Genomic DNA, 121896 nt, shown 5'->3' with positions numbered 1-121896 from the left:
GGGGATGGGAATGCTCATGGCATCCTTCAAGGCCGGGCACCCAGCCCGGCTCCAGCCAGCCCTTGGCTGATGCTGACACTGATGGCTCCTTTCCCACCTTCTCCTTGGGCTCAGCCGAAAGAGTTAAGGAAGCCACTGGAGAGGGGCCCCCAGAGGCAACTGCTGGAGGTAATAATCTTCCTTCGGCTCTTTCTTCTTTTCCCCTGCTAATTGCGGAGTCGACGTCGTCCCCTCTCATGAAAGGCTCTTTTGTCAGCCGAGTTGCTGGGCAAAGCCCGGGCTTGGCAGCAGGTTTTGAGCCTGGGGCCGTCTCCTGCACATCCCTCTCCGGCGGCAGGTAGTGAAATGACTCTTTCAGCGCCAGCGATGTCCCTCCCTCTTTGGCTCCCATCTGAAACAAAACCTAACACCTAAACAGCGACAGAATGAAACACCTAAACAGCGACAAAAATCCCTCCTTTTAGCCACCGGGGCCTGATTTTCGGCCGGTTTCACCTCGGCGGCGGAGGGAAAGGTCAGCCCGTCTAGACTCTAATCCGACAAGTGTTGTATTTCTTCGCCCGCGGGTGTCCTAGCAACGGGATTAACCCTCGGTGCGGGCGGACATTGGCGACATCCCGCTCCATCCCGGGCTGGTGGCCTGCATGTGTCGCATGGCCAGGCAGCCCCAGAGGTGGGCTGGGCTCTGGCCCCGCTCCCTGCGCCTGCCCCGGGCTCTGCCAGCGGCTCCTGGTGCCCAACATCAGCCCAGCGGCTGGGGAATCGAGAGTACTGGTGGTGGAACGGGTTTGTGGATATTTGATCCACCCCAGGGGTGGGTGGGCCTCTGGTGAAGCACTTCTGTCTCAAGAAGGACAACAGGCCTGGTTTGGGGACCACACTGGAGTGGGCTGCTCCACACCAGCACCGTGGGACAGCCTGTGTCGCTGTAAATCTGCCTCTCACAGTGAAAATGGGTCTTCCAGTGCATCCCCTGATCCCAGTGCTCTGATCTCCCTCCCAGAACATTCCTTGCCTCCCAGGGCTCTGGTCTCCCTCTACATCCCCTGTATCCCAGCACCTGGGTCTCCCAGGACATCCTCCCTCAGTTCCAGCTGTGCAGGGGTGGCTGTTAACCCCTGACACCCCTCTGGCCTCGGGGCAGCAACAGCAGTAAACAGCAGCAACACCAGTAAAAACGTGTCTGTTTAAAATGTGTCTGTTTGGGTCGGGAGCGAAAATACCTATTTCCTTCATTCAGCTGTTTAATCGTTTAATCTCTCTGCTGCTGCTCCATCACCTGATGGCCCCAATTTGCCTCCAGGTGTTACTGGTGGAGTCTCCCTGCCCGTGTGCAGCTGGTGCCAGAGCTCAGCACCCAAACATCCGATGGGTGCCTCCCAGTGGGTGCTGTGCATCCGGAGCCCCCACATCCGTGGCACAGCTGCCTGATAACATTGTTCCATTTCAGTCTTTTTCAGCCTTTCCTCTGCTTTCCCAGCGGCCCCTTTCCGGGCTTTCTTCTGCCTTCTTTCCTTGTGAAGTGGCCAGCCAGGTTTTCTCCCAAGGGCCGTGCAAGCTTTGCTGTTCCCCCCATCCCACTGAGCTCTGATGTCCCCAAGTGCGGGGTGCAAAGGAGCCAAAAGGGGTTTGGAGAGCACAGTCTGGGTTTAATCCTTGCTGTTGCGAGGAGAGGAGCCAGGAGCTGGCTCCCAGTGCAGCCCCAGGAGCTCCTGCAGGCTCCAGCATCCTCCAAAGTGCAGTGCTGGTCCCAGGGCAAGGCTGTCTCAGAGCTGCTGGAGCCTCAGTGCTCAGGCTCTGCGCCCTGCAAACGGCCCCACGCTTTAATGAGGAGCTGGCTAAAGCTGGTGAGGTTGTGGGCCTGAGAGAAGGGGGGGTTCATTCCCCCAAATCTCAGCTGGGTGCTCTGGCGACAGGCTGCAGCTTGCCCGGAGTCCCAGAGCGGAGTCCCAGAGCGTAGCTCCTGTGTGCATAGGATTTTTTTTTTTCCCCTGCAGCTGGAGCAGGTTAAGTGGGGTTTTAGAAGCATTTTCTTTTCTCCTGGGTGCTTAAAACAACAATAAATAAAATACCAACCCGGCGAGTGACACTGCTGCTACGATGAAGGGAAGATTTATGGGGATTTTTTTTTTAACTTTACAGGTCAGTGCTAGTATTTGTGGAATTGGCTTTGCTGCAGGAAAAACTGGTTTCCAGCATTCCCGTTAGGAAGAAACTTTCTGCGATCGTGTAATTAAAATGCAGAAGAAAATAAAGTAGCAATATTTAAGTAGGTGCCAGAGGAGCTGGTTCTCGTAGCTGGGTCCTTTGGAGGCTGTGTGTGTTGTGTCCTCTGCCTTGTTCTGACCTTGGCTATGCTGCTTGTAGCCTGTGGCAGGAAAAAAAAGGGGCTTTTCTTGTACTTTTCCTGGGCTTTCTGGCTCCGGCACCAGCCTGCAAAAGCAGAAAAAAAAAAATCTACATTTTGACCATGGGAATGTTTTAATCCATCTTGAGGCAGTTTACAGAGTTTTTTTTATCACCTTATCTGAGCTGGGGCTGGCACCAAGATGAACTCCTGTTAGGCAGGGAATGTTGGGACTGTGACTCCTCCATCCCTTAAATTAAAAATTATGGATTTGACTCATCCCCATCCTCTTGCAGTAGGACAGCTGCAGCCTGCAGGGTCTCATCCTGGGGGTCCCAGCTCCTAAGAACTTTTTAAGAAGGAGAGGGAAACTCTGTCTCCATAGGATTATTTTTGGGGGTTTGTTTTCATGTGGGTTTTGTTGGGGTTTTTTGTTTGCTTGGTTTGGTTTTGGGTTTTTTTTTTTGTTTTGTTTTTTTTTTTTCCCAGAAAAGATTCACTGCTTAGACTTGGATGTTTGGGATGTGAACATTTTTTCATCTAGGATGGTGATATGAGAAAAGACCCCCTGACTTTTGGGGCACCTTGAAACCAAAAGGAACAAAACCATCCCAAATCCCAGAATGCCAGGTTTGGATTGGAAGGAACCTTAAAGTTCATCCAGTCCCCCAACCCCGCCATGGGCAGGGACACCTTCCACTGTCCCAGGCTGCTCCAAGCCCCAGTGTCCAGCCTGGCCTTGGGCACTGCCAGGGATCCAGGGGCAGCCACAGCTGCTCTGGGCACCCTGTGCCAGGGCCTGCCCGCCCTCACAGCCAGGAATTCCTGCCTAATATCCCATCCATCCCTGCCCTCCGGCAGTGGAATCCATTCCCTGTGTCCTGTCCCTCCATGCCTTGTCCCCAGTCCCTCTCCAGCTCTCCTGGAGCTCCTTTAGGCTCTGAAGGGGCCCTGAGCTCTCCTTCTCTGACAATGCTGAAACCCCACCTGGGCATGGTCCTGTGCACCCAGCAGGTGAGCCTGCTTCAGCAGGGCTTGGATTTGCCGATCTCCAGAGGTCCCTTCCCAGCCCCAGCCTCCCGGGACCCTGGGATGGACCCTGTGAATGACGTCTCCCCGTCTCCCCGCTAGGCTGCTCAGCCTTCCCAGCCCGCCCCCCCTTTGAACTCTCTGGTATGTGAATTTTTGCTGGTGTCAGAGGGTCGGCGGCTGCAAAATCCCTGCCGGTTAAAGGGGGGGAATACCAGTGTGTGCAGCTTGGGATAATTACCAGTTGTCAGCAAAACAATAGTGACATTGTAGGGCAGGAGTAAAGGGAAAGGGCCCCTGTCTTCAGAGTAATGTTACTTTTCTATTTAGGTTGCCATAGTCTTTGCTGAGAAATGGCCCTATTCTCTCTAATCCTCCCCTTCAGGCATGCCTGCTGGGCTTTTTTTGTGTGGTTTTGGGTTTTTTTTTTAACCCCTTATCATCCCAGGAAACAGCTTGGGGGTACCCATCTCGGTGGTGCTGTGCCGCAGGGATGCCCTTGCCTCATGGCATTGTGCCCGTGGGCTGGGCAGCTTCGCTTTGGGATGCTGAAGCCTGGGATGGTGCCTGGCTGTGGCATCATCCCTGTGTTCAGGAGGGGGCGAGCCTGATCTGGAATCTCTGTCTTCAAGCTCTGTCTATATGTTGTCTCCATGCAAGCAGGGACACAAATTACACCCCTCCTTGTTCTTGGCACCTGTCCTGTTACAGGTGGTGAACTTCAGTGCATTAAAGCTGTTTATTGTGTTGTATTTTGCTTTAAAACCAAGTGACTTGTAGAAAAAAGGACTAATTGGTCAAATACTGGCTCTGGTTCTTGGTTGGAAAGGGATGATGTGAGTTCTGGCTTCATCCAGCTCCTGCTGGCTTTCCCCAGCGCTTGCTTGGAGCAGCAAAGGATCACCCACCTGTTTGACCCCTTTACTATCCATCTCCAAGGCTGTTTGGACTTCCTCAAAAGATCTAAGTTTTCCTCCTTAAATACTTGTGGAGACATGGCAGGGAAAGGGGGATTTCAGCCTTGGCTGATATCAGGTTTTCATCGCTCAACTTGATTTCAAGGCGTTCAATTGATTGATTTCTCACTGTGGCATTGGTACGTGTGCAGTTGGGTGGGTTCAAGGCCTGGGTGATGCTTTCCCTTTTCCAGTTGCCCCTTATCCAGGCTTTTCATGACCCCAGCATCCACCCCCAAAGGGCCTGCCAGGCACCTCTCCCTGTCATGTCCCCAATTCAGGGGCCCAAAAGGTCCAGCAGGGAGCACGTTGCCCCGCAGACAGCAGACAGCCCGGGATGGGATGCAATGGGATGTGACAACAAAGCACGATGGCCAAGGTTGGCTGCCTGGTGCAGAGGAAACTTTGGAAGGAGCCAAAACTTTGAAAATGCTGCCAAAGTCAGCGGCACAGGCGAACTATTGTCTGAGGAGTGCAAAGAGGTGGAAGGACCACAGAGCAGACACGGAGTCCTATTACGAGCACAGCTGGGGGCTTCCAAGCCAAACAAAGTCCCCTGCGCTGCAGGAGGGCAGCGCTGACAAGAGCCAGGCTGGTTGGATGAGCTGGAGATTGCAGCTGAAATCCCCAAACAAACCCCCTCCCCGATTCTCCTTTTCCTGTATGTTCCCTAAGAAAATAGCGTTCCTCGCCACCTGGCCCCGCAGCAAGCGTGTGAGCTTGGATTCTGTTTGCCACACGCTGTGTTGAGGACGAGATTAATGACCTGCCAGTTGGTTTTCCTCCCTGAAAATCCATGGCGAGGCTCCATAAAGCATCCGTGAGCTGTGGCAGTTGCCTCCTGTAGCAGCACGGACCAGCTGGCACCCAGCATCCCTGGCTGGGGCGGGTGCAGGACAGCTGCTGTTGCACTGGATGGAGGCTGTGACGCTCTGTTTTAGCTTCAGGTACATTGCTTGGTAGCTCTTCTGTATTTTGTTTGGTGAATTGGGGTTTTAAAGCTGTATTGGTGCTTTCTTTGCTTCCGAAGTCCTGGAAAACAGCTGGGGACGGGCAACTCCCAGCTTTTGTTGCGTAGGCTTCAAAGCTGGTGCTGGATTACCTGCTGACAGTGCTTTGTTTCTCTGTCACATTGGAGGCTTAAAATCCTGGCATGGTTAAGGGACATCATTGGCTTGGAAAGCTTTGTTTGAGCTCTGGGGACATGTACCCCACCTGGGTGCCTTGTCCTCCTCTGATTCTCTGGTTGGGATGGCATCAAGTTGGATCACAAACCCTCCATGCTACACAGAATCTGTCTGCTATGCTAACCTGGGTGCCAGGTGCATTGATCTCCCTATATCCTCGGGGAAAGAAGTGCCTGGGAATGGGAATGCATTCCTCCCTGTTCCTCAGGGAGACGGCAATCAACACCCTCCACCGCTGCCTGTCCCGAGGGTGGTCACGCTGCTGGAGCCGAGGCAGGAATGCCAGGAACTCAACTGAAATTTGGGGCTCCCCAGCTGAGCCAGAACCTTGGTGGGGGGTGAGAAGCAGAGTCTTCTCCTGTCCAAGGAGCAATTAGTCTGCAAGATGATTTATTAACGTGGAGGAGGATGATCCAGGAGGTCGCATTCCTTCCCTTGCCTTCCCTGCCTTATCTCCGGGCTGTCGGTTGCCCTTGGGGGCAGGTGAGTGATTGGAAGCAGAGACATAGCCCCAGTGGAGGCAGGATGAGGGGAGACTGGGGGCTACAGCTCACCCCAAACTCACTTTGTGTTTTATACACCTCCCTTGGGTTCGGCTGTGCCCAAATATTGATGGTCCCTCTCCACCATCCATTCTCCCCGGGAAACCTCACAGGGTGGCCAAAGTCACTCCGGCCACAATTCTCTGCTGCCTTGTCCGCTTGTCCGTGTGGATGGGGCAGAGTAGGACACCAGCACCTCTTGGCTGTGCCTTGTCCAGCCCTACTCAGTTCAGGAGGAGGAGGAAGAGGATGCAGGTAATGACAGGGGCCTGGGCACGGCCACCCTTGTTCTCCTCCTGAGGCTATTTGATGGCTCCCGCAGGCAGTCGTGACATTTTCACGGTTTATCTTATCGAGGAATTTGCCGGGCTGATGTTTCTGGCTCTCCATGAGTAAATGTTTAGGAATGCTGCGGTCCCTCGGGCTCTTGGTGTTGCACAGCCAGAGGCAGGGGGGAGCACTGTCCCAGAGGCAGAGCCTGGCAGAGTGGCATCTGTGTCATTTTTGGGGCCGGGCTGGCTGCTGTCACTCCTGCCAGCTCGGCTCCTGTGCACCCTTGTGTCCTGCCTCCTCTTCTCCCTGGCTGAGCTCCCACCCATGAGCTGGGTGCTGCTGTCTCTTTCTGAGGACTGTAGGCTGGGGATGTCAGCAGCTCGGGATGTGGCAACATCCTCGGCGTGCGTCTCCAGCAGGGCCTTTCAACTGCTGTGTGGGGCTTTTAGATGGGGAATGGATTAGAATCCCAAATGTCAATAGGATTTATAGTTACCTGCTGACAGTCCCTAATTTTTCTGCTAAGTCCAAGAGTGCTCCCACCTCTGGCTTTCTGCCTGTGCTGCTATCAGGGCTTTTTCCCTTCCCCTTCCCCTTCCCCTTCCCCTTCCCCTTCCCCTTCCCCTTCCCCTTCCCCTTCCCCTTCCCCTTCCCCTTTCCCCTTCCCTTTCCCTTCCTTTTCCCCTTCCCCTTCCCCTTCCCCTTCCCCTTCCCCTTCCCCTTCCCCTTCCCCTTCCCCTTCCCCTTCCCCTTCCCCTTCCCCTTCCCCTTCCCCTTTCCCTTCCCTTTCCCCTTCCCCTTCCCCCTTCCCCTTCCCCTTTCCCCTTCCCCTTTCCCCTTCCCTTTCCCCTTCCCTTTCCCCTTCCCCTTCCCCTTCCCTTTCCCCTTCCCCTTCCCCTTCCCCTTCCCCTTCCCCTTCCCCTTCCCCTTCCCCTTCCCCCTTCCCCGGTTCCAGGAGGGCTGTGCCCGCCCTTGTTCCCCCCAGTCTCTGCCCGGATCTCGGTGATCTCAGGACTGTGTCCAGCAAAATGGGGTCTTCCTGAGGAAGCGTCTGCGCTCTGCTCAGCCTGAGGCTCCCTCTGCTGTCCATCCGTCCGTCCCTCTGCCTGTCTGTCCATCTGCCCGGCTCTCGCTGGGGAGTCCTTGGCCTGTGCAGAAGGAATTGCTGAGCTGGGCTGGGGCAGGCTCCCTGTCCTCTCCCAAAATCCTGCAGGGACAGCAACCCTGGAGAGAAACATCGGTGTGCTTTGACCACGGGTGAAAGGCTGCAGGTCTTGATGACAGACTCTTTTTTCCTATTTTTATCTATTTTCCCTCCCCCTCCCTTTTTTTTTCTTTTTTTTTTTAACCTATTTTTACCCCCATTTTCTCTTTTCAGTTTCCTTTCTTCTCCTTTTCCCTCTCTTTTTGTCTTTGTTCTTCCATCTCTTTTTCCTTTCTCTTCCCCTCCCCTTCCCCCCTCTTGCCTTGTCCTCCTCTCTTTTCCTCCTTCTCATCCCCTTCTTCTCTTTTTTCTTTCTTTCTTCCCCCCTTCCCCCCTCTTCTTTTTTCCTCTCTTTTGTCCTTTCTCCCCTCTTTTCTCTTTCTTTCTCTCTCCTTTCCTATTCTCATTTACCACTTCTTCCACTTCCCCCACACACTTTCCTCCACTTCCCACTCTTTCCTTGACTTCTCCAATCTTTTTTTTTTATCTTTTCTTCTTTCCCTCTTCCTCCTTTCTCATTTTCCCCTTCTCTTCTCCCCACTCTCTTATCCCCCAATCTCTTTTCTTCCCCCACTCTTTTCCCCCACCTCTAGTTTTTTCTCTCTTTTCCCCTTTTCCCCTCTTTCCCCCCCCACTATTCTTCTGGCCCAGAACTGAGCCCTCAGTGCCTTCTTAGGGCAGCCCAATCCCCCTTTTCCTGAGGAACCATGTTGCAGCACCAGATGCCAGACAGTTTTGGGAAGATGCAGTCAGCCTCTTTGGGAGGGAACTGGGACCAGGGTGAGGGTCCAGTTTTGCTTTTCAAGAAGTCCAAGGTTATGGCAATCTGGCAGCAGCATCTCATGGAGCGTGCAAAGTGCCTTTTTGGGAGCCTTTAACCTGGAGGAGGCAAAACCAAGGGGTTTTCCCTGCTCTGCCAGCAAGCCAGCTGCCATGCCTTCTCCCTGGGGGAATACTTCTCCAAAATATTTCACCAGCTGGTGCCTTCCTAGTCCCTGCCTGGTTGCTTGGTCAGTGGCAGAGCTGGTTACACTGGACCAAGATGCTCTAGTGCCACCTGTGCCACCAGCCCACCCTCAGGGCACCTAATTTGGAAATCCCTTTTTTGGGGATGCCCCAGCCCTGGCTCCTTCCCAGGGAGCTTGCAAGGAGGTGTGCAGTGGAATGAAGATCACTGACTTAGTGAGGGTGTCCCACGGGACTGCTGCTCCACTCTGCTGTCATGAACTGCCTAATTCCAGCAGAAGGGAGAAGCAGGAATTTCTCTGGCTGGGCATCCTGCCTGCACATGCTTGGGGTACCTCAGCAGGGTGCTGCTGCCCAAATCCTGGCAGCTCACGGGGCATGTGAGACCAGGCAGCTCAAGGGGGCATGTGATGCTCCCCACACTGGGAGCTGCACAGCTCTGGGGCGGGGAGAGGCTCCGGGAGCACCAAGGTTTTCCATCCCACCAGTGGGAATGGAAGCAGCAGTCACTCCCATTACTCTCGGATATGCCAAGGACTCCTGCATGGAACGGTGCCACCACACCCTGGCCCCAGGGCAGCCAAGCCTGTCAGGTCAGGACACGCCAGAGAAGGTTGGCAGACACCTGGCTCCTTCCCCAGGCTGATGGAAATACTGGAGTTCTGGGAGGGGGCCATATGGAAGCTCTGCCATCTGGACAAACCCGTGTCCTGTGCGGATTGGTGGGGGCTGTTCCACAGCAGGCGCCCCTAACAGCATCGGTCACGGGGAGAGCTGCTGGCAGCAGCAGCCAGCTCCCATTTTCAGGGGAAACTCGCCTGTTTTGCTTCAAAAGTACTGTGGGAAATGTTGCATAAAGCCAAATGGACATCTGAGCATTTGTCTCAGTGATTTTCCTGAATATTTTTAAACTGGAGCATCAGCTCCAGCATGTGGAGATCTCCACTGTCGGACCACAACACACTCTGACCTTCCTGGTTATACACAGCCAAGGGGAGCCAAAATTGTCACCTCCCCATCAAACCCCTGTCTCAGGGACACTTCTTGAGCCACGGAGGTGACTTGCCTGGTGTCACCATGGCAGTGTAGGCCCTGGGAATGCTCCATCTCTGCTTGGCCATCCCTAGGAACGAGGGGCACCGTCACCTGAGCTGTATAAGTGGATCTGGGGTAACTTTTTAAAGGAGAGGCAAAGAACAATCAAAATTTTTGGGGTGTGGGAGAGTGCCAGCACTGCCCAGGGAAGATTTTCATCCTGGGCTCCAGGAAAACTTGTGATTAGGAAACTTGTGATTGCTCAGACCTGGCCTCGAGGTGTTGCTGGCACATGATGCTTGGAGGGGCAGGAAAGCTGCAGTGCTCCCCTGACTATCCTGCGACAGCACCTGGGCAGGGGGTCCTGGCCCTGTAACTGAGCCAGGAAAGTGGCTTTAACACTTGGCTTTGGGGACTTGTTGTGTTTCTGGCCAGTGGAAGTATTGGAAATGTTTCCTGGGATTTGTTTCCCTTCTCGTTCAGTTTTGCTCTGAGATTATAACCTTTTCCCGAGGCCTGAAGTGGGGTGTCCTACCAAAGCTGGGCATTCATGAGGACCATGTCCATGCATGACCCCACCATGTACAGCTCTGTATGCTGGTGATATAACCAGAGCCATCAAGCAGGGAGAGAGGATTTAGGATCTTTCGGGCAGGAAGGAGTTAAACATCTAGCAGCAGCTGCTGGGACAGGCAGTGGGGTGCGTCTGAAGGCTGGCTTGGCTCCCGGAGGTTTTGGGGGGCTCAGGTGAGTCCCCAGGCAGGCGGCGGGGTCCCCGAGGGGCTGTGCCAGTAGCGGGAGGCTGGCGCTGGGGAGAGGAAGGCTTGGCAGGGCCGGCGCTGCGGCCACTCCTCCCCCTGCTCTGCTCCGGTTTGAAGGGTCGAGTGCCGGAGCTTGGGAGGAGAGAGCAATGTGAGTGCTCTGAGAGTCTGGCTGGGACAGAACTCCTGCCTCTTCCCTCCTTTCCTTCCTCCAGCCTCTCCGCTCTGCTCTCGGAAGCAACGGAGCTCGTTTTCCCTTTCCAATGGCCCCACTTTGCTTGGGTTTTCTGCTCCTCCTGGCTTGCTGCTTCTCCTGCTCCGAAACACAGCTCCTGGACTGGGTTTGGGACAGCACAAAGACCACAGGAAGCCCAGCAGTACTTGGTGAGGGAATCCCAGCATCGGAGCCGCCAACCTCAGCGTCAGCTCCGGCTCCCAGCCCGTCCCCAGGGATATGGGGTGGCGAGGTGGCAGGAAATGTCACCACCCCACGGCAGCAGGAGCCAGATCCTGCTACAGCAGCACCTGTGGGTAAGGGAACTGCAGCCAAAACCACGGAGCAGTGGGACAGGCATGCCACAGGGCTGGTGGAGAGCACAGCATGGCCAAGCATTGCTCCTCTCCACAGCATGTCACCTGCCCCAGGACAGCAGGCAGCCAGCAGCCCCACTGACGACCCCCAGCTCCTGGGGTCAGGGACCACTGAGAACCTGCAGCTCCTGGAGACAGGGACCACCGAGGACCTGCAGCTCCTGAAGATGAAGACCACCAAAGACCCCCAGTTCCTGGGGTCACTGACCCCCAAGGATCCACAGCTCTTGGAGACGGGGACTACTGAGGACCTGAAGTTGCTGGGGTCAGGGACTACTAAGAACCCACAGTTCCTGAGGATGGGGACCACCGAGGACCCCCAGCTCCTGGGGTCAGGGACTACTGAGGACCTGCAGCTGCTGGGGTTGGGCACCACTGAGGACCCACAGCTCCTAGGGATGATGAGTACCACAGACCTGCAGCTCCTGGTGACGGGGCGCACCAAGGACCCACAGCTCTTGGGGACAGGGACCACTGAGGACCCACAGCCCTTGCGGACAGGGACCACCAAGGACCCACAGCTCCCAGGCATGAGGACCACTGAGAATCTGCAGCTCCTGGCGATGAGGAACACTGAGTTCCTGAGGACACTGACCACCGAGAACCCAGAGCTCCTGGGGAACACTGAGAAGCCACAGTTCCTGAGGACGATGACCACCGAGAACCCAGAGTTCCTGGGGACAGGAACTTCGACAGCAATGGAGACACAGGTGTCCTTGCAGAGACCAGCAGGTCTCCAGCCAGGTAGTGCCCCTTTTCCTTTCTCACCAGGTGACAGTACCCGTGAGCAGGCGGTGCCGCTCCAGGACCTCTCGGCACACCCTCCCCATTACTTCCACACAGCATCACCCAACCTATGGCATGGCAGAGGCCACCTGGGGCTGGCTCTGGCCAGCAGGAATGAGAGCCAGAGTCCCCGTTGGCCTGACCAGAGGGTGGATAAGGGTGTGGATTCTCCTGCTGCCAATAACTCTGTCCCTCTGGAGTTCGATTTACTAACCGCTACCATGCAGCTCTACAGGAGTGACGGCGCGGGGCTCACATCCTTTCCGGGACTGATGCCAGTGGCTGGCCGTTGCCAGCCCATGCCGACCCACCTGCCCTTCTGCAGCGTGCTGGGCACCAGCCATGTCCGATTGCCAAATTACCTTCAGCACGGCAGCGAGGAGGAAATTTGGGCAGCTTTGCATGAGTGGGAGGGGCTGCTTGAGTCGCGGTGCCATCACTACCTGGAGTGGTTCCTCTGCTTGCTGCTGCTCCCCGGCTGTAGCCCCTCGGTCCCCGTAACCCCCCCGCCATGCCAGGGCTTCTGCGAGGCCGTCAGAGACCTGTGTTGGACTCACTTGGCCGGCAGGCGCCTGCCTCTGCCTTGCGATGCTCTCCCTGAGGAGGATGAAGGGGTTTCTTGTGTCTTTATTAATGCTTCTGCAGGTAACGTGGCTGGGCAACGTCCCTGTGTTGTGTCTCCCCTGCCCAGACTCCCCCAGGGGCTGGGGGATGCTTCTGCCTTTTGCCCATGGGATGCTGCCAAATCCAAAATCGCTTTCCATCCAGCCTTGGCTTTTCCAAACAGAGCCAGTGAGTTTCGGCTCCCTTCACAAGACCGAGCATCACTCCCAGTCAATCACAGTGGCCAGCACAGGGGATGCTCCCCAAGCGCATTGTGCTGGCATTCAGGGCCAGTTTCCAGGTGCCACAGGGCTTTGGGGTGTCCATCCTGTCTGGGATCAGAGCACTTGGAGAGCTGGTAGCTCCCTGCAGGAACAGGGTAAGGGCCCAGACCCTGTGGCCACCTAGTCACAGCACCGTGGTGGTGAGGAGGTCTCAAGGTGACCCTCAGCCATGCCTGCATGCTCCCCTCCTCCAGAGCAGTCCTTTGGGGTTAATGATTCACCCGATGGCGGCTAATGTTTGATCCCCGCTGCTTGGGAAAGGGGGAGAGGTTACTTCACCCCCAGCTTCATCATTCGGTGGCTGTGACCTTCCTGGGACCCAGACAGGGCAGGGGGGTGAGAGAAGGGAGCAGGGAGGAGTGTGACTGGTGCTTGGAGAAATGCAGTTGGGATGAAAGCTGGAGCTCCCCCCGCCTGCCAAAGCCTCTGAATGAGGCTGTGTTCCCCTGCCGACCCCTTCGCCCTCAGGGGATGGCCGGGAGATGCCGAGGAGGAATGCCGAGACCGGGGGCTGGCAAACTAGGGTCGCACACATTGTCTCCTCGGTGCCAAAGAGGCTCTGTTCGTGGGGGGATGCACTGGGATCATGGGGATGCTTGCAGAAGAGGTGCATTCCCATCTGGGACTGCACTGTGGTTGCTTGGATGCGCAATGTCAGGAATGAGCAGGGAATGTGGGGGCTGTGGTGCACCCCATGGAGTGACTTGATGTGCTGCTGTGTGCTGGGGGTCCCCTGAATCCCATGCTGGCAGCCTGGGCTCAGGCCAGCCAGGAAGGTCATGGCAGAGTGGGAAGGTGGCTTGGGGAATCCTGAGGACATTTCCCATGGCAGAATCACTGTGTCCAGAGACATTCCCACAGCCATCCTATGCCAGCACCAAACTCACTGTGGCCCCCACCATCTGTCCATGTTCCCTGGTGCATCCCCAGTTTGCCACAGGGATGATGTGCTGCAGTGTTTGGGTTCTGGATGCCCTTTGGAAAAAGCAGGTGTGGCTTGAAAGTTCTGGGAATGAGAAGGGACACTTGGCTTTAGTAGGGGAGCAGACATTTGAAGGGGTCTCCCCTTACCCCTCTGCTCTCCAGTCCCCATCCAGCCTCTGTCACGCAGGAAAACAGTTCATTTGCTTTGGAAAGTGCTAGGACCCAGCTCCCACCCCGGACTCGGGGGCGAGCGGCATGTTTGAGGAGGAGGGAGACTCCCAGAGCCGGCTGCAGCTCCAAGGGGAGAATGGTTGCAGATTGCCCTTCTAACAAAAGCCTCTTTCAGCATGTCCCGTCATCCTGAGCCCGGGGGGGACACAATGACTTGTCTGGCTGCAGGAATTGCAGCACTGGCTCTAACACCCGTGTGGACCCCCGGGAGGAAGCTCTGGTTTCCTTTTTTCTTAAAGCTGCCATGAATTTGGCTTCCTCCAACCCCAGATAAACGCAATCCCTGCATCCTGGCATTTGCAGTAGGAATGAGCTTGTGAGGTGCTAAGCATGGAGTGACTCAAGGGTGGGTGACAGGCTGAGAGGCTGGGGGAGCCCCACTCATTCACCCCATCAGTTTTGGTGTAGGGCTGTGCACATCTGGGAGTGAAAGGGGACTGGACTCCAGGGTCCAGAGGTTCTCCTCCAAGCAGACTGGGGAAGCCTGATCCCATTTCAGGGCAGATGAAGGGGCTAGAACTGGTGGAAGACTGGGAAGGAGATTTTCTCCCAGTCGGTTGTCAGTTTTGGGGTGCCAGGGTTGGGAGGGACTGGGGGCTTGGGGAACAGGGTGGACACAAAGCAGTTTCAGAGCCAGAGTTTCAGAGGATCAGTGTGTCTGGCTCTGGCAGAGCAAAAGTTTGCCACCACCTTTAGTTGGTGGCACTTCTTATGTCCCCACTGCTGGGTCCCTGTCATGGAGCTGTTGCTGCATTGGGATTTGGCAGCCAGGGAGCCTGGGAATGCTCCATGTCCCAGGCTTTGGAAGAGGCACCTAGATTTTCATCACCATCCCAAGAGACGTGTTTTCCTTTTGGGCTGGGTAAGGCTGGGCTGACTTCTTTTCTTTTCTTTTCTTTTCTTTTCTTTTCTTTTCTTTTCTTTTCTTTTCTTTTCTTTTCTTTTCTTTTCTTTTCTTTTCTTTTCTTTTCTTTTCTTTTCTTTTCTTTTCTTTTTTTTTTCTTTTCTTTTCTTTTCTTTTCTTTTCTTTTCTTTTCTTTTCTTTTCTTTTCTTTTCTTTTCTTTTCTTTTTTCTCTTCTCTTCTCTTCTCTTCTCTTCTCTTCTCTTCTCTTCTCTTCTCTTCTCTTCTCTTCTCTTCTCTCTTCTTTATCTTTTTTTCTTTTCTCTTTTCTCTTTGCTTTTTGCTTTTCTTTTTTTTTTTCTTTTCTCTGGAGAAAAATATCTGGCTCCAGAGCTAGGTGGAGGTTGCTGGCTGATCCTCCTGGGTTCAGCCCAGGATACCTCAAGATACACCTCTGATTTCCCCTACTCCCCTTTGCTCACATGAAAATCAGGGCTGGAACTGGAGACACTGAATTGTGTCAGCTCCTGCTCCTGGCTCGGGATAGAGCCAAAACTCAGCACTGAGCATCCATTCCCAGTGCAGATCCTTCAGCAGTTTTGGAGCCAGGGTGGTTGGGTTTCCTCCCTCCCAGGAAAGGAGAGGTTAAAAAGCCTCTCCTTTGGAGCTGGCACTGGCCCCAAGCGGTTGACATAGGAGAGGAGGAATCCAGCGCCTGGTGTGTGGGCGATGAGGATATGCTGGCTGCCAGAACAACGGGAGCTGGCGGACACAGAGCCAGCTCACCCTCACCAGATGTTCAGCTGTGCTGGGTAGGAGAGACTGTGTCCAGAAGAACTTTCCCAATTCCCTAATTCTCAATAGGAGTTGGGAAAGGAGGCGACCTCCAAATTGAGAGCATCTGGAAGCTGAGCTGGCTTGAGCCGCATTCCCAGGGTGTTGTGAGGGGATGGCTCTGATTTATTCCCAGCTGGGGTGACCATAGGATCTTGTCCTGGGATGACGTGAGGGGTCACTGTGATCCCGGAATGAGAATGGATGCACCACGCTTCCCCAGAGCTCCATGGTGGTTCAGCATCCTGGTGCTCCAGCAGCATCTCCCTACCATGGGCAAGACCCCTTTGGTTTTATCTCATCTCAGGGAATCTGAGCAACCTGGTCTAGTGGATTGTGTCCTTGCTTATGGCAGGGGGATTGGAAAGAGATGGTCTTTAAGGTCCCTTCCCACCCAAGTCATGCTATGATTCTGTGATGTCCCAGCTGTGGTTGGAAGGCCAGCAGCTGGGAACGGGAAGCATTTTGGGAGGCGTGTCTGAATGATGTAGTGGGAGCTGCTCAAGGTCACTGCCTTGATCAACACACAAATCTTGGGGTGGGTGAGTGGAGGGAGTCACTAAAGGACAATTTATTTGGGAGGCACGGGCAAGGGTGTCCTTGCTGAGTGACCATCCTTGTCTGGACCTGAGACCATCCCCTGTCCTTCCTTGCAGAGAGCCTGAGTGCTGAGATCAGCCTGCTGGAGCTGATTGGGGACCCGCCGACAGAGGAGATCCACAGAATTTATGGCCCTGACAACAACCCTGGCTACGTCTTCGGTCCCAACGCCAACACGGGCCAGGTGGCCCGGTACCACCTGCCGAGCCCTTTCTACCGAGACTTCTCACTGCTGTTCCACATCCAGCCCACCACGCCCCGGGCCGGCGTGCTCTTCGCTGTCACGGACTCCTCGCAGAGCATCATCTACGTGGGAGTCAAGCTCTCGGAGCTGCGCGACGGCCAGCAGCAGATCATCTTCTACTACACAGAGCCGGGCTCGCCCAGCTCCTTCCCGGCAGCCACCTTCACCGTGCCCACCCTGCTCAACCAGTGGACGCGCTTTGCCATTAGCGTGGAGGAGGAGGAAGTCGTCCTCTACCTGGACTGTGAGGAGCACGAGCGCGTCCGCTTCGAGCGCTCCCCAGATGAGATGGAGTTGGAAGAGGGCTCCGGGCTCTTTGTTGCTCAGGCCGGAGGGGCTGACCCAGATAAATACCAGGTAAGAGCTTTGGTCACCCCAAGGAGTATCTCCCAGAAGCCTGGAGAGATGTGACACTGCCCAAGCCCAGAAGACAACCAGCTCCCTGGTTATCCATGTGTGTTCCTGGGGAAGGGGACACCTGAGATGGAGGTGAAGGTGGCTTCAGATGCCACTGATTTATTGTCTTGGAGCTGACCAAGGCAAAGCTCTCAAGCTGGGCTGGCAGGGGGACATGGGATTGCCATGCAGCTCTCACCATTGCCTTTTCTCAGCAAACACATGGAGCCTCTTCAGATCTTCCCATTCCTAAAAATACCCAGCTCCTTTGGTGGAGAAGCTGGTTTGTCTGGGAAAATGTCTCTCTTACATGGAAAAAATGCTTGGGCTGGAGCATATCTTTGCTGGCTGATGTTGGACGGTATCTCCAGGAAGACTTTGGAGAGTGAAGAAGGATGTGATAGCTCAGCCTGTGCTTTGAGCAGAACTCATGTTCCAGATAAGGGTTGTGGAAAGTGTGGGGAAAATGCCCAGCTGACATGGAAATCCCCTGCAGGACTTGAGGAGAGGAATGTTCAGGTTTATCCTGGGCTGAGCAGGATTTGCCCAGCAATAGAGGCTCTCCTGAGGGGAGCAATGTTTTTTCTGTGCAGTTCTGCAAAGCATGTTTCTGAGCTTAAACATCATCCTGACTGTACTGCTGCATTCCCCATGGAATGGCTTTGGGCAGGGAAAGTTCCCCCAGGAAGGGGTTAATCATTGATGAGCTACAAACTGGTTTGCAGTGGGATTCCGGTTACTCCCTTGAAAAGCAAATCTTTGCTCTTGAAAAGCAATTTCTTTGCTCTTGAACGTGCTGGGAGGGCCAGGTCATGGCTGTGGAGAAACTCCTCTCCCCAGCTTGAGGGGTTTGGCACCGTATGGAAGGCATGGCAACAGTCTGGAGCAGAGCAGACCCTTGTAGCAGGTGATGCTCCCAGGCCTGCCAAGCCCTGATCCCACTGCCCACCCCCGGTTTTCCCATAGGGAATAGCTGGCCGAGGAGGGAAGGAGGCCTTGGCTGGGTGAGAGGGGAGCGGCATCTGACTGCCTCGTGGTGTTTCCATCACTGTCCAGCCCTGCCTCGCGTTATCTGGAACTAATGGGGCATCAAGTGTATTAAAGCCTGGCCCTGGGTCAAGCCTCAGGATTAACTTGCTGGGAGGCAGCTGGAAGGGTGTCCTGGCACCTCTGCTCCTTCCTGAGTTGTCTTTGTGGCTGCGTCAGGAAACCTGGAGGAGCAAAGCCTGCAGGTGACGCAGAAGCCCCTGGGACAGCAGCTCTCAAGGGGGAAAATGGGGTCTCAGCTGGGGCCTGGCAGGAGGGTTCGTTTGCAGCTGGATGGACATAGTTTAGTGGGGGACCTGGCAGCGCTGGGTTAATGGTTGGACTTGATGGTCCTAGAGGGCTTTTCCAGCCTTTAACAATTTCATGATTCTATGGATTCACCATAAGATCTCTGGTGCTGCTGCTCTCTTTATCAGAGCAAAGAGGCTGCAAAGATCCCCTATCACCATCCGTTGTGGGACTGCCTCCCTTCAGGGCTTGGAACTGGCTTGTTTGCCATGCCTTTGGAAAGCCCCAGGTTTCAACCTTGCAGCCGCTGCCCAGCACCACCAGCATGGCTGGACAAGCCATGTGCCAGAGCTGGCATCACATGGGCTGAGCAGAGGTAGCAGCCAGGACCCAGCCAGACACCCAGCAGAGCTTTCACAGGGATCTTTTGGCCGTGCTCCTTGTTTTTCATCTCTGGAGGGCTCCCTGGCCACAGCTGAATGCCCTGCCCCACGCAAGGACAGCTGGCAGATTCTGCAGCCCACATGTTGTATTTCCTGGGATAATCTTCACTTCCTTACTATTTGTTTGTGTTTTGAAAGCACCGTGTGCATCCAGGCCACTTGTTTATACAAGAAACCACCACAAATCCCCTTCACCCAGCACATCCCAGAGCCCAGCCTGGGTCCTTGCTGCAAGATGAGACACAGGGATGCTGTCGGGATGGGAATCTGCCAAGTTGGGATGCTGCCCATCCATCTGATCCCAGTGGGGAGGAGCAGGGGATGATGCTGGGAAGTGAACTCTGAGAGAGGAGATAACTCCTCCTTGGTGTCTCTTCTTTGGGCAAGACAAGTACAATAATATTTGGGCTGGCCTAAAAGCACAGGGCGCCATGCCTGGGCAAGGAAACATGATGGACTCAGGAAAATAGGGACCAGGGCAATCGCAGTTCAGCCAGGCTGACTGAGACATAATATTAATGAATTATAAGTAGATTAAGTTATATAATAAATATATTCTAAAGATACAGTTTATATAGAATTAAAACAATTATATCAGTTCCTCTCACAAGCAAATGCCCCCAGCTGGGTGGTGACCTTGTCCAGTTGCTCACAGTGCGGACAGCAGATCTCATCCATCCTTTTTCTCCCACTCGAGGATGTGGTGGCAGAGTGGCACAGCAGGTCACATCACAGCCGGGTGGCGCGTCCATGTCCCCCACCCATCCGTGGTCTCCTTGCAGGGGGTGATTGCAGATTTGAAACTCCGAGGGGACCCGCGGGCGGCCGAGCGCCAGTGTGAGGAAGAGGAGGATGATGCAGAGGTGAGCACTGGCAGCATGGGTTTGGGAGGGCTCGGGGCTGCCCCCACTGTACTCCCAGCTCAGCTCTCACTCCTTCTCCACGGGCAAATGCAGGTCTCTGGGGATTTTGGCAGCGGGATGGAAGGTGGACAGCAGCCCTCAAGCAAGGTTGAGGTGAGTTGCTGCCCACAGGTGTGGCACTCAGGGCGGGACCCCAAAATTCTCATGACAAGGCGGGCTGAGTGCCTTGCATGGCTGAGGTCATGGGATGCTTGATGGTGTCTCAGCACCTGTCCCTTTTGGGAAGGCACTGGGAGGTGAACGGTGTCATGGTGTCCCCTCGTTGTTGGCGCAGGGTGTCCCAGGGCTGGTCGATGCTGTCCCCGTGACCTCCCCCCCCGTGGTGGGGGGCAGTGGCCCGAGGAGTGGCGGGGGGTCACCGCAGCAAGCCGAGAGGTCCAGAGCTGAGGAGACGCTGCGGGTCTCCACGGGAGGTAATTCCAGCAGCTTTCCCCTTCCCCAGGCTGCACAAGTGGGGACATGGTGGTGGTGTGGCCATCCCCAGCCATGACTGGGTCCTTTTCCTTTTCCACAGGCACCGGTCGGAAAGGCGAAAAGGGGGAGAAGGGGGAACGTGGCTTGAAAGGGGACTTGGGGACCGGTGGCATTGTAGGGCCAGGCAGTGTCAAGGGTCAAAAGGTGGGTGAGAGCTGATCCCTGGGGGCTTGAGGGTGCCAGTGACATGTCTGTGTTTGACACACACTTCTCTCTGTTTCTGATCCTCAGGGGGAGAAAGGAGACCTGGGTGTCAAGGTGAGCATCACTCGGGGAGCTGGCACAGAGCCATGCCCTGCCCAGGCTGCCATCTCAGAGACCTGCCACCCATTCCCATCTTCCTCCCCTCCCTAGGGCAGTGCTGGATTTGGCTACCCTGGCTCTAAGGGCCAAAAAGGAGAACCAGGTGACCCCGGACCCCCTGGGACCCTCTCTCGGCATGCTGATGGCTCAGTGGTTGAGCAGGTCACCGGCCCCCCAGGGACACCAGGGAAGGATGGAGCCCCTGGCAGGGATGGCGAGCCTGTGAGTCAATTCCACCCCCCCACACAGGGTTGTCCCTGCCCCCTACCCTACCCAGCTGCACACTGACCTGTCCCCTCTCTGCCATCCCTAGGGAGATCCTGGCGAGGACGGAAAACCCGTAAGTGGGGTGGAGGTGGTGGCAGGGTGATGGGGGACGGCCACCCCCTTGCCTTACCACCTGCTGACCCCCCACTGCTCCCCTTTGCAGGGTGAAATGGGGCCCCCAGGGTTCCCTGGGATGCCGGGGGAGCCGGGCCTGAAGGGGGAGAAGGTGAGTGCCAGTGCTGCCCCCCTTCCTCTCATCCCCAGCTCAGCTGCACCCCCAAACCACACTCTCTCCTCTATGCCAGGGTGAGCCAGGCGTGGGGCCGAGGGGACCCCCTGGACCACCTGGCCCTCCAGGACCACCGGGACCCTCCTCCAAGAACGATAAGCTGGTGAGTGCCCCCTGGGACACAGGGATTTGAGGGATGGTGGGTCCATCAAGCCATAGAGGTGCGGAGTGCTGCCACCGGCCCCTGGGCGAGCCTCAGTGCCGCCAGGTGCCATGACATCCCCTTGTGCTTCTCCCCCAGACCTTCATTGACATGGAGGGCTCTGGATTTGGTGGTGACCTGGAGAGCCTGCGGGTGAGTGGGGGTGAGCGCCTGTCTTGCCAGCTGGGAGCGGGGGGACATCCTTAGCCATGGCCCCCCATATCTCTTTTAGGGTCCACGAGGGCCACCTGGTCCCCCAGGGCCACCTGGCGTGCCCGGTTTGCCAGGGGAGCCAGGACGGTTTGGGATGAACCGCACAGACCTGACAGGACCACCTGGGCTGCCGGGCAGGGACGGGATCCCCGGGACCCCGGGGCCAGTGGTAGGTCTGTGGGGTGGCCAAGGAGACCCATCCCAGGGCCACTCTGTGGCAGTGGGGGGCTTGGTGCCCACCAGCCCTACAGGGTTTTCCTGTGCTGGAACCAACTCCTGGGATCTTACAGGGTCCTCAGGGTCCTCCAGGAAGAGACGGGGAGGTTGGGCAGCCGGGGCCCAAAGGAGAGCAGGTGAGTGGAAAGTTAGCTCTGTCCCATGTGCCCCAGGAGCATGTGACAGCTGTCCCACAGGGCAGCTGGCATCCCTGGCACATCTCTGGGAAGCCCCAGTTCCTGGGCTGGGGAGCACCATTCTGCTCCTGCCTGGAGCTGGGCAGCTTCTTCACAGCCTCTTCTCCCTCCTCCTTCCAGGGCGATGTGGGTGACCTTGGCCTCCCTGGCCTACCAGGACCCAAGGTACTGTGCCTGGGGTGGGTTTTTTTGGGTTCTCCGTTGCAGACTGGAGACAGGGATGTTGTCTGGGGGAACCGTCTTGCACAGAAATGGGGAAGGGGGTGCTGCTATTTGTGTTCCTCTCAGATCAGGGCACATCTCAAAGGTGCATGGAGCTGCTGACCCCACAAAGGATGCTCACTGGGCACCTGCTACCCTGCCTTGGCTTTGCTCCAGGCATTGCCACATCAGGAAGTGGGCAGGAAAACCAAGGGGGGGTGTGTTTCAAGACACAGAGGAGACTTTGCTTGGGGGGTGCCCACACCCCACTGGAAAATACCCCGTCTTCTGTGCATGACTCTCTCCTGTCTGCTTGCTACAGCTTCTTTCCACCCTGCATCCCCAAAGGTGGAAGTAAAGGCTTGCTGGGAGCCCCTTAGAGTTGGGATGCTGCCCCTTGTGATAACCATCCACTGCAGCCTGAGCTGGGGGCAAAAACCTCAAAAATTAAGGTTTCTTAAACTTAATTCTTACTTTCTGCACTTCTGCAGCACCCAGAGGGCAGATGGGGCGGCAGCGGGTGTAAGGTCCAATCCTGTTGCTTCCAGACCCGTTGCAATCCCAGGAATGCCTGCGAGCATTCCTTTATGGCACTGAGCTCTGCTGCAGCCCTGGAGCCAGCCCCACGTGCAAAAACATTTCCATTTTACGATTTTAGACGAGCCTCTGGTGGCCACTGTGGACATTACATGGGGAGCTGGTGGGATGAAGGGTGCCCAAGCTGGGCAATGCCCCCTCCCACAAAGCCCCTAGGCAGGGGAACATCAGGAAGATCATTCTTGTCCTGTCCCAGAGGGGATTTGTGAGGGGATGCTCTGCCTCCTGCTTGCAGGCTCCAGGCAGTGACTACTGCCACCTTTCATCCGTCCCCTTCTTGTCTCCTTTGCAGGGCAACAAAGGAGAAACGGGACCAGCAGGACCCCCAGGAGAAATGGGCTTAGCTGGCCTTCCTGGGCCCATCGGACCCCAAGGGCAGCCAGGGCCCCCTGGCCCCCCAGGACCACCAGGGCCGGGCTACGAGGCTGGATTTGTGAGTGGTCACTGCAGCGATGGGATGGGATGAGCTGGAGCCGGGGACAGACACAGCTCAGCCCCTTCTCCCTGCATTTAGGGTGACATGGAGGGCTCAGGGCTGTCATTCACCCCTGGACCACCTGGGCCTGAAGGACCACAGGTAGGGCCATTCCTGCCCTTTCCCTCCTCTCCATCCCGGGCTCCCTGCAGTATTCCCGGCCATGATGTCCCCTGCCATCACCCAGTGCTCATGGTCCCCTTGTTGCTTGCAGGGTGTGCCAGGACTGCCGGGGGTGAAGGTGAGAAACCCTTCCAACATGCTGCTGTTCCTGTGAGGAACCCTTCCAACAGGCTCCATCCATGTAGGATGCCTGCAGGCAGCCTGTAGGGATGCCTCTGACACCTCTTTCCTTGCAGGGAGAGGTCGGCAGCCCCGGACAGCCTGGCTTGCCAGGACCAAAGGTAGGAGCACTGGGAGATTGGGATGGCTTTGTGCCAGCACCTAGGTGTGCAGGGCAGTGGGCAGGAGCCCTGTGCCCCATGACCTGGGACTGCATCCTACCCTTTACCACTCCCATTGCAGGGAGATGCTGGCATGCCTGGCATGGATGGCCGCCCTGGCCTGGAGGGCTTCCCTGGACCACAGGTAGGAGCCTCAGCCCCCCAGCTCTAGAAGACCCCTCCCCCACTCCAGGCAGGGCACCCTTGATAGCAGCAGCTCCATCCCCAACAGCCAAAATTCCCCCTCCCTGCTGTGGGACCTGGCTCATCGCGTGTCAGGGGTGCCTACACTCCCTAGGATGCTGTCACCCCCCCCACCTTGTTGCTCCACTGACCACCACCTCCACCCAAAATCATTGCATCACTTGGCTCATTGCCTGGAGCTGGGGGCAGAGGTGGGGTTGCCTGAAGGATTTTTTGAGCCAGAGGTGGGAGGGGGTCTGCACTGGTGAGCCAGAGTCCATCTCCATTTGGTGTTCCTCCTGCTCCTCTTTCCAGGGACCCAAAGGTGACAAAGGCAGCACCGGTGAGAAGGTAGGTGCCACCAGGCTGGGGACGGGGACCAGCCACTGGTGGCCCTGGGCTGATGACTTGTGTTTTCCAGGGAGAGCGAGGCAAAGATGGAGTGGGGCTGCCAGGCCCCCCTGGCCCACCTGGTCCCCCTGGACAGGTCATCAGTGTCTCCAGTGAAGATGTAAGTGGTGGCACCTGGCTTCAGCAAAGGGCAGGGGAAGGGCATCACGAGGGAGCCATCATGAGGGAGACTTCGCCAGCAGCTTTGACCCTTAGAGCCAAGATCAGGGCAAAAAAAACTCATTTTGTCTCTTTTTGCAGAAGTCTTTGGTGGCTTTTCCTGGTCCAGAGGTAGGTGCCCTTCTGTCACCTGTGCCCTCCCCTCAGCAGTGTCAGGAGGGCACCCTGTTTTTGGAAAGAGGGGGGTTTGCTCTTAGGAGCATCTCTGCTTCTCTCTGCAGGGCAGACCAGGCCATGCTGGCTTCCCGGTGAGTTGGTGACACATCTGGGGACCACGGGGTGACAGCTGTGGTTGCCAGTCCTGCTGTGCTTTGCTGCAGAGTGGTGGTGGTGATGGAGGAGGAGTTTGGGGCCTGCTTTTGGTGGGTTGGGAATGACGGGGACTCTTGTGTCCTTTCCTCAGGGTCTGGTGGGACCGAAAGGAGATAAGGGGTCAACTGGTCCCCAGGGTGCTCCAGGGTTGAAGGTATTTGCTCCAGACCACCTGCACCCCATGGAGTGGTCACATTCCTGGTCCCCCATTCTACCTGGCCACCAGGTGACACCAGCTCTGCATTGGCGGGAGCCTGGTCCCTCCGTGTTGCCTCCCACCTCCCCTTCTCTTGCAGGGGGAGAAGGGGGAGCCTGGCGTCATCATCAGCCCTGATGGGACTGTGGTCACTGCCACGGTGAAAGGAGAAAAGGTGGGTTCCTGGCAAGAATGGGGGGCACATCCCCATGGGATAGGTGCCAGGTGGTCCCAGTGGTGATGCCTTTCCCTCTCCTTTGTTTGCAGGGGGAGCCGGGGCTGCAAGGCCCAACGGGACCATTGGTAAGTCACCATCACCCTCCTCCTCCTTGTGTCCCACGGGGAGGGATGGGAATGATCCTAGGCAGAGGGAGTGCCCCCATATTGAGCATCCCTCACCCTCGTCTTCTCTCCCTTCCAGGGTCCCCCAGGACGAGCAGGGATGAAGGGAGAGATCGGCTTTCCGGGCAGACCCGTAAGACCTGCTCCCGGTTTGTTTGTGTCCATCGCCTCCACCGCGTCCCCCTCCCTGTTTGCACGTCCTGCAACCACTGAGCCCCACACCCTGCCATGTCCCTGAGGGATCTGGCAGTACTGGGGTGTCAGAGGTGACTCTGGAGCACCAGATGTGACACCAGGGGCTGGCAGGGGGACAGGGACGAGGCTCATTGTGCTACTCATGCGCAGGGACGTCCGGGCATGAACGGGCTGAAGGGTGAGAAGGGCGACCCCACAGACGTGCTGGGCTTGCGGGTGAGCACTGCTGTGACCCCCAGCTGCTGGCCCTGCAGGGTGGGGCACACCCCCCCCAAGGGGCTCCCCAAGGACCCCAATCCCTTCGGCAAAGGGCACATCTCCTTCTCTCAGGCGCTGGTTGTCCCCCTCCATGGTGGGGACTGTCTGCTTTGCAGGACTTTGACAAATCTTCTCATCCTCCACAGGGTCCCCCAGGCCCCCCAGGACCCCCTGGGCCCCCTGGGCCACCTGGCAGCATAGTCTACAACAATGGCAATGTGAGTATCACCACGGTCACCAGGATGGACAAGCTGGTGACTGGGCCCCCAGTGTCCCCTGCCTGCCTGGAGGGCACTGAGAATGCTCTGGTGACATCCTGGCTGGGGCTGGCATGTGGGACTGTCACCAGCATTGCGGGGGGCGGGGGCCGAGGATGCTGCTGTCTCTGCAGCCACTTCGTTTGTATCTCCACAGACCTTCAGTGACTCCAGCCACCCGGCGTTCCCTGGTAAGGAGGTGTCCCTCTCGCAGCCACCTCTAGGCATTTTGGGGAACCTTGGCAAATCAGGGCTCGGGGGAAACCCCCTCCCACCCTTAGAGCTGCAGCTCTGAGATGGCATCTCTGCTGCTCCCTACAGGTTTCCACCAGTTCTCAGGACAAAAGGGAGAGAAAGGTGACACTGGACCCCCAGGACCCCCAGGTAGGTGACATGTCCCTGCTGGCAGAGGCAGGCAGGGAGTGGCTCATGCCCGTCCTGGCTCCTCTCCGCTCCTCTCCCTCTCTCCACAGGCCAGTTTCCCTATGATGCAAGAGACTTCAGTACCAGCCTGCGGGTAAGCCCTTTGCACACAGGCAGCTGAACCCAGCATCATTTGGGGTACCTAGCGCATCCCAGCTGCTCACCCTAAGGCTGTGCCATCCCACAGGGTGACAAGGGAGATGCAGGTCCCAAGGGTGAGAAGGGCGAGCCAGGCAGCACCCCACTCTATGGTCCTGGAATCTCAGGACTTCCAGGGCCTCCAGGGCCCCAGGGATACCCTGGGCTGCCGGTGAGTACCTCATAGGGTGGAGAGTGAAGGGGGTCGCAGTGGAGGGTGGCATCCCTGGGGGCTTTGTTCCAACAGATACTCTCTCACACTGCTTAGGGTCCCAAGGGGGACAGCATTGTTGGGCCACCGGGGCCTCCAGGACCTCAGGGTCCCCCTGGTATCGGATATGAGGGGCGGCAGGGGCCCCCTGGCCCTCCTGGTCCGCCCGGGCCACCCTCCTTCCCAGGTCCCCACAGACAAGGTAAGTACTTGCTCTACTGCATTCCGCCCTGCACCCCCACATCCCTTCCTGCCACCTCCAGCATTCCTGCTTGTATCCCATGCATCCCTCCTTGCAGCTCTGCATTCCTCCCCGTGCTGCACCTCTCTCCATCTCACCCTCCTTCTCCCACAGCTGTCAGCATCCCTGGACCCCCGGGACCACCAGGACCCCCTGGACCACCCGGCACTAGCAGGATGTCCTTGGGAGTGAGTCAGGGCTCTGGGCAGGGGTTGCCCCATGGTGCAGGCAGCCAAACCCTGAGCCCTGCCCCGGCCTGTGCCCACAGCTCCAGGCCATGCCCACGTACCAGGCGATGCTGAGTGCTGCGCACGAGCTGCCTGAGGGCAGCCTCGTCTTCCTGACGGACCGGCAGGAACTCCACGTCCGCCTGCGCGGGGGCTTCCGCAGGGTGCTGGTGAGTGGGAGGGGCCAGAAGGGTACCCCAGCCGGGGCTGCACTGCCCGGCTTGAGGGGAGCAAGGACAGCGCTGCCCTGGGGGCTCGGTGGTGACTCTTGGTGATGCTTGGGGTCCCCCGACCCGTGCGCGAGGAAGAGAGGGGGGCAGCTGGGATCTGATGTGCCATGCCCTTGCAGCTGGAGGAGCACAACCTGATCCCCAGTTCGGCTCTGGTGAGTCCTCTGTTTCCCATGCACATCCTCATCCCTATCCTCCTTCCCAATCCCATCCCTATCCTCCATCCTCATCTATCCTCATCCCGTCCACAACTGTCTCTATCCATCAACAATTAACTTCATCCCCTTCTCCATTCATCCCCAACCATCTCAACCCCCATCCCCAACCATCTCCATCCCCATCCCCATCTCCATCTCCATCCAACCCCAACCATCTCCATGCACATCTTCATCCAACCACAACCATCTCCACTCATCCCCAACATTCTCCATCCCCATCCCCACCTGGAGCACCCTGCCCCCCCCCCATACCGTGTCCCCGTCCCCAGGACAACGAGGTGTATGACAAGCCGCCTACCCTCCACTATGCCGGCCCCCAGCCCCGCGGGCCCCTGCATCCGCTCCGCAACCACGTCCCTTCGGCCACCGCCCGTCCCTGGCGTGGGGACGAAGTGGTGGCCAACCAGCACCGCCTGCCTGAGCAGCCCCTGCTCCACCACCAGCACGAACTCATCAATGGGTACTACATCCACCGCCGGCCAGATCCTGCCCCTGTGGCTGCCCATGTGCACCAGGACTTCCAGCCTGCTGTGAGTGCCACATGCCTGCTGATGGGAGCTGATGGTGGCCAAAGCCATGTCCCTCAAGCCCCGTTGTCCCCTCTTGGCAGCTTCACCTGGTGGCCCTGAACACCCCGCTGAGCGGTGGCATGCGTGGCATCCGGGGCGCCGATTTCCAGTGCTTCCAGCAAGCCCGGCAGGTTGGGCTGGCTGGCACCTTCCGTGCCTTCCTGTCCTCACGCCTGCAGGATCTCTATAGCATCGTGCGCCGGGCCGACCGTGCCGCCGTCCCCATTGTCAACCTCCGGGTATGCATATCTCCACCCCCTTCTCAACGCTCTCTGAGCTCCGATGGACCACAGAATAGGATCACAGAGTCATTATGGTTGGAAAAGATCTCTTTAAGATTAGCAAGTCCAACTATTAACCCAGCACCACCAAGGTCTTGGATGCAGAGCATAGCAAAGCCCCCATCCATCATGAAGAATCCCCTTCCCAGAGGATGCTGGGGCTTGGAGCTTCTGGGCTGCTCTTGGGGTGCTGCAGGCAGGGCTAAACCCCCTCCTCCTCCATTTTCCCACCCTTCCCACCAGGATGAAGTGCTCTTCAATAACTGGGAAGCCCTTTTCACGGGCAGTGGGGCCCCGCTGAGAACCGGCGCCCGCATCCTCTCCTTTGATGGCCGGGATGTCCTACGGGATGCAGGATGGTGAGTGCAGGATTGAGAGATGAGGAAATGGGGTTTGGAGCATGGCAGGGCAGCAGCAGCCCCCCACCTTTCACCCTTCCAGGCCGCAGAAGAGTGTCTGGCACGGCTCGGATGCCAAGGGTCGGCGCCTGCCTGAGAGCTACTGCGAGACATGGCGGACAGAGGAGCACGCAATCATGGGCCAGGCTTCCTCTTTGGCCTCTGGAAAACTGCTGGAGCAGGCAGCCAGCAGCTGCCAGCATGCCTTCATTGTCCTCTGCATCGAGAACAGCTTCATGACTGCCACCAAAAAGTGATACCTGCCCTGGCACCCCTGAGCACCCCCATGTCCCCGGGGAGGGTTGGGCAAGCCTGCACCCCAGCACCCCTGGGCCCCACAGCCCCTACCATGCGCCCACTCTCACCCCACAGGGTTTCCTTCTCCTGCAGACCTGAAGCCAAAGAGTATTGCTATGGCCCCTGCCCTGGGTCGGCAGGGGCTCAGGTCCCACCTGGGGCAGGGCAGCCATGGGCTGGTGGCCTTCCTCCTCCTCTTCTAACTCCTAAAATTTAACCACTTCAGCTTGTTCCCCTCCCTGCTCGGATGCTCTTTTTGGGATGGCTGGGTGGGAGGATGCTCGGCAGGGAGATTTCAGTGCTGCCATGCGGACTGTTCCCTGCAAAAGCCTGTGGGGCCTCTCTCACCAGCCCCCCGGCCCCGCACTGTCCTTACCAGGAGCTTGGGGTTGGACCCAAATCCCTGCTGCTGAGGCCACAGGGTCTTCTCCAGCCAAGACACCAGCATCCCACCCAAGGGACTGTCCTGTGGTGATGCTGGGGCTCTCCCAGATGTTCTCCATCCTCCCCAGGTAAGGACTATCCCATCATCATTCGCACCTCCACCTCCCATCCAGCAGAGCTCTGATGGGGGTCTGATCTCCTCCATCCCATCCATGCACCCTGGGGACCCCCAGCTGTGCCCCCACAGCCCAGGTACAGCCACAGCCAGCCCAGCACAGGTACTGGGGAGACAGGGTGGCCCCAAGGCACGGCCAGTTGTGCCCCTGGCACGTGTTTCTCTGTGTGTGTGTGTGTGTGTGTGTGTTGAGCACATGTGGTACCGAGGGCAGGCACTGCCATCCCCCCCTCCATACGCCACCTTGTTGGGCTCGAATGGTGAAGGCACAGCAAAGCTGGCTGGAATTGGTGGGGGCAAATCCAAGGTGCTAAATTAAAAACCAAAAAAAAAAAAAAAAAAAAAAAAGAAAGAAAAGAAAAAAGAGAAATTTGTAACTAGCTTTTTTTGTTATCGTATGGAAATTATTACCATAAAAGCTGTGTGAGTCACACGGTCTCTATTTCTTACAGTCTACTGTATTTTGTGTAATTAATGCAATTTAAAGCGTGTGGATCTTTATATTATTTTTTTTGTCATCAGTTGTGTCTTATAAACCATTTTCTAAAGGCACTGAATAAAGAAACATTCTCTTGTAGCCTGGCTCCGAGCCATGATGGGGATGCAGTGGGATGGGGTCCTCATCCATACCCCTGTGTGACACACGGTGGTGTCACCATGGAAATCCTGCTCCTACTCTATGCGTGGGGACAGGGAAGGGGCACAGCCCTGTCCTCACAGAGCAGAAAACATGTCCCAGCAGTTACATCCTCGACAAAACAGCACCCAGGACCAGCAGTGGGACAGGACACCAAGCACACGGTAGTGATGACAATGCTCACTTCAGGAGCCAAGAGCCGGCCACAGTGTCGTGGTGCCAGCGCTCAGGCTCGCACGGTGCCCACCTCCAGGCTCTTCTCCTGTGCTGGAATTTCCACTGGGAGCTGGCACGGCTCCTTGGCCAAGGCCAGCTCCACCGGCTGCCTGCGGTGGCTGTGCTGGACACCCACTCTGATGGCCGCCAGCAGGTAGACCACAGCCAGCAGGGTGAAGTAGCCAAAATATACATAAAACTGCAAAAGAGGAGAGAGGAGAGAACAGCACTTGGAGCCCTCCCTTCATCCCGCACCATTCAGGGACCACTTCCATCCTAGGTGCAACCCCATCCCTACCTGAGGATGCACGGATAAGCCCAAACCCCTCTTGTCAGCCACGATGATGGTCATGACGGTCTTCAGCACAGTAGCAAAGAAGGTGTTGACCCCGAAGACCAGAGCACAGAGCTCTTTGGAGAGGGAGGTAGCAATCTGGAAACTGGGAGAAATGGGAACAGCGGTGAACCCCTGGCATCAACCCAGCTGCCGGGGTGGGAGTGGGTCCCCAGCAGCACCACGCACATGGCAATGGGCACCAGGAACTGGTGGGAGCCACGGAAGAGGATGTAGGCAGCATAGCACAGCCAGATATTGGTGGTGGAGTTCATGAGCAGAAGCAATCCTGCCTGGAATGCCGTAACCACTCCAATCACCAGCTCTGACCACAGCGTCCAGCGGATCTTCACGTAGCCAGCAGCGATGGAGGCGACAGCTCCTGGGGAGGGATGAAGGATGCTGTGAGTACCTCAAGGATCCCCTGCCCTACCTAGGCTGGGACCCAGCCCAGTGACCATCATGTCATCCCCAATGCCAAACCACCAAAAATACCGTAAGGACCACCATTCCCAAGGGGTGTAGCAGGACAGCAGTGACCCCCTGCCTCTCTGGTGTCCCCACAGGAGGCAGCAGGATGTGGCTGCTGCCTCACACCCCCAGTGTCCCTATCCCAGGTGAGTTACCCAGCAGAGTGGAGGCAGCATCCATGCCTCCGTTGTACACGCGGCGGTTGTCCGTGGTGGGAGAGATCTCGTTCCAGAGGATGTGAGCATAGTACAGCATCAGGTAGTACCCAGCGGAGTTAAAGACCCACCACAGGGACCAGAGGCGGAGCTGGGGCTGCCTGGCCAGCGCTCCCAGCTCCTGCAGCATACGGCACAGCACCATGTCCCGCCAGCCCTGGGTCCCCCTGCCGCTGTCCCCTCTGGCCATCCTGTCCAGCTCAGTGGGCACAGCAGCGTCACCGGCCTCTGCCGGCCGGTTGAAGAAGAGGCTGCGCCGAGGCCGCTCGAGGAAGAGCGTGAGGATGAGGCCGAAGCTGACAAAGCCCAAGGAGACGTAGTTGAGGGTGAGGAAGGAGACACCACCCAAGGTGATGCAGAGCTGGCCCAACACGGAGCTGGTGAAAACCCCCAGGAGCACAGCAGAGCGGGAATAACTGGCCATCCGCTGGTAGCGGGATGGTGTGACCAGGGAGAAGATGTAGGAGGAGTAGGCAATGCGGGCAGCCATGGTGATACTGTAGAAGAACTCCATCAGCTGCATGGCCAGGACAGAAGTGCCCAGCACCAGCAGCAGCCAGATGGAGATGTGGCTCAGGCTCTGCAGCACCAGCACGGGCTTGTAGCGCAGGTAGTCTGTCAGCAGGAAGACGGGCACCAGCACGGCCATGTAGGAGTAGGACAGCACCGGCGTGATCACATTGGTCACCTGCCATGAGGGCAAGGAGGGGCTGAGTGCTGAGCACATCCCTGGGCATGCCCCCCAACCTGCAGATGGTGTGGGCACTGGCTGCTGACCCCCATGGCAGCACCTCCTCGGGGAGGAATGTGACCAGCAGCATGCTCGGCTGGGGGTCTGGCTGAGCCTCGGCCCCTTCCCATGCTGGGAATGCAGAGTTCCCACAGGCACAGCAGCTGGCTGGGATCGAGGCCAGCATCCCTTGGTTGGGAGATGATGACATTGTGGCCCCTCCTTGTCTAACCCCATCCTTGCCAGCAGCCTGGCAGTGTACTGTGCCATCATGGAAAAGTCTCCCCAGTGGTATGGGGCATGACTTCTCCCAGCCCAGCACCCTCCCACAGGCTGCTAAGGTGAGCAGGGGTCACACGCTGCCCCCAGAATCAGTTGCCAGCCTGGGCATGAGGTTTTATGACAGGGCAAGTTGAGCCTGGGACTCAGGGGACAGGGTGACCTCGCAGCCAAGTGAGACAAGACCCCACAACACACCACCTTCACTCCCCAGAAAGCAGCACCACGAGTCACCATATGTTGCCATGCCCAGGACATGACACCCCTGTGCACCCCAGAAGCACTGAGGGATGCTCTGGACAGTCCCAGGATGGTGACCATGGCCATAAAGGGGGACACCAGGGTGGGGGACCCGATGCCCACAGCTCACCTCTGCCTTTGTGAAGTTCTTGTCGGCCCCCAGCAGATAGGGGGTGATGAAGCTCTCCCCGGGCCGGATCTGTGTCATGAAGCCATAGAAGCAGAGGTAGAAGACTTGTAGCTTCCAGTGCTGGTCCGGCACCATCTCTGACGCCGGCTTTTTGGCACCATCATTCTTCGGCACGGCTCTGCAGCAGGACAGCGGCATTATCCCGGGAGCCATTAGCTACACAGGCTCTGCTGGACCACGCAGCCTCTCTTTGTCCACAGGCGCTCTCGGACACATGGAAAACCAGGGCGCTGCAGTTTCTGTGGAAAAAGCAGCAATTGGCACAGGCTCAAAATTCCTCCAGAATCACAAGGCAAATAAATACCACTACCTTCTCCCCAGGAGATGTTCTGGGAAGAAGAAAAGCAGCCATGCATCTCGCTGTGCAGAAGCAGGGAAGGTCATTTCAGGCGGCATTCGTACATCACGTGCATCCGGAGCCTGGATGCATGGAGCATCTGGATCCACAGTGGGGCATCCTCAGCTCCCATCACCTCCTTTTCCTCCCCTTTAAGACTCAGTGGGGTTTGCTGCTTCCTGGAGCAACACTTCCCTCTGAGCTGCAGAGGCAGAGGGATCCAGATGCCCTGCACCAGGGATGCTCCAGAGGGGATGGCACAGGAAAGGAGTTAATGTGCACACCGGGCATGGGGCCACCCGTGTTACTCAGTAGCTGGGTGGCTGGCAGGACTTCAGCTGAGCCGCAGGCAAGCAGCTGCCCCTTGGCTCTTCCCAGTGGGACACAATGCCCAGCCTGGGGAGAATGCAAAATGCCACAAGATTCATGGTCCAGAGGGGAATTAAAAGCTCAGATCCTGAGGTTTGGCTGCAGGAAAGCTGGCAGTGCCAGGAGACCCGATTAGCAGTCATGGGATGAGGGCAGGGACAGGAGAAGGCTTGGACTGGTGTCCTCCCAGCACACCCCACTCCCACAGGCAGCCACCAAAGTGACTTTTCATGCCATATGATTCCTCGTATGCCAATACATGCCACGGGAGCAAGGTTTAGAAACCTGATTACCCTGATAACCACACAACGACTAATCACAGTCATTAAAAAGTAAGTTCATGGTCCCAGTCTGTGTCCCACTGGATCCTGCACGGTGAAATTAGGGGACAATCCCCTCTCTGCTGCCAGATAACACAGGATAAACAGGGACATGAGCCAGCACTGCTGGTGGCAGAGGAAAGCTGGTGGTAACCTAAACCTACAGGAAGCCAAGTGTTCATTTGCCCCAGTGAGGACCCACCGCTCCAGCAGCATTCCCATGGGATTTCAGCACTGGTGCCTGAATGTCACCAAAACACTCGTGTGCCAGAGCTCATGGCTGGGCAAATAGCCCCCACCTCCTAAACAGATCCCTGAGGATCAAAGCAAGCACTCGCTCACTCTTCGCCCAGCGAGCCTGTCCGGCAGTGGCTGGAGCACTGGCCCCTGCTGTGGCAGGAATGGTAAGGGGCAAGGAGCAAGGGGTAATCCCCGCCAAACACCCATCCCAGCACCGTGCCGGGGCCACTGCCAGCTGTGAGTGCCTGGACTCTGCTCCATTGCTTTCTTGTCCCCAGGCTGGGCTGTGGATGTCACCTGCAGCAGCCGCTTGCCTCCACGTGCACCACAACCCCTACGGGATGTTTGCTACCCTCTGCTTCCCATTCCTGCCCTGTCCGTGCAGGAGGGATACACAAATGCATCCCTGGCCCACAGAAAACCATCCACATGAAATCCAGGATGCAGCTCCATGAAGCTGCTCTATTCCCAGGGGCATTGGCTCCTAACTCCCAGCACGTGTCCCCACACACTAAAGGACTCCAGACCAGAACCCATCTGGCTGCACCCAATCTCCCTTCTCCATAACATCCAAGGAGCTACTCTGCTTGAGGTGAGTGGGCACGAGTCCCAGGGAATGCTCCATCCTCTGTCTCTGGTGCAAGCCAGGGAGTGGAGGGAAGAGGAAGAAGGAGAAGAGAGAGGGAGGGAGAGGGAGCACAGCCAGTCCGTTATCACCGTGTGAACCTGTTTATCACCGAGTTATCTGGGCGTGACCTTGACATGGATCACTGTCACGCCACACACGCTGTCAGCCCGGGGTCACAGGTGACACGGGCGGCTGAGCTCCGGCTCAGCTGCCCGCAGAGCCCCGGCCACCACGGTCCAGAGGGGACAGCCCTGGGGGTGGGCGTGATGCCCTCCCCCAAGCTGCATGTCGGTGACACTGCCAAGGCACCACGTGTTTGTGCGGAGCTGCCATGCCGAATGGGGCGCGTGAATCCCTGGAGTACTGTGAAATACAAAGTTGTGTTTCGTGTCAGGTAAATAAAGGTAACCTGTGTAGTTGCAATTGTGAAATGTGTGGAGCACGGCCATGGGACAGTTATAAAGATGAGTTCTAATAAACAGCCGAGGAAAGCATGGAAGAAGGCTTTTGAACGAATCTTTTTTTTTGCAAATAACAATTATAAGTCTTAAGCTGCTTTGCAATAAGAACTTTTGAATTTTAGCTCTAGAATGTTGCTTAGTATTAAGGTTTTAAACTGTAGCTTTAGAATGTATAAGTGTTAAGTTGTTTTGTAGAAAGAACTTTTGAATTATGACTTTAGAATGTTGCTTAGCACTAAGGATTTTAAACTGTAGCCTTAGAATGTATAAAGGATTTAAACAGAAAGGGAAGTGACCCTATCCCAAGCTCCTAGAGAAGTAAGATGGACATCAAGGTTGCTGATTAATGATTTCAAAAAGGGAAGCTGGACATCACTACCACAGATTAATTATCCTAGAAAACAGAAGCTGGACCCTACCATCTGGACACACATCCTGGGATGTACACAACAGAGTATAGAAATTGGAAAGGGACCAAACATCACCGTCATAGGTTTGTGATCCTAAAGTATAGAATTGTGACGTTAAAAGGTAGAACTGGAAACTGCCGAAAGCTCACATAAAAACTGGGAAATAGAAACTACTGGGAAAAGCTTATGAATATGCATGAATATGATCAATAAATACCAGCAAGCCCAACAACCGGTGTGCAGTCAGAGAGGAAAACCCCCATCGCTGTACCCAGCGCTGTCTTTGCTCATATGCTAACATATTAATTAATAAATTGATTAATTATTGATTGCTTGATATATTGGCTGAGTCAAGCGTCTCATTTCTAACAGTACCTTCCCTACAACAAGGGCTGGGAAGCTCCTGAAAATGAACCCTCGCCCACCGTACGGGCACCTCTCTGCCTCCCACCGCCCAGCATCAAGGGATGGGCACTGCGGGGTGGTGTGGGGTGCATTTGGCAAAGGAGGGTGTTGGGGGTACGCGGCACCTGCTCACCCTGAAAGAGGGGCGGGGGAAACAACACAGCACCCGGCACACATCCCCAGCACCCGGGGGAAACACTGTCAGCATCCCAGGGACTCCACGGACCGCGTCACTGCCCCGGCGACACCCGCACCCCGCACCCCGTACCTGGTGGGCGGCGGGCATGGGCACTGCGGGCCGGGGCAGGGAGGGGATCCGGGGCTCCCCGCTGCCACCCGAGCCCGATCGGCGGCGAGCCCGTGACAGCGACCGCAGCAGCAGCAGCAGGAGGAGGAGGAGGAGGAGGAGGAGGAGGGTGTGGGGGTACCTCGGGAAATGTAGTCGCGCTCCACGTGTGGGGCGGCGCGGAGACTACAAACCCCACAGTGCAGCGGGAGGGAGGAAGGGGAGGAGGAGGAGGAGGAACAGGAAAAGCCTCGCCGGGACAGAGTGCGCCGGCACCTGTGCCCCATATAGGGACAAATCCCCCTCCGAAAGCATCGGCAGGGCGGGAAGGACCCCCTTTTCCACTGCCCTCAGCCGGGATCAGCTCCTTGCCCATCCGCCGTGGCCTCTGGGCTGCGGGCCCTGGGGGACGCTGCCCCCGCCTTGGCTCCCTCCGCTGGTTTATGATACCCGTGGCTGCTTGGATTTATTTCTGCACCCCGTTTTTTCCTGGGGGTGGATTTGTTCAAGTCTGCTCTGTGCCGTATCCCAGAGGGTCCTGAACAGTTCCCCCCTGTGCTCCTAGCAGAGCTCCCGAAACTTCTCATCCCCTCTCTCCCAGCCTGGAAGCAACCCCCGAGAGTTGCTTATGGGGTGAGTCCGGCCATCAGGACCTGGAGGGGCTGAATCACTGCCGTGCACTTCTCCCGGAGGGAAGAGCATCCCTAGAGGAGGTGGAGCCCCCCGAGAATCGGGTCTCGGAGCTGGTGCCCCATCTCCCGGGAGATGACGCATCTTCCGAGCGCATCTTCTCTCCCCGCCTTTCCTCCCCCTTTCCCAGCGCTCACCCTGCCAGAAGCAAATGCAAGCTGACAGGGCACGGCTATTCCGCTGAAAGATTTATATCTTCCCGCCTGGAAGCGCGGCAGCAGGATACAAGACGTCCGGGGACTGTCACACACACACACACACACACATACCCGTCCCACCCAAGCAGGGCCAGGCAGCCCTGGATATTCCAACCCAGAGGCTTCCAGCCCTACTGAGCCCCCCAGGTGGTCCTGGGGAGGGTGGCCAGACCACAGCAGACGTGTCCGCCAGCTCCCTGTCCCTCCCGCGGGCAGGTGGGACCTGTCTGTCCATCCCTGATGGCCAGGATGGTGGCAGGGTTAGGTCCCCCCTTAAACGCAGCCGGGTCCGGGTGCAGGAGCTCCGCAGCGTGCGGGTCCGGGGCGATTTTGGGCACCCGGGCAATGCCAGCATCCTGGGGCAGAGTCACCCTGGGGCAGAGTCACCGTAGGCGGTGTCGCCTGGGACTGGCCCCGGCAACCACAGGACAGGGGCAGGGATTGGGTAGGGGCAGAGCTGGTTTAGGGGCAGGAGCAAGGGCTGTAGTAGGGCGAGGGCAGTGAAGGGGCGGGGGCAGGAGTAGGGACTGAGTAGGGGGAAAAGCAGGAGCTGGGACGGGAGGAGCCGGTTTAGGGGCAGGAACAGGGGCAGGGGCTGTATTAGGGAGAGGGCAATGACGGGGCGGAGGCCGGAGTAGAGACTGAGTAGGGGGGAGAGCAGGTACAGGGGCTGCGGCAGGGGTCGAATTAGGGAGAGGGCAGCGGAGGGGCTGAGGAAGGAGCAGGGGCTAGAGGAGGAGTTGGGGCAGGGGAGGAGCAGGTTTAGAGGCAGAAACAGGGGCAGGACTGGGTCTGAGACGGGAAGGGACGGGACAGGGGCAGGAAGTCGGGGGGCCGGGCAGAGCCGGCGGGTGGCGGGCAGGGCTGGGCGCTCCCGCTCGGCTCCGTTGCCACCGCCCCTGAGTCAGCCCTGCCCTCCCCCGCCCTGCCCCAGCCGTCCCTCGGTCCGTCCGGACACAGGTAAGACTTTGCCTTCTCCGAGGGGTGTGTTCTGGGCGTGGGGGGCCCGGGACCTGGAGCGGGGAAGGAGGGTCCCCGTGCGGGGACGCGGATGGGTGTGGTGGCGGCAGCATCGGGGCTAGGCGGCTCCCTGTGCGCCATCGCTCCGGGGAGCGGAGGGCGTGCACCCACCGACCTTGTCCCCGTGTCCCCCGCGTCCCCAGGAGGTGCCCCCGTGTGCTGCCACCTTCCCGGCTGGGCGGCTCTGCGAGGCTGCTGGGAGTTTTCGGTCCCTGGCTCCCAGCCTTGGGAGGCTCCCGGGCTTTGCTGAAGCAATCCCAAAGTGCTGTCCCCGTTTGGGGATAAGTGGGGGTCCCCAAGGGGAACGGCTTTCCGACCTGCCCCCACTCGTTACTGCAGGGAGAAATGTGCATAGGGATGGGTGACGGCGGGGATGCTGCGTGACTTTGGGTGGGAATATCCCGAGGGGTCCCATGGTGTGTTTCTGAGCCCTGGCTGCTGGTTTTTGGGTGTCAGCACACATGGCGTCTCACGAGTGTTAGGCTGATGGTCACTTATGAGCCCGTGCTCCAGGTGTGGTGGTCACCAAGTGGTGCAAATGCAGCCTCAGCATCAGTACCGGGGGGCGGGGGAGAAAAGGGGTCCCAGGCCTCAAAACTTCCTGTGTAGCTGGGTAGATATCTCCTGAGAACCCATTTCCCCAGGCAGGACTTTTCTGTCCTTACTCCAAAGTCAGAATCATCATAGAATCACAGAATGATTTGGGTTGGAAGGGATCTTAGAGACCATCTAATTTTAACACCCTGCCACAGGCAGGGTTGTCACCCACTCGGTCACTGAGCTGCTTCTTCAGCATGTGTCTCGAGGGAGCAGTGGGTGCCGTGCGCTGGGGTTGCTCCCCACTGGAGCCACCACCTCTCATCACACGGAGCGGGCTCAGGAGGGGTCAGTTTATTCAAGTCTGGTTCCTGGGGCAGTGTTCATTGCCCACCTCCTTTCAGCTGGTCCTCCCGGGGTCTGGGTGAGACCCGTTCTGGGGAGGGGTCCGTGCAGCAGCCTGGCCAGTGCAGCATCCTCCGGCACGCGCTGCGCTGCAGAGATCCCTACCCCATGTGGATGCTGCATGGCTTCTCGGGAATCACTGCAGGGATTCCCCCCAGTCCTGCAGGCAGACAAGGCAGGGCGGATGAGGCAGCTCAGGGCCGTGGTGCCCCTGGTGCTGGGGGTGTGGGGGAATGCCTGCTGCTGTGGCACAGATTGGGTGTTCCAGGCTTTCCAGGCCTGGGCGGTTCATGCTGCCCATCCTTGGGAGAGCCAAGAGCTTCGGTGCATCGTGAGGGATGCAGTACAAGGGAGTGGGTGGTCCTGGTGGGAGACACAGGACACTACACCCGGAGTCTGGGGTGGGCTGGCAGGGGCACAGGGATCCCCCAAGATAGAGGAGGCGCTCAGCAGCCCCTGCTGCAGACTGTAAGGAAGCAAAGTGCAAATGGAGAACCCTGGGGAAGGTGAAGAAGCCACTCAAAATCTCCATGACTTAATCCATGCTTTCAAGGAGCATTTGCATAGCAGCCTGTGGGAAAATTCGAGAGAGGGAAATCCCTGTCTGAGCTCCCTTTAAATGCCCTGGGCAGGTCCATGCAGATACCAAAACACTGGCAGACTGCTGGGGTGGGTGGAACGATGCTTGGGTCCGTGGGTGTGGCAGGAGGCTCCAGCCCAGGTTAGTGGGTACCAATGTAACCCCCAGCACCTTTGCCTTCTCTTTTTGATGGCCCCAGGAGAGGCTGGGCTTGTTTTGGGGCCCTGTACAGCAAGGCTGCAGTGCAGCAGCCACTCCTGGGTGGACTCTTCACTCCCAGCCCTGGGCAAGGAGCATCATCCTCCATCTTCTTGCCCTGTCCCAGATCAGTGATGCTCATGCCCACTGCCATGGCCATGGTTTGAAGCTCTCACCTTTCCACACTGCAGGAATAGGTCCATTGTCATCAAGTTGGCAGGAAAGCTGGGTGCTGGCACCTCTCTGCCTGCCTGCAGGGAGGAAAACCTCCTTTTAACACAGAAATTCCCACTTGTCCCCACGGGGCTCTTTTCTGTCAAGGAGGGAATATGGGATTCTCCGCCAGGCTAGTTCCCCTAGTCTGGGGAAAGCTCATCAAGTCTTGGCACACCAAACAATGAGGATCCCATCAGAGCTACGGATGGTTGGCGGGTTCTTAAATGAAACAAGGACTCAGGAGTGCAGGAAGCAAGAGCCTTCCCCACAAAGCAGTGGAAATAAGGAGCTTTGTATTTTCCACCAGATTTTTTGAGTTGTGTTTTTGCTTTGGTGGACCCCAAAGATTGTCCTTTTTGCTGGGCAGGCTTTGTGGTGGGACATGTGGAAGAGAAATGGCGTTCCCCATTTGGGGGGCCTGCGTTTCCAACCCCATTTGGTTTGGCAGCAGCCCATCACTGGGGTCTCATGGCATGGCCCCCTCCCTGCCCTTACCAGGGCATTGTTGGCACCTGCTGGGTCGACGCAGTGGGCAAACCCAGCACCGAGCAGAGGAGGAGAAAGGATCTGCATGGCAGGGCAGCCAGCCAGGGCAGCCAGTTTCAAGGGCAGCCAGTTTCAAGGGCATCAGGCTGGAGGATGACTCATGCATCCTTGCCACCAAGGAACAAACCCTCTTGCCCCTACTTTCCCAGCACAAGGTGATGAATTCCTGAAAATCCAAGTGCTCCAGAGGCCTCTGATCATGCCTTATAGGACTCTGGTCAGCTGGGCTGGGAAAAGCTGCATCTAGGACTTGCTTGTCCTGAGAGAATTATGGTGGTGACATCTCTGGCATGGGCTGAAATGCTTGTGTGGGTATCCCCAGGATGAGGACCTGCTGGGGGGGGCACAGTGTTTGGAGGATGCTTTTGCTCCGTAACTGACTCTCATCCCTTTATTCCGCAGGGAAGGAGCCACCCATCCAGCTACATCACCACCCTTCCAACACTGCCAGATGTGCCTTCAGGTTGTGCTGCGCCTGCAGCCCACTCCGGAGGTGAGGAGGCAGGAACGGCCCCACCCCAGGCCTGGTGCTGTCCAGGGGACCCTTGGGGTGATGGTGGCATGTTCCCCCCTGGCACAGGTCATGCAGGCTGGTGGCCATTCCAGGCTGGACACTGCTGTGGACATGTGGTCACAACCATGGGTATGGGGACATCACCATGGTGATCTGTGATGAGGTCCCTGCTGCCCAGTTTGCTCTGAAAAGGATAAAAAGGAGGCCTTTTGGCAGTGGCAGTGGCTGAGGGCATCCAGGGAACATCTCCTTGTGTGCAGGCAGAAAATGGAGGGCTTGGAAGAGGTTTTGAGGTTTCAGAGAGGAGTCATTTCATACCAGGCAGCCTAATCCATCTCTGGAGTGACCCTGCTTGGGGTGGGAGCTGGGCCAGAGACGTCCAGAGATGCTCACTCGCTCTGTGCCTCTAAACTTTCCTTAAAATATAGAAACAATTCCCTATTTAAAGGCTTTTGTTGGACTGGTAACATGAAGGCAGAGCATGACGACATGAGCCCAGGGTATCTGGGGAATGAAGCCCTTCCCTGGGACAGTGTGGCTCCATGGGACAGGCAAGCCTGTCCATGGTGGTTTCCTCTGTGACTCAGTTTCCCCACCTGGAAAACAGGTTTTTTTTGGGTTCCCTCCAGGAAATTTTGGGATTTTCCCCAAATCTCCCCTTGAGGGTATGGGATGGATCAGTGGGGGACTTGAAATTGCCTGTTTTGACTGCATAGCTTGAGTGGCCATGATTCCCAGGGACACACCAGTGGCTCACCTTCTGTCCTTTCCTCACCTTCAGGCCATTCCTTTGGATGTGCAGTGGCACCCAGAGAGGTGGCACTGGTGCTGTGCCACACTCGAGGGTGTCACACCTCATCAGGGCTTCCCCAGGCTCTGCTGGCCATTCATGATCCTCCATCTGCAGTGCATGGTGCAATCCAAACCCAGAGGCCCCACATCCCAGCCTGTACCTTTTCCACCCTCTCCCTGGGCTGCAGCCTCCTCCTTCCAAGCGTTTCTGAGAGCTCTCCTGCCTGTCTGTAATGAGCGCGGGTCTCCAGGATGGTTTGGATGGATGAGAGATCTCTGAAGTCAGGTCTTAGAAAATGTGGTTTATTAAAAGGGGGAAAGGCCCTGCTTGGAGTTGCCAGGCGCAACTCGTGGCAGGCCCAGGGGGAGAGGGAGAGAGAGAGAGAGAGAGAGAGAGAGAGAGAGGGAGCAAGGGTTCCAGGTGAGGGTCCCAGGGGAAGGTCCAAGAGAGGAAGGTCCAAGAGAGGAAGGTCCAAGAGAGCGTCCGGTCCCTCGGGCACACCTTATCAGGGGGCTTCAAGGTGGGCTGGAACAGGACTTGGGCCAATGGGGTCACAGATACCTGATACTTCAGGGGAGGGTCACAGGTGTGGGATGAACCAGACATTGGGGGTGAGACAGAGCATTCCATTTGACCTTTGGACCTATCTGCAGGTAAAGGGCGTTGTTTAATCAGAAGGGGGATCGCTTTCAACCTGGCTATACTATTGTTTTCTAGTTATTCAGTAGTCAAGGTTTGCTATTTCAAATCTAGTTCTCATCTCAATGTCTGTATTTTCCAAATCTTTTGCCAGGCAATCATATTTATAAGGTTTTCTTATTTCATCTTCCCCAACACCTGTCCTCATCAGCTCTCCCGCCCTGGAGTTTTCTGAGTAGGGCTGACAATAGCTGGCAAGACATTTGTCCCTTGTGAGCACACAGGAGGAGTTTTCCAGCCCTTAGGCAAGGGAAGAGGGGGAACGAGAAAGAAAAGAGGAGGGGATAAAAAAAATGCAACCCAGAAGAATGAAGAGTGGCACGAAATTTACTGACCTTCTCACTTTCTGTGGCCTCTGGAGCAGAAGGAAAATGAATTGGAGAGGGTTGGCGCTTGTGGATGGCCCTGGGAGCAGGACCAGGCTGTGTGTCCTTGGGCTGACCTATGGTTTGGGGTCTTTGGTCTAGGGTCTTTCTGAAGGACATGGGGTGAGTGTGGCTGGGGGTTGATGTCCATGGTGGGATCTGCTGTGGGGCTTTGACATCAGCACGTTGTCATTCCCAGCCCTTCTGGGGATATCTGTGTTTTGGTGAGAGCGTGTTTGGCTCTCTAGATCCCATCCTGTGAGTCTGGACTAACTCTCTCCAGTGGACTTAGTCCTCCTCCAGCAGTGAGGAAGGACCAGGGAATCCGCTGTGGGTAATCCACCTCATCCCAGTGGCTGCTCCTCCGGCTTCCCACACCCACCAAAGGCCTGTCAGTCTTGAAGAAGCCTCAGCCTGTCATGGCTGGAGAGCATTTTGGGAGTTTTAAGAGTTCACCAGATGTGGTTTTCCGCACAGAGACACCAGCTGCTGTGCCTCTCTGCACAGGGCATGTGAGGCTTAGCTCGCTGTGACCTGAATGTCTGCTTGTCCCCAGAATGGGTCTCCACCAGGTACTCAAACTCCTGGTGCCTCCTCTGCCCTCAGGAGTGCTGGGATCCCTCTGGATGTGCTGGGTGCTGCTGGGCTTGCCAGAGGAGGGAGGAAAAGGTGGAATGCTGAGCTTCCCCCCCTTGCCAACTCATTCGTCCTCCAGGAGATTAGTCCCTTCCATGGCTTATGGGGGGATTTGTGGCTGCTCCATCTGCTCGAGTCCAGCAGATCAGCGAGTGCCAGGGAGGAGCAGCCTGAACCCAGCTGCTGTTTGCACTCCCAGGCATCCCAGGGAAAGGGCTGCACCCTTCTTTTGGGTGTTTCTGGCTATATTTGTTGGAAGGGAGCAAAAATCCCTGGAGCCAGGCAGGTGATGGAGGTGATGGAGTTTAGACCTGACTGAGACTGTGCTGGTGGAGGTGGTGAAAACCATGTGGAGTAATGTCAGTGTTTTTAAGCTGCTTTTTAGACTGGTGAAAAGTCTTGAGGATGCTCCAGGATATCCCCTTTCAGCCAGGATACTTGCAGGGAGGTGTTTTCTCTGTAAATCCACTTGGCCTTTAGGAAAGCAGGCAGGCAGGTGGGGAGAAAGGCATTTCCCTGTGGGATTTGGGAGGGAATGGGGCTGTTTGATGGCTCACAAGTACTTTTAGACCCAGGTTTTCCTGAGGGGAAAGCTAGGAGGCAATAGGAATGATACAGGGCTCTCCCTTCTCCTGCTCCATTGCTCTTGTCACCAGTGGAAGGTGGTGGGAAGGGAAGAGGCTGGAGGTGAGTTAAGGAAGAACTTATGACAAATGGGCTTAGGGAGACTGGATTTATAGAGACTGACAGAACTAGGTTTGTGGAAGCGTGGGGGGGCTGCTGGGTGCCATCCAACTCCAACTCCTGTGATGTGGAGACCACAGGACACAAGGAGCCTTTGCCCGTGCCCAGATCCCAGCATAGAGGAGGTCTGGTGTGCTGCTGGACCCAGGAATGTGCTCCCTGCCATGCTGCTGCCTTTTCCTGGGGAATGGGGCGACACGGGACCCTGCCAGACTGCCCCCCCCACAGCTCTCAGAAAGCACCAGTTTCTCTTTTAAGGTGGCAGAAAAACACAAGCAGGGGAGATTTGGGCAGCATGGATGAGCTGCTGAGATGTCAACCCCGTGGCCATCCAGCTCACCTACCCCTGCAGAGCCCGGGGGTGACTGCTGTTCTCCTTCCCCTGCTGTGTGGTCAGGAACACCGATGGAGGCTGCCAGTTGTCAGCTCGGAAATCTTTTAACTTTTCCTCATCTCCACAAATGGACAGTGTCTCTGCTCATTAGGTACCCACCCAGGGGGCAGATGTCAGCTCTGCTCATGGCTTTTCTCAGCTCATCTCTGCCCAGGTTCCTGACGGCTCCGCAGCGCTCAGGTTCCATCACGTCACTGGGCTCTGCCCGTGGGGCTGCCCCTCAGCCAGCTGAGCGGCACCTCCCCTCCAACCCCTGCCCCAGGCTTGCTGCTTCCCCCTCCTCATGGGTAGTGTTTGCAAGGATTTTTAGTTAAAAGGCTGAAAGATCTCAGGTACTGGTGACACAGTGTGTGTGTGTGTGTGCGTGTGTGTGTGCGTGCCAAGCTGGAATTGGTTTTCCTCACCCAGGCGGCACATGGGAGGAGAAGGCAGCTCTGAAGGCTGCCCTTTGAGGCTGATGCATCCTGACAGCTTGTTCACTGGGACATCAAAATCATTGCCTCTGTCTGCGTGGAACACCCAGGCAGGCGGATGATGGGAACACGGGTCAGGGGAGGATCCCTCTCTCCCTGAACAGGGAGCGGTGGCGTCCAGAACCCCAGAGCAGAGCGGATCCAGGTGATGCGGGGGCTGCTGCATCCCCAGTGGAGAGAAGGGGAGTTCCCTCCAGCACAAAGGGGGCTGGCAGCCTGGGGGATCAATGCAGGTGGAGCCATCTCACTGGTATTCCAGTGAGATGGCCATCCCATCCCATCCCATCCCATCCCATCCCATCCCAGCTATTCCCATCCTCATCCCATCCCTCCCTCACCACTGCACAGCACATCTTCCAAAAGACCTTGAATTTTCCCTGAGGGTCACAGCAAAGATATAGGACCTCTCCAAGCTCTCCACGCTCTCTGCAGAGCTTGGACCTCACACATGTACACCATGGTCCCAAACATCCCAAGGAAGGCTCCTGATGGTCACAAAAAGCCAGGGATTCACCAGTGAGGGGAAGCTGAAGTCCTGAGTTTGCAGGAGAGGCAGGATGGGTGTCGCAGCAGGCTTTGGTATTTTTGGGAAAGGGGAGTGGTATGGAGTAGGGGATGTGGTATTAGAGGTGGTAGGATAGGGCCTGCCTGGGCAAAAGCAGGGAGTTTTCACAGCCCTGTGGGACCAGGCACGGGAGTTGCCCCCACATGGAAGTACCACCAGCTCACCTTGGAAGCTGGGCATGAGCAGGGAGCCACCCTCAGCTCCCTCCCCTTGGTATTCTGCTGATGGCCTCAGATTTGTCCATGTGTTTGTGTTTCCTCCATTCCCATCCAAGACTAAATTTTGAGCCCCCTGGAATGAGGTGGCTGAGGGCTCCAGTGCAGGTGGGGCCATCAAGCTGCATGTGCTGCCCAGCCCCTGGGTCCCTGTGGCCTCACTGGAATGAGTTAAGGGCAGTGAAATGCTGTAGTCTCCAGAGGCTGATTTTTGGGATTGGTCATGTCAGTGCATTGGAATTCCTTGCATCCTCAGGTGCTTTTATCTGGGAGCAGTAGGTGGGATTTTGCTGGGATCTGGGCACTCTGCTGTTCAGAAATGACTCCTTCAGCATCCTGAGTGACCCTTTTGAACATTCCTGACCAAATTTCTTGATGGGACCTAGTCCATGAGAGCTAGCAGGCGAGCTGTGCATGCAGGGATAGAGCCGTGCTCTCTACTGCTATGGATCAGGATGTGGAAAGCTTTTGGTCGGAGAGGCCTACTGGTGCCTCTCCTGGCAATGCACGCTCCACTGGAGAGAGAGCATCCAGGAAAAAAAATTCAATTGGCTCCTTTGCTTTTACTGTCAGGGCAGCCACAAGGTGCAGGGCCTTTGCTGTAGAGAGGATGTGGGAGGGGATGGCAAGGGTGATAGTTCCCCAGCAGCCCAAATGTTGCTTATCCATCTCATGATACCTTTCAAGACAATTTCTGAGTGCCTTGGACTGGTCAGCAATGAGGAAGGAGCCACTGTAGTGTGATGTGGCATGTGCTGTGCTCAGCAGAATCTCCTGGAAACAGCCCCAATGGAGCTGTCAGATGGTGCTTAAAGCAGCCAAGATGCCCTTTGCAGTGCTGAGGTTTCTGCTTTTGGGTTGCTTGAGGTTCACTCTTACCTGTTCCGGAACTGAGGTTGTCCCAGCACAGCACCAAACCTCCTGCGTGCCTGGAGGTGACCTGCACCCTGATGGCAGAGAACACCTCGTGCACATGCACTGGTGCTTGCTACAGGAGCACAGGGTCATGGCTGGGATCCCACCTGCAGCTTGGGTGCAAGGGGTGGGACATAACGAGGAGCAGAGCTGCTGAAAGATGGACCCATTTTTGATTTAGAAAACTGCTAAAAAATTCCTTAATGCTGTGTTTGCTGGATGCTAGGCCTTGCCTTTGGATAAACTCAAACCTAGGACCCGGAAGATGAGTGCGAGTCTCTTCCCCCATGAATTTATGGGATGCGGGTTGATGATTTGTGCTCACTCTGGCTCTGGGAAGCAGGGTTCGGGTTTCCTTGCAACCCCTTGTCCTTCCAGCATCCCTAAATCCTTGCCTGAGCTCCCTTTTCCTGGGTATGTTGATGAGACTGGTGCCATGATGAGGATTTTCCCTTCTTATTATGAATCCTGGAATCAGTGACCAGCAATTGGTACTGATTGGAATAAAACATTTACCAAGGACTCCTCTGATTTGGCCCTGGGCTTCCCTGTTCCCTGTGCTGCCCTTGGCCACGGCAGCAGGGGCTGGGAGGATGCTCTGTGGATTCCAGGTGGGGGGGCTGCCTGGGCTCCTCAGGATGCTGAGATGTGCTGTCTTCCAGATCCTTCCCTGCCTCCTGCACTGCTGACCACCAGCTCCACGGGATCCCTGACCTGGCCCTGCGGGTCTTCCAACGGTGAGTCACAGTTTGAGGTTTCCATCCTTTCCAGGTTTTTAGCTTTGGCCAGAGCCCATGGGACTGGATGTTGCAATTGCAGCAGTTACTGGGATTTAGAATTTATCTGACTGGTGTAGGCTCAGTAGAGAGTGGAGAAATCCCTCAGAGTCCATCCTGGCACCTGTGCTGCTTGCAGGTGACACCAGCTCAGGATGTAGCCACTACCTTGGAGAATGTGGAGGGAAATTTTTTGAGAGGAAAAAACATAAATTATGAGGACAGCTAGTTGCTGCGAGAGGCTGTATATGCTCTGTCCTTGGAGGTTTTCAGCCCCAAAGGGATAAAGCCCTGGGCACCCTGCTCTGACCTTAGTGCTGATGCTGCTGTGAGCACCAGCGGGGCTGAAGACTGACCTCAGGAGGTCCCATGGGCTCCCCTCCCACTGACAGGCTTCTTTCCTTGGCAGGAAAGTGCCCAGGTCGCTGGGGATGAGCATGGAGGTTGCTGAGTCACCAGGAAGAGGAAGGTTTTCCTTGTTAACACATAAGGTGTCCCAGCACACTAAAAGTGGCACCAAGTTCAAGCAAGGGGTCTGCAGCTCACCCACCCTGCTGCCCAGGGAATATTCTGAGCAGTGGAGAGGTTTTCCTGCCCTCTGGCACTTGGTTTCTTAGTGGCTGAGGCTGCTCCATCGATTGTATTGACGGGTAGTGCATGCCCCAGTTAACTTATTGAGAGCAGCAGCAAAAATCCAGCTGGCACCCGGAACCCGTGGTGCTGAAACGTGCTGGATCCTTTCCACCACCGCTGGGTTTCTGCCCGAAGCAGGCCCCTGGCTCCACAGCTGGGCGCAACCACAGGCAGGTGACCACAGAGGAGGACTGCTGGGCTGCAGTTACCGGGGAGTCTCCGGCATTCCAGGGATCTCCTCCTCCACAGGATGATTTCCTGTGGTTGGTGGATGCTGAGGATCTGCCCAAACCTGTTTGCAATGCAGAAAAAAAAAATTCTGCTTGCCTACCCAAACATAACCTGGAGGTGATGCTCTTGATCATTCTCCCCCGATCCCCACCCCAGTCTGTGTTTTACTTCTCTCTGAAGTTCACATTAAGCAGCTTTGGTCTTTCCTCTGTGCCGTGCTTTAACCTCTGCCATGTCCTGCTCTGCAGGCTCGTGCCGTGGACTGCTGGGTTCCCCCGCTGTGCTCAGCATGCCCTTTTCTGGTGCAGCCAGACTTTCCCAGGAATCACTCTGGAGCTCAAGGCCATCCTGTAGGGTAAGGTAAGGTCCTTTCCAAGTCATACAATCCCAGAATGGCTCAGATTGGAAGGGGCCTTAAAGCTCATCTTGTTCCATGGGGACACTTTCCACAGGCCCCATCCGACCTGACCCAGAACACTTCCAGGGATGGGGCAGCAACAGCTTCTCTGGTCAAATCTGGGGAGGAAGGATCTTTGCAGATCCCTTAGGCTGTAAAACACCTGCAGGGAGGGTGCTGGGGCCTCTCTCCTGCATTTGTGCAGGTCTCTCAACCCGCCGTCTCCGCCCTTGCCACCTGCTTACCGCCACACTGTCCATTCCATTAAAACCAGCAAAAGAGCTAAGCTGGGAAGTGCAGAGATGGGGTGATTTTCATCAGCCCCTCTGCTTTTGTGACTAAAATAGATCAGGAGTGGCCATAGGCCATCGTGTTGTCCCAGGCATTGACTAGCACGAATGGATGGCAGTGCAACATTTCCATTAGTGGAGGGGAGGATGCATGTCTCTGAGGGAGAACACTGCTCCATAAAGCAGAAATGTAGCAACTGACAAACCCATTTCTCTTTTCTCCCAATTCTTTTATGAGTGTCACTTATCCCTGTTTTCTGCACAGAAAACATTGGGAGAGACTGGCCAGAGCAAACAGCCTGCACCTGCAACACAAGGGTGTGTTTTGGACAGGGGGATGGATGTTCCCCAGCAGAGCTGCAAGTGACCCAGTAAGGTGCAGCAAGGATAGAACTTGCCAAAAAAAACTGTGAGGAGGTTTATCCATGGCCTCTGGTGATGTGGTGGATACTGGTTGTGTCTGGTGTGAGGTTTCTGCCATCACCTGTCCAGCAAGTGTGTTTTATTCTCTGGCTTTAGTGAATACACTTTCCTGCAATATAAGGCTAAATTTGGGTGAATATCACAGCATCACAGCATCTCATAACTCCCATCTCCCTCTGGTAAGGTCTCTGTCCTGGTTTAGGGCAAATTTGGGAGAAAACCTCTGGAAGGAGCCCCCAGAAAGCAAACCCCCACGGCCCCTCCCCCACCTGGTTCGGGAAGAATTTCCTCGGAGAGAAGTGGAAAAAACCTGTTTATTTAACAGGCAAAGCACTCCCCAGCACAAAAAATGAACAACACCAGATGACAAAAACTCTTTCACAGCTCTGAAGAGGTGACAAATTCAGAAAGTCTCTCCTGGGAGTGGTTGCCCAGTTATTGGTCTCTGGCACTGGGGATGGCTGCTGCAGGTCACAAAATGCTGGCTCTCGGTGTGTCTTGGTGTTTCCCAGGTCCCGGTCCAGAGCAGGTTCAAATGGTATTCAGAAAAGGGAATGAAAAACAGTCCAGGGAAAAAATTGGACTGCCTAGCTAAACTAACTAATAAGCAGGAGCAAGGGCAAAAGCAAAAAGCAGGAGTGAGAGCAAAGCGAAAGCAAGCCAGCCAGAAAGCAAGCCCTATCCTCTCTCCTAGACACAGACCATGGGGGGAGGTGAACTGGCTGATAACAAGACAAAACAAACCTTTACTTTTTGGAGCCAGTCCTGAAGGCACAGAACATAACATCAAGCATAAACAGAACACACCACTGGGGAAACAAGCACCATAACGCCACCCTAGGACAGTCTCTGACATAATTTTTCTGCCTTCTCATGCTCCCTGTCCACTATCCCATCCCTTCTCCCATGTCTGTGTCCCAGCTCCTCTCCCACATCCATAGGAGGGAGAGGATCCTGGTGCCTGTCTCTCACAAGCCCTCCCCAAGGCTGTGTCTTGGATCTCTTGCTCCGTGAGATTCCATTGTCGGAACTCAAGGCTGATCCTGTGTGTGTGGTACTTTTTATAGCAAAACTACAGCTGGGAGAGGCACCTGGAAGAACACAAGGTGGGATTGTGGGCATTGTCCTGTGCAGGGCCAGGAGTTGGACTCGATGATCCTTGTGGATGCCTTCCAACTCAGGATATTCTGGGACTTCACACTGAAAAACTGCTGCTCCATCTCCCATCCAGGTGGTGGGATGAGTGGTCACTGCTGATGCTGGAAGATGGAGATTCTACGGGGTTAGCAATGTGCTCAGGTGGGAATGCTGATTCTGGAGATGCTGTGGGGTGGGAATTGCCCATTCCAGCAAGGCAAACAGCTGTGACAAGAGGCTGCAGGGTGGTGGTGGGGACATGCCTGCCAGTGCCAAACCATCCCAGTTTGACCCTTCTGCTCAATCTGAACTTGAAGGTGAATGAGTGGAGCTCACCCATCGATCCAAACTGGGCTGATGAGTGCCATGCCCTGCGGAGAGCTCGGCCCCCAGTGCCACCTCCCTCTCTCCCCCTTTTGTTCCTGCCTCCCCTTCACGCCTTTCCAACGCCATCAGTCAGAGCAAAGCACCCTGGGCTGCTGACCTTGCTGGGGGCTAGGGGGACAACATATAGGTCCCCGTAGAGAGCAGTTCCACTGTCTGATGGGCTTCTCCCAGTTGCCACTGCCACCTCTGCACTGCCGGTAAGCCTGGCATCCACCTGCCATCAGCTTGGGGTGTGGGGAGGCATGGGACAAGGCAAAGGGGTCGGTGCCCATCATGCCAGGAGCCACATTTTTTGTAGGCAGTGATGTTATCTGCCATGCACTGGTTCTACTGATTTAAGGGCTCTGGTGGCCTCACGTGGGAAAAATGCAACTTGAAGCATCTCTTAATCTTTAGCTAAAAGGTCATATGAACTGGAAAAGTGTATTTTTTTACCTATTGGGAAACTAAACCTGATTTGAGGTTGGAAAATTAGAACTTGTCTTGGCTAATACGTAAAAAAGGTCGGGTTTTGGGGGAAAAGAAGATGATGCTCCTTTGATTCGCAATCTTCTGTGCTTTAGCCACAGATTTTTTCCCGCATCTGAAAATAACAAATCATTTTAATCTAAGTATTGCTTTTTCTGATCTTTTAATCCAGCTTGCTTTCTATCGGCACAGTAGCCTGAAATGATTTATCCACCTGCCTCTCTATTATATAATTATTGGGAAGATTACTGGGGAGCCAGCTTTAGCTTTGCTGGGGAAGGAGGAGGGGGCTAAAAGATGGGGTGGAGGTTCATGGAATCACAGAATCATGGAATGCTTGAGGATCTTAAAGGTCATCTCATTCCAAACCCCTGTTGTGGGCAGGGACACCTTCCACTGTCCCAGGGTGCTCAGGTTTCTTCTCTGTGGCCATCAGAAGACATAGGAGGGGCAAGCGACGAGCTGGGTCCTTTGGGCTGTGGCCATAGTTTGCATTTGAAAATTTTAGTGTGGGAAGTTTCTCCCTCATTGTGTATTCATTGGAATTGAGTGCCCCATGATCTGGCTGGAGCATGACCCTCTGAGACGGAGAGGATTTGGGTGAAGCCCTGCACTTTTCTATACTGTTTGGGGCCTTTTATGGCTGTACTTGTGGCTTTGGGAGCAGCATGGTGAGATAGTCTGGCCTCGGGAAGAATCTGGAATTAGGGGTTGTGCTCCTGATGCTTCCCATCACTGTGCAGAGCCGTGGAAGGGGAACATCTGCAAGGAAGAACCAGCATTTGGGACATGGTGGTGATGCCAAGAAGGGCTGGAGTTGGCCATGGCTGCTTCAAGCTCAGCTGGTCCTCCCAGGAGCCTTAGGAGCCACTCCTGGATAAGAAGGTCTTGAGCCCTCGGGTGATGGGGTGGCTGGTGACAGCTGCTCTGCAGAAGGGCTCTACCAAGGGCAAATGCCCAAGCTAGATTTGGCCGTAGCTTTCAGGTGAACAGGTGTATCCCTGGCATGGAAAGATGGCACAGCCAAGGGTTGACACAACCCGGTGGAGACTTGGGTTGCCAGAAAAACACCGCTTCTGACTGGTCCGACTGGCTTGAGCTCTGATGGACAAAACATGAAGATATCTGAGAGCTCCAAAAATTCCTTTTCCCTTCCCCAAACAGAATGTGTGGACACCAAAGGGCTGGTACCTGCCCTTGCTACTGAAGGAAGGACAGGAGATGCTTAGCCTGTGGACCATGGCCAGCTGGATGAGGTGGCTCAGAGCTGGGACAAGGGGACACCCCCAGCACCAGTCAAAATCAGATACTGGGAGCAGTGGCTTGGCTTTTCTTGCTCCACAGGGTCTCAGGGATCTTTTTGGGATGTCCAGAATTGTCCTGCATTTTGGGCTGGGTGAGTGTCTGTGGGGGGACTTTGAAACACCCTTAGGGCCTGGTGTGGCCAAGGGCTGGTGGGAGTGGGCAGTGCCCACCCAGAGTGTGCCATGGTCCCTCCACTGCTCTTGGTCCAACTTCCCAGAAAGCTGTTCCAGCAGCCTCCAAAGGAGGAGATTGCCATCTCTTGGAGCAGTTGTTTGATGCATCAGCCAGGAGGGCAGCAGTGGATGGGAACAGCTGAGGAGGGGTCAGGACCAACATCGGGGTACGAGATCATCTGGTTTGGGTGATGGAGCAATTGTAACACATCCACTTCCTGCAGGGAGCCAGCTGAACTCTGGGATGTGCAGGCAGGGCTTCAGCCTGGTCCTTCCCACCGTGCTGCTGCCTCTGAGATGGAGGGTTTAGCACAGCCTGTCCCTCCCAGAGGCTCTGGCCCTGCACTGGGTGGGCAGGCACCCTGTAAAACATGCCCAAATTTTCCCCTGCACACGGGCAGCATACCGGTGCTCATCTCATGCTGAGATCCTTTCTCCTTCATGTTGGAAGCATTGGCTGGTTCACCCTCATCGCCTAGAGGCATTCAGATTTGCTCAGTGGCCTTTAAAAAAATAATAAAAAGAAATAAATAAATCAAAGTCCATGTAATGACAAAAGCATCAGCAGTGGGTGCATCCCCCTTTCCAGCAAACCCAGGGATTTGGGAGAAAATAGGTCATGTGCCCTTCATCCCATGCCACGTGGTGGATCTCCCAGGGCCAATAAGGTTGGGAGCCCTTCCACGCTGAACAGCGGAATAAGAAAAAAAAATCACTGGGATTTTTTTTTCCCCCTGTAGCATTTTTCATCCTTTCCAAACGTGAAAAGACTGGCCATCTGTCTGGATCCCCCTCCCACCAAAGCGGCACAAAAGCGGTTCTTTGGGAAAGGTAAGGAGATTTAAAACATTGTCTTAGTGGAAGACCAACCGCCACAGGCAACTTTTCCCACCAGTGTAAGTCAGGGAAGCGTCCTGGAATGAGCTGGGTCCTGGGCTCCGCTGTGGATTGGAAGAGCTTTGAATCCTTAGGAGCAGTTTTAAGGGAATCTCTCGTGGAGGAAATTTAAGTCTCTGGCAGCGTGAGGTGGGATAATGGGAGACATTGGGAGACACGCGAGCAATGGGATTCCCTTAAGTTAGCGGCTGCTCGCCGAGTCTCTCCTGGGAGAAATTCCCAGAATATTTTTGGGAAATTATTTTGCTGAATATTTTTTTGGTTTTGTTTTTGCAAAAAAAAAACCCAATTGCCAAATATTTTTTGTGAGTTAAATTTGACAAATCTTGCTGTGACTTTGTTTTGCAAAATCATTGTTCTCAAAGCGTATGCTTTAGTTAAATTATTTATTAAATAGTTAAGCTAGTTATTTTAGTTAAATTCCATTTTACCCATGCCTGGCAGCCAGTGCCACCCTGGGTAGGGAGGCATCCATCTCTTCCTTAACCAGAATATCCAGCTGTTCCTAAATTCTGTGATTTGCAGCTCAGGCTTTGGACAGTGTCATTTGTGTGTGCACTTGGGTGGGAATGGCACAAATGGAATTGCCTTCAAGGAATGGACACTAAAATAACAGGGATGTTAATCATGTCTTAGTGTGGCAATAGAATAAAACCCCCAACCCTCATTCATTTGATTTTTACCTTCTGTTATTGTTTTTTGTTTGGTTTTAAGTATTTCTACTTTTTAGTTCCAGTATATTTCCAAATTTTTAATATTTTTATTTTGAATTCCATTCTAGTTCCAGTATTTTTAAAAAATATTTTTAATTCCATTCCACATCCATTAATTTTTAATACTATAAATATTCTTATGATTTAATTCCATCCTATTTTCACTGGTTTTCTTTCCTTTTGCTGGGGAAATTTGATTTGGCGAGAGGAATCCCTTGTGTTATGATGCTCGCTTTGTTTTCTGTTTTCCCTCAGATAGACATTTTCCTCAGGGTGTCAAAATTCTTCCTGATACCATGATGTTTCTGTTGCATTTTCCTTGGTTTCATGATCATTTTATATGTAGGAAAGTGAAAGACTAGTGGCAAATGCTATAGAATATTTAAAAGCTGTTGAAATCAACCCCAAATTATCATCTCCATATTATAAGGAAAAATATCCTCAGATATGGTTTTTCTCATAATCTGAGATTTCTGGGATAATGTGATTTGAATGTAAACCATCTTAAAAAGTCTGATTTTATTAATTGGAAGTCACGTCCAGCTTAAAAATAAACAAGAAACAGTAGCTCAAGGACACTGTGTTTAAATTTCCATAAAATGATTGACCTTTGTTTTGACAGATACAAGGACAGATGCTGGGCTACATTTTGATACAGAAACCTAACCCTGAATTAAACAGGCATTCTTTCCTAATAGCTGGGTTTTTGCTCTTAATACAGAATTCTGGAATGACTCGGTAATATTTCCAAAGCTCTTAATCTCAGACTTCCCCTTTCTTTTAGGGATTAATTTATATAAATATTTTCAGCGTTCTCAGACACAAAAACAAATTTTTCTTCTTGGGATATAACTGCAGGAAATGTTCTTTTAATCTTGCTGAATTAAGAGGATGCTCATTCCTTCCTAGAAAAGTGGTCATTTTGAGGTGGGGACAAAAGGCTGCTGGGACAAATCTCTTTATAAATGCCTCCAACATTATTTCAAAGCCTTCAAAATAGCATTGGAGAAGCTGTGGGAATGTAGCATGGGATGTGGGAAGAGGAATGCTGTCAGGATCACTGGCCGATGGAGCAAATCCCTCAGTGGTGGCCAGCTCCCTTTTGGGGTGGACCAGGAGGCATGGGGAGCTGTTCGCTCCCCACCCTGAGGGATACTCCCCTGGGTACCAGCCAGCCATGCTGCTTTGGTGGTCCCAGGATTGCTTTTTCCAGGGGATCAATTGCTTTTTCCAGGCCCCCTCTTGGAAAATGGCTGTTTGCTGCGGAGCAGGCGGAGAGGGCACTTTGATGGCGGTGTGGCTCTCCGTGGTGGGGGGGGAACATGCCTGGCACACTGGGGTGAGTTTGATTGCAGTGGTGGCAGAGCACTGGGAGCCCTGGCTGCAGGCTGTGAGTGCCTTTGGAGAGCAGGGGTCGGTCCCCAAACCCACAGGGTGGCATCTCTGCCCTTGAGCCCCCCAGTCCTGCAGATAAGGGTGGGTGACAGCCCCTGTGACAGGAGTCTGATGGTTCTCTGCATCTGCTTTATGGCCAGGTGAGTTGGAAAGGGAATCTGAAAGCTTCTGCAGTCGGTGAGGGCTGTCTCTATCCACTGAGCTTTTTCCCAGCTTTCTGCTGAACGCATCCATCCTGGTGCTGTGATCGCACGCACACACACACGGATCTGGTTTAATTTATTTATTTAATTTGGGGGTTGCTAAGTGGGCTGGCAGCAGGCAGTGGTGGCACCCTACTGCCACCAAACCCTCTCCACTCCATGGATGCAGCTTTGGAGCTGGATACCACCCATGGCAGAGGCAGGTTGTGATATCGGTGGCACATCCTCCATGGATTTTGACAGAGACCCACAGCCCTGCAGGGATGCAACCACTGCAGTGGCTGTGCCCTCACTGCCAGGGCCAGGTTTGGGGACGGGGCAGTCGTGACCCTGTCTCCAGCAGCCCCAATTTCCAGCAGAGCCAGTTCACCCATTCCCTAGCTGGGGTTTGGCTCAGCATTGAGACCCGAAGTTAGAGAGGACCTACCACAGGGAGAAGGGGAGAGGAGAGGCGGCTCTCCTTGATTGTAATTGGGGTTGAGGTTTAGTTGAAGTGAAAACAGATTGGGAGTGACAGTTTTGGAGCCTGCTGTCAGGGTCGGAGCGCAGCATGCTGGCGATCCACCCCCAGATGCCGAGGGCCCCAATCCTCCTCCTCGCCAGCTGGAGCAGGGAGAGCCAGCACCACGCAGGATGGGGACAGTGCAGCCCAGCACGGCCACCACGCAGCCCTGTCACACACTGCCCTGCAGCCCCTTCCTTTGGGCTGGGGACAATGTCGGGGGGGACACGGCCCTGTGGTGGCCATCGGTGTGGGATCCCCTGCTCCTGCCTCCTCCGGCCCTGCACCAATGGGGGCTTGTCAAAGGAGGGCTGGGGTCAGTCTGCATCCTGACTGATCCCCTCGGGGTGCTGGGTCGCTACTCCAGGGAAGGCAGGGACAAGAGTCTCGTTTCCCACGTCTCTGATCAGTCTCCCATTCCCAAAGAGCATCCATGGCCAGGGTGAAAGTCATGGGTTTGAGATTGCAGACAAAGAGCACTGGATCCAACTGGAATTGATGGGACCAGGGTGGTTGTAACTCCCCCCATCACCCTTGATTGATCTCCACATGTTTTCTGTGCTGCACCTAATCTGTCCCTTACATCCCCAGCATGGCAGCTGGGGGGAGTGGGGGGCTTGGACCTGTCCCAGGTGCTTTGAGAAGGTGGGTGGCATTCATGAGAGTAGCCCCAATCCCCCATATTTCTGTCCAGCACCACCTGGACAGACTGCTCTGGGTCAGCCCATGTGCTCCAAATCTCATCCCTGTTTCCAGGGATTAGAGAAATGGAGATGGGATGAGATGAAGCAGTAGATTGCTTCGCTTTCAGGATGAAGGGATTTGTGTACTGCCCCCAGATCAGTGGATTGAAAATGGAGGGAAGTAGATTGAAAATGGAGGAAATTATTGGGATGCTGCTGCCTGTGGGATTAAAGCCAGGGCAGTCGGCAGGCTCTCTGGAGGAGGAGGTGAATGAGGGGGGTTGTAGGATGGCTGCTGCCGGGCACTGTGAGGAGATGCTCCTGGTTGCATCCTTCTCTGTTTGGGAGGATGCCCTGGAAGATGGGCACTTTCTGCTTTCCCAGGTCCATGGAGGGGTTCTCCTCTCAGCTGTCCCCCAGCTGCAAGGATGTTGGCAATGTGCCTGGAGCTTTTTGCAGTGCTGTGCCTCTCATTTCCAAAATGCTGGAGAACAAGCTCTTGTCTCTGGAGGTCCATACACCTCCCTGTGGTCTCACCTTTGTGAGCATCCAGTATAGGTTTGTGGCCATGAGCATCCTTTTTGGCGAGTCCTTTGGGTTCCCTTGAAAAATGATGTCTAAAATCTGGCACTTAGGTGGTTGACTGTCTCATCCCTTGGGGTGTGTTTGCAACTGCGCTGGCTCCTTTGGGGCAAGACATGGGTCCTTTGGGGCTGATGCACAATTCTGGCAGAGCGTTCCTGGGGCATCTGTGGAGGCATCTCCTGCTGCAAGGTGGCACCTCATGGCTTCTGTTCCTTGGCCTTTGGCTGGGAGGAAATAACGCTGAATTGGGTGCATTTGGCTTGGTGTCAAGGTTGTGAGTGTGGTTGTTTAATAGAGATGAGCTTTATTTCCCAACACGTGAATGTCTGGAAGATTTAAAGAAGAACAACTGGCAGCATGGTGTGGCTGTGGAGAAGCTCTTTTCCTGGATCTTCTTCAGTGCAGCTGAAGCCTCTCTCTCAAGACCCTGTGTCCCTCTGCCCTCCTCTGCTGCAGAGCCTTGGTTCCTCCAGCCCTTCCCCGTGGGTCCGTGTTTGCTGGCCCCAGGGGTCTGTGGTTGCTCTTTGCTGTCTGGATCTCCTTTGAAGAGTCAATTCACCATTCCTGGTTTCCTTCTCCTGATCTTGCAAGTCAGCTTGTCACTCCCAGCCACTTTCAGGTGGATGGGGAGCTTTTCCTCTGTTCTGTGCACTTAATTGCACACAGTTAAGTTGCAAAATTCTATCTTATTTTCTTCATATTGCTAAGCTCATTTTGGCTTCTTGCTCTGCTCGCCAAGAGCTTCTCCCACCTGGGTTGTCACCTGGCATTTTAACAGGACTGTCCCTGATCAATATTTTGGGGGTTTTAGAGCATTTCCCAGCCATTTTCCAGTGGTTTCACCCACCCAGCTCCCTGCACACCCCACAGTTACTCCACTCTCTGGCAGGCTCAGTGCAGCTGCCCTCTGCAGCACTGCTTGTAGTACTTCCCAGGTCCCACTGGCGCGGTCAGTGATGTGGACGCAGAGTGTGGCACTGCAGCAGTCACTTTCCTGGTCTCTGCAGTGCCAGGCGATGACGTTGGACGTTTGGGATTCTTTCCCCTGGCTTGGCTTCTGCAGCAGAACCCGCCCCACTCCGCAGTGCCGAGCCCAGCGGCAGAGCCCAGTCTGGGGGGGCAGTGCAGTGCTGATGGCTCTGCCTCCCTCAGCCTGCTGGGTCACCTGGCATCAGCCAGGACCCAGCCAATGCTTGATCCTCGCTGGACTGTCAGCAGCTCCGATGGATGCTCCCAACCTCTCCAAAATAATGGCTTGGGCTTGGAGGGAGAGCTGGTATTTCAGGAAAAAACTGTAATTCCTTTTATCTATCCTTTAATCTGCTGGTAGACCAAAGGAGAAAGAGTCGATGTTCCTTACCCCAGGAAATGTTATTTCCTTGGCACTCAGGGTCTTGCCAAAGGCTCACAGACATCTCTTGGTGCTTCTGGTCACTGAATTGTGGTGGACCCAGCTGCAGTGAGCACTGGCTTTCATCACCTCATAGGGGGAAGTTCCTGATGGCACTTACACAGTGTGACATTCATTGAAAATACTGTTTTCATTGGCAAGTTGTTCCAGAAGTAACTAAGAGAGTGATTTGGAAGTGGCTGAATTATAGCACGATGATCCCATCCCCTCCCTTCTCACCCCAGCCTTCCAAAATCAGCTTTAATTAAACAAATTAAATGAGGTCCCCATTATTCTTTGAATAACTCTTAGTAATTCTAATAACCTTGTTGAGATGGTGGTTAAACAGGTCCAAGCCACTGGTTTTGCTCGGGGTCTTACAATCAAAAAGCCTTGAAAAGAGCCCAAACAAGGTTTTCTGGTTTTCCTAAGGACATCTAACATCCTGCTGCTACTACATTGCATTTCTCTCACTCATCTGTGTCTGACCTCTGCTTGCAACACTGCAGCAGCTCATATGAGTGAGTGAGAATTCTGCGCGCTGTAGATCTCTGCAGATACATCTCTCAGGTACCTGATTTTCCTCTAAACCTGCAATGAACACAAACCTCAAGGTTTTGTCTCCCACAAATGTATGAGGGCACAGAGATAGGTACTCTCATCCTACTGTCCTGTTGCAGTGGGAAAAATGGATGTTCCAGACCATCATCCTGGGGAGGTTGGCAGGGAAAGGCTACAGTTTCATCCAGTGATCTTGACACAAAAGATTGCTATAGTGGTTCTGCCATCACAACAAAACTAGTCGTTCTCCCTGGACTGACTCCCACCTTGCTTTGGTGGAGGCTAATGCCTGAGCCCATAAGTGGGGTTCACCAGATAAAGGAGAAAACCAGGAAATCAACTGGGAATTTCCTGGAGGGGAGGGCAGGTGTTTGGCTGTGATGTGGCTGTGCCCACTGCAGTGTGACTGCATTGGAGCTTTGCATCATTGTATCAGCGCAGACGTTCAGAACAAGAGGAAATGGCTTCAGGATGTGCCACAGGAGGTTTAGATTGGATATTAGGAAAAATTTCTTCATGGAAAGGGTGGTCAGGGACTGGCACAGGCTGTCCAGGGCAGTGGTGGAGTCCCCATCCCAGGAACTGCTAAAAAGGCACGTGGATGTGGCACCTGGGGACAGGGTTTACTTTGACAGTGCTGGAGAAACAGCTGAACTCAGTGTTCACAGAGGTCTTTTCCAACCTAAATGATTCTGTAAGGCTGTCATCTCAGCTGGAGGGGAGCAGGGAAATGGGAACAGGCAACTGAGAAAGAAGCCTCCAGAGATGCCTGCTGTGAGAGCCAGAGCAGGACATTTGTCTCCTGTGCTGCTTTTAATGATCACAGGCAGGGGAGAGGCAGGAATATCCTCTGGCTGACGTACTAGGAGGGCACAGGGCATCTTTTTTGGTAAAATATTCCCACAAAGCTGGAGAGTGGAGAGGAGGAAAGGTCAACCAAAATGACTACAGCTATGGAAAATGGCAGCAGCTGGAACTGCAGCTTTGTTCCCAAATGGCTTTTGCTGTCACTCATGTAGATGGTGCTACTGCCCTCGCACAGCTTCAACTCCCAACAGCTGAAGCGCGTTGGTGGCTGATGCATTTACATGTGATTTAAGGTTTTTCCTCCTTTCAACCCTGTCTTGACCTGGCCAGACTGCGCTGTCGTCATAATCCCGAGCTGGCTGCATCGTCGAGCTTCCCAGCTGCTAAAACACCGCGCTGGAAATCGCCGGATTAGGTCCTAATGGCAAGATCAAGTCAGCAGGAGATGAGTGGGGAGAAAGCTCCTGCTTACTCAGATGAACAGGCAGCCCTTCTTGGGAAAACAGGCTAGAAAGCCTAAAATGTCAGAAAAATATCCTCTTTCCTGGCCTCTCTGGCTTTTCTCTGCTTTTAACACATCCATTGTCTTCCAAGGGTCAGAAAACCCTGGTCAGAGTTTTGTGAAGACGATATGGAGAAGTCAGAGGTGTTTAACCATTTCCTCCCTCACAGAGGAAAATGCTATCTTGAGTGTTGGATGTTCTGTCCCAGATGTTAATCCCCAACACTAAATTCTGCCACCCCTATTTGAAATCCTGACTGTGGGATATCGCAGTGTGCTGGAGGATGCAAAGGGGGTTTTGGGTGTGGTCCTTTGGGAAGGTGGCACAGCAGGGATTGCACAGACCAAGGCCCTGCCCATCCTGCTCTTTACCTGCACAGATCAAGGGCTTGTGGTCAGCAGGGGTCTGAGGTGTTGGATTTTATCAGCCTGCACTGACCAGGAGAAGCTGTGGCTGCCCCATCCCTGGAAGTGTCCAAGGCCAGGTTGGACGGGGCTTGGAGCAACCTGGGACAGTGGAAGGTGTCCCTGCCCATGGCAGGAGGGTGGAACAAGATGAGCATTAAGGTTCCTTCCAACCCAAACCATATTGTGATTCTTTGATACCCCTACAAGAAAGTGGGATTTTCTGGAGACCCTGTGATGGGTGTGGGGGGCTGATGGAGACTTTCTCCTTTGCATTGGCTTGTTGGTGCCTGTGAACTTTCCACCTAGACATTTCAGGGAGGGGGTGAGTTATGCCAGTGGGGCATCTTTGCACAGAGTTGTCCTCTCTGTTTGTTTTTGGACAGCTTGAACAAAACATTGCTATACCCCCCAAAAACAATTCTAGGAAGCAAAGCTTGCTTGCATGGGGCTTGTGCATCCAGCGAGCCCTAGGAATGCATGGCAGGAGGAAGAGGAGGACAAGGGCTGGCTTCAGCAAGCACAGGGCTAGCAATGTCCCCCAGCCCCTGCAGGGATTTGGGCTCTGCCCAAGCTCAGCTGAGCCTCCTGCCATCAGGGATAACATCCCTGATAGGATATCAGAGGCATGATTCCCTGGATCCCAGCATCTGCTTTTCCAGCTCCTGTATGGAAGCTAGGCTGGAGAGCAACTTCCAGCCCAGAGCTCCATTTCCCTCCTCCTGTTCTGCTACATGTGCCTCCTCCTGTATGGGAGATGATCATGTTATTAAATTAATTCAATACACAGTGTTCAGATTTCCTCTAATTGGAAGGGAATTGCTCAAATTTTAGGGATCTGTTGGTATTTGTGAGGTATCAGCGAACATAAACTCAAGAGCGCCAGCTGAGGCAATTGCTCCAACCTCTAAAAAATGGGAAAAGAGAAAAATTGGAGTGCGTACGTTTGCATCTGAGGAAAATGAGTCTTCCTGCTGTTCTGGGCTTTCATTTTCCTTCCTATTCCTTGACTGCTGATTCCTGAGTTGCTTTTTCAGACATAGGGAATTCCTGATAGATTAAGGAAATTTCCCAGAATTGAATATATTTGAACCAAGGAAGAACCAGATTGCTCTGAGAACTGATGATGTCTCCTCCAGGCACTTTTGCAAAGGCAGCTGCAATTAACAGGCCTATTTCTTGTGGAATGGGATCATCCTTTGGATGGGCATTGTCCAGCCTTGGGGCAGATCTCCCCTTGCTGTGGTGCAAAAACTTTTGCCTGCTCCCCATGCGTGGCAGGAGGATTCTCCAGTCCTCCACCTGTGGTTGCCCAGGTGTGATGCTTGGCAGAGCCTGGCTTGACTCACTGTGGAACTTCCCTTATGGGGCCTAGCTTGACACTTCTGTCTCCTAATTCCATGTCTTTGACCTCTGTGGGGCTGCACCTGCTTCGCACTGGGCTGGAGCTGGGCTCTGTATCTACTCTGTCCATTGGGCTGCATGTAATGGTGTCCTCAGGGCTTTCAAGTGGCTCGACAAAGGGAGCCATTTCAAAGCTGTGGTGAACAAGGCAGAACACGATGGTGAAGAGGAAGGGGCTGAGATTGTTCTCTCTCCAGGCAGGGAATACTCTGAAATGCTCAAAATGGCATTCTGAGGGATAATTTTTCCAGCCCTTTGTCCATGAAGAATGAGGGCTGATGGGGGAGGCCTGTGCCCAGAGTAAATGTTTCGGATCTATTGTTGCCATGCCTTCCATTGAGCTCATGAGTCCCCTATAAAACACTTACCTTTCACTAGTATGATTAAGAAAAGGCCAATATAGCTTTCCCGCTCACTGGAGCATGAAGCGTGTTTAATTTAATAATGCTGATAAATCTTAAAGCCAGGAGCATTTGGCTAACACATGACCCACTTTTTCAATCAATTGGAAGCATTTACGTAACAGCCTGATGCAGGGTTCCTCCTGCAAGGGATGTGGAGCTGGGGATGGCAAACACCCTCCCTGCCACAGGACCAGGGTGAATGGCTTTAGACTGAAAGAAGGGAGGATTAGATGAGGTTTTAGGAAGAAATTCTTCCCTGTGAGGGTGGGGAGGCCCTGGCACAGGGTGCCCAGAGAAGCTGTGTCCCTGGAAGTGTCCAAGGCCAGGTTGGACTCCAGGGCTTGGAGCAGCCTGGGATAGTAGAAGGTGTCCCTGCCCATGGCAGGGGAGTGGAATGGAATAGCTTAAGTTCCCTTCCAACCTAAACCATTCTATGATTCTGTGATGTCTCCGGTGCAGGAGTTTGTCTCCTAGCACATTGTGAGCACTGGAAATGCTGACCTCCACCTATCAGCTTATTGACCCTTTTTGGCACTGCTTCCCATGCAGGACTCAGCCTGGGGTTAACCAACACAGCTAGTTACTCTTTTCCTTCATTGTACACCTTACAGTAGGCTCAGTCCTGAAAATTCCTGATCTTGCCTGTTCTGTTACAGCGTCTCAGCCCATTCCTGTTACTTTAGTCTCCAGTGTCGGTTGCCTTTTTCCTCGGAATATTCTCCTTCTCCCCACCCTGAAAAGCACCTTTTGGCTTGACATAGAACCAGATGGTTTGGGTTGGAAGGGACCTTAAAGCTTATCTTTGAGCTTCCACTATCCCAGGTTGCTCCAAGCCCTGTCCAACCTGGCCTTGGACACTGTCAGGGATGGGGAGCCCACAATCTCTCTGGGCAACCTGTGCCAGTGAACCTGTTTTGGTGTTCAGCACATTTCATTTCTTATCTTTCTTGTGAGGATTCCATCTTTTCTTTCATTTGTAACATGCAGCAGCCTCAAGCCCCATGTTTGCATGTAGATCATAAGCAGCCTCATTCCCAGTGAGCCAGCATCCTTTAGCTTTAGGGAGTTCTATCCCCCTGCAAACCACGTGAGTTTATCCATTTTGGGTTTCATAATAACCTCTAGGAAGAGGTTTTGCATCAAACCCATATCCCAGACTTGGTCTGTGCATTGCTGCTGTTTATTCATCCCAACTTGCATTAAAGCAGTACTTGAGAACTTGTTTATCTCCTGCTTTCTTTGCTCACTTAAGTTCCTGCCTGAGCAAAGGGAAATGCCAGATGCTTGTGAGCAGGATGAAAAAACTCCCATCTGATACAGACTGAGGGATTAAATAACATGAGGGAGAATTACTCTGTATCCCTCAGCATTGCACGTAGAAGGATGCTGGCACCTCCCTCTGAGACAGGAGTGCTCTCCCCATGCAATGGGCTGCAGGGACATTTCATATGCCACGTCCTCATGCAGAGGTGCTCCTAAAGAGGCATCAGGAGTGAAAAATGAAGGATTTGTTGCCATTCTGTGGTTTTTATTTATTTCTCCACATTGACTTCAAAACATCAGTGACCCTCTAGAGGGCAGAGGAGGAAAGAGAGAGAATGGAAAAGGAAAACAGCACGGTCTCCTTAGATATGTGTGACAGGAGTGGCTGGAAGTGATGTGGTCCACAGTCTGCCCAGCTGGGGAGCTCTCAGGTCAGGATGTGTGGCAACCAGGATGCCAGTTCTGTCCTTCCCATTCAGTGCTCCTGGAGTCAGATAGACAATTCCTGACCACTGAAAAAGTGCCTTGTGGTTTTCTTGATGCTGGAAATGGTGAACTTTGGTTTGCTAGATGGGTGCTGTGGGTGCTTTAAAGCCCCACTGCAGCCTCTGGCCCTTGGCCAGGCTGCTCATCTGATGCCCTGGTCCAGAGTTGTTTTTTAGCTACTCTGTGGGGTCCATCCCACCACGAGGAACTTGTTCTGAGAGCAAACCTTTCCCGCTGTGTCCCCAGGTGATCCTGCCAAGGTGCTGCCTCTGCCGGGGCTGCTCTCCCAGCTAACGCACGTCTCCCGTCCCCTGGTAGGAAATGGAGTCCAAGGTCTCCGAAGGCGGCCTCAACGTCACCCTCACCATCCGGCTGCTGATGCATGGCAAGGTAAGGGGCTCCCACAGCGGGGGTGTCCTCACAGGTCCCTCTCCCACCTGCCCAGCCCCTCACCCAGCTCTGTCCAGCTGTCCCAGCCCCGGGAACAGCTGTCCTGCCAGTGGGGAGGGTGGCATGGTGCTCCTGCTCCCTCTCCTTCCTGCCCCTCGACCCTGTCCCCCTGCTGGGGACAATGCCCACCAGGTCTTCATTATGGGGTTGGGTTGGATTCTCATCATGTTTTCTAATGTCAGTTCCTCTGGTTTTGGCTTTTTCTCTGTGTAGGAAGTTGGAAGCATCATTGGGAAGGTAAGGATGCCTTTTAATGTACCTTTGATGCTGTTCCTGCACCTGTGGTATGGCAGATGCCATAGTCACCTCTTCCCTGTGATGTCCTGAAAAGTGTTGGGTGCCTGAACTAGTTGCTGCATTTTTGAGCCAGAAATCAGGAGAGACCCACAAAGGGGTCAAAAGACCATTCCCCTAAAAACCTCACCAACCACCAAACTGTTTCCAGCTGCTTCACTGGCTGATGGCTGAGAGTTTACAGTCACGTTGCTCTGGTGTTTTCATCAAATAACTCATTAATAGATGCTAAAAATGTCACACAGATACATTTAAATTATATTTTAAGTAATTCTATAGCCCCTGTCTCTGAGGCTAGAGGACTCCATTTACCATGTGCAAAAAAACTTCCTGAGTTGCTCTGGTGTTTCCACAGTGTTTTGGAAAGTCCTGGCTATAGAGTATTAGGGTTTGTTTGTTGTTTTTTTTTTTTTTGGTGGTTTTAAAAGAAAGGTTTATAGTAGCAAAGTTTTGCAGCATGAACACGTTTTCCCTGTAGGCTTGTGCCTTATTTTTCCATCAGCATGTCCATCTCTGGGAAGATTCACAGTTGTGAATTTGTATATATATATATATATATATATTTGATGATTTACATGCTCAGCACTTCAGCTGACCATCACATGAGGATTCAGGGCCAGGCACCACAGCTCCCATGTTTTTGGCTACACATTGGCATGTATTAGGGAGATGCATTTTTGGTAGGATTGTTTTAAAGGTAGAAATTGTGAATTTTCTGTAATGGCTTGGTTTTCCCTCTTGTTTCAGAAAGGAGAGACTGTGAAGAAGATGCGTGAGGAGGTGAGAAGCCTGCTCTGTGGATGATTTGTAGGAGGAAAGGAGTGCAGAGTAGCCATAGCTGCACATTGCCCTGTGTGATATGTGCAGTAATTCCCAGGGTCAGGACAAGCAAGCCAGCTGTCCCCAGAGCTCTTTGGACCAGTTTTTTTCCTTCACAAACTCCTGTCACATTTTCCAGAGTCAAGTATTTAATGAAACATTGAAATTAAGTCACTTGTAAGATGCTTCGAGTTTGTCCAGGGTCTTTGTGCCTGCAGCTCCCAGGGATTTGTCAGGACAGTGAGCAAAACTCTTAATAGGCAATGACCCCGTGAGCTGGTCTTACCCCGATCCCATGGGTTTGCTTTGCAAATAAAACATTGGAAACGCTTTCGAAGGGTTGGGATAAGGCAGGGCTGAAGTCACTGCAGAGGCGGGGTGGGAGTTTGGGAGGTTAGCTGGAATGCTATGAGGCTGGCACAGGTGTCAGGCTGAGAGAGGACCCAACCTGACTGCTTGGTTGTGGCTATTCCAGGAGTCCTCTTCTCTTTCCAGAGCGGGGCAAGGATCAACATCTCGGAGGGGAACTGCCCTGAGCGGATTGTGACCATCACTGGCCCCACTGATGCCATCTTCAAGGCTTTTGCCATGATTGCCTACAAATTTGAGGAGGTAAGAAATGTGAGCCAGCCCATGAATGGGGACAGCAGTGCCTGGTTGGATTTGCCTAACTGGGTCTCAGCACAGAACCTTTCACACATCTCTAACTAGGGTGAGTCTGGAGCACAAGTCTGATGGGGAGTGGCTCAGGGAGCTGGGGGACTCAGCCTGGAGAAAAGGAGGCTCAGGGGGGACCTTCTCACTCTCTACAACTGCTTGGAAGGAGAGTGTAGCCATTTAGGGGTTGGTCTTTTCTCCCAGGTAACAGGTGACTGGATAAGAGGAAATGACCTCAGTTTTGGGTTGGATATTAGGGAAGATTTCTTCTCTGGAAGGTTGGTCAGGCCTGGGAACAGGCTGCCCAGGGCAGTGATGGTCACCATCCCTGGAAGCATTCAAGAGGGAACACTTTAGTCACCTGACTACAACGTGTGTAGATATGCCAACTGGACACTGGACGTGGCTCTGGTCAGGTACCAAGGGCTGACGTGCTGCACTTTTCCTTCCCAAGGACATAACCAACTCCATGAGTAACAGCACCGCTACCAGCAAACCTCCGGTGACATTGCGGCTGGTGGTGCCAGCAAGTCAGTGCGGCTCCCTCATAGGCAAGGGGGGCTCCAAGATCAAGGAAATCCGAGAGGTAAGGCAGATTCCATTTCATTATTGCACTTCAGTGCAGCTCCTCAGAGCTGATCTGCAGCCAAGGGGGAGCTGCCCTGGAAAAGGGGATCCCTGTGCTGCATCATGCATCATGTTGCTTCCCAGGATGGTGTGGCTGATGTAGGAGCAGCATCCCACGGGATGCCACATGCCGAGCCCTCGGGAGGTGCATGGTGTTGAAGCTGGAGCTGGCTCTGAGTGAAGGCATTCACCTGTGGGATTTCTCCTTCCTCTCTTTTTCTGTCTCCAGTCCACAGGTGCTCAGGTCCAAGTGGCGGGGGACATGCTGCCCAACTCCACGGAGCGGGCGGTGACAATCTCGGGGACACCCGACGCAATTATCCAGTGTGTCAAACAGATCTGTGTGGTGATGCTGGAGGTACAGTCTGTAACAAAGGGGGTAAAGTACATATGGAAAAAAAATTGCAGCTGGCCCCACTACAGCGCTGGGAGCTGTGGAGTGTGTCTCTCTCGTCCCCTTCACCACGCGTTGTTGGATCACTCTCATTTCCTGGTACCTCTGCTGGAAATACACCCCATGTCTTTTCCCCACCATTGTCCGTAGTTTCTAGAGTCCCACCCTGGAAGCCTGTCTGGTCGGGTGCCCCAAAGGAGGTGGTTTATGTCAGGGCAGAGGGTGCCTTCAGGGCATAGGGGTGCCAGCAAGCTAGGACAGCCTGGCCTGGCATCCCAGCAGCACTCAGGGTGCCATGAAAAGTGGCTGTAGGGGCTACAGCCACTGCTTCAAGAACCTGGTCTCTGCCTCACAAGGACCACAACCAGGAGAAGGAGGCTAGAGCATCCCCTGCGCTGGGGGAGCTGGAACTGGGAGCACAAGGCTGTGTTCCAGTGAGGCACAGTGGGAATGGTAGTGAGGAAGGCTGGTGGAGAGCAGGGACTGTAGGGCACATGGATATATGTCCAGGGTGCCCTTTTCTGGGATAAATGCTGACAAGCAAAGCTGAAAGATCTCTGCCATGGAGAAATGCTGGTGTACCAGTTGCTGGAGATGACCTCAGCCACATGCCTCACGTACACACCTGCCACCTCAGATGGTAGAAGCTCCAGGAGGAAAGGCCCTGGGACACAGGATGGTGACACATGCTACTCCTGGTGCATCCCAGAGACAGACAAAGCAGGACCGATGTAAGGCCCTCTGCCTAGCTGCACAGCCCTTTCATAGCAGGAAGGAGCACGTTTCCCACTGGAAAAGCTGCAGATGGGGATGGCAGGGCTTGGTGAAGGTGATGCAAAGCCAGATGGAAGCATCTTCAGCTTGGCAGCAGCACATCTCAGGAGGGATAGCCAGGAGCCACATTACCCATCCCTGCTGGCTGTGATGCTCAGGCAGCTGCACTGCTGCCAGAGGAATTTTGGATGACTAGGTCACAGACTGCAGCACCCGATGACTCCAGGTCACAGACTGCAGGAGAGATGAGCCTGAGGTGATGCTTGCCAGATGTATTAAAAAGTTTTTCTCACAAAGCAAGATGTACTGCTCCTCCGTACAGCTCAGCCATGGGAAAGAGAAAAACCTACAAGTCTTCTTGCAGTCTGAAATCTGGAAAGTGCCCTGGCTTTAACAGCTCACAGAAATGTTCCATATCACCTTTCAGTCTTATCTAAACAGATAATCCCAGCTCGTCCCCTCCTAGATTTGTAATGCAATAAAAGAATGAGTGGGTTTGGAGACGTACTTTGATCAGCTTTCCCACAGACAGGTTCTTAGCAGCAAGATTTAGATAATGCTCCTTGTCTGCAAATAGATATCCAAAAAATGTAGAGGAAAAAAAAAAAATTCCATGAGATAAAGTAATTTCTATTGCCTGTCCTTATATAGCAGTCACTGAGTTGTTTAATTTTGGGTAGAAAGCAGAAGGAGAGCTGAAATCTCTCCTGATCCCTAGAAACCTCCATGTTTCCTATAGCCTGTAAGTTGTTCAGGAGAAAACCAGGAGGGAGAACCTGGGTGAGCAGCTCCTGCTCATCACACCAGTGACTCATTCACTGCAGTTCTGCTCAGACCTACCCAGAGACCCAACAGAGAGCAGCAAGACCACAGAATCATGGAATCACGGAATGTATGGGTTGGAAGGGACCTTCAAGACCATCTAATTCCAGCCCCCTGCCATGTGCAGGGACCACCTCTCAGCTGACACAGACCACAGGTGCCTCACTGCACCCACGTCACAGCTCAGATGGCGATGGACCGCACCAAGGCCTGAAGGTGACCCTGTTCCAGTGGTGAGGAAGATGAGGGCAGCCAAAGAGCTTCAGCATGGTGCCAGGTTGCTCAGATGGGCTGTACCTCCCCATCTTGCTGCTTGAGGCTCTCCTCAGGGCATTCTGAGGAGGGTTTCCAGAGCCTAGAGCAGGCAACGTGGTTTGTGCAGAGCAGAGCAAAGCTGAGGGAGGCAGCGAAGGTCCAGGAGGCCATTTAGGGGCCCGTGCCTTGGCAGGGGATCTCCCGTGCTCCAGGTTGTCCTTGTTGCCCATGAAACCTCTCTTTCCCCCATGTGCTCCTGTCCAGAAATGCGGTGTTGTCTGGTGCGGGTGTTGCTGTGGCGGCCCCGGGGGCCGTGCTCTGTTAGGTGCTTTCTAACACTTTTTGCCACCATTTCAGGAAAGCTGTTCTAATGTTCTCTCTCCCTCTCCTTATCCCTTTTCCTAGTCCCCACCAAAAGGTGCCACCATTCCCTACCGCCCAAAGCCCGCCTCCACCCCTGTCATTTTTGCAGGTGGTCAGGTAAGAGCCGACCCGCTTGCAGCCTCCACTGCCAACCTGAGCCTTTTACTGCAGCACCAGCCGCTGCCCGTTAGTGCACTCAGGTTTCTTGCCTTCTGACTTGCATGGTGTCATCCCATCCATTGTGTGCCACGGCAGCTGGACTGAAAGCTCTTGGCTTAGCTCCTGTGGTGGATGCTGGACAATGAGCAGAAGGGAAGAGTCAGCCTGGGGAGACAGGATGTCATCTCCATGTCAGGGTGTCACACAAAGGAAAGGCTGGAATTTACTTCAGTAGACCCAAGTTCAGTATTTGTCAGTGGTTGAGAAGGAGAGGATTAGAAAAGCATTGTTGAACAAGAGGCCATCACTGCTCTCTGGCACATCCAGCTCAATTAAAAGTACCTTTATGTAGCTGTAATTGATCCAAGGTAGAAAGGGTTTGTCACAGCTACTCCGCTGCTCAGGGCAGCCACCATGGAAGAGCCGTGTTTCCCTCCCTGGTGCTCAGCTGGTTTGGGGTCCTGCTTCCTCCTGTGGCAGAGCCTGCACTGTGTCACCCCCAGTGACACTGCAGCCTTGCAGACATCATGTGTTATTTCCAGCAGTGAGCTTTGGGGTGGTTTTTCCTTTGTGGGATAACCATCACACAGGCGAGCTGGAGGTTATTCTGAAAACAAAAATTAGCAGAAACAAGAGCAGCTGAGCAAACAGCTGTTTCTAAAGAGGGAACTTGCACTGTTGCTTTCTCCACCTCATCTCCTCACCTCATCTGATGACTGAGGGCCTGCCTGTAGATGCCACCATGCTGAAGTGCATGACATCCAGCAGGGGATGTACCTTCCCAAGAGCTCCAGCACCACAAAACCACAGCTTATGCCACCCAGAGCAGCTCCACATGTTATTTAATTTCTCTCCAACTATAATAAATAGAAGTACAAACTAAGAACAGGAGCAAAGCCCAGAGCACAGGCTGTTTCAGGCTGAATTAGTCAGTCATTGGGATCAGGAGTGTGTCATTCCATCTGAGCAGCCGTCCTGGAAAAGAACTTCGAGTCCAGCTGCCTGGTCTATTCAAAAGGGAGAGTGAGATAGAGGCAGCAATTCTCCTGCTGTGAATGGTTGGTTTCTTGGACAGAAGTAACATCATGGGAAGAAGCAGCTGTCTCTGAAGTGAGAGCTCTTCCCAATGTTGGGAGCCCTTTGACTCTGCCCGGGGGTGGCATGGGGCGGGCGTGCCGAGGACAGCTGGTGACAGTGGTGACAGGTGTTTGGGGTGGGATGAGCCTCCAGGAGCTCAGCAGGCTGAGTGATGTAGCAGCCAATGACAGCTGCCAAAGGGACCAGACCTCAAAGGTCAGAGTTGAGTTGCATCTGTCCAAGACACCTTCCTGCCCTTGATTACCTTTTTTGACTCAGTTTTTCTAATCAAAAACCAATTGCCAAATTAAACCACTGTGACGGGCAACTCTTCAGCCTCTGTCGTGTCCCCATTGTGCTGGGATGCTGGTGGGCACTGAGACAGCCATTTTCCCTTTTCCTCCTGCATGATTTTGGGGGTTTCCTTCACACAAAACACTTTGCTCTTTGCAAACAATGCAGCAAATTTGCAGGCGGTTCCAAGGTTTTTACCTTTCATTTTTCTTGGCAATCTTTACTCTCCCTTTTCAAAGTGTTCTCCATCTCTTTTGCCATTTCTTTCAGAATCATCTGTATAATGTGTCAACAAGTGAGATATATTTTGTGAGCTGGTTAAGTCCTAAATACTGGGCTCTCTAGTGTCTGGTTCTTCACCTACATTGGTGTTTATTTTGGGGTTATTTACAAACAAAAAGAGAAAGGATTGCTACAAAGGATGGGAAAAACACACAAACCCATTTGCCTGGCAGATACTTGCATGGATTTATCAATTACAGCTGGTGAAAGGCATCGCAGTGCAGGCAGCCCTCACCTCCATGCCTTTCCAATGCCCCAGCAGAGCACTGGAATATACTGGGTGGATGTAAAGCATCCACTGGGACTTGTGCACCTGGAAATACGGAGACGCTCACAGAGCTGGCTTGCTTTTGGGATCACGCTTTGGGCAGTGATGTCAGTGTGCACCTGCTACACAGGTAGTTCTGGTTATCAGAGGGGCACTAAATATCATCCACTTTCAACCCCCGTGCAACTGATCCTTATTTTTTGTACAGCAAAGACCAGCTACAGCCTGATATTCCTGCTCCATGCAATGCTGGCACCTATAAAGAGCTGTTTCTTTCCTTCTGAAAAAGCCAAACTGAGCCTGAGCCCTTGAAGTCAGGTAGCTCAGCATGGTCTAGGTTGGATGGGAGGTGGAACATCTCCCTCCTGCCCCAAGGATTTGGTGCCCCAGGGAATTTAATGTGGTACAGGAGGTCCCAAAGGAGGGATGGAGTTCTCTCATCATGTCCTGTCAGCCCTGGTAACATCTTTGTTTTTCCTTTACAGGCCTATACAATTCAGGGACAATACGCTATTCCACACCCAGATGTGAGTTTTACCCTAATTTTTCTTATACCCTTTTCTGTCACCTGCATGCTACTGTCAATTCACATAATATTAATATTAGCCAATAATATTAATAGCGTATTTTCAAAGTAACCGGCCATGTGTAGTATCTGTAATACCTCGAGTAGCCTTTTAACCTGTTAGCACTAAACTTTATTACTTTTGAGGACTTGGCCTGATGCTAAATTGCTTGCATTATTCAGCGCTATCCCTTTGTTCTGAGAGAATCCTGTGCATTTTGTGCCTCAAAATGATCAAAACAAGAAAAAAAATTAAATTAATACTTTCCCTTCTATTTTCCCCTTGTCTTTAAAATGTTGGTAAGCCAAGGGCATATTTAGCTGCTGAGTGCCTTGGTGGGGTGAGAAGTAGCCAGAGCTCTGGGAGTTTTGTGCTTGAAGGCTGGGCAGGGATGTGCCTTTCTGAGGGGGTGCTCCTTTGGGTGACAGGGAAATTGGACAAACCCCCACTGTGTCTCCCAGAAGGGATGGGGAAGGTGTTCATGCTGAATCTCACCTTGCTGAGGACCCCCAGACCAACATGGTCACCCTGCATTTGGTGGCCGTCTCACTGCTGTGGGTGGCAGGGCAGCATGGGGAGAGCCCCCACTTCACCTTGGGCTCCTTGGTGCAGAGACAGGAGCTGCTCAGATCTGCTCTGCCTCAGGTTTGCTGATGCTGGGATCCCCTGGCCTCCCATGCCTGTGGGGGGTCAGGGAGCACTTCTGTGGGGGAACATGTAGGGATCAACAGCTGGAATGCGTGCACCTGAAATTACTAAGGAAAGTAGAAAATCAGTCTGTTTGAAGGATTTTTTTGCGGAAAGCAGCGAAGCTCAGCTTCTGAGGTGGTCATGGCTCTTAGAAAAGGCAGGAACTTTCTAAATGTGTTTCCAAGGGGATAAAAATACCCATCGGGTCCCATTGCAGAGGGTCCCTCCTGTTGTGAGGCAGGGGTCTGCAGTGGGGCTGAGAATGTGGCAGTGGGTGAAAAGCCTTCTCCAGTCATTCCACCCATGGGAAGGGGTTGATGCAGCTCAGCGTTCCCTTTTTCAGTGAGTGCATTGGGTACTAAATCATGGAATTACTTTTTCCATGGCTGAGAAGGTGGCAAGGCTGTTTGATACCACAAATGCCTGCCCCATATAGGAACATTTGGGAGCTGTAGGCTGGATTTTCTTCCTAGGAGAAATGGTTTAACTGGAATTAGAGGAATCCAGGCTTTGGCTTTTCATGTGACACCAGTATGTGTGTACTCTGAACAGCCTGCTGTGGTGGTTGATAAGAAATATTCCTAACTGTGTACTCTTTGCTTTTGCTTCATAAGCAGAATACAACTAAATAACCTGTATAGTTAGGGTAGATCAATGCAGTCTTTATCCTGGTTTTTTTTGCAAGTAGTGCCAACAGCTTAGTGTTTTCCTTGTTCCTATATTCCTCTGATTGTCAGGATTAAAATACATTTGCTGACTGCACTCTGTCCCACTCTCAGCAAATTTCCTGAATAAAGCTGTTGGTACAGGGGCTACTGACTCCATCCTTACTCTCAGGGTGTTCTTTCAATGATTGGTCATTTTAAACAATGTTCAGTGTAGAATCCAGTCTAGAATGTGCTTTTAGGGCATTTTAAAGATGTTTTAGGTGTCTGTGTTTAGTGGCTGCTTTTGCAAAGCGGGCAGAATTTTGAAAGCCCGGTGTGTTCTCCTGTCTTGATTTTCCAGGATTTCCAAGGGGCTGAAGGGGGTCCAAGAGAGCTGGAAAGGGACTTTGGACAAGGGCCCAGAGTTACAGGACAGAGGGGAATGGCGTCACACTGACAGAGGGCAGGGTTAGATGGGATTCTGGGAAGAAATCCTTCCCTGGACACCCTTATGAGCCATAGCTTCCCCTGGACACTCCAGGACATGGGAAGCTATGGCTCATAAGGAGCTTCAGCATTGCCTGGGTGGTTTTGGCTGTTTGGGATGTGATGGGTAGCTGTCTGCCGTCCCAAAAGCTGTGGGATCATAGAGTCTGAGACTGGGTTGGGTTGGGTTGGGTTGGGTCTGGTTGGGTTGGGTTGGAAGGACCCTTAAAACTCATCTCACTCCAAACCCCTGCCATGGGCAGAGACACCTTCCACTATCCCAGGCTGCTCCAAGCCCCACCCAGCCTGGCCTTGGACACTTCCAGGGATCCAGGGGCAGCCACGGCTTCTCTGGGCACCCTGTGCCAGGGCCTCAGCACCCTCACAGGGAAGGATTTCTTCCCAGAATCCCATCTAACCCTGCCCTCTGTCAGTGTGACGCCATTCCCCCCTGTCCTGTAACTCTGGGCCCTTGTCCAAAGTCCCTCTCCAGCTCTCTTGGACCCCTTTCAGCCCCTTGGAGCATCTCCGTGACCTTCTCTGGACATGCTCCAACAGAACTATGTCCTTCCTGTGCTGGAGGCCCCAGAGCTGGATGCAGTACATCAGGTACAGTCTCACCAGAGCAGAGGGGGACTAGCCCTTCCTTTGACCATGGAAGATGAGCTGGAAGAGATGGACATAGCAGCTTTTTCTATGACAGCAGATGCTAGCCATCTTCTCCTCTCCTAGACTTGTATATTGGTATAATTGCAGAGGCTGCATAAGTCCCACTATCTGAACTATGTCTGGAGGGTCTACTAGGTCAGTGTTAGAAAATATTTTGGTCTCCCCCCTGGCAAAAGCAGGACCCCAGTCCCAGGGCACGGCTGGAGCCTACTGGGCAAAGAGATTTCATCTGGAGTCCTGCTAGCAGGACCAGGTGTCATAAAGAATTCCAGAAACTGGTGCAGCTCCAGAAAACAGGATAGTTCTGAAGTTAAAAAGCAGTAGATGCTGATGTCCCTGCTTCCTGAAGGAGCAGTGGCATGCCCAGTGTTATCTGGAGACAGCTGTGTTGTGGCAGGAACCCATCATATTACACCTTTGGCTAAAATAAGCCAAAGACAGCCAAAACAAGCACAGAGATGTGCAGACACCTCTTTTTGTGGAGTGGTGAGACCTCTCCCCTGAGACAGTGGAGGCTGGGTGTCCTCATGCCTCTCTAGGCAGGACAGGGATCCCACGGGTAACCTGTCCAGGGATTTTCAGGTGTCTTATTCCTTCCTGCTGCTTCCCTCAGCCTCCCCCAGTGTGCGCAGGCCCCCAGGTCAGCTCTTCCCAGCATTTCCCCCTCACCGCTGCCAGCCAGACCTCCCCGCTCTCCCTCCCCAGCCCTGCTGCAGCAGCAAAAAGGTGTTTGAGTCTTGTTGTCCCCCAAAACATTGAAACTATAACTCCTGCCTCCCCATTGCCAGGGATGATGGGCAAAAGAAGCAGTTTAAATATGGGGGGTGATACTGTGCTGACTACTCCCAGAGCACCTGTGAAAGTGGGAGGTGGTAAAGAGTCTCCCTCCTGCTCACTGCCAGACTTCAGCCCAGTTTGGTTTGTTTTCTTTTCTTTTCGTGTCTTTTTGTTTTCTTGGTTTGTTTGGTTGTTTTGTTTTTTTGGTTTTGTTGGTTTTTTTTTTTTTTAATTTGGAGCAGTAAAACTGAGCACAAAATGTATTCCAAACAAACACCTCTCTGTAAAACTTCCTGACCAGACAGCAAAACCTCCTTGGCACAACAAGGGATACAAGGATCTGAAATACCTACTGGTCATGACTGAAGCCCATAATTCCCCATATTTCTAAAGAGCTGGCATTTAGAAATGCAGTTTATCCATCTCACAGAGGCACTTCCCATTGGAAGCACAGTACAAGAATGTGTGCTGTGGGGACAAGCGGTGACAGTGTGGCTCTGGTGGCACAAAGAGGGTTCCTGGGTGCTGGCTGTGACGCCCACCAGCTGGCCCTGCACTGAGGCGGAGGAGTTGAACTGACACTAAGAATGGGCTTCTCGCTGGTGTTGTACTTCAGACCCTGACCAAGCACTTCTGCCAAAGATTTGGGCTTTGTTGCACTATACCCAGGCCAAGTCCTTTCTGCTAATGTTTTTGCCATGTTTCACCATGGCTTCCTGGTTTGTTTTTTTTTTTGTTTGTTTGTTTGGTTGTTTTTTTTTATTTTTTTTTCTATTTTTCAGTTTGTTTTCCTTCCCCCTGCCCCCCCCACCCGTTATAATTTTGTTCTTGCTTTTCGCTATGACTTGTTGTACTCTATGACAATAACCTTCTTAGCTCTAATGTCCCTCCTACCCCTCAGCAGTTGACCAAGCTCCACCAGTTGGCTATGCAGCAAACCCCCTTTACTCCCCTTGGACAGACCACCCCCGCTTTCCCTGGTACGTACCCACACGCCCTTTCAAGATATCCTTCTCTTACCTGTCGAGTTTCTCTCTCTTTCTAAACTCTTGTTGTTTAATGGAAATGAGCAGGGCGAGTAAAAAGTGGCAATATCCATGGGGAGAGGTTCAGGAGAGGCTTGATGGATGTTGTGGGCGTTATGGTGCTCAAGGCAAGCTCTCAGTCTGGGCTTTCCCAGCAGAAGCCGTGAGCACCATCCCTCCCTCCACAGAGGAGGCAGCATCCTCTGCCCCGCACTGCTCCAGATTCTGGCAGGACATCCGTGCTTTCCCAGCAGGACATCCGAGCTCTCCCAGCGGGACACCCGCGCCTTCCTGGCGGGAGCGGCTTGGGGCCGGCCGGGGGTGCTGCCTCAGGGAGTGGTGCTGAGCCAGGCAGGACGGCACTCCCGCAGTGGGAAGGGGTCGTGGCCGGAGGGGGCTGCACTGATGGGAGGACAGCCAGCCTCGGCCCTAGCCTTGTGCTCAAGGCCAGCATGTTCCCAGTGACCTGGAAAGCAGATAGAGCACAGGGGATGGAGATACTTAAAGTACCGCTTGGAAATTACTTTTCTGACAGTATGTTCATCATATTTTGAGCTTCCTAGATGAAGTGACATTGCTTATCTCCTCGAAGGGAAAAGCATTAAACCTGTTTCTTCTTTGCTCTTCAGGAGAAAAGCTGCCCTTACATTCCTCCGAAGAAGCTCAAAATCTGATGGGCCAGTCATCAGGTAAAACACAAAGCTAGAGGGAAGTAAGCAGGCTTTGACTGAAATGTATTCCGTAAATAGGACTGTGCCATTGTTGTGCTCCAAGAGGAATCATGGTATTCATGGTGAAGACAGCAGATTGTCTTGGTGGGCAGGAAGAGATCGGGCAGCACCCTTCTCCTTGGTGCAGCATGTCAAAGGAAAAGTGCCTGGGCTTTATTACCTGGCTCTGTGACATGTGTGTAACTGCCATAGAACTGCAGAATATCCTGAGTTGGAAGAGACCCACAAGGATCATGGAGTCCAACCCCTGGCCTTGCACAGACACCCCAACAATCCCACCATATGCCCGAGAGCATTGTTCAAATGCTCCTTGGGCTCTGGCAGCCTTGGTGCTGTGCCCATTCCCTGAGGAGCCTGGTCAGTGCCCCAGCAACCTCTAGGGGAAGAACCTTTTCCTGATCTCCAGCCTGACCCTCCCCTGGCACAGCTTCATGCTGTTCCCTCAGGTTCTGTCCCTGGCCACAGAGAGCAGAGATCTGTGCTGCCCCTCAGGTGCAGTGAGGTCTCAGTCAATGCTGTCTGTACCAGGAAGATACCAGAGTCATCACCCTTATTCCTGCATTTAATTATGCATAAACTTTACTCAGAAACCACAGAACAGTGCCAGTGGGAACAGCCATGACATGCAGCTCTGAGCCACTCAGGGTGAGTTGCAATTTTAGTGGGACAGGACCCTGAGGAGCCGAAGTGTGGCTGCAGCCTTGGAGAAATTTTGCCGTCAGATGTCCCACATTCATCCGTATGTGAGGAAGAGATTTGTCTTTTTTTTCCTACCATTGCATAGAGGAGCTATCCTGAGACCTGGAGGCTCACAGGCAGGATGAACCAGACCTGGGGCACACAGCCATCCTATGCATGCCTCAAAGGTTTGGTGACAGCACCCAATTATGAAAGCAAGCATAGCCCAAGCAAATAGACCCCACAAAACTGCAGAAATACAGATTTCATGACACTGACCTGTGCAGACATGTTTTCTGCGTGCCCCCTCTGCCCTTTGCAGTCACCCAAGGCATTAATCCTGCCCTGACACTCTTGTTACAGCCTCAAGGACTGCTTGTACATATCAGAGAAGGAGGATCTGGAGTGATGAAATAAACAGTCTCCAGGTTATGGAGAAGAATGTGGCCATTCCTCAAAGGCTATGTGATGCAGGGATGGTGCAGTACCATGGCACCAGGTGTCCCAAGGGCTTCCACCATCATCCATGTCATCTGAGTGTTGGATGGAGGATGCTGCCTAGGAGTCTGAGCAGCTTAGTTTATATTCCCTAAGATCCCTGGATGCCTCAGTGCTGCTCAGAGCCCTCACTGATGCTCTGCTCCCTTCAGAAGACATTTTCTGCCACACCCAGGCTGCGGCTGAGCTGAGCCTTGTATCACATGGCCAAGGGAGAGGGACACCCTCACCAGAGGGATGTGTCTGTGATAGGTGCAGTCCACCATCCCCCAAACTGTGAGGAGGCTCAGTGTACCAGCCAGTCCAGGTGTAGTGTGTGCTGTAAAGCCAGCATTGAGCATTGACTGTGGTGTGATACCTGGGCAGGAGGTGTTTTGTGCAGGTTTTGGCATTAGTACCCCTGGCAGGGGTGAATGGCAGCAGAGGGCAGACAGCTGGAGGATCTGCATCCTCATTCCCTGCAATTCCTTTCCTCTCTGTGCTCCTAAGTGAAAAATCTGGTGAGAAAGCCTCCTGCAGGCAAATGTCAGCAATGTGTGTCTGGGAAGATGCATTCAGGAAAGCACAGGAAGTACATTGTCACATAATCATGGAATGGTTTAGGTTGGAAGGGCCCTTACAGCCCATCTTGTTCTACCCCCCTGCCAGGGCAGGGACACCTTCCACTAGACCAGGTTGTTCTAAATCACATCTACCCTGGCTGTGAACACTTCCAGGGATGGGACAGCCACAGCTTCTCTGGACAGCTGGTGCCAGGGCCTCCTCCCCCTCACTTCCTAACATCCTAAGATCATGCGTGAGCACAACAGAGATAACCAGAGCTCCTCTTCCTCTGTGCTGAGGCCCTCCATAGAAATATATGAGGAATTGGGTGCTGCTGCTGTCTTGTTTTGCAGGAGCCCTGCAGTTCCAGTCTCTTTGCGCTTCTTCATTCTGCACCTCCTTAACCAACCCTCTTTCCATAGATACAGATCTGGCAGTCGTTTCTGCTCTTACAAGCTTTCATCAGTGGTTTATATCATAAGGATTAGGGTTTTTTTTCCCAGTTACTGCAAATTCCTGTCAGGCACCAGACGGGTTCTTTCTTGCAGATTTTACATAGGACATCCCTGCTTCGGCACTGAGGTGATTTAATATGGGAAACCATGGAATAGGCAGGCTTTGTCCTAGGAGCACTATGGCATGTTGTCCTCTTACTTCTGGAGCTGCACTCACAGGGTATCCTCCTGGCTCAAGCCATTCCCACCATGAGGGAGAGAGCTCTCCCTGCCTCAGGGGAGGGTGGGACAAAGCACATCGCTGCCTTCACTCCTCACTGTGTAATTTTAGAGGGAAGCAGGATCTAAATCTCCATACTGTTCATCTTGCTTTCCCTTGGGAATAAGAGGGACAGCTGGTCCTGAGTCCAGCTAGGTTGCATGTCTTAGCAGTCTGGCTCAAATTCAGCTTGAGAGTCTGTGGGGCTTGCAGAGGACTTGTACCGCCAGATCCCGCGGGGACACTTGTTCTGGGGCACCGAAGCTGCTGTCACACGCCAGCAGCTCAATGCTGCTGCATCCAGAGAGGGCTGGAGGGTGCATGGACAGCGTTCCTGTGGGGGTGGTGGGTGTCCCGGCCGGCATGCTCTCTGCTGCTGTGTGGGAAGGTGTTTCACCCACCTCTCTTTGCTGATGCTGGAACCTTGCACCCTCCTCTGAAGCCATTCCTAATGGAAGGGATGAAGGGTGGGAAGCAAGGCACTCATGGGATGCAGGGAAGGTGACACCCAGCTCCAGCAGAGTCAGGTAGCAACCGTCTTCCTCCTCCTTGTCCCAGAATGTGTGATCCCCTTCCCCTCCCAGCCCGGAGCAGGACGCAGCCTTGGCAGTGTTGCAGGAAAGCAGCGGAGCTCCATCGCATTCCCTCTGCCAGCTCTAACCATGTTCCCTTGCATCTGCCCAGGTTTGGATGCCAGTCCCCCGGCCAGTACTCATGAACTCACCATTCCCAATGATGTAAGTAAATCCAAGTGCTTCCTTGGCATGTCCGTGTGTGCGTGTGTATATACACATATATGTTTATATATACATGCATATTTCTATGTATAATGTGCAGCCATGTCACTTTGTTAAATATATTTAGAGATGCCCCTTCTCCATGTTCCCTCATCCATGTGCAGTCCACTGGGGATCAACCTGCAGCACAAAGTGCCCGTTGGACTTTAGTCCATTGGTAGCTTGCCTAGGTACAGTCCTTAATACTCCATTTTCTTTTCCAAGTGAACTCAGTGCTCATGAAATATGCCCAGTTGACAGCACTGGGAAAGGGAGAGAGCTCCCATGCCACCCCTGATTAAACTCTTAATTGCTTAATCAGGCTGTGGCAGGTCTGAGATGATGTTCCAGCTCAAGGGTAGTGACAGGGTAGAGGGTTGGGAAGAGGAGGTAAGAAAGTGACATTTCTGATGCCACAAAGTGCCACATGAGTGTCTGAAGGACAGCACGTCTCATCTTAGTACTGCTGGCAGGCAGCTGTGGGGTCTGATAGGTGGAAGCTTTGTGGTAACATGGGTGCTGGACTGGGGTATTTGCTGGGATGAGGCTGGAGCCATGCTGGGCAAGGAGAAGGTGGGATGGAGAGCATGACACAGCCAGCACCTGGATCCATGAGCCTCACATGCTCCTGGACTGCTTTCTATGGATTAAGACCCAGTCTGTGCTCAAATCAGGACGAGGGCAATTGGAGGGATGACATCCAGTCTCTGTTCCCATCTCCATCACTGACAAGCACCTTCAGCTCATCCTCATCAGGAGTCTCTGGATGGGGCCTGGCAGCTGTTGCTCCTTCTTCCTGCTGTTAACCAGCAGCCAGCAGTGCCCTGGAAAGGCAGCAATCGTGGCTGCAGCTGCCGTGCACCTCTGCCAAGACTTCTGTCTGCCCAAGAGACATGGCAGTGCAAGAGCCTGTGAGCACCTGCTGACCGAAACACTTGGAGATGCTTCGCCCTGGGCCAAATCACCATGGGAGGGATCTGCTGAGGAGACAGTGGGGGCTGATCCCAGATCTGCTCCACCCAGCAAGGACACCTCTCAAGGAGGCTGCAGGGAGCTCAGCAAGCACTCCTGAAGTTCCAGCAGCCACATCTACTGAGCATCAAGGACTGTAGCAATGAAGGCATCTTCAGAAACAGAAAGATACCCCTTGCAAAAGAACTCACATGGGAGGAAAGGATGCAAGGAGACCTCTGAGAACTCAGAAGCACTCGGACCATTCACTCACCAGAGACCCAGCTCTCACCAGACCTGGGAAATATTAGATGTTATCACCTGCATCTTGAAAAACTCCTTCTTACCTCTCCCCATTGTTGTTTCAAAGGCTTTTAAACACCCACTGCTACCCTCTCAGGAAGCAGAGGACAGGTTTGGGTTCCTTTAAGAGTCATCTGGTATGTTTTAGTGATGTAGCTTGGAGTTGTGCTAGAGTGGAACGAAATTGGATGATACCCATCTTGCTGCTCCTCTTACTGTCAGAAACTTGAACGCTGTTCAACTTGAGTGTAGCTGAGCATCTGCCTAAATAGTTTGGCTCCTCAGGTCTCTCCCGTAGATTTTCATTTGCTGAAGCATCTTGCAGTTATTTCTGTGCTGTGAAGACCAGGATGGGCTGAACATCCCCCCACAGACCCTGGGACAGTGGATACCCTTCCGGTGTATATTCAGGTCCATATGGGATAAACCACCATGGCAGCCCCATGGTCTGATCAAAGGATCAGGGAGTATTTGGAGGAGTAATCATCTTTACTTATACTGTGCAGAAATCCAGCAGCTGCCAAGATGAACATTCCATGTATAAAATGCCCTTGGTAAAGAGCTTAAATGGCCAAAAAGGGCATGCAGAGCACTTTATGCCTGTGTTGGTCAAGCTGGATATCCCTGAATGTGTTACCAAGCGAGGGAGATGCTTTGAGGGAGATGCACAAGTGAGCAAAGACCATTGAAAAAATTCAAGCCACTGAGGATCATTGAGGAAATTCAAGGGATGAACAGTTGAGGAAATTCAAGTCTCCATCTGGCTCCAATTTTTTCAAGAGTTTGAAAGATGTGTTTTTACATAGAGTCCACCTTTTCTGTGGGTGTCACAGCCATGTGGTGCTCTCTTGTGCCTGCTGGCAAGCCACTGGATTGCACTGAAAGAGCTAGAGGGGGTAGCAGAGGCACTGAGGATGTCCCAGTGGCATAAAAGAAATGTGGGATGGGGTCACTGCACCAGCTGATGAGGGGGCTCCTGGGGTTGGCCTTTCCCCAGGGACGGCAGCAGGCTTGTTTCCTTCTAGTAATGTGTCCAAACCACCTTTGGGTTTGCTCTGACTGGCAAGGGGATAAGTATGTGCAAAACACTGGCCATTCATTAAACCATGAAAATTATTATTACTGAAATGAGCCCTCCTTGAAGCCCTCTGAGGTGCTGGGCACCACGTGCAGATAATGGAGATTCTTCCCCACAAGGAGCAGAGCAGGGGTCTGGATGTGTCCTTGGAGGACCATGCTCACGCGCTGGTAGGAGTCACCCTGGGCTGTCCCTCTCCTGTTTTCATGAGCATTAAGGTCACACTTGTTCCAGGTGTGCCCACGTCCTGCTGGTGACTGCCAGAGCTGCTGCTTCTCAGACATTCCCTCCGTGCTTTCTTTCCTAGCTAATAGGCTGCATAATTGGACGCCAAGGGACCAAAATCAATGAAATTCGGCAGATGTCAGGAGCGCAGATCAAAATCGCGAACGCCACGGAAGGGTCATCGGAGCGCCAAATTACCATCACAGGAACCCCTGCAAACATCAGCCTTGCGCAGTACCTCATCAACGCCAGGTGAGACCCCCTGCTGACCTCCACCACCTCCCACCACAGCTGATCCTGTCCCACCACAGCCGATCTCGTCCCGCCGGCATGCTGGGAGCAACCCGCTCTCCCAGTGCCATGGGCCAGCAGGGGCTCCCCGAGGCTGGCTGGGATGGACGGTGTCTTGCTGAGACCTCTGAGCAGGGACCAGACATCACCAGCAGGACATCTGGCCTCAGCTGGCACTTTGGCTGGGGACCGGGAGCCACCACGCTGCTGGCGGAGTGGCCACAGGTCACGCTGGGCGCCTGCCTTCCCTCCACCCTCGCTCAAGGATTTTGCTCGCAGGTGGGCAGTTGCCACCGTCTTTCCTGTGGATGAGGCAGGGGACGGGGACAGGAACGGATCTGAGCCACTGGCAGGGAGGCGTCACTTGGGACCTGCTTGCTGGGATCTCAGCATCACTTACTGCCTCTTCCACATGCTTCCAGGCCTCCAAAAGGCTTTCCTCCATTCAGTGAAAACAATCAGTCCAATAAATGCAAGACATGGGAACAGCCTGACTGCTTCCTTTTCATCATGAAAAGCGTGGCACAGCAGGACTTCACAGGGGCCAAGGGTTCCCAGCACTGCTGCTGCCTGGGGAGAGATGTAGCCCATGCCATGGGGGCTGAGGGCTGGCAAGGGCCTGCAAGGGGAGTGTGCAGGGGAGGCATAGCTGCAGAGGTGAGCTGGGGACCTGCTCCATGCAGGCAGTGAGCTGTGTCCAGGGTGTTCACTCAGACCTGTTTGCCTGTGTCTGTGGACTCATGGGGAGTGAGTTTAAGGGGATACAGGACCTTTCTGGTAGCTTTGCACCCACCTGGCAGAGCCACTCAAATGGGCCCATCCGCCTGGGCAGGATTGATGCCATGCCAACCCGCCGCCAGCCCTGGATGCGCGCAGGAGGGAGGCTGCTGGCGGTGACTTACACTTGTTGGGGTGTGGGCTGGAAGCACCAATGAGGTCTGTATGTGCTTTCTCCTCCTTGCACCCAACCCACCCGAGCCTCGACCCGCAGTAGACCCCCGCCATCCCATCCTGCCTCGCTACCCTGCTGCCCATGCCCGTGGCATCTCTCCCCGTGCTCGGGTGAGGGATGAGGCCAGCCCCCCACCTGCGGGCATGGCTGAGTGGCTTCCCTGCAGATTCTTGTCAATCCTCCCCCACTCCTTGAGACAGGAGAGAGAAAGAAAAGAAAAAGAAGTGGCTCAGTTGCTGGAAAGGGCTGGCTGAGCTGCCCCTGTACAGAGGTAACCTGGTGGGGTGGCAGGACGGGGCTCTGCCTCTCCCATAGTTTCCAAACCAGAGCAAAACAAAGCAGCCAGGGGACTTAGCACAGCTGCCTGTCACCCGTGGGACGGATGCTGCCGAAAAAGCAGCTGCCGAAAAAGCACTCTGGGATGACTCCTGCAAGCACCTCTGGTGGGTGACACCCCTGCCACAACCTGGCTGCAGTGAGGAGAGGGGAAGGCAGCCAGCCATTGTGCTGACTCTGTGCTCCAGCTCCCCATGCCCTCCTCGGGGGACCGCCAGGCCACCCAGTGATGCTCTGCCCACTCAGTCTACGCAGGATCTGGGCAAGAGGAGGAGCACTGCCCCACAGGTCTTCATTTTCTTTTCTGCTCCAGTGATTAAGCTCTTGTTTTTTGTCTCCCCCCCACCCCTCTCTCTGCTCCTGTCTATTCTAGGCTGACGTCTGAGGTCACTGGAATGGGCGCACTCTAATTTCCACCCACCATCCTCCACTCCGCACCACCCGACCCTCTCCAGCCACCGGCACTCTACCCAGCCTGTACTGCCTGTACATTTACCGTCTTCCCTTTGCCTCCACAGATACTCTTTTCTTTACTAACAAATATATATATATATATATATATAAACACACAGGCGCATATGCACACTGGAACGTTTCTTTACAAGCTCTTTACTCTGTGCTCCCGAATCTGCTCCCAAACTCTTTGGTTATGGTCCTTGTTTTCAGCATTAGGATGTTAATTCTTCATCTGCTTTTTGGGGACAAGGGAGGGGGGAGGGGGGCGTTGTTTTTTTTCTCTCACTGGCAAGACTTCAGGAGCTGGCAGGGTCTCTACTGTCAGTCTAGCATAGCTACCTGTACATTTGAGGTGACATTGGCGGTACTTTCTGTAGTGTATGGATATAATGATGCCACCCAGAGCTGTGCGTGTTTCAGACGACTTAATTTTTCTCACCCTCCTTCCTTTGGTGCTCCCCCTTGCTTGTCCTGGCTCACCTTCGCCACCTCACGCCCCTGCCCTTAGGGTAAGGGCATACTTTTCACCCCTTGTTATTTGGGAAGCAGAAGCCAAGTATGGGTTCAACCCGCAGGCTTCTCTCTTGGAACACGGCATGGTCCAGACAAGCCCATTTTCCTACTAAACTAAGGGAATCACATACACACAGATGCACACAAATGCTCTTTTTTTTTTTTTTAACTAACAAGCACCTGGAAGTGGGAAGAACTCAGCTGTATGGGATTCACACCCCCAGGGGCCTTTGAAAGCACTCTTTTGGCAATCCCCCACAAGCAAAACCTCAGGAAGCTCTGTGAGCCAGCTGTGTTTGTTGTTGTTTGTGTTCAATAAATGTCTGTAGCTCTGGTACTGATGGGCTCCAACTGTTCTTCTCCCGGGTCGCCCCAACAATGCCAGCCCCACCCTTCCCTCTGCATCCTTCGACACTTTTTTAGCTACTTGGAGGGAAGGTGGGGGTTTTATGCAAGAGTTCTCAATTTTTTTATTATTATCATTATTATTACTAGTATTACTATTATTATTTATCATCAGCATCATAAATCTTTTTTGTTTCATTTTTTAGAGAAATGCACTTCCAATGCTTCTTCCTGAGTGATTCCATGCTTTCTGTTTTATTCTTTTTTTTTTTTTTTTCCAAAGAGAGAGTATTTGCATTGCATAATCTTTTGGTTTTCCCTGAGATTAATTTATAAATTATGGTGTGACAACCATCATCTCTCACTGCCCCCTTGTCTGGACGGATCTGCCATGTGTGTGTCCCACACCCTTCCCCAAGACCCTCTCTGCCCAGCCCTGCCTTCTGCTTCTAGGCTTTCTTCTCTCTCCTGCCTTTCCAACAGGAAAACGTATGTTTTTCATCTGTTAATTCCTGACTGTCCCTTTTCCCAGATTGCAAACGAGGGGACCATGACACATCGTGTCCCCAGACAGCTGAGGCAGCCACACAGTACATTTTTGCACTGTACCATGTGGGAAATATATTGTTTTTTGAGGTGAGCCCCAAGACTTCTTGGGCCTTTCCCTCTCTTCGACCCTCAGTACCAGCAGGCACCACTGGCAGTTTCCCACCCTTCTCCTGCCAGGATGTTGGGCCACTTCTCCTCCTGTCTCCAGCACTGCCTGCTCAGCACTCACACAGGCTGTGTCAGGGATCCCGGGCAATGCGACTGCATCAGTGGAGCCAAGGATGGGCAGGGGGTTGTGGGCTCCAGCAGGGAGCTGGTGGGGATGAGAGCACAGCCCAGGAGCCCAGAAAGGTGAAGGTGGTGCCACTGAGCATCAGGGTTTGCTCTGCCCAGGTGTCCTGAAACCTGTGCATGCTCAGCTCCCCAAAGCACTCCAAGCTTCTATGGTTTAAAGGTGCTCCCAGATCCTCCATAAGGTGCTCTGCTGCCTGTCTCCAACCCCTTGCCCTGCTCTCCTTGGCACTTTGGGTTCAACTCTGCCTTTTGGGTGGCACAGCAGCCACACAGGCTCAAGAGCATCCCCTGGTTCTCCATCCAGAGTAGCACAGGTACTGTGTGGAGTGCTGAGGGGCTCAGGTGCAGCCAGCAGCCTTTGCTGTCACCTGCCCCATGTATTTGTGCTGATGCTGAGGATGGAGGGAGGCAGGCACCAAACAGGGCCTACTCCAAGTCGCCAGCTGGCCAGCAACCACAGAACCACCTTGGGCTGTTGGCAAGGGGCACTCCTCATCTTCTCCTGTTCATCATTCTGCTTTAGAACAAGTGTTTTATCTGTTGGAAGAATGAAATATCTGTGTTTGAGACCCAGTGAAAATAACAACCCCAGTGGCCTGGGGGGTGAGCCACGGCAAAAGCTTCACATCTCACTGTCACCACCCGCCATGGCAGCCTGGAGTGCTGCCCCTCGGAGAGGAATGGTGTATGGAGGAAGCCAGTCCATCCTGCTGTTCTTAGCTCCTCTGTGGGGCTGTAGGACAAACTGGAGCATGAGGAGAGCTTCTTCACGAGGAGAAGATGGAGGCACAGCAGCAGCAGAATCACGTTGACCAAGACTGAGAAATCCATCCCAGGCCAACAAGGTTGTGTCATTCGGACACCTGGGGAAGGCCGGGGAGTGTGACAGCATCCTGGACACGGAAATGGCTTTGCACAGAGCCTGCAGATCACGGCTGCCCTGAATTCCTCTGCTCTGTGTGTATGCTCCCTGTGCCATTCCCACCTCCACTGAGAGAGTGCTGCTGAAAATAGTAAATGCCAGGTTGGGTCTGCCAGATGCAACTGAGCTCAGAGGCTGCTGGAGAGGGGGAGCAGACTGCAGCAATACCTCTGTACCCATCCCCACGCCAGCGAACCCACGGATAAGAGCCCTTCTGGGTACCATCCCCATCCCAGCCCACTGCCAGGCATCCATCACCCAGCCAGGCTGCAGGAAAGTCACCCCAGGAATCAGTGGTGAGGCAGAAGAGGCTGGATATGAGTGTTGCTCGGGTGTCAGGCAGGTGTCCAAGACATTGTGTCAAGGCTTGTGCTGCCACAAGGATCTCTGCTCATGGGAGTGCTCCAGAGAATGCTGGATGCGGCCACAGGGGAACAAGGGACAGTCCAAGCAGTAGCAGTCACCTGGGTCACCTCACAGGAGCACTGCACAGTCATAGAATCCTATAATATCTTCAGCTAGAAGGGATCCACATGGATCATTGAGTCCAGCTCCTGATACTGCACAGAAGAACCTGAAGCATCCCTCCTCCTGGCATTCCCTTTGACTTCACAACTTTTCTTTGGGGGTCACATTGCCAAGCTTATTTTGCAAATTTAAAAAGGAAAAAAAAAAAAAAAAGAAACTGCAGTGTTATGTGGTAATCAGCTTATCTATCATCATATGGGCTTGAGCAAGGTTTGGAGAAAGAGGTGTTGAAACCATTGCAGCATCTGGGAGCATGTTGATATGAACAAGGATAACAACAAAATCACAAGGAATGTATTATGCTCAGCTTTGATTTCCTTGGGATGACTCAAAAGGAGATTTGCTCTTTTCTTTGGAAGGAGCCTCAGTGTTTTGCTTTGATTTTTGATAGGTCTTGGATTTCCATTTTAGATGAACTTAAAATACTGTGATGATGCGTCCACAGCCATGCCACTGGGGAAAATCTCTAATATTACAGTGAATATTCAGTAGAAGGTGAATGTCCCAGTTAATCAACAGAATAAGCTTTAGTACATTGCTTTTCTCTCCCAGAACAATGCAATGTTACCCAGCCAGAATGATTTAACATTTCTGGAAGCAACCAACTCAGTCAAACTCTTTAGGAATGAGTTATTTAGGGGGATATTTTGACTTTGACTGGAAAGTATTGGTCCAATGCCTCCTCCTGCCCCTGGACTGTGGGGGTCTCCATCAGAGAGGGGCCAGTTGAGGTCTGTGCTCAGCCCTTTGGCCCCAGGTGAAGGTCCCCACTCCCCCTGCATATCTTTGTCGTGCTCCCAAATTGTTTGGAGTATTGTTTTGTGCATTTTTTACCCCTAGACTGTATTTGGAAATCTAGTACAGAATAAGGCTGAAAAAAATAAACCATTTCCCCTAAGGGAAAGTAACTTTCACCAGGGAGACACTTTAAATTTCATACTCTCTTTGAGCTGTTATTCCAGCATTTGTTGTTGTATCCATGCTAGTCACTTTTAATTATATTAATTCCCAGTTTATGCTCCATTAGCACGGGTAATCTCCTGCCTCCTGTACGGGCAGAGGTAGAGTTTCTGGGGAATCTCTGCGTGGTGTGGCAGGGATGAATGCTTAATCCCATTTTCTCCTTGGCCACAGGGATGGAAGGCATCTCCCCTAGCCCTGCCTGGCTGCAGCCCCCAGCCCCGGGGGGGTTGCCGATCCCCGGCCCTGGGCGCCTCCGACTGGTCACTAGATGTCCTCATTGCCCAGCTTTTCATGGATGCATGCACAGCCACGCCGGGATGTGGGCGGCACTGGGATGTCCGATGCTTCCAGCCGCTGCTCCGATGCGTGCAGAGGACATCCCGCGCTGCTGGAAAGGAACGGGCTTTTGTGTGTGTGTCCGTGACACTGGTGACGGGCAGTGACATTCCTCGAGCGGGTGACTGGCACCATGCCCCTCTGCAGGAATGGTCCCGTCAGTGCTGGGACCTTCATGGAGCCAGCCCACATGGGCAAGGATATGTGTCGAGCATCTCCTTGGCCATGGGTGGCACAAGCCACCTCCTTATGCTGGCCCGAGCCCACTCTGGCTGGCAGAAGGACGAGGTTTTTCTGGGGAGGTCCAACGGGTCTCCATGCCTGTGGTCCCCAGGGAGGCATTCCCAAGCTGGCTGCTCTGTGCCTTGGCTGGCAACAGGAGCCTCTGCAGCTGCCGGAATGACTTACAGAAAGGTCATGGTCTCCGTGCTGTCCCCCTGCTCCCACACTGGATGTTACAGGGAGCTGGGACTCTGCTGAGAGGATATTTTTGCTCTCCCTTCAAAAGGAATGCAGCTGCAGATCCTGATCTGTGTGCTATGCAGCAAGCCCCAGGCCCCCGTCCAAGGGGTAACGTGGCAGTGACTTTTAGGAAGTACTGAATATATCAGATGTGCAACTCCCTCCACCCAGATGTGCAGCCCTCCTCCCACTCTGGCTCAGCACCCTTGTCCTGCAAAGAGGAAGATGACACTCCAGATCGCTCCAAAAGCATCCCAGAGACCAAATATAGCCAAGTTCAAAGGCAGACTGGCTTTGGATTCCCACACTTGTGTTTAGGCAGTTTAACCACAGCGATGTCTCTTCCCAGAAATGATGATCAAGTCCACTCTGCACAAGGGGAAGAAAACCAGCCAGGAGATGGGGATGAGGATGGAGCAGCAGGAGGAGGCTTTGGGTGTGAGCCTCATCCTGAACTGCAGAACTGTGGCTGATTTAGAGCACATGTGCTGTTTCCAGAAGGAACTGCTTTGATCCCGAAAAGACAGGCTGGGATGTGCATGAGGACTGGAATATTTTAAGCATACTTGGAGTACTGTGTCCTGGTTCCCTGCAGGCAGTGTCACTTTTTGTCCCTGGAGAAAGCCTGTGTCTGAGAGAATTTGTGTCTGGATCAAATGGGATGAATGGTGCTTGTCTCTGGAGCTTCTCTGGGTTTTGTTGTGTCCAGTGGAACTGGGTGCCACAAGATGCCCCACAGGAGCATGGGCACGTGAGATGCTCTGTGCAAGCATGGGCACGGTGGTGATGGGCCAGCAGCCAGCAGGCAGCATGGCCAGGCACACAGAGCACCGAGGGATGGGGCAGCATTGCTCCAGAACTGAGGATTGTGTGCACAGCTTGGGATCAAACCACAACAGATATCCAACAGGATTTCCCAGTGCAAAGGGGAGCGGGCCATAATGTGCTCACCCAAAAGCAGTCAATTAGCAGTGTGGAGGGTTTTTTGGTGGGAGGACATTGCAGTGATGTAACCTGACACTGCTGCTGCAGCTGCTGATGTGGTTTTCCCAAGGGATGCTGATCCATGCTTCCCAGCAGGAAGCATGCTCTCGAATCACTTACAGGAGAACTGCAGAAGAACTGTCAGTAAAAAGCCAGTTAAAAATGCAAACCCAGAGAAACTGCCATCTCTATGCTTAAAACAAATTTTCAGTTGCAAACTAAAATTTATTCTTGTCGCAAGTAGACCTCCCCTCGACTTATTTTGGGCTGAAATGTGATTTCCAGAGGCAGGGCGGTGCAGTACAGTGCCAGGCTGCAGTGCCAGAGGTTGTAGGGAATGAGTGCCCTTCCCCAGTGCTCCTCTCTCAGCTGCCCATCACCCCCAGCACAGCTGTGGCCTTGCTCATCACCCCCAAATCTTACTGATGGGTCCAGCAGAACCAGCTCTCCACAGTCACCATCCCTGCAGCCATGGGTTTGTAGGGCAGAGAAAGGGCAGATCCTCAGCCCAGCAACAGCCTCAGTGTGCTCAGATGACTTCTCTGAAGCTCCCAAAAGGCTGCTCTCAGCCCTTAGTGAGAGCGCATGAGGCAAATGCAGCACACCAGGCAACCACCTGGGCTTACCTGGCAGCCCAGCTCATGCTGGATGTGTTTGGTGTGAGCTCCCATGGAAAAAAAGGGAGATTTGTTGTGGTGTAGCAGAGCTCTGTGTGAGCATGGCTCCTCCAGCTTGGCTTTTTGTGGTGTGGGTGATTTCAGCATCACACTGGAGAGTTGCTCAGGGTGTTGAAGCAGCCTCACGTTCATGTAGCCTGAGAGGCCAGGAGGCACCGGTACCGGAGCCTTGGCTGAGCCCTGACCATCTCCCTTGCTTGCCCTCTAGCTCTGCAGATCCTGACCCCCACGGGAGGAACACCTTCACCGCCTGACCTGGTGCCAGTGGCTGATGCTTGAGCCCCCTCCGAAGATGCTGCCGGCTTTCTGCGAGCTTCTCCCGCTCCTTCGTGGCACCCTTGGGGCAACTGCCTGAACCCCCCACCCAGGGCTGCCCAGACCCTGCTCCCTCAGCTGGGGCACGGGGCAGCAGCGGGCTCGGGGGGCTGGGGCAGCAGGTCTCAGAAGGACCTGGCTGCAGCTTGCAGCCAGTGTGCAGCGGTACCCACTGCGAGCCAGCACTTCCCACCACCCTTATCTGCGCTTCCTCATCGCCCCTCACGCCCCTGCCGCTTTGCGATGTATTTTGTGGCTTATCCCTGTCATTGCAATAAACTTTTGTTGCTTGAGGTGCCCTCCATGGTGAGTGGAATGAGGCTGGGGAGCCGTGGTTTGGACAGTGAGGCACCCACAGGGAGAGAGGTGAGGTGCTGGGGGTACCTCCGTAGCACAAAAGCCTCAATGACCCCCGAATGGTTAATGGGGAAACTCAGCCCACGAAGCAAACTGTGGTTTGGAAAATGGGCCTCAGAGCCCTGGCTTCACTCAGCATCAGGAAATGATCCCACACAGGAGTGGGGCTGCCAGGAGAGAGGGGGAACAGGACAGGGGGAGCACTGCAAAGAGAATCCTGAGCGTTCCTGAAAGGCGGTGACAACCGGGATTCATTATCCATTGGGAGACGTGTTTATAGCAAGCATGAGTCACTGCTGGGCCCCGGGAGCAGCCTGGCAATCCAGTATTGCTTGTGATCAAGATGGTGTACAGGCTCCCCATCCAGCCCCACACAATGGCAGCTCTCAAACACACCCCACCAGCCTGCCACATGCCAGCCCTGCTGGACCTTGGAGCAGCCCTGGTGCTATTTTTGGACACACTGGGGCATGGTTTTCCTCTGGGAAGATTCCTTTCTACTCAAGAACAGAAGCCAGAGTGCTGTCCCAGCTCTGCATGTTGCCCTGGTGCTGTGAGTGTCTCCATCTCCAGCCCATCCAGCCCTGGGCTTGACACACATCCAGGAGAGGCCAGCACTGCCTGCCCAGACCTCTGCCTTATGTGGAAACAAAGGCAAAAAATGGTGTATTAACTGTTTTTCTCCCTCTGGAATTATGTTTTCTGAGTGCACATCACCCCTTCTCCCATTTGGCCCTGCAAAGGGGCTGTGGCAGCCAGGGCAGTTCACCCTTCTCTACACCCTTGCTCAACCCCAGGGACCAGCATCCCCAAATCTCTGTGGAACCTGGAAGTCATCCTCCCCTTGTTTGTGCTGCCTCTGACATGCCCTTGGCTGGGGTGCCCAGCCCTGCTTCCTGACAAGCCAACCACAACATATAGCTCCAGGCCTGGCACTCGCTTTTGACTAAAAACAAGGTTTTCTGGGTTTCTCCTGCCCAGGAATTGGTTGTATGCTTTCACTTGGAAAAAAACCCCTACTGCTGTTCCCATCCCCTTCCCAGAGCAGCACGCCATGGAGACCACCCAAAATGGGGTGTCACCAACTGAGAGCAATGCTCTGTGAAACATGGCTCAGAGCTCCTTTTCCCCCTCCCTGCAAGCCCTGGGCCATCCATGAAGCACCTTCCGTGGCCTTTGCTGAGCTGGGAGACTTTCCCAGAGTCAGAACCAGCTCCGGTTGGGAGCAGCCTTGGGGAAGGAGTCAGTGGGGCTGTGTGTGCAAACAACCCCAAAGGTTATTGTGTCCACCCACCCCAGCACATGGCTTGAATCTCTGCCCAGGCTGGAGAGGTGGGATGCAGAGGGATGTGAGCCACCTGAACGCCCTGGCTTAACCTCTGTGCCCCACTGAAGGCATTGAAGGTTGCAGAGGCCCCACAGCCCCGTTCATTGTATCCAGCCCTTTTTGCTGGCTGCAGCTCCATGGCTTCTGGCTGAGAGGGTGAGTGTTTGGAGATTAAAACAGTCTGTTTACTTTTGGCTGTGCCTCTAAAAATAATAAGCTTGTTGGGGGGCAGGGTGGGGAGATGCTTATCTTTACACCCTGCTGGGATTCCCCTGGCTGCAGCTTGTGCTGGAACCTGTTGCATGGAGCAGAGGAAATAGGCTTGAGGAGAGCAATCCTAGACTCATGGGGTGGTTTGGGTTAAAAGGGAACTTAAAGACCGTCTCATTCCACCCCCCTGCTATGGGCAGGGACATCTTCCACTATCCCAGGTTGCTCCAAGCCCCATCCTGTCTGGCCTTGGACACTTCCAGGCATCCAGGGGCAGCCACAGCTTCTCTGGGCACCCCTGCCAGGGCCTCAGCACCCTCACAGGGAAGAATTCCTTCCATATCCAACAAAAGCCTACTTTCAGTGTAAAGTCATTCTCCCATCTCTGTGGCTGGATGGTTTGCATTTGCTCCTCATTGTCTGTGAAAGATCCAAGAACAATCGGCACTGCTTAGAGTGGGCTGGGAAGGCATTCTTGCCAGGAAGGATGGCTGACCTGTTTCATCCTTCTAGGAAAAGGCTGCAGCTGAATCTGGCTCTGGCGTGGAGGGAGCTGGGCTGCATGCCTTGCTGCATCGCAGCACTGCTCTGGAAGGGCACAGACACACTTGCAGCCTGGACAGCTGCTGGGGTGGTAAAAATAACGAGTATGAACATGCATGCTTAATAAAAATGGGAGCAGAAACAGCCTGGAACGGGGCTGCTGGGAACCTCTGGGAGTTTGCTAGACACTTGCAAGCTCCTGGGCTCTGGAAAACTACAGAAAGGATCCGGCTGGCTCTGTGCTGCACTGTGCCAGGAAGCCAGCTGAGATATGCAGAGGGCAGCCAACAAGGAAGATGCTTTTACTGTCTTTCCCAAGGCTTTGGGATTGATGCTTTGGTTTGATGCCTGCATCCACAAAGGATGAAGAGGGGGGCTGCAATCCACTGCAGAGGAAAAGCAGGTTTTCAACCTGTGTAGCTTGTCCCTTCACAGTTGGGTGATGCAGGCCGGGCTCTGGGAGTGTGGGGCTGGGTGGAACCAGCACTTGCAGTCCCCCCAGCTGGAGGCAGGGCTGTGTCTGGCAGCTTCTCTGCTGTTCCTCAAGTGCCTGGGGTCTGCCTTCCCCAGGGAACATGTGCCCAGCCTGGCAGGCGTGCTCTGCTTCCTGGGAATCACCCAAGCCATGCCTTTTATCGCAGAAGAGCAGAAAATATTCCTTGCTCAGCTGCTGGTGGGGTTAGTGTGTGGTTTTCCACCCATTTTTCCTGGATGTGCTCCACAAGATGGGGTTCCTTTGTCCCCTGTCCCTCCAGTGATGTCCCCAGGGCTGAAAGTGACATGTCCCAGGGTGCTGTCTTTTCTCCAGGAACAGGAAGACAGCGCAGGTGCTGCTGATCTTTCTGGTTTGAGTCAGTTTTGTTCCCAAACAATGATGCTCCCAACTCCCTAAACCCCATGCTTTGGGCTGTTTCTATTTTCTGAGTGTAAAATGGAGGCAAGGGGGGAAGTCCTGGAAGTGAAGCTTGGTACCCACCTTCATGCCTCCACTGTGGGACAGAGGAAGAGATTGCGACTCTTAAACTGTGGGGTACCCCAAATGTGTGACATCCTGGCATCCCGTGGCTCCCCTATGAGCCAAGAATCCCTGCAAGCGCTGGGGTGGCCCAGGAAAAGGATCCTGAAAGCATTATCTCCTCTCCTCCAGCACCCACGCTGTATCCACAACCTCACTCTCATTCCATCCTCTCATCTTCCCTAAGAAGCTGAGCCAAGCTTTCCCACAGACCCAGACAGCTATTAGGGAAATATTATTACCAGATGGTTTGCTTTTTTCCATAAGAACAGAGGCCAGAGTGAAGTAATGGGGAAAACATTAACCCAGCACACACCATCCTGGGTGTGGGGACGTGGATTTGCTGCTGGAGCCGTGCTGCGTCCTGGTGTGCCAGCATGGAAGGGGTCTGCAGAGTGGGCTGGAGGGGGACACTCACACCCTGTATGTGCTGGATGGATGGGAGCTGGAAATCCCTGCTGGAGTGGTGGTGACCCCCTGAGGTGGCTTGGGAAGTGAAGAGTCTCTCCCCAAATGGTGCTGGAAGGGAGGGAAGGCTCCCCCCAGCCAGCTCGGATGCAGTTGGCAAAAAGCACAGCAGGGAAGTTCGTGCTGGGTCAGCAGTTCGGAGAAGCACCATGTCCCAGCTGGGCTGCGTCTTCTGGGGTGGCTTCGAGCCCTTAGCAAGAAAAGGTGCCAAAGGGCCGCTTCGTAGGACTATCAATGGTTTTGGAAGATGGGTTGTCTCTTCCACGGGGTGTTTTTGCAGATGGATGGATGCCAGACACTTCTCTAGGCCTGCTCTGCCATGGTGAGATTCTCCCAAGGCACCTCTGGGAGAGGTGATGTTTTCCTGCTCAGAGGGGTTTCTCCATTGCCTCCTCCCGCAGAGATCCACTGTGGAAAGCTGAATTATCATGTGCAGAAGCACCACAAGCCACGTTCTTTCCAGTGGGGTTTGTGGTTGGTGCAGCACTGGGCTCACAGCACGGTTGCTTCTGTGGTGCAGGACTGAGCACAGAGATGGGGAGGACACTGCGACGGGGGCTGGGACAGACAGCTTGGGGTCCTACAGCCAGTCTGGGGAAGTGCAGCCCCTGGTAACCAGACACGTGGAAACATCTATCATCCCAAACATTTCCATCACTGGGCGCCTATGTCCCGAGGAGTGGGGGGAAGGTGAAAAAGATGGCTCAGGCAGTTGGCAGGGCACTGGTATGCTTTGTGTGGTTACAACCAGGGAAATTTTGGTGTTCCCTAACTGGGACATCCCCCAGCACCATTTGAGGGGACAAAGTAGCCCTAGCTGCAACCTGGCACTCGGTCCTTCTCTGCTTTCCAAAGCACCCTTTGGTTATGTATGTACTAATGGGTTCAATCCTGGCTTTTCCCATGGGAATTAATTTCAGCTCCTTTCCATGTTTCCTATGGAAGCACTATTTTTCATTTCCAAGTGGATTTGATTAAAGGGAAGAAAAGGTTAAATGGAAGAGTTACTATCAGAAAAACAGAGCAAACTCACTCTTTTCTCAGTCTCTGGGAGGAGAAAAAGCAAAAATTCTGTCCCAAGTACACTTTTTTTTCCCCCGGCACCCAGTTTGGTCTGGAATTGGACTGAAAGTTTAGTGCAGTGCTGTAGTCTGGGACTGGGGAAGGAGAACACCCATTCCCTGGGGCACTTAGGCACCCTGGAGGGGCTTCCCTCGCCCATCTTCATGGCACTCCAGAGGGAAGTTGATAGATGGAGGAGGTTCCCTGCTCTTGTCAGGGGGGACACAGCCATAGGGCTCAATTTTGCTGGCCTCATCTGAAGAGGAAGAGAACGGGGACATCCTTCACAGGCATGTGTTGTTGGATTTCGAGACACAATGGCATGCTGCTAGTTCCACTGACTGGGGAGCAGATTTGTTTCCTGCAAAACTAGCTCACACTCTTCCAAAGAAATGGCTATTCAACGTCCTGAGGACACTGCTGGCTGTTGTCCGTGCTTTAGCACCACAGACCTGGAAAAGACAATGATTTAAAATACTTTGGAAGCTGGACACTACTGCAGCCCAGCGATCTGGTGAGATGCTCCTGGGACATTGTGCCTAATGACAGCCCTGGGGGCACCAGGCCTGGGTTCCAGGCAGGGACTGGGGTCCCCAGTGGGGTGGGAGGGGCTCCCCAGGGCACACAGGGTTCTGACAGGCTGCAGCTGCTCAGGGCCTTGTACAGTCAGCAGGCGCCTTGCACAGGCCATACCACAATCATTAAATCTTTGCTGACACAGCCAGCTGGCCTCCAGCTTTCTCCAGCTCTGCAGAGCTGCTCCCAAGAGGGGTTTTCTTTTCCCTGCCCGCAGGGAGGGAGAGGTCGGCTCTTCTTCTGCTTGGGATAATCCCCTGTGAGGGAAGGGGAGAGAGGAAGGGAGAATGCTAAGAGGAAATAACTCTGCTAAGCTGATGCATGAAGACAGAGCCCTTCCCAGTAACCCCTTTCTGGGAGCTGCTGGCTGGTTTTCAAAATCCCGGGAGAGTTCCCTTGTAGAAGCCTGAGGAGGTGTGTTGGAAAGTCAGATCACGTCTGATCCCCATGAAATGTCAGGCAGCAGGACTTGTCCCTGGACATGCTTGCTCTCTGGGACAGCATCTTCAGTAGGTTTGAGATGTTGTGAAAATTTGCCTTTCAGTGCCCTCATCTCCTGGTGCCACGTGTGCAGCCCAGCAAAGCCCACACACCTCAGTGCCTGGGTGGTTCGTTGGACTCGATGATCCTTGACGGTCCCTTCCAACTCAGCTTATTCTGTGATTTTGTAAATTCATGTCTGAGTTGAAAAAAAGGATGCCTGAAGTTTTTTGGGTTCATGAGGTTCCAGTTCAGCACAGTCTGCAGATTATTTTCCACTGGTTTTGGATGCTGTTTATCCAAAGAGTCATTATTTAATGTATCTGCCTGTGTAGAGTGGACAGGGTCCTCCACTGCTTTAACTTGTAATCAGTGCAGCTTCTGGGTTCTTCTGCGTTGTCTCAACTTGGGACACCTCCAACAGCCAAACCTGCAATGTCTCTGCCTGACCATCCCCACAAAGATGCTGTCAGAGGACAGGCAGGGTGACAGACGTGGCGGCAGCCCTGCATGGTCCCCAAGTGTGTCACGTCTCCTGCTGCCTTCATGCCACCAGCCTGGGTGCAAACTTTGTGCCAGCTGTGTTTGTGCTGTTGACTCTTTGCTCTTTGGAGCCATCAACATTTTATTTAATGCTTTATTATTATTTTACTTAATGCTTTAAAATGTCTTATTTAAAGCTTTTGGTGCCCTCCTGTGCTTTTGGGAGCAAGTTACAGCTGCAGCTGTACCAGGGTCAGCCCTCAGGTATTTCACCTCACCCCCTACCCCTTCATAGCAATTAATGCTCCCACCCATGGGAGGTTTGGCAGGACCTGGGACTTTTCCAGGACTGTCTCCGGCTCTGGCCATAAAGAGCAGATGGTCAATACCACCTTGGGGTGCCTTACTGTAGAGGTCCTCAGGCTCTCCTGCCATCTTACCAAGTGAGAAGGTGCTCATCTCCAGATATCCCTAAGGACTTGTGCTCCTGTTTTCTACCTCCTGGCCTTGATAGCTTTGACCATCGTCCCAACTCCCTGCCCTGAGCATGGCCCTGAGGAGAAGAGCTTTTTGCAGTCTTGGGTGGCCCTGTGGGTTTCTCCTTAGGAATAAGCCCCTCCTGTTCCTGACTGGCTTGAGCAGAAAGCCCTGAAAGTCAAGAAAGTGAAGAAAGTGCTTCTCCAAAAATGTTGGGCACGTCCATGGTGCCCCCATGCCCCCAGCTTCAGCTGTGCTGTGTGGTGGGGACTCCCCTGGCAGAACCCAGACCAGATGTCCTGCAGGTTGGGATGTGATGGGAATGCCTGTCCCCCTGGCGCAGCTTTCTTGGCCCAGGAGCTGAGAGGAAAGTGCTGGCAGGTGTCCCAAGCCCCCCTGCCCCAGCAAACAGGCTGAGCCCCACCATTGGGCACTGCCTGCTCCAGGGGTCCCTGAAAGGCTTGTGGAGGTCCCAGGCATCAGTGGCTGGGCTGCCATTGCAGGTACAGTGACATCCATAAAAAGGGTAAGGAGAAATGCTTCCTAAGTTTGACTCACAGCTGACACCTCCTGATCCCTCCCTCCGTCCTCAGGCTGGAGAAGTCTCCTCCTCACCCTTAGCCTCCTGCCTTCTCTTTCTCCCACAGAAACCAAGGGGAAAGCAGTAAAAAAAAAAAATCTTCACCAACTCCTGCCTCCGGATCGTGGCCTCGCTCAGCTGCTGGGTTTTTCTTCCCTGCTTATTTCCTTGGATCCAGCTTGATGGTAATCTGAACCGAGAAACATGAGGCTGCGAGACTTTCTGCTCACTCTGCTGCTCCCGGCCAGCTTCCTGTGGGGGGGCTCATGTGCTCAGCGCCCAGAAATCAGCACCCAAGTCTCAAGTGCAGAAGGTAAGCCTGGAATGCTTTCCAGGGTGGTTTTCCTTCCCGGGATCAGCAGAGAAGCCTGACTGCTGTTTCCCTCTGGGACGGATGCCTCTGCTGCAGACATACCGCAGATTTGTTGGGACATTCGGGCTTGCTGAGGAGAGCGGTGTAGGATTAGAGAGGATCTGCAAGAAGTACCCACTTTGATGTTCTTTGGCTCTTTTTCCTTGGTTCTATCTGGTCAGGAGTTACCCGTAGCAGGGGGATGCAGGAGAGGGGGATAACAATGGGCACCAGTCCAGCTTTCTGAACTATTCTGGGCTGGATGCTGGCTCTTAAGGGAAGTTTATGTTATTGCTCTTTCTTAAAATTGTATTTTTTGGCAGGACGTGTCAGAAAATTTTTACTTCCTGATTGCATTGATTGCTAAAATGGTTTCATTTTTTTGAGTGGTTCTGGCAGCTGCATGTTATTTGGTATAGTAAGGAGTATAGGTCTTGCAAAGATATCCTTTGAATGGAAACAGAGAAGAAAGTATAGGAACGTGTTAAACACCACAAAATTATGTTTTCTGAAAAAGTGATTTTGCTTACTCTTGATGCCAAGGGGATTAGGATGTGAAAGCATTCCCCTTAGCCCAGATCCCTGGAGCCTTCTAGGAGGGAAATGGGGTGGGCAGTGCGGGAAGCCTGGGAGGGGGAGGTGATGCAGCAGGACTGCCGGCCAATTCCTGCCTCTCCACTTCTTCCCAGACTGCCCTGTGGACCTGTTCTTCGTCCTGGACACCTCAGAGAGTGTTGCCCTGAGGGTGAAGCCCTTTGGGGACCTGGTTACCCAAGTGAAAGATTTCACCAACCGGTTCATTGATAAGCTCACCCAGAGGTACCTCCCCCAAGGGTTTATCCGGACTGCTTTGGGGATGGAGCCTGCTGCTGGGTGGGATGCTGAGATCCCCCAGTGTGTCTGTCCACAGAAGGAAAGAAGGAAAGCAGGGATGCTGGGGAGGGGGATGGGAGCCTCTGTCCCCTCTCCCAGTCCTCAGCTGCTCAGTTTTGTCTCTGTGTGTGCTGACAGCAGCAGCGTGGCTTTAGCAGGGCTGCTTGCAGCCACCCTCAGGAAAGGCAGGAATTGCTGGAGCGGCTGATATGGCAGCCCAACCCCACCACCTCCGGGTGGCTGTACAGTTATTGTGCAGTGCCAAAGCGATGCTGGTCCCTGTGCTCAGGCCCAGAACTGCCCGGGTGCATGGGTGGCAGCAGGACATTTATGGAGTTAAACTCAGCACTCACAGGGTGAGCTGCAGAGCAAACCCTCCTTTACCACTGGTGCACCCCAGCTTTGGGTGCCCCTTACTCATCCCATTCCCCGGCTCTTTATCTGCCTCCTTCTCACCCACCTCGGCAGCCACCAACCGAGGTCAGACCCTGGCTTTCCCAAGGGAATGCCCAGGGATGCCCAGGAGCACCAAAGCTTCTGGATCCCAGACAGGGTGGTGCTGGGCTTGACTGCAGGCAGGAGATCCATGGATGCACAGGAGTACCACAAGTGCTGGAGGTACATGGGTCTTGCTGAGCTCCTCAGGGCAGCAGGAGATGTGTGCTGGTGCCCAGAGGGGCACTGTGGGAATGTCCCAGTGCTGCACCAGCTGGAAGGGCAATGCCCTATCTCAGGAGGGTTAGGAGGGAGTTACCAGCTTACCTGTCCATTGCCCAGGCAGAAGAGTTGTCTCACAAGGCTTTGAGTGACCAGGAGCCTTGTGCTTGGGAACAACCTGCCAGGCCTCCATCACTGCAGCATCACTCTCCCTTGTGCAAGGCCCTGGGCTCAGTACTGCAGTGGGATGGAGGGAACAGCAGTGGACAAGGCTCAGGTGACTTTGGGACAGCCCCTGCTGGGCAGAGAGAAGATGTGCAGCTCCACTCCTTTGGGACTGGCCCCTGCTTACTGAAAAATAAATCACATCCCTTTGGGATTGGTCCCCATATCCTGAAAAGACCTTTTTTTGGGGCAGTGGACAAAGCACAGGTGGTGCTTCTGTCCCAGGGAGTCACAGGTGCTGGATGTGTCAGTGCACAGGACAGGGCTGCAGGGTTGCAACCCACACACACTCATGCTTCCCCAAGTTAGAGCATCCTTCCAAGGGAGGCATCCCTCTCTGATTTTAACCATCTGGCAGTGGAAAACTTCTTTGCAGGGTCTTTCAGTGGTTACCTGCCTTGCACACGCACACACCTGGCTGTCTGGCTCAGCCCCTCCTGCCCAGCTCCAGCCCCTGGCACCTCTTCCAGAAGCCTGTCTTGCCAAGCTGTTTGATCCCTGCAGATGCTCACCCACTGCATCGCTTTGCCCTTCCAACTACGGGACAAGCTACCCCAGGGTCCCATGCTGTGCTTTACATGGGAAGCATGTCTCGGCTCTGCAGGAGAGTGGGAAACCCTGGCAAACCCTGTTCTGCAGAGGATTTGCATTTTCTATGCTGGTGTGAGTGAAGCGAACTCTGTGTCCTGGTGTGTCCGTGCAGGTACTACCGCTGCGACCGCAATCTGGTGTGGAACGCGGGAGCGCTGCACTACAGCGACGAGGTGGTGCTCATCAAGAGCCTCACGCCGATGCCCAGCGGGCAGAGCGAGCTGAAGAACCGTGTGTCGGCTGTCAACTACATCGGGAAGGGCACCTACACCGACTGCGCCATAAAGCGCGGCATCGAGGAGCTGCTCATTGGGTCAGGCAGCAAGGCTGAAGCGGGCACAGGGGGGTGGGGGTGGTGTGGCTCTGGTGGGTGGAGGGTGGGAGCTTCTGGGTTGGGACATCCCTGTGCATTGTGCAGAGTTGTCCCCAGGCTGGGAAAAGAGATCACAGCGTGGGGACAGGGGTGGCAAGTTGCTCCAGGTTTGCTGGGATGAGGCAGGCCCTGACCACAGGCTGGGGCACTGTCTGGGGTGAGTGTCCCCAGGTGTCCAAACCACTCCTCTCCAGCTAAATTCTTTCAACGTTAAATCCTGTGTTTAAACCCTTCCAGTGGTTCCCATCACAAGGAGAATAAATACCTGATTGTGGTGACTGATGGACATCCCTTGGAAGGTTACAAGGAGCCCTGTGGAGGCCTGGATGATGCTGCCAATGAAGCCAAACTCCTGGGGATCAAAGTGTTCTCTGTTGCCATCTCTCCCAACCACTTGGTAGGGACCACACAGCAGGGATGCTTCCGGCAAGGGATCCCCAGTGGGTCCATGGGACCCCCAGTGTGACAAAGGAAGGACACTCAGAGCCTGCACAGGTGCCCACAGGTCTCACTCTGCCCTCCCCACCCTCAGGACCAGCGGCTGAACATCATTGCCACGGACCACGCCTACCGCCGCAATTTCACTGCCACCAGCCTGAAGCCCACCCGGGAGATCGATGTGGAGGAGACCATCAACACCATTATCAACATGATTGTGAGCACTGCCCACCCCTTCCCCACCCCGCCCCCTCCCCAGGCCCCCCTGTCCCTCTTAAAGCCCTTCTCTTTGCTTTCTTGTCTTGCAGAAACTTAACACGGAGCAATCGGTGAGCATCCCCCTGCGACTGACCCTGTCCCCTGTGGGTGACCCATGGCTAGAGGGGCTTGGTGGCACAGCCCTGCCTTGCAGGCAACCCCTGTCAGCCTGGGAAGCCCTCCCCAAGCAGGGTGCAGGCTGACCCTGCTGCTGCCACCTCCTCTAATGCTGTTTCCTCCTTCCCTCTGTGCAGTGCTGTTCCTTTGAGTGCCAGGTGAGTCAGCCTTTTGAGAGCTCTGTTCCCTTCCCTCTTATCTCCGTGGTCCCAGGTTGTGCCTCAGGCTGGTCTAACCCACATCTCTCTCCTGCAGCCTCCCCGAGGGCCCCCCGGACCTCCTGGTGACCCTGGCCACGAGGTGAGGGACTGGTTGTGGGACTGTGGGACTGGGACAGTAGGATGGGCTCAGTGGGGATGCTCAGAGACCTGGAATCATTATCATAGAACCAAGAAAGTTGGAAAAGGCCCCCAAGGTCACCTTTGGGGCATGGACCTACACCATACTCCCATATGGCCAGCACCATCTGCTCCCTGTATCCATGAAGCATTTCTGCTCCCATGCTCCCTGCTCTTCTTTCAACAGGTCATTGTTCTACTCCTGGGGATGATAAACTAACTGTTTCTTTCCTGTACTGCAGGGAGAACGAGGCAAGCCAGGTCTTCCCGGCCAGAAAGGAGAGGCTGGAGACCCAGTAAGTGAAGGACCAGCCCTGGTGACTCTGCACATGGGCTGTTTTTTGGCTGCTTCTGGCCAGACTTCTCGGACTCATCCTCACCAGCATCACCCTGTTTCTACGGGGTGTGCAGTCATGCATGCTGTGCAGTGGGGTGGCTCCTCCTCTTGCTACAAGGCTTCCTTGTTCCTCACCCAAAATAGCCATCCCTCCTGCAGGACATGTCTCTGACTCATGTGTGCCAGCCCAGGGGTGGACTCTGGGCTCCCTCCTGTGTCCTCTGACATAACAAACACAACAGTGTTACAGGGAAAACTTTGGTAAATAACCTGAGAGCATGAGGAAACTATTTCCCTCATCCTCCCTCTTTTATTTTACTAGGCACACTTATTTTTGGGAGGCACATTTCTCCCACACACCTAAGCATGCAGTTACCAATCTTGTGTGCTCCCAGACTGGAAACCCCATGGCATGCCTTTTTTCTTCCCAAGGGTTTTCTGCCCTTCCCTTTCCTCCCAAATGACGTGTCCCCAAGCAGCCAGTTTCCCTCACCTCCATGAAGAGCTGGAGATGGTGGAGGTGAAGCCAGGTCCTCTTGGCCCTCCACAATGATCCCATGCTCCCAGACTAGGAAAACAAGGAGCAGAATTATGGGAGAGGATCCTGTGTGAGAGAATGGCAGTTGGGCCCCATATCAAGAGTCTGGGGAGATGCTGTTCAATGGTGGTGACTGTTTCTGCCTCTGTAACACTGTGTTTCTGTCCCCTAGGGCAGGCCAGGAGACATGGGACCTGTTGGCTACCAAGGAATGAAAGTATGTGGGGCTGCATGCTCACAGAGGTGGTTCAGAGGTGGGCCATGGGCTTTGTGCTGCAAGTGATCTCATTCTCCCATTTCCTTTTCTCCTTACCTCTCTAGGGTGACAAAGGAAGCCGAGGAGAAAAGGTGAGGACAGCAGGGATGTTTGGGAGAGAGCCCTATGTCTCCATTAGTGGTTATCCTGGTCTGGCCCTGCAGCTGTGTGGTGTTGGGGTCTGCTATATGCTGCCACTTGCACCCCTCCTGCTGGCACTGCCTGAGCCAGGAGCAGGGATCCAGCAGGATCCAGTGGGATCCAGTGGTGAGCAGAGGAATGGTAAATGCCTGCGTCCTCAGACTGAGCTGGTGTGGGGACTGCACTGTGGTGGGGAGGGTGGATCTGCTCTGCATGGACATCTGACACCCCTGTCCTTCCCTCTGCAGGGCTCAAGAGGAGCCAAAGGAGCCAAGGTCAGACTCTGCTTTTGCATCACTTTTCTCTGTTTGAGGTTTGGGAGGCATTGGGAATTTGGGAATCACTTCATGGTCCTGGTACTCTGTTTCAGGGTGAGAAAGGCAGGCGTGGAATCGATGGCATTGATGGCATGAAGGTAAATCTCTGCTCCAGGACACTTTGCCCGGCCTGAGCACCCTAGCTTTTGCCCCTCTAAAACCATTGTGGGGTCTAGGGATAAAGCCTGTGGGGCAGTGGAGTTCCCTCCCTGCAGGGCCATCCATCTGCCAGCCAGGGATGGGGCTGGAATGTCCCTTCAAGGGGTTTGGGATGATGGATGGGGTCTTCCCGTGAGTGTCACTCATTGGGGACCCCTGATTTGGCTGCCTGATAGGGTGAAGCTGGATACCCTGGATTACCTGGCTGCAAAGGCTCACCTGGATTCGATGTAGGTATCTTGTGGGTGCCCCTTTCATGCAAGTGAACAGCTCTGCCATGATGGTGTGTGGAAATAGGGAATTGTTTGGAAATGTGCGATGCTTATATCCCAGGCATGGCACCTTGGGGCTGACCCTGGGGCAGTCTACCTCATTCTTGTCTGTAAGGTGTCCTCAGTTGCCCTTGGGCTGCCTGACATTGCATTTTCTCAGTTTCCCTGCTTTTTCCATGCTCCTGGGATGACACATTTGTGGTGGCACCAGTGTCACTGTAGTCCAGCAGCCCAAAACCACCTTTTCTGCCATTTTTCTCTGAGCTTCAGAAGTGTTTCAGCAATGTGGGTTGCATAGCTTGCACAGCTCCATGGTGCAGGAGTCCCTTCTGGCCATGTCCCTCCTGTCCATTGCAACCGGGAGCCACCTGCCAGGCTGCTGGGATGCTCAGGCCATGCCCAGTTTCCTGCAGGTGGTGTCACCAGTTCAGGTTTCAGTGACACTGCCTTTAATTTCAACAGGGAGCTCAAGGCCCACCTGGACCAAAGGGAGATCCTGGTGCTTTTGGGCCCAAGGGAGCAAAGGTGAGTTGCTCTGCCCAGCCTCACACAGAGGAGGGATGCTGGGACCCCTCTCCTGCAGGAGGGAGAGGTGGAAATTCCTTGCACTGATTGGGGGAAGCCTATCACAGAATCAGAATGGTTTGGATGGGAAGGGACCTTAAAGTCCACCTCATTCCACCCCCTGCCATGGGGAGTGGGACCTTCCACTAGACCAGATTGCTCCAAGGCCTGTCCAACCTGGTCTCTTCACTTCACTAGAGGATGGCCCCCATCACCCATAGTGTGCCCACGGTTTGAGGGTGCCCGCAAGCCTAGCACAAAGCATCCCTGAGATATCAGGAGAGTGCTGTGAAAAGGTGGCTTTCACTGGGAGTGGAGTAGGGATGGATCTGTTGGGATGGGGAGACACCAAAATCCTGAATGAGGCTTGGGGTGCACTGTGGCTCCTGACAGCTTCTGTGCTGTGGGAGCTGAAATCCACTGCTGGATGCAGTCTTGATGGTGCCTTGTGTTCTTGTGAAGGGGGAGCCTGGGAATGATGGAAAGCCTGGCCGACAGGGAATTCCTGGCAACCCTGGAGAGAAGGTGGGTGAAGAAGCACCCTTGTGTGAACATCCTCTTGCTCTCTGTGAGAGGACCCTACTGCAGCCTGGGTTTTGAAGCAGAGCTTGCCCAAAGCTCTTCAAGTGTGCAGGACTTTGATCCAGAACTGTCCGCCTTCTTGTTTGCATCCCTGTGTCTTGCAGGGATCTCCTGGGAACGAGGGTGAGCCTGGACCAGCAGGAGAGACTGGTGACGAGGTGAGTTTTATACCTGTGATGCCCCTGTGCGTGTTTGCTGGCCATCCCCACCCTCTGACCACCCCTCTTTTTTCTCCACAGGGTGCTCTAGGTGAGGATGGTCCTCCTGGAGAACGGGTAAGTGAGAGAGCCTCTGCCCAGGGCAGGGGCTGGTACCCTCTGGAAGAGGAGGAGAAGGAGGCCTAGGGGTGAGCCTGCACAGAGGTGGGCTGTGAGGGAGGGGTTTGCCCTTCTGGGAGCAGGCCCTGATTTTGTGATGCCACCCTCTCTTTGCAGGGCAGCAATGGAGAGAGAGGACCCCCGGGCTCGCCGGGTGACCGTGGGCTGAGAGGACAGCCGGTAACTGCACCTGCAGGGCAGCCTTCCACATCTGCTTGCAAGAGGGGTGATGCTTGGAAGCCAGGGGCTGGGAATAGGTGTCCAGTGGCTAACTCCACCAGCCTGTGGGCCAGCAGGCAAGCTTAGTGCCTTGACCTGCCAGTTTGGGAAGGATTTGCTGTTGCCCCTTTATGCTGGCAGGTAATCACCTAACAGCCAAAATCCAGAGGACAGCATGCCCAGCAAGCCAAGAGCAAGTGAACAGCTGTCAGTTCCTTCCTCGATACTGGAAAACTAGTTAATGAAGAGGAAAGAGTCAAGGTGTCCTACACTGGGTGCTCAGGGGCTGCATGAGCTACCAGTGGCTCGGGCAGGAGGGCACAGATACAATCAGCAGCAGGGCAGCATGAGTGGGTATAGATGGAAGAGGGAACACTCTTCCTTCCCCTTTTGAGTGGGAGTCACTAGGAAAGTATGTTTCCAGCCTGTTGGGGTGAGTCATCAAGCGTGAGCATGGGAAGGACAGGCAGGAACCCTCAGCAGGCCAGGACAAACATGTGGCAAGCAACAGCCATGCCACACGTCATAGGGAGGGGCAAGGGGTGCTCTGTGCCAGGTGGGGGTGGTGGGAGCCAGGGCATTCCACAGCAGCATCCCATAATCCCATCCACCATTGCACCACTCATTTCTTGTCCCTGCAGCGAGGACAGCCAGGACCCAGCACCAGCTTGGAGGGGGCAAAGGTCTGCCCTGGGGAGGGGGCAGCTCTGGCAGGGGGCTTCTGGCAGCCTCCCCCTTCCTGTTTATGGCTCAGGGAGCATCAGTGCTGCTGCATGGGGTGTGCGGGGCAGATTTGTGGGAGATGAAGGCACGCCAGTGTCCTGCAGTTAAATTGTTCAGCAGATGACGGGCTGCTTCCTTCCAGCTTTGAGTCCAAGCACAAGGCTGTGTAACCTTGCCAAAAACGTCTCAGGGCCATTTGGAAGTTGGGTTTTGTATTTGCTGTTTGGCTTATGCATCTGGACACTTCTAGGTTGCAAACAACAGCTTTAGGTCACCAACCTCTTAACCGCTTCCCTTAAATTCCCCTCTCCTCTCCCTTCCCAGCTTGCTCGTTGCTGGCCATGTGTCTGGATGGGGAAGGTGCCGCAAAGCCAGCCTTGGTTTGGCAGTCACGCTGCCCTGTTGGGATGCAGCTCTGCTGGATTTGTGGAAGGCTATTCAGTGAAAGGGAACTGAGCCATGTCCATGGGGTATTTCCTTCTACTGGAATTGTTGGGGTAGAAAACCACTGAGACTCAGGTTTTCTGCACCCTACTGGCTTGTCAGTTCTCTGCAAACAGCCCTGGCTCAGGTTTCTGAGTGTTAGCAAGGGAGAGGGGAGAACATTAGCAGTGAGAAGTGAGGGTGTCTCTCTCTTCATCTGTGGCTCATTCCCATGGAAATTCCCTTAGCTCCATAGGGATGGTAGGCTGGAGGAAGGATGCAGCTATCCTGGAAGCTGTGCTCCTCTCCATGCAGACTGCCCAGGGCAGGAGCTGTTCTAGAAGAGCAGCCATGGGTGCAGTGTGGCTAGTTTGGGTCCAGGGCCAGCTATGTGTATCTGCAGAAGACGAATCTCTGCACACTTTTGCTTTTGTGGCACAAAATGGGTGGAAAAATGCCCCCGAGATGCAAGTTTCACAAGGCCTTCCTCTTAGGGCTATCTTCTTGGATTCAGTGTGGCCACACTAGCCTATCTTTATCTTCCTCCATCTCTGACAGCTCTCTACTCAGCTCCTGAATCTGCTTCAAATCCTTGCCTGTTTGGATGACTGCATTTCCATCCAACTGTGGGTGCTGCACCCCTGCTCCCCGTTGCACACAGGTCCCTTTGCACCCACACCTGCTCTCCTGTGTATGTTTTTCAGGGAGAACCCGGACCACCTGGTGACCAAGGGCGGGAAGGACCCCTCGGTCCACCTGGCGACCAGGTAAGAGCTTGGTTTAGTCTTCTGGATCTCAGATGGAAGTGGCTGGGACGTCAGGGAGAGTGGGATGGGAGATTTAACTGATGCCACAGCATCTTGGGGCAACTTCTCAGCATCTTCCAGACAAGGAGCAAAGCTGGTGAAGAAGGGCAGGGATTTCTATGAGAACCCAGGATATGAACAGGACCAAAAAAAATGCAGACTTGGCTGCTGGGCTGTGGGCAGAACAACCTGCACACCATTTTCCAATCCCATGGAAACAGATGTCAACACATCTGACAGAACTGGAAACTGGCAAGTGCAAGCGGCAGCCACACACAAAATATTCATGCCTGGGGCCAGAAACTGCTCACTTCAGTCAGGGGTGTCAGTGAGACATCTTGTGTCAGTGAGGATATACTGACGTGGCCCCAGTGGTGTCCCTGACACCCTTGGCATCCTGCAGAGACAGCCTCTCCCAGAGCCAGTGTTCCTCAAGTCTGCTGGCTGCAAGGTGTGACCCTCCTGTTCTGGGGTCTGCCTGTGCCTTGTGTGCCTCAAGGAACAGATCTCAGACTGCACGGGCTTGCTGGAGAGCAGGGTTGGCCACCTCCAGCCTGATGAAGACTTCTGTCCCCTGCACAGTTGAAGGCTGCTTCTTCCCTGCTGATAACTTGAGGTCTAGAGGTATTGCTGGGTCAGTCCTTCATGGCCATGGCACTGATTTCAATGGCCAACAGGATCTTTGCACCTGAGCAAGCACACTTTGACATAATCCTTGGATTGGGCTCTGTAGAACAAATCCCCTTATACCCACACCATTGGAGTATTGATGGATCCCAAGATACAGGAATGTATCAAGATAAACACTCCCACACTGACGGAGAAGGACTCCCACGAGAGGTGAAGCATGGAGGCCAGCGTGCAGACAAATGTGAGACAGCTTTTAAACTCCCTTCTGCTTGGCCAAGTGTTGGAGAGCCCTTGGAGAAGATCTGGAGTGCAGAACATGAAGGAGGGGCTGCTGCATTCATGTTGTCTCCAGCGCGGCTGACCCCCATGTCATACCTGCATTGTGCAGAGAGAGTCTGGCAGTATCCAGCTTGCTTAGGTGTCTTTTTGGGAGGTGGCCCTGGTGGGAAAGCAACTCTTCAGATGTGTGCATGTAATGATCCACTGATCAGTGCTGCAGGCTGGTGCCAGCAAAAGAGGCTGGGGCTGGAGCTGCTCTCTGTGTGGTAGAGGCACATTCCAGGTTCAAGGCAGGAAAAAGACCATGTAGAAGACAAAAAAAATGGTGCAAGTGTGGTGGGGAGCCAGGCTGGGACAGATCCTGCTTCCAGCCAGCCTTTCCTGTTGGGGGAGGAAGAGGAGAAAGAATGGTCTCTCCTGTGGGCCACCAGTTTTCCCTCCTCACCACCGAACTTGAGTCAAACCCCTGTCAGAGAGGGAAGCATTACAAAAGCAGCTCCAGTGCCTCTCCAGGACAGAGGCTGCCCCAGTGCTCCCACCACTCCAGGGAGATATGAAAAGCAGTTGCAAAGTGAGGATGATTTTTCCATGAGCTGAGAAAGAATGCTTGTGTTTGGCCAAATTAAAAATAAATGTGTAATTAGGTTTGGGTAAGAGTGGGACCTTGGCAAACTCAAGTATTTTTCAATCAGTGTTATCTGCAAGCTCTGGACCTTGGAGTGTGTTTCTCTTGGCAAGGGGAAAGTGCTCCCGCTAACCTGTGACTCTCTTTCATCCTGAAAGAGATGAGAGTTTCTATGTGAGGGAAGCTAAAGGCCAGCACACTCTTTCCCTGAGCCTCATGGGACAGGTTTGGTAGCCCTTCTCTATTCCATGGTGTCCATCCATTCTATCAGGTCCTTGTTGCACTCAGAGAAGTAGTGGACAAGATTTACTTACCCAAAATCCTGCATCATCCATCATAAACTCCTCCAAGGCCATGAGGGATTTGCGCTGTGCGGCTGCAGTGAGGATGAGAGTGGCCAGTGTGAGCCAAGGGTGCTGTGGCTCCAGCCTTGTCTGGTGTGAAGGATCACAAGTTCCTGTCCTTCCTTCCAAGATTTCTCTCTTCTGGGCTTTTGTGCAGAAATAAGGTCACATGCCTTGAAGCAGTTCAGTGCTCTGCACTGTGCTATTTTAAGTTTTCTGCACCCACAAGGACACCTTTCCTTGGAAAAAGGGTGTGTATGGCATCTATGGACGTTCAGCACCAGCTCTCTGCATCCCTCTGTCCTCTCCATTGCCTGGGGACTGGCTGCACACTCAGCTCCACATAAAATGCTGCCTGAATATTTGATGTGATGCCAGAGCATCACTACCCACTCATTGTCCACCATCATACCCCACCTCCTGGAAAGCAAAGCCTGCAAAGGGCTGTGGGCACTGAGCAGAAGGTGGAGGAATTCCCTCGGGCATCTGTGGAGCTCTCAGAAAAAAGAACCCTCCTCTTGCCTCCTCTCCTGTCTCATGGTATCTCTGGCCAATTCTGCAGCTGGCGAAGCAAGCAGCCGCTGCCCAGATGGGATGTGGCAGCGTGACAGCTTTGGTCTGTTCCAGCACACGCTGCCAGGGCTCTGCAGCCTCCTGAGAACAGAAACTCCCCAGAGTCACCCTGGCTGTGACCCAGACTTCTCCAAGCCATAAGGCACATGGAAGTTTGTGTCACCTTCAGGGTGATGTGCTTGCACCAAGGACCATCCTCCAGGGGCACCTGTGTCATGGCTGATGACATGCAGTGCCACAGTGCATGTACCACACAGCTGTGCTTTGATGCTGGAAAGCGTCAGCCCATCCTCCCTCATCCTCTTCCCACCAGGTCCTCTGTTACTGGGGTGAGCTCTGAAGGAGAGGGATGGTTTTGGGGGCCTCAGCTGCCACTAAAAGCACATGATGTGTGGCCCATACCTGCAGTGTCACACCTTAGCCAAGAAAGCTTCTGGGTTTGGTTCGTGCTCAGCAGGGATCTAACTCCCACAGGGTTTCACAGAGAAAATGGCCTTAAGGGAGGAAGGAGGAAAAGGACAAGCCGGACACGGCTCCTGAAGAACCTCCCTATCAGTATTCACCCTCATCTATAGGTCCATTCTGGGGCTGTCCGAGGTGGAGCTAACTTGCCAATGGGCACCTCTACCCATCAAATCACAAATCAAAGGAGCCAGCCCTTAAGGGCAGGAGTGGCAGCAAGAGAAAACCCCTTTGAGAGAGCTTTCTGTGTTTCCCTAGGGTGAGCCTGGACCCTCAGGACCCAAAGGCTACAGGGGAGATGATGGCCCCCCTGGCAATGAGGTCAGTGCTGCTTCATCATTTCTTCTTCTGCAGGGAAGGGATGCAGGGATGAGCAGCAGGTGCTGCCCATTAGGGCTTTCCCCAAATCCTGTGGATACTGGAATGCTATTGAACCTATTGTTACAGGCTCCAGTACTGGCTTCCTGGCAGACACATCCAGATGTTTCCATGGGTCCTTAAGACCACAGCTGCCTTTTCCCCCACCTCCCACTGGTCATTTCTTGGAGAGGTTATAGCTACACCACAAACCACAGAGCTTCCCATCACAGGAGCTGGGGAAGTTGCTGTCTGGGGGCAGCCACCTGAATCTGCCAGCAGGTTTGATCTCCAGGATGGGGAGCAAATGGAAGCCAAGCACAGCCATTGGCTTTCATAGAAATCCAGAACATTTGATCCTAGTTTGAATCCTATTTTGGGTTGGAACAGACCTTAAAGCTCATCCTGTTCCAGCCCCTGCCATGGGCAGGGACACCTTCCACTATCCCAGGTTGCTTCAAGCCCCATCCAACCTGACCTGGAACACCTCCAGGAATGGGGCAGCCACAGCCTGTCTGGTCAACATGTGCCAGGGCCTCCCCATCCTCTGAGTAAAGAACTTCTTTCTGACATATATTCTAAATCCTCACATCGCTCTTATATAAGCAGAACACCTCCACGGTGGGCTTGTGTTGGTAGCTGGTTCCTCAGAAGTCATTGTCTTCCCAACTCAGATGATGTTGTGCAGTGCTTGACTTCTTTTTCTGCCCTTTCAGGGCCCAAAGGGATTGCCTGGAGCACCTGGGCTGCCTGGGGACCCCGGGCTGATGGGAGAAAGGGTGAGTGGTTCTGCTGGGGAGATATAATGTCCAAGGAGACCAGCATCTTGCTGCCATGCTATCTGAGGGGTCTGCATTTCTTTATCTCATCTATGCTTGCCTTCCTTTCCAGGGGGAGGATGGTCCTCCTGGGAATGGCACAATTGGATTCACAGGCGCCCCAGTAAGTTTTTGTGCTGCCTTGAAACTGTAATACCATTATGTCTACTTGTCCAACCTAACACACTTCCTTTTCTCCATCCCCAGGGGCAGCCAGGAGACAGAGGCAACCCTGGCATTAACGTAAGTGTGCTGCTTCCTCAGCCACACAGGATTTACCCTTGGTGGTGGTTTGGCACTTGGAACTTCTCCGTCAGCTGCATGTTGGAATGGGCTCCCTGAAGCAACCTGCATCTCCAAAATCCTCCAAACCTCTGCTCACCTCTCCCTGCAGCAGATACTTCCAGTGGAAGTGTCCTGCTGAGGCTGTAACACCCAAGGGCAGCAGCTTGCACTGGGTGCTCTCTGAAGCAGTCCCAGAGCCAGAGATTGAGGTTGGGAATGTCACCCAGGGGAGATGGGTAATGCTATGCCAAGGGATTGATTTAGTGTTGGGTCAATGTCTGGATTCAATCTTAGAGGTTTTTTCCAGCCTAAACGATTCCATGATTGTGTGGCAGTGAAAACCACCAAACAAGTTCTCGTCATCAAGAACACTGAAATCTGGTGCTGGGAGCCTATGTGCTGCTCTCTATCCCTGTCCCAAACCAGCTTTCACAAGGTCACCACACGCCAGCACCAACTTCACCACGCTAGCAACGGCTAGTCACCCAGCAGTCTCATCCATTCTGTTTTTCAGGGAACAAAAGGCTACGTCGGACCTAAAGGTGATGAAGGGGAAGCTGGTGACCCTGGCAACGATGTGAGTAACCATGCTGAATCCTCTTTTCCTGTGAGCACAGTGCAGGAGCCTTGGGCAATGATAGGCCAGAGCCCATCAGACTTTGTAAATCTTCAGCCTTTTGCCTCTGAGCAGTGACTGATGTGTAGCAATGGGAGCTCCCTCCAGGTGTTCATTTTGTGTCTGACAGCTGGCAAACTCCACATTTGTTAAGCTGAGGTGGGCATCACCTCTGCAAGGCTTTGTATGCTTCCAGGTGGCACCGATGATGGCGGCACTGGTGATCTGAGCTTTATCACTGCCCCATGGAGGGAGATTTCCCCAGTGTCCCTTCCAAGTCCTCATTTAATTAGGTACAGCAACCTCAGATAACACTTTAGTGGTGAAGCAGGGCTCATCAGACATCTGGAGGGAAACGTGCTGTGTAGGAATCCTTAAAATCAGAGGGTTTTGGGAAAGCTGCAAAAGGCAGGCCCTGGAGACAGCAGAACTGTGATTAGAGCTAAGCAGTAGCCATAAGATTTGTCAGCAAAAAAATTATAAAATAAGTAGAAAGTAAGGACAAATAGAACAGTGGTCTGTGTATTAACACTTGGCTAGAATAACTCCCTAAGCTACAGAAAAGTATATCTAGTGAGACTTTAGGAAGTTTTAAGCTTAATAATGGAGCTCTGTGTGTTGTATTTTAAGATTTACAAGTAGGTATTGTATTTGAAATAAGCAAGTATTGTTTTAGCCAAAGGTATGTGTGCTTATAGTGGTTGAACAGAACTACTGTCAATATGCTTTTCCTTTGTGTGATTGGTCAAAAAACTTTTAAAGTGAGTTGTAACACTGAGTTCTTTTTATGCTGCTGGGGACATGAGCTGCTGGCATCTTCCCGTTGTCATAACCATGTGACGAGACTGATGCTGGAAAAGAAACAGCTCGAGACGCATTCCACAGCAGTCCCGTCCCATTTGTGATTTGTAGATAGACCCCTGGCCAGCAATAGTGCTACCCCATGGCACACACAGATTTATGAGTTTTGGTTTTGTTTTCATTCCAGAACCTGACCCCTGGGCCCAGTGGCATTAAAGGAGCAAAGGGCTACAGGGGACGTGAAGGTCCCCCGGTAAGTAAGGACCCTGGCAGGTTGGCCCCAGTGGCATGCATCCCACCATCCCTCCATCCATCCCTCCATCCCTTCAGACTCTGGGTGCTCTGGGAACAACACCAAGCCATGTACACACTGTGTGTGCTCACTGCCTTCCCACCTGGGTGTACATGGCACATGTGGAAGTGGATCTCCTCCTTCCACCTCCATGCAGCATCAGGGAATCACGCAAACAAGCAGATATTCCTTCTCCAAGCCCAGTGCAGGGGCAACTGGGAAGCCAAGAGGCTTTTCACAACTCTGCATTGCTTGGCAAGGTATCATTAGAGTACAACACAGATAGGACTGACTGCTCCTGTAACTCCTCTGTGCTTCTGTTTGACAGGGACCACAGGGACCCATGGGGCCTCCAGGACCAGACGTGAGTGGGACAGGATTGGGGTGCTGCTTGCTGGCCTGCTCTGTGCATTGCTTTTGCTGTTAAACAAACATTTCTTTTCCTCTGTTTTCAGGAATGTGAGATCTTGGACATCATCATGAAGATGTGCTGTGAGTATCCCTATATCTCTTCTCCCACACTACTCAGTGCCTTGCTAAAGCAAGAGGTAGCTGACTTCCCTGTCCCCAGGCAGCAGAATGCCATCCATGGGCATGTCTCCCCTTTCATGAGCCACAATTAAGTCCCCATGATCCATGGACCTCCAACTCCATCTCGAGAGTAGCTCATACAACTGTGTCTCACATGTGTGTGGCATACACTGGTTTGTCTGTGGTTCTGTACAGGGAAAACATGAGCAAAGTTGTGTAAAATCCTTGAGTGGCCCATTTTGCAATTCCTCCCCCCCCAATATCATGGTCTAATATTCCCCCCTGGAAAGGGGTGGGGGGGGGGGTGGGGTGGCTGTTTTGGGGTGTCCTGCCATGGGGAGAAGCAGCATGTATGTCCTACAGAGGACTTCTGGCTCATGGCCAGTAATGAAGTGCTGGAAGGACAAAGGGCACTTGGGGAACTGACTTTGAGCACTATACTCTGGTGATTTACTTAGCTTTTATATTTGTTTAATTAACAATGCATCAGCATGTGCACACACAGAGCTCTGTGTGTGTGTGGTGCTCCAGGTCAGGGCATCACAGTCTGAAATGGGAAAGAATCTGGGTATTTCAAGTGGGAGAGAAACCTCCATGAGCTTGGATTGTCCAGGCCAGGTGTCTGTGGGTTTACAGAGACACAAACCTGCAGTCTGCATTAGGGTGTGAAAAACCCTTTTGTCAAGCATTTTAATGTTGTCTCTTTCTCTCCCTTTTCCTCTAGCTTGCTGTGGTGAGTGTTACTTGGCAAAGCTGCTCTGCAAACATTTGCTGGTCCTTCTCCTTCCTTACAACCCTCCCTTTCCCTGCTCCTTGCCTTCTGCTATGGAGATGTAGTGAGCCTGTGAGGGAGAACCAGGCATGAGCCAGGCAAGGGAGGGCAGGAAGCAATCTCTGAGAGTGCCACACGGATTAGAGGCTGATGTGCCTGAGTTCTGCAACTGGAAAATGGCTGTCAAGGTGCCGTGTGCCAGCAGGGTGGATTTCTTCCACCCATTTTACAGTTGGGATGTCTGTTCTGGGCACACTGTGGATCTAGCTCTGTCTTCTTAGTTCCAAATCTTGTGCTGATCAGCAGAGGAATGTGCTGGGCTTTATTCCCTGATACTGCCCTGATAAGTTGGGTTGGCAGTCGAAAAGCTTGAAGGGAAAGGCAAGGGCACATTATGTTCTTCATCTATGAGAAAGAGGGGAGCAAACTGAGTCAGCCTCCTCCAGCCCACCAGTGCTACCTCTGTCCTGCTGGGCTGGGTGAATGGAAGAAGTGAGAAAGCTTATGAGGAAGGTTATGGACTAATTACTGGGTGGTTTAAGGGTACTTACAGCCTGAATATGCCACATCTCTCATTAGGGAGCAAATGCACATGGAAAAATTTGTAAACTGGCTCTCAAGTCTCCTATGCAGCTATTTTCCTGCATTGTTTACACCGTGCTTTGGGGCATAGGCATCTAGCTGGGCAGGGCTGCAACAGGCATCAGCTACTTGCTTTAGAAATGCTTCCCTGCAAAACATGTCCCTCCGCTCCTGTGCCTTGCTCCAGAGTGCACCTGTGGTCCTGTCGACCTCCTGTTTGTGTTGGACAGCTCGGAGAGCATCGGCCTGCAGAACTTCCAGATTGCCAAGGACTTCATCATCAAAGTCATTGACCGCCTGAGCAAGGATGAGCGGGTCAAGGTGAGATTTCCACTGAGTGCTGTGAAATCTATGTGTGCACTAGCTTATTTTTCACTGCAATCAGGAAAACGGGGAGGTGACCCCACTCCAAAAAGCCTCCACCAGGCTTGGCTTCAAGCTGGGGGTGGGTCTTTCAAAATTCCTAAAGTGATGGAGATTGGACAGCAGATCATTGTCCCAAAATAGACATTTCTCTCTTTTTGGGCAAAGAGACTCTGTTTATTCCATGTCTGAGAGCAGGTGGTGCATCGACCATTCAATCAGCCTGATCAGTGTCTCAGTCTCTCCCTTGTTCTGAAGAGCATTTCAGTTGTCTGGAGTGTGTTGGAAGTTTCTGATGTCCAGTTCCCACACTTGGATTTAGGTCATCAATAAAGCACTCTACTAAAAATTACTCTTGCAGCCCAAACCCAGCAATACTGTCCCCATAGTGAGTCTTTCAGTCTGAAGAGGAACACAAAGGCTTGCTCGCCTTCCTAGCTCCTCTCTGGTAACCTGCTGTATGTTTTATTTTTCTATTATTTATTTGATTTATCTATTTATTGATCTGTGATTTGAAGGGCTGTTGGGAATCAAGACTTTCCTGAAGGTCTTTTCCCAGCCACACTTAAAGCACATAATCTGCTGTTGAATACAATGAATTGTGGGCATACATGGGGCTTTTTGGATGGCAAAGAGCCAGTAATAAGTAGAAATGGTAGAACTGGGTAGCAAAACCACCGTGTTAGAAGAAAAACAGGAGTCTTGAAAATATATCTTCTCATGGAACCATAGAATCCCCTGAGTTTGAAGGGATCCAAGGATTGAGTCCAGCTCCTGACTCTGCACACAGTACAAGCCCAAGAATTCCACCGTGTGCCTGAGAGTCCAGTGGCTGCTGTTGAGACTAGTGAGCTGTGAGATCTAGGTTTGGGTTCTTTTCACTTACTGTCTCACCAAATTGGTCCCAATGCGCATTGTGGGGCTCTGCCTGCCCAGAATAAGGCAGAAGAGAAACATCAGAGCCTGCCATGAAGGCATTCAGGAGAAACCATCAACAGGATTCTGAGTCTCTGGGTTCCCTTGAGGTATCTGCCCCTAACTGGTTTCTGTTCTGTCCCACAGTTTGACGCTGGGGAGTCCCGTGTAGGCGTTGTGCAGTACAGCCATGACAACACGCAGGAGCTGGTGGCCATGGGGGATGCCAACATCGACAACATCGGAGCACTCAAGCAGTGAGTCTGTGGGGTCTGGCCCAGGGGAGCCTACTCACTCCCATCCTCCATATCCAGGCCAGCACTAAACAATCTAGATGCCCTTTAGTGGAAGGTAGTGGCTGGTGGCATCATAAGTGGTGCTAAGGCTAAACTAAGGAGCTTGCCAGTTTTCCACCCTAATCCCCATGCAAGGGTGTCTTCTTGGTCGCAAGCCTTGTTCTTGCTCCTCCAGTACCCATGGGCAGAGCTGGCAGGCTCACTGGTGTCTGACCTTGCAGGGCAGTCAAGAACCTGCAGTGGATCGCTGGGGGCACCTACACTGGGGAGGCCCTGCAATTCACCAAGGACAACCTGCTGCGGAGGTTCACGTCTGACAAGCGCGTGGCCATCGTCATTACAGATGGGCGCTCCGACACCCTGCGGGACCCCACCCCGCTCAACTCCCTGTGCGATGTCACCCCGGTAAGGGCATGGGGGACCTGCCATGCGGCAGCTGTGCGGCACAGTGCAGGCTCTCTGGGTGTCTCCATGTCCTTGCTACACAAGGCTAGGGCAGGGGACACAGGTGTCACTAGAAGCACTTTCACAAAGTGGCAGACATACACATTTATGAATGCATTAGATGATGAATGCATCCAGTGATGGACTCAAACTTCCCTGCAGGTTGTTTCCCTTGGGATCGGTGACATTTTCCGAAACCCTCCAAATCCAGATCACCTGAATGACATTGCTTGTTTAAGCAGACCAACCAGGCCGGGACTGTCCATTCAAAGGGACAACTATGCCGAGCTCCTGGATGACACCTTCTTGCAGAACATCACCTCGTACATCTGCCAAGGTGGATGAAAGGCGGTGGCTAGAGGCAATGGGAAAGGTGGTGAGGGCTGCAGAATGCCCTCCCTTGTGTCCCCCCAGTCTTAAGCAGGGACAAGGGTAGCTCATGTCTCAGAATACTTCATGGTCAGGTCCCCATCCTCACTTGCTGCAGGACATGTCTGTCCACACCATTTTTCATGCACGTTTATAGCCTTTGCACAGGTGGCAAAGGTGGGTGCGTTCACCTTCTGCAGGTGAACTTCTGTCCCTTCTGTGGCTCTGTGGGACAAGTGGTTTTCCTGGGCCAGCTGGTGACATTAATCTCTCTTATATTCTTAACAGAGAAAAAATGTCCTGACTACACCTGTCCAAGTGAGTATTGACTCCTCATGCCACGCTGAGGGACTGTGGGTGGTGTGATGGGGGAAGTGGGAGCTTTTGTTTGTGGGGATGCATGGTTTGGGCACCTATTGCAATGGGGATGCTCCTGGTCTGGAGAGGTGAGCAAGATCTGTCAGACACTCTCAGGGTCTCTGTCACACACACACACACCAGCCCAAATCAGCTGGGGAAAAATGTAGGTGGTTGTTTCTCTGGCATCTCAAACCTAGAGAGGAGGCTGTGAAAGATCGTGACCCCCCAGGTTTTAGCAACTGACCTCATTACCTGCTTCCACTATCTAGTGGTGGAAGCATGAGTAAAATCAGTTCCATGGCAGGGATATTGGAGAAAGGTGCTTGAAAAGTGAGAACAGGGAGGGTTTTAATGGAGTACACCTCCAATTCAGAAGCACAATCAGTCCTCAGAATTTCCATGGAAAGAAGGGAAGTGAGGAGGATGAAGTGGTTCCCCAGACACGCAAGGGAGCCACTGTGTTTAAACAAGAGTCACTAGATTATCTCAGCCAAATAAACATCTACAGCCTATCCTAAACCAAATAAAAGAAGGAAGGAATGAATGGGTGAAAGGACAAGTGTAGGACAGCACTAGGGCAGGGGAAAGAAAGCTAGCACAAGTGGAGATTTCCCTGACAAGGCAGGAAGCCTGTGAGACATGCCTGTAACTTCATCCGCTTTCCATGGAAGAGCCAAAGTGTAACAACTCTGGCTTCTGGACCTTTCCCCTTGCAGTCACCTTCACCGGGCCAGCAGATATCACGCTGCTGGTGGACAGCTCCACCAGTGTGGGGAGCAAGAACTTTGAGACCACCAAGAAATTCGTGAAGCGGCTGGCGGGGCG

The 121896-nt window shown here is 53.6% G+C and overlaps 4 protein-coding genes across 14 annotated transcripts in view; 3 read left to right on the top strand and 1 right to left on the bottom strand.

The window, feature by feature from the left end:
* The first annotated feature begins 10365 nt into the window (after window positions 1-10365).
* Window positions 10366-29775, top strand: COL18A1 (collagen type XVIII alpha 1 chain). 2 transcript variants are annotated; one of them, XM_068196758.1, is made up of 42 exons: window positions 10366-12322; window positions 16052-16596; window positions 19136-19216; window positions 19310-19369; window positions 19551-19689; window positions 19791-19894; window positions 19982-20008; window positions 20105-20275; window positions 20367-20393; window positions 20484-20546; window positions 20626-20712; window positions 20851-20904; window positions 20984-21133; window positions 21255-21317; window positions 21498-21542; window positions 22468-22608; window positions 22690-22752; window positions 22865-22891; window positions 23010-23054; window positions 23176-23238; window positions 23592-23627; window positions 23698-23787; window positions 23928-23957; window positions 24068-24094; window positions 24250-24312; window positions 24455-24529; window positions 24622-24657; window positions 24776-24829; window positions 25042-25107; window positions 25296-25367; window positions 25564-25597; window positions 25728-25790; window positions 25880-25923; window positions 26017-26139; window positions 26236-26380; window positions 26534-26607; window positions 26688-26816; window positions 26996-27031; window positions 27364-27624; window positions 27705-27902; window positions 28188-28303; window positions 28386-29775. In XM_068196758.1, the coding sequence occupies exons 1-42, from the start codon at window positions 10564-10566 to the stop codon at window positions 28597-28599; spliced, it is 5700 nt and encodes a 1899-aa protein (XP_068052859.1). In that variant the 5' UTR covers window positions 10366-10563; the 3' UTR covers window positions 28600-29775. The 2 variants fall into 2 exon arrangements, with proteins under 2 accessions (XP_068052859.1, XP_068052860.1); XM_068196759.1 differs by having other exon boundaries at window positions 10369-11635.
* SLC19A1 (solute carrier family 19 member 1) lies at window positions 29569-32663 on the bottom strand. Its single transcript, XM_068196757.1, has 5 exons — window positions 32451-32663; window positions 31012-31759; window positions 30575-30767; window positions 30350-30491; window positions 29569-30250 (listed from the first exon to the last, which is right to left on the bottom strand). The coding sequence occupies exons 1-5, from the start codon at window positions 32661-32663 to the stop codon at window positions 30062-30064; spliced, it is 1485 nt and encodes a 494-aa protein (XP_068052858.1). The 3' UTR covers window positions 29569-30061.
* Window positions 32664-36458: 3795 nt separating this feature from the next.
* Window positions 36459-93181, top strand: PCBP3 (poly(rC) binding protein 3). Of its 10 annotated transcripts, none has more exons than XM_068196745.1 (16): window positions 36461-36599; window positions 40758-40848; window positions 53629-53719; window positions 65335-65478; window positions 65752-65775; window positions 66580-66612; window positions 67147-67263; window positions 67763-67894; window positions 68165-68293; window positions 70586-70729; window positions 73109-73150; window positions 77363-77438; window positions 78113-78172; window positions 81332-81384; window positions 84063-84232; window positions 85933-87071. In XM_068196745.1, exons 4-16 carry the CDS (start codon window positions 65410-65412, stop codon window positions 85967-85969), a joined length of 1086 nt encoding a protein of 361 aa, XP_068052846.1. In that variant the 5' UTR covers window positions 36461-36599; window positions 40758-40848; window positions 53629-53719; window positions 65335-65409; the 3' UTR covers window positions 85970-87071. The 10 variants fall into 10 exon arrangements, with proteins under 10 accessions (XP_068052847.1, XP_068052846.1, XP_068052845.1 ...); XM_068196744.1 differs by having other exon boundaries at window positions 77360-77438; XM_068196748.1 differs by having other exon boundaries at window positions 36463-36599; window positions 70586-70660.
* Window positions 93182-100485: 7304 nt separating this feature from the next.
* Window positions 100486-121896, top strand: part of COL6A1 (collagen type VI alpha 1 chain) — a 23364-nt gene continuing 1953 nt past the window's right edge. The window contains exons 1-35 of the mRNA XM_068196741.1: window positions 100486-100794; window positions 101523-101656; window positions 103296-103492; window positions 103790-103949; window positions 104085-104207; window positions 104299-104319; window positions 104503-104523; window positions 104621-104665; window positions 104946-104999; window positions 105751-105795; window positions 105900-105926; window positions 106224-106250; window positions 106346-106390; window positions 106628-106681; window positions 107186-107248; window positions 107750-107812; window positions 107974-108027; window positions 108109-108144; window positions 108304-108366; window positions 110256-110318; window positions 113529-113591; window positions 114344-114406; window positions 114519-114569; window positions 114653-114688; window positions 115245-115307; window positions 116335-116400; window positions 116768-116803; window positions 116895-116931; window positions 117695-117703; window positions 118512-118645; window positions 119750-119859; window positions 120120-120303; window positions 120505-120679; window positions 121000-121029; window positions 121788-121896. The exon at window positions 121788-121896 is cut by the window's right edge and continues 1953 nt beyond it. Coding sequence (XP_068052842.1) covers window positions 100686-100794; window positions 101523-101656; window positions 103296-103492; window positions 103790-103949; window positions 104085-104207; window positions 104299-104319; window positions 104503-104523; window positions 104621-104665; window positions 104946-104999; window positions 105751-105795; window positions 105900-105926; window positions 106224-106250; window positions 106346-106390; window positions 106628-106681; window positions 107186-107248; window positions 107750-107812; window positions 107974-108027; window positions 108109-108144; window positions 108304-108366; window positions 110256-110318; window positions 113529-113591; window positions 114344-114406; window positions 114519-114569; window positions 114653-114688; window positions 115245-115307; window positions 116335-116400; window positions 116768-116803; window positions 116895-116931; window positions 117695-117703; window positions 118512-118645; window positions 119750-119859; window positions 120120-120303; window positions 120505-120679; window positions 121000-121029; window positions 121788-121896 — 2570 coding nt within the window. The 5' untranslated portion in view covers window positions 100486-100685. The remainder of the gene's footprint in view (window positions 100795-101522; window positions 101657-103295; window positions 103493-103789; window positions 103950-104084; window positions 104208-104298; window positions 104320-104502; window positions 104524-104620; window positions 104666-104945; window positions 105000-105750; window positions 105796-105899; window positions 105927-106223; window positions 106251-106345; window positions 106391-106627; window positions 106682-107185; window positions 107249-107749; window positions 107813-107973; window positions 108028-108108; window positions 108145-108303; window positions 108367-110255; window positions 110319-113528; window positions 113592-114343; window positions 114407-114518; window positions 114570-114652; window positions 114689-115244; window positions 115308-116334; window positions 116401-116767; window positions 116804-116894; window positions 116932-117694; window positions 117704-118511; window positions 118646-119749; window positions 119860-120119; window positions 120304-120504; window positions 120680-120999; window positions 121030-121787) is intronic.

This window comes from Anomalospiza imberbis, chromosome 7 (genome assembly GCF_031753505.1).
Source record: "Anomalospiza imberbis isolate Cuckoo-Finch-1a 21T00152 chromosome 7, ASM3175350v1, whole genome shotgun sequence".
NCBI lineage: Eukaryota > Metazoa > Chordata > Aves > Passeriformes > Viduidae > Anomalospiza > Anomalospiza imberbis.
Note: the sequence above shows the minus strand (reverse complement) of the source record. Positions and strands in the feature narration are given on the sequence as shown.

Bases quoted from the DNA above. Each gene is read 5' to 3' on its own strand.
- COL18A1 (XM_068196758.1), top strand. From the start codon at position 10,564: ATGGCCCCACTTTGCTTGGGTTTTCTGCTCCTCCTGGCTTGCTGCTTC. The intron at 20,547-20,625 runs GTGAGTGCCAGT...CCTCTATGCCAG, and splicing joins CGGGCCTGAAGGGGGAGAAG to GGTGAGCCAGGCGTGGGGCC. The intron at 23,239-23,591 runs GTAGGAGCCTCA...TCCTCTTTCCAG, and splicing joins AGGGCTTCCCTGGACCACAG to GGACCCAAAGGTGACAAAGG.
- SLC19A1 (XM_068196757.1), bottom strand. From the start codon at position 32,663: ATGGCTCCCGGGATAATGCCGCTGTCCTGCTGCAGAGCCGTGCCGAAG. The intron at 30,492-30,574 runs GTGCGTGGTGCT...CATTTCTCCCAG, and splicing joins TTCCTGGTGCCCATTGCCAT to TTTCCAGATTGCTACCTCCC. The intron at 30,251-30,349 runs GTAGGGATGGGG...CCTCTTTTGCAG, and splicing joins GCTTATCCGTGCATCCTCAG to TTTTATGTATATTTTGGCTA.
- PCBP3 (XM_068196754.1), top strand. From the start codon at position 65,410: ATGGAGTCCAAGGTCTCCGAAGGCGGCCTCAACGTCACCCTCACCATC. The intron at 65,776-66,579 runs GTAAGGATGCCT...CTCTTGTTTCAG, and splicing joins TTGGAAGCATCATTGGGAAG to AAAGGAGAGACTGTGAAGAA. The intron at 77,439-78,112 runs GTACGTACCCAC...TTTGCTCTTCAG, and splicing joins GACCACCCCCGCTTTCCCTG to GAGAAAAGCTGCCCTTACAT.